Below are 144,179 nucleotides of genomic sequence, written 5' to 3' on the forward strand. Positions count from 1 at the left end.
CTACATCAAAGATAAATGGAATCCAAAATTTGCTTTCAAAGATGAGGAAGGAAGATATATCACAGTTGAAATTTCAGCACAAGGCGAGAAATTTTTGGTATTAGGAATCTATGCACCCAATGATGGCAAAGCAGAATTTTTTAAGAACCTGGAAGCAAGTCTGCTGGAATACTTGGATTATAAAATTATCTTGATGGGGGATTTGAATGGAGTTGCATCTACCTTGATGGACAGAACTCAGAGATCAAAGGTTACAAACTCTGGCAGACTACTGAAGACTTTCTTTGATCTAACTGAAAAATTTGATCTGTCAGATATATGGAGAATTAGAAACCCAATGGAAAGAGACTTCACTTTTTTTTCAGGTGCAAACCAAGTATTTTCGCAAATAGACTCTATATGCAAAACAAAACAAATTCCTTCCAGTAGCACCTTAAAGACCAACTAAGTCAGTTCTTGGTATGAGCTTTCGTGTGCATGCACACTTCTTCAGATACTTCTTCAGACTCTATATGGATATCAGACTCTATATGGATATCCAGAGATATCAGACTCTATATGGATATCCAGACACTTCTTCAGACTCTATATGGATATCCAGAGACTTCTTCAGACTCTATATGGATATCCAGAGACTTGGTTCCTAAAGTGGCAAAAATGGAAATTTGCCCTAAAACCTGCTCGGATCATAATGCAGTTTCTATGGACTTGAAAATGTTTGTTCAGGGTTCCTTCAGATGGCGAATGAATGACGATTTGTTGAGAAATTCATCAATTGTAAATAAGGCCCCAAAACCCCTAAAGGATTATTTTGAAAAACCCCTAAAGGATTATTTTGAAAAACCCCTAAAGGATTATTTTGAACTTAATATGACTCAAGGAATGGAGATAAGGGTGAATTGGGGGGGCAGCAAAGTGGTAATGAGAGGGCTTCTGATACAATAAAATGCAATTAGGAGAAAGTCACAGAATGAGGCAAAAGACAAAATTATGGAACAACTGAAAGACAAAGAGAAGAAGCTTAGAGGAAACCCAAAGAATTTGCAGATCCAAAAAGAAATTAAAGCCTTACAGGTTCAATATTCACAGCTGGTAAATCAAGAAATTGAATGGAAGATAAGAAGGATGAGACAAAGAAATTTTGAATCTGCAAATAAATGTGGGAAACTACTAGCCTGGCAATTAAAAGAGACAAAAACAAAGTACTATTACAAACATTGTTACAGAAGGAAAATCGGTAGAGAAACCTGCAGACATTAGAAACTGTTTTTATAAATATTATAAGCAACTGTATAAATAAGAAAAATAAGATCTAGGGAAAATCGAGCAATTTATAAAGAACAACGGACTGCAACGGATTCCGAAAGATAAAAAGAATCTGCTAAATGGCGCAATTACAAGTCAGGAAGTGGAACATGCAATAAATTCAATGCAACTTGGCAAGACACCAGGACCTGATGGTCTATCAGCGAAATATTATAAGACATTGAAAGATTGGCTTATACAACCTCTCGTAGAAATATCTAATTCAATTTTAGGGGGGGGGGGGAAGCACCTGAAACCTGGAAACAAGCTTACATTACTCTGATTCCTAAACAGGGTCAGGATAGATCCAACGTTAAAAACTACAGACCAATCTCCCTACTTAATGTGGATTATAAAATTTTTGCAAATATACTGGCTAATAGGCTAAAAAAGGTTTTATCTGAGTATATTCATAAAGACCAGGCAGGATTTCTGCCTGGAAGACATATGAAAGACAATATTAGAAATGTTGTGGATATTTTGGAAAAGTTAGAAGCAAGAAAGAGTTGTAAAGCTATGCTAATGTTTATCGATGCTGAGAAAGCCTTTGACAGTGTTTCTTGGAGTTTTATGTTACATAACGTAGAGAGTATGGGGATAGGTCGTGATTTTATAAATGGTATTAAAGCGATCTATCGAGAACAAAAAGCTAAAATTATTGTAAATAATGTGGTTTCAGAGGAAATTAGAATTGAGAAGGGAACCAGGCAAGGGTGTCCACTGTCCCCTCTGCTGTTTATCTCAGTTCTGGAGGTCTTGCTAAGTATGATTAGAAAAGATGAACAAGTTAAAGGTATTACAGTAGGTTCGAAACAATACAAATTAAAAGCCTTTGCTGATGATTTGGTTCTGACATTACAAGATCCAGACTCCAGTGCAGTTAAAGCACTGGAGCGAATACATGAGTTTGGTCAGGTAGCAGGATTTAAATTAAACAAGAGCAAGACCAAAGTAATAGAGAAAAATCTGGATAATGAAGAAAGGAAAATACTACAAGAAAAAACGGGCCTAGATTTTGTGAAAAAAGTTAAATATCTGGGGGTGAACCTGTCTGGGAAAAATTTGAATTTGTATAAGGATAACTATGAGAAAATATGGAATGAAATTAAAAGAGATTTAGAGGTGTGGTCTAACTTAAAATTGTCATTAATGGGCCAGATTAAGATGAATGTGCTGCCAAAGATGCTTTTTCTGTTTCAAGCCCTCCCAATTATAGACAATGTGAAATGTTTTAAAGAATGGCAAAAAGCTCTTTCTAGATTTATCTGGCAGGGGAGGAAACCCAGAATTAAATACAAATTACTTACGGATTCCAAAGAAAGAGGGGGATTCTCTCTGCCAGACTTAAAAATCTATTTTGAAGCTGCCGCACTTTGTTGGATTAAAGAATGGATGAAATTAGAAGATACAGATTTACTAGATTTGAAGGGATTTGATAATGTGTTTGGTTGGCATGCATATTTGTGGTAAGATAAAGTAAAAGCCCATAAAGCATTTAAAAATCATATAATTAGGAAATCGTTGTATAATGTTTGGATAAAATACAAAGACCTTTTAGAAAGAAAGACGCCCAGATGGCTTTCACCAATGGAGGCAAAGGCCCATAAAAAATTAAATATGGATACCAAATGGTTGAGGTATTATGACTTATTAATAGAGGAAGAGGAAGGCTATAAATTAAGACCATTTGAGCAAATTAAAGATAAGCTAAATTGGCTACATTACCACCAGATTAACGAATTGTATAAACTGGATAAGAAAAATGGTTTTGCCTTGGAAAAATCTAAGTTGGAGATGGAGTTGTTAGATACTGAAGGTAAAAACTTATCTAAAATGTACAAGCTTTTGCTGGACTGGCATACGAAAGATGAACAAGTTAAATCGGTGATGATAGACTGGGCAAGAGATTTAGGACATAACATAAAGTTTGAGGACTGGGAAAGATTGTGGAAGAAAGGGGTGAAGTTCACCGCATGTACTCTGTTAAAGGAAAATATTATGAAAATGATGTATAGATGGTATTTGACACCTGTAAAATTAGCAAAGATGTATCATAATTGTGATAATACATGTTGGAAATGTAAAGAAAAGGAAGGAACATTCTTTCATATGTGGTGGACCTGCTCCAAGGTGAAAGACTTCTGGGAAAAGATTTATAATGAATTGAAAAAAATGTTGAAATATACATTTATAAAGAAACCAGAGGCCTTTCTTCTTGGAATAACAGGTTTGGAATTGCCCAAGAAAGATGTTAGATTATTTTTGTATGCCACAACTGCGGCTCGTATTTTGTTAGCTAAAAAGTGGAAAACTCAAGAATTACCAACAGTAGAAGAATGGCAGATGAAGATGATGGATTGTATGGAGCTAGCCGATCTAACCGGAAGAGTCCGCGACCAGAAGGAGGAGGAACATCACAAAGAATGGAAGAAATTTAATGATTAGTTAAATTTGTTAAGCTAAAATAACTGGAAATAGCGTCCAGATACTTAAAGGGCTTAGGATTGTATCTATGTTAACTGATAAAATAATATGTTTAATACAAGAAGGAGAAGATTTAAAGATGTTAATGTTTAATTTAAAGGGTATTAAAATTGGGATTTGGAAAACCGTTATAAGGATATGCAATGAAATTCAACTAAGGGGAAACGAGGAAGTCGTTTTACAAAGTAAATAACTGTTATTTTCAATAAGGTTATGATTTATGTCTGTTATGTTTTGTTTGTTTTATGTTTTTGTTTGTCATTGATATTGTAAAAACTAATAAAATTTTTGCAAAAAAAACCCCAAAACACACTCTATATATACAGGTAGAATTAGGTGAAAGGTTGCATGAGTCATTGTAGGCCGTTGACTCATGCTGACTTAGTTCTTTTAGCATTAAAGAAACAGCGGCCAATTTTTAGCCGTGACAACCCTTCTGTTTCTTAAATGCAAAAAACCCCAACAGAAAACAAAACATACATACACTATATACATAAACCCAGTTTTGTCATCAATTCATTATGACACGTTGCTGGCAAAGGCTTGGTAAACAAATCAGCAATATTATCTTGTGATTGACAATACTCCAGTTTGATTACCCCATTCTATACGCAATCTCTAACATTTGCATGACAGATAGCAATATGCTTTGATGCAGACTTCGTTATTTCTGAGCCCACTAATTCAATGCACAATTGACTATCTTCATACGCTTGGATAGGCAAATCTACTTTACAATCTAGCTCTTTTAGTATCTGTATAAACCACATGATTTCATTGCATGCTTGCGACAGGCTCCCATATTCTGCCTCACAGGATGAGGTTGCAACAAATCCTTGTTTCTTTGACCTCCATCCAATTATGGAATTGGCAAACATCATAACCATTCCACTTGTAGGTTTTCTGGTAGCTACACAGCTTTCCCAGTTCGCATCAACAAATACTTCTAGTTTTTCATCTTGTGTACTAGATATCTTCAAACATACATTTAATGTCCCCTTTAGATATCTGATAGGACGCGGATGGCGCTGTGGGTAAAACCTCAGCGCCTAGGACTTGCCAATCGCATGGTCGGCGGTTCGAATCCCCGCGGCGGGGTGAGCTCTTGTCGTTTGGTCCCAGCTCCTGCCCACCTAGCAGTTCGAAAGCACAATTAAGTGCAAGTAGATAAATAGGTACCGCTTTCTAGCGGGAAGGTAAACAGCGTTCTGTGTGCTGCTCTGGTGCCGGTTCGCCGGAGCAGCTTCGTCACGCTAGCCACGTGACCCGGAAGTGTCTGCAGACAGCGCTGGCTCCCGGCCTCTAGAGTGAGATGAGCGCACAACCCTAGAGTCTGTCAAGACTGGCCCATACGGGCAGGGGTACCTTTACCTTTTACCTTTAGATATCTGATAAGCCTTTTCAAAGCACACCAACCGGCAGTACTGGGTTTAGATACACGTTGGCTCAGAACATTTGTAGCACACGCAATGTCTGGCCTTGACCACTGGCTCAAATATAACAGTGATCCTATTTTTGAGTGATACAACTCAGGCTGATCAAATTCATCATCACACACTGTCTTTGGGAAATCTGGTGTCATGGGAGTCTGAACTGGTTTGCAGTTTTCCATGCCAAACTGCTATATCAAATGAAGAATTTTCTCCTTCTGGCTCAATAGGAAGCTTCCTTCGGCTTCCCACCTTCTACTCCCAAGTAATTGCTTACAGGCTCTAAGGCTTTAAGCTTAAACCTCTTTTTCCAGCTGACTTGTTAGCTTCTGGATCTCATCTGTGGAACTCCCTGCTACAAGCAAATAATCAACGAAGACTAAGAGCATTAGATATTTGTTGCCTGTCCCCTTGGTGTAGAGGCATGGATCAGCCACACTCCTTTTAAAACCAAGTTTTACAAGGGCTTCATTTAAACGCTGGTTCCAACACCTTCCACTTTGTTTGAGACCATAGACAGCCTTTTTCAAATGCCAAACTGCACCATTCCCCTCTTCAAACCCAGGGGGTTGTCTCATTAACACTTCATGGTCTAAATCTGCATGCAGGTATGCAGCATCAACATCAAAATGGTGCACTGCTAGTTGTCTTACAGCAGCAATGGAAAGCATTAAATGAAAGGTTTCACTCTTTACAGTGGGATAAAACACTTCATCATAACTCTCCCCTTTAATTTGAGTGAACCCTTTGGCTACTAATCTGGCTTGAAAACATGGTTCCCCAGATGCAAGGGTTTTCCTTTTATAAACCCACTTGCATGACACCACTCTGCCACCAGGTGGCGGCATTATGACCTCAAACGCTTACATTTAAAAGAGTCCATTTCTTCTTTCATAGCTTGTTCCCACAAAGCACGTTCCCCAGGGGGTAAGTCTAAGACTTCATTATAACTTTGTGGTTCCACACAACTCACATTGCATACTTTCACTCCTCCTAGGGTCAAATGTTGAGGAGGTACACCCTTGTTTGAACACTGAGAGCGTCTAGCCACAACTACTTCCTGCTCCCTTATCTCTGGCTCTTCTTCCCTTACCTCTAGAGAAATATTATCTATTGCCACATCTTTTGGGAAAATCTGCCTTCTGCTCCTGTGTTGCCAATGGCTGAGAAGAAACCTCTTCTCTTATTTGCAGGAGCAGTAGGTAATCTGGGTTGGCATGGATCGTAGTCCATCTGTCCTGGTCAGCAAAGTCTGCACTTCGTGACAAAACCAAGCATCCTGGGAGTAAATTGAAACACCACCCTTTGCCATAGGACTGATACCCCACAAACCGCAGTCTCTGCAATCTAGCACCCCCTTTTTGGTGCTGAGCTTTGGGGATATTTACATGTGCCCAAGAACCCCAGTTATGATCATCAACCACTCTGGTTCTTTCCCAAAGAACAACACGATAAGGAAAATCCCTTATAGAGCTTGACCAGGTTCTATTAGTCAGAAAGTTTGCTGTGAGGAAAGCCTCACCCCACAGCCTATGGTTGTGACCTGATCCTGCATCCACTAGCAGGCAATCCTCTACTGACTATTACAGCCCCACGTCTTTCACACAGACCATTTTCAGCAGGGCTATAAGGGTAGTCAAATGATGAGTGATACCCTTACATCGCAACCATGCCCCAAATTGTTTGTTCAGAAATTCTCCACCCCTATCTGTTTGCAACTGCACAACAGGGTGAGCGAAGAGCTTTTCGGCTTGGGCAACCCATTCTCTGAATGTGGGGAAACACTCTGATTTCTGCTTTAACAACAACAACCAACTAAAACGTGATTTATCATCTATTACCAGAAAAGCATATCTGGTGCCCCCTTCAGTCTTCTGTGGGAAAGGACCTATCATGTCACAATGGACAAGTTCTAAAACTTCTTTAGATACTCTGTCACTTTTAGAAGCCACAGGCTTCCTCTTAGATTTGGCCATTTTACATACATTGCAATCTAGGAAACAGTTACAGCTATTTACTTTTAGGTTCTTGCACAGCTTTTGGATCTTTGAAAGCACACGAAAATTTGCATGACCCACTTTCCTATGTAATTCACGTACAGACCCTTATGAACTGGCAAATTATCCTGAACCACCTAGGCTGCTTTAACAGGCTTGTCCTGCATTACATATAACCCATTTTCCATCTTTGCATGGCCACATACCTTTGTTCCATTCTTTATCAGACAACCATCCTGCGTGAACTTAACACTATTTGTTGTTGTTGTTTAGTCGTTTAGTCGTGTCCAACTCTTCGTGACCCCATGGACCAGAGCACGCCAGGCACGCCTGTCTTCCACTGCCTCCCGCAGTTTGGTCAAACGCATGCTAGTAGCTTCGAGAACACTGTCCAACCATCTCGTCCTCTGTCGTCCCCTTCTCCTTGTGCCCTCCATCTTTGCCAACATCAGGGTCTTTTCCAGGGAGTCTTCTCTTCTCATGAGGTGGCCAAAGTATTGGAGTCTCAGCTTCAGGATCTGTCCTGCATATATACCCTGCATTAATCAAACAGCTTACAGACAGTAAACAATCGTCCAAACTGCTGACAAACAGAATCTCTGGTAGAGTAGTGTTCAAGCACTGCAGGAAACATATTCCCTGGCCATCAATCTTGCTCCTACGACCATCAGCAAGATAGATCGAGTCTTTTCTGTCGACTGGCTTCTCGAGGGTCCTAAAGTCCTCCTTATTGTTGCAGATAACCCTGCTGCTGCCAGAGTGCAGCAACCACATTCCTCGAGGTATCCTCTCCTCTCGAGAAAATGCAGACCCAAGCTGAGCAGAATGCGTGTTCTTCTTCCCTGAAGAGAACCCCTTCTGCTTACATTTCTGTATCGATTGCTGTCTCTGCTCCGTGTCGTCTCCTGGAAGTCTTGCCCTGCATTGACGCTGGAGATGCCCAGGTTGGTTGCATCTATAGCACCTCCTCAATGCCATGGCCAAGTCCAAACCTTGGCGTTGCTCCATTGGCAGATTCTGCTGCTGGCCCCCTTGGCTGTAACTCCTTCGCTCTTGGAGTTCAGCCTGTCTATCTGGCCTCCTTTCTGCTTCTTTGGTCAATCTTCCAACCACATATTCAAGGGTCAGATCTCAGGGACGCATACTCTCCATGCTGTTAATCACGGGCAACCAGCTTTCAGGCAACCCTGAAAGGATAATGTACGTTTGGTCAGTCTCATCATAACGCTTACCTCTTTGCTGCAGTTGAAGAAACAGATTTCAGCATTTGAAGAGTTACAATCCCCACAGATCTCTTGTACCAGGCATCTATAGAACTCCAGTTCCCGGCACAAATCTGACAGTGTGCTGTCCTCAGTAGAGGACAGCGCAATGAGACTTTGCTTCCAGGATTTACACCCAATAAGAGATTCCCCAACCTTTATTACCATCCCAGATACAGACTTCCCGTCATCCAGATTCTCCCAGTCGCTGTCTGTACAGCACGTGAGCTTCGTCTCACCAGCAGCTGACAGTTTGAGACTGAAGTCGTTGGTATCCTGCAGGTACCACAGTACCCACTTGATACCATTCCAGGGACTTACACTGGGCTTCGTAGCTTCCCTACTGAGCAGATTGGTAGCAAACGCAATGTCTGGTCTGCTCCATTGGGACAGATACAACAGACTACCCAGAGCTGACTGAAAGAGTTTAGCGTTCTCGAACTCAGCGTGTTCTGCTAGCTGACTGTCTTTCACATAGCTTGTCTCCATGGGTGTCCTGAGTCCTGCACAATGAGACATTCTGAACTTCTCAAGCAACTGCTCAATCTTGCCTTTCTGACTGAGCAAGAAGCTACCATTTTCAGTTCTAACTATCTGCACACCTAGGTAGATCTTTACTGCACCTAGGTTCTTGAGCTGAAAACGTTTACCAAGCTCTTTGGCAAATTTCTGCACCCGTTTGTTTGCCCCTGAGAAGTGAATGATGTCATCAACAAAGACCAAAACCATTTCCTGTGACTCTCCTGACCCTTTAAGGTACAGGCAGCTGTCAGCAAGACTCTTCCTGAAACCTAGCTTCTCTAAGACTTCATTCAGACACAAGTTCCAATTCCTGGCTGATTGTCTTAGCCCATAAATCGATTTGTGCAATCTCCACACAATGCCTTGCCCCTTGCCCTCAAACCCTGTAGGAGGGAGCATGTACAACTGCTCTTGGAGGTCTGAGTTCAAATAGGCTACATCCACATCAAAGTGATGCACCTGCAAACCTCTTTGTGCAGCAATGGCTAAGAACATGTGCAGAGTTTCACTTCTGGAAGTAGGAGCATATACTTCAGTATAATGCAGTCCCTTCCGCTGCGTGAACCCTCTGGCTACTAGCCTAGCCTTGTACTGCGGTTCTCCAGTTGCTGTGGGTTTAAGACAGTAAACCCAGCGGCTACTCACAGCCTGTTTGCCAGCCGGCAACGTTGTGAGGGAGAACAGACCTAGAGACTCCATTGGGCTCATCTCCTTCTGCATTGTCTCATGCCATTTGCTGGATTCTTCCTGAGGCAGTTTCTGAACATCCTCAAAACACTCAGGTTCACACTGTGCCATACCAACCCACACAATTGTGACTGTAAACCTGTCAGGAGGCTTACCTTTTGTTGTCTGAGTTGAAAGTCTCAACTCAACTTCAGGTACCCCCTCTGACTCACTAGGGCCAGCTAGAACGTCCTTGGCATCAGAGAGCTCCCCCTCTGACTTACGGCACCATCTAGACTTCTCAGCTGAACCTGTGGGAGAGGAAGGAGCACTCCTCTGTTCAAGCTTCACCGCTTTAGGAGAAGTTCTCCCCTCTACCTATTCTGGGTCAGGACTCTGTGCCTCAGCAGCAGGTTCAACCTCTTCCTCTTCTTTATCAGCAGAGTCAAGCAGACTCTCTGAAAGAACATCAGGGTTCCCATGTATGCGTGTCCACCCACTCTGCTCACAGAATTCAGCACTGTTGCTGAGCAGAATCCTGGACTGGTCGCCTGTTGGATAGGCAAATCTCCACCCCTTGGTCCCTGGCTCATACCCAAAGAAAATCATCTTTTGAGACCTAGGGCCACCCTTTCTGCGTTTGGCCTTTGGTATAAGGACCCAAGCCTCACAACCAAAAACATGGAAGAAATGCACCTTGGGCTTCTTGCCGTGCAGCAGAAAATAGGGTGTGTCCCCTACAACAGAACAATAGGAGCGATTCTGAGAAAATGAAGCACACTGCCAGGCTTCGGCCCAAAAGCGTTGTGGGAGCCCAGAATCAAAGAGCATAGCTGCAACAGCCTCTTGTAGCATTCTGTTCTTGCGTTCAGCAACGCTATTCTCTTGAGGACTGTGTGGGACTGTCAACCTGTGGCGTATTCCCTTTTGGCAGAAGAAATTCTGCAGCGCAGACCCAGTGAACTCTGCATCACGATCAGACTGAAAGCTCCGGACCTTTGAAGAGAATTGCAATTCTACAGCAGAGATCCAGTCTTTCACCAATGTTGCAGCTTCCCCCTTTTTTTTAAGCGGGAAGACCCAAGAATTCCTTGAAAAATAATCCAAAAGCAAAACAATGTGTTTTGCCCCACCCAGACTGGCTACTGGCATAGGGCCACACAAGTCTGCATGCATCAGCTCAAAAGGCCTGGTTGTCACTCTGTTAGATGTGGGGTAAGAGCACGTTTTTACCTTGGATTGCTTACAAGCTCTGCCATTTAAAAACTTATCACATGTCTTCATTGTGCACCCCGGGACGTTCTTAACGTAACCCCAATTCACATGTGCCATATGTCGATGCCATAAATGCTGACAGCCATCAGGTGTTGGAACATTGGGTGTAATCTTCGACACCTCCCTTTCCATGGAGGCGCAGATTACAGCTATAACAAAGGCGGCATTTTTTCATCTCCGCCAAGCTAAGCAGTTGGCTCCTTACCTCTCTCGCCCTGACCTAGCCACTGTGATCCACACGACGGTCACCTCCGGACTGGATTATTGTAACTTGCTCTGCGTGGGGCTGCCCTTGAGACTGACCCAGAAACTCCAGTGGGTGCAGAATGCTGAGGTGAGACTCCTTAAGGGGTCCTCGCTGCGAGATCACATTCACCCAGTACTATACCAGCTGCACTGGCTCCCGGTGGAGTACAGGATCAGGTTTAAGGTGCTAGTTTTAACCTTCAAAGCCCTATACGGCCTAGGACCTTCGTACCTATGGGAGTGCCTCTCCTGGTATGTCCCACGGAGGACCCTTACGGTCTTCAAACGAAAACATCTTGGAGGTCCCAGGCCACAGAGAGGTTAGGCTGGCCTCAACCAAAGCCAGGGCTTTTTCGGCTGTGGCTCTGATCTGGTGGAACGCTTTGTCACAAGAGACTAGGGCCCTGCAGGACTTGACATCTTTCTGCAGGGCCTGCAAGGCAGAGCTGTTCCACCAGGCCTTTGGTCAGGGCGCAGCCTGACTCCCTCCTTTGGCAATCCTCACAGAACTCTAGCCCAATGGTTGCCATTAATCTGATTTGAATTGATTTTATAATGAAATGATTTTAGAATGTTGTATCATTTTACTGTTGTTAGCCGCTCTGAGCCCGGCTTTGGCTGGGGAGGGCAGGATGTAAATAAATTATTATTATTATTATTATTATTATTATTATTATTATTATTATTCCATCCTCACTAGCTTTGCAGGATCCGTCTCTTTCATCCTTCCTGAGGAGTCAAGGAGCCAATACAAGCTGCAGGGTCCTGGGAGAGAGGAAGAAGCAAAGGGAGCCTCAGAGGCCCTGCAGGGATTCTCCTACTCTTGATATTCCCCTGCCCCTGGAGAAGCACAAATGGGACAGCCCCTTCCCAACAGAAGCCCCATTTCTAAACATCTCCAGTGGTTCCAATTTCATCTGTTTGCTCCTGACCCCACTTCATAAGGCTGGCATGGTCTGCACAGTAGTGACCTGAAAGTAGATCCCATTGAACTCAGTGGGGCTTATGGACAGAACTTGGTGCCAAAACCAGTCACCGTCCTGTCCCCAAGCCTGAAAACTGCAACCCCAGAGCATGGGCAGAAAATAGCAGAGTAGCTATTACATATAGGTGCCCCCATGCTAGGTGCTTGGGGACTAAATCTTGGGGAAGCTTTTCATCTCCAATTGGTAGGAAAGAGGGTTCAGTAACCTGCTGGTGGTGAGGGGAGGGGGGCTTCTCAGCCCATAAATTCAACTCACGGAATATTTGGTGGGCTGGATCTGGAGCACAAAGGGTCAAGTTTTGCTTGCATGAGCCCTTCTGTTCCTTCTTCCAACTTGTCAGGCAGGACGTAAGAGGTCAAATCTGGAAAGTATTTCATTCTGGGCGTCTTGTGGCAGAGCACAGAAGGCGTGTAATAAATTATTTTCAGTTCTGTCAAGAAGGTCATTCCCCAGATTCCACAAGTGCAAAGACCCAGGGGTGTCTGAGTTATGGGGGTTCTTGGGGTCCAGGTCAGCTGGCTAGTCAGGATTGTCACCTGCAGCGTCTATCTCAACTAAAGCAAGATGGTCTGCCTTGTACTGAGGGCTTATTGGAGGTGTTGCTGTATGTGGAAGCAGAGGAGCTTGTGATGCCACACTCTTGGGGGTCTCTCCGCCCAGCTGAAGTAGGGCGGTACCTTCAGGTGCCAGTGCTCATGAGGCGTCCTTCCTGCCATGATGGCTTGGCCTCCACAGGGCAGCCTCTCTTCTCGCCATGTTGGCCCAGTGGAGGAGGCCTCTCCATTGGGATATGCCAGGCAAGCGGCCTTGGGGGATACGCCAGGTTCTCCACTAGGACAGGTGAAGGGGGCGAGGAGGGAAAGCCCCTCTCTGTCTCTGAGGCCTAAGAAGGAGAATAATAATAATATAATAAGGGCTTTATCTCCTCAGAGGTGGATGGTTCCCTCAGGGGAGTTTGACCCCCCGGACCAACTTCCTTCGTCACCCCAAGAGTCAGCGCTAGGAGAAGGGCTCCACCTGCAGGCCTAGGGGAAAGGGGGCTCTTCCCCAGACAAGGCTGAAGGCTCCCCTTCTGGCCCCTCGGGGTCCCAGGAGCCCTTTCTGGACGGCCCTCACTTGCCTCCAAAATGGGCCAAGACGTCTGTTCCTCTCCCTCAGGCGGTATTTCCACAGGAGAAGTCGCTCCCCCTCCAAATTCCTGCAGGTCTCAGGGGGCCACTGGAGCCCAGTGGGGGGACTCTGGGGAACTGGCTTAACTGGAGTCCTCCCAGTACAGCCCAGACAAGAAAGAGAGGGAGCTCTCAAAAGAAGCAGCCATTGCAGAGAAGAACTGGAGTTGGCTGTTCTCTGCTGAGTGTCTCCTGCCTTTCTGAAAAGGCTTCCTGGGGGCTGCAATGCCTTGAAGGAACCTTGGGGTACGGAATGAGGAACCCCAAATGGAGCTCAGGCTCCTGGCAAATGGGGAAAGGAACTTCATATGGCATCTTTCCAGATGAGTCTAGGAATCTAGTTGTGTGTATATGCAAACCCACAAAAACCACTAGATGTTCTAATTTCTGTTTTTCACCCATGGGTGTTTTTGAGATACCGCTTACTTTATCACACTTGCCTGTACTATCTATTACACTATCAAGCATTCTAAGCACACTATAAACATGGGTACAGTTTAAACTTCTGTTGACTTTAAGCACCCCACCCGCTTTTAGCCAACGGCCTACTTTGTACTAAGTGAAGCTTGCAGTTACAGAAGCAGATGAGCAGATAAACAGATAGCTGGCTCATTCTTATTTTTCATTGATCCACGTTGTTAGATTATTCATAGGCTTAATGGCTATATGATTTATTATTTGTCAGCTTTGGCTATTGGCTTTCTGTTAGCCCTGCTTTTATGGTCATATCACATTTTTTCCCTACACATAGAAACTAGGGAGCTAAAGATGCTTTTTTGGCAGTGGGACAAAATGTCATGGCTAAAGTCTTGAGGGCAGAAACCAGAAAATTCCTTCCAGAAGGTTCTGTTCTTTTCTGCTGAGGCAGCTGGATATATTATGATTTGCCTGAGAAGGGCTGGAAGGGCCCCGCCTTGCCTCTTTCCACCTGGTTTGGGGAGGGGTCTGACAGGCTTCACAAAGGCTGCAGCGGCTACTCAGCAGAGAGGACTCCTTTTTTTAATTGGTTCTAAGTTATATTTTATCTGTGTCATTTTAAGTGGTGGGGGTGTTTTAAATTTTGGTTTACGATTTGGTTTTTACTGTGTTGGGGTGGGATTAATGTCTAGATGGGGCTGGGGGTTCGTTCATTTTTAATATAATTGTGAATTGTTTTTCTTTTTGGTTCTTTGGTTTGCTGGGGGTTTTTTCCTATTGTTTTCTATAGTTTGTATCTGGTTCCTAAGGGGAGAGGGTCAGGGCTGCTGGGGAGTGGGCCCCAGCTAATAGAATGGCTGGGGCAATTTCCACAGGTGAAGATGTCCTGAGACACCAGATCTCTGTGATCACAGGTAGGAGGAGGAGCTATGCTAAGACCAGACCACATCATTACCAAGGAGGCAGGTTTAGTTGTTCTCCGAAGACTATCTCTGCCTCCAGGTCTGGTCTTGACCGGATGCATATTGGAATCAACAAGGGAGACCCACATGACCTGAAGGTGTTGCTGTGCAATGGCAGGTCAATGATTCATAAGACCACTGCCATCCACGGCTTGATTGTGGATGGAGGACTTGACCTGGCATGTTTGACAGAGACTTGGTTGAATGAAGCAGATGTGCTTGTCCTTGCCGCTGCTCGTCCACTAGGTTTCTTGTACGCACAGCAACCCAGGTCATGTGGGCGAGGGGGGGGGTAAAGTGATTTTTAGGAAGTCATTAGTCTGCAAAAGGCATCCTATTGGGAAGACCCAGTTTTCTGAGTGCATGTTCCGGAAGCTGGGCAATAGGGGCAGTACAGGATTCCTTATGGTGTACCGACCTCCCTGCTGCACGAGCTGCTTCAGGTCGTGGCGGATATGCTCCTGGAGACACCTAGCTTGGTTGTCCTGGGGGATTTTAGCATCCATGTCAACACAACCTTACAAGAGGCCACTCGGGACATTGTGGAAAGCATGGGCTCCGTGGGGCTGTCCCTGAAAAAGTTTGGCCCAACTCATAGCCGCAGACATGCCTTAGACCTGGTGTTCACCTCTAGTGACGTGGGTGAACTGACACCAAGTAAAAGTGAAACCAAAGAAGTGCCATGGTCAGATCACTTCCTGGTGCAACTGGACTTCTCTGCGACCCTTCCCCTCTGCAGGGAGGTGGGAGCGATTTGGATGGTCCGCCCCCAAATGGTTTCCAGAGAGTGGTAGTGGATGTTTTATCCCATGTTGATGGCCTTTCAGCTGATTCCCTGGTGGCCCGCTGGAATGCGAAGTTAACCAGGGCTATTGACTGTCTGGCTCCAAAGCACCCTCTCCAATTGCATGAAGCCTGGACAGCCCCGTGGTTTTCCCCGGAGCTGAGGGCAATGAAACAATAGCTGAGAAGGCTAGAGCACTGGTGGCGGAAAACTCATTTTGAATCAGACTGGACACGGGTTAGAGCTCAGCGACGAGCCTACCAAGTGGCAATAGCGACGGCGAAGAGGGCTTTCTTCACTGCCTCTATTGCATCTGCAGAAAATAGGAGCAGGAGACTCTTTCAGGTTGTAGTGAAGTTGGGAAATTTTGGTATGTCAAAACGTTGGTTCACGCAGGTGTGAGGCATTGTGGGAGAGTTAAAACTGTGGCCTTCTGGGGAAGGGGTGTCTGGTCTCTTTAACTGTAAAACTCCCTGTTACAGATAGGTAGCCGTGTTGGTCTGCCATAGTCAAAACAAAACAAATTCCTTCCAGTAGCACCTTAAAGACCAACTAAGTCAGTTCTTGGTATGAGCTTTCGTGTGCATGCACACTTCTTCAGATACACTGAAACAGAAGTTTCCACCAACTACCACCGAAAAAATGTTACACTAAAAGGGACTCCACATGGACCCCTCCTGATGGACGCAATACCACACTGGACTTGTACATTGACTGCTTCCGCCACAGAATCCAAACAGATGTGACCAGAAAACACCATCGCTTACAACAAAATCTAAACCATGCTGAAAGGAGAGCCATAGATAATCTCAGAAACAACCCAGACATTATAATTAAAGAAGCGGACAAAGGTGGAGCTGTCGTCATCATGAACAAAACTGACTACATTCAGGAGGCTCACAGACAACTTTCCAATACCGCCTTTTACATAAAATTGGACTCAGACCCCACACAAGAATACAAAAAAGAACTGAACAAGATTGTTAAGGAGCTACCCCCACACATCCAAGAACAGATCCTCACTAACACACCAACAGAACCGCGACCAGGAACTTTCTATCTTCTACCTAAAATACACAAACCAGGCAATCCAGGACGCCCCATCATTTCAGGTATTGGCACTATTACAGTGGGTGTCTCCAGTTATATGGACTCTGTTCTGAAACCATATGCCATCAGTGCTCCCAGCTATGTACGTGACACCACAGATTTTCTGAGGAAAATACAATCTTTAAATAATCTTCCCAACAATACTATACTAGCTACTATGGATGTGGAATCTCTGTATACCAACATCCCACACAACGATGGTTTACAAGCTATAAGGAACACCATTTCAGATAAAACCACAGCGGACTTTGCCACCAAACTCTGCCAATTTGTCCTTACCCACAACAACTTCAAATTCGGTGATGACCTGTTCCTTCAGATCAGCGGCACAGCAATGGGCACCCGCATGGCCCCACAGTATGCCAACATCTTCATGGCAGATTTAGAACAACGTTTCCTAAACTCCTACCCACTCAAACCTCTCTTGTACCTGTTACAGATAGGTAGCCGTGTTGGTCTGCCATGGTCAAAACAAAATAAAAAAAAATTCCTTCCAGTAGCACCTTAAACTCAGTTGGTCTTTAAGGTGCTACTGGAAGGAATTTTTTTTATTTTGTTTCTCTCTTGTACCTGCGATACATTGACGATATTTTTATCATCTGGACACATGGTCAACAGACCCTGAACACCTTCCACCAGAAATTCAATGATTTTCACCCCACAATCAACCTAACAATGAATCAATCTATGCAAGAAATACATTTTTTGGACACTACTATAAAAATACAGGATGGGCACATAGACACCACCTTATACCGTAAACCAACTGACCGACAAACATATCTACATGCCTCTAGCTACCATCCCAAACATACCAAACAGTCCATTGTATATAGCCAGGCACTACGTTACAGCCGCATCTGTTCCAATTCTACAGACAGAGACTCTCACCTAAGAGATCTACAGCAAACCTTTTTAGAACTAAAATACCCAACAGATGAAGTTAGACAACAGATCAACAGAGCCAGACTGATACCCAGAGAGAACTTGCTGCAAGACAGACCCAAAAAAGAAAATAACAGAACACCTCTAGTCATCACATACAGCTCCCAAGTTAAAACAGTACAACGCATCATCAGAGATCTGCAACCTCTCCTGGACAATGACAGTTCTCTTTCTCAAGCTCTGGGAGGAAGACCTTTCATTGCCTACAGACAGCCACCCAGTCTTAAACAACTCCTAACCCACAATAATACTACAACCAGACCTAACACGGACACTGGCACCAGAGCCTGCAATAAACCCAGATGCCAACTTTGCTGCCACATACACCCGGACAACACCATTACTGGCCCCAACAACATCACACATACCATCTCAGGACTATTTAATTGCTCATCGTCTAACATTGTGTATGCCATAAAATGCCAACAGTGTCCCTCAGCTCTCTATATTGGACAAACAGGCCAGACCTTACGCCAAAGAATAAACGGACATAAATCGGACATCAGGAATCACAAGACAGAGAAACCAGTAGGAGAACACTTCATTCTCCCAGGACATTCTATACAAGATCTCAAAGTAGCTGTTTTACTACAAAGGAATTTCAGAAATAGACTGGAAAGAGAAGCTGCTGAATTACAACTTATCACCAAACTTAAAACCATGGAGAAACCTGGTCTGAACAAAGACCTTGGATTCTTATCTCATTATACATGACAAAGCCATTTTTCACCTTTTCACCCCTTGCATTTTCCTGTAAGACCTATTGCAGTCGTTAAGAGTCGTCAACAGGCTCATCACAGCTATCTGCCAATCACCCATTCCCACCACCCTTCTGAGTAATACCCCTCCCCACCTTCTCACTATATAGAAGGGTCTGGAAACTTCTGTTTCAGTGTATCTGAAGAAGTGTGCATGCACACGAAAGCTCATACCAAGAACTGACTTAGTTGGTCTTTAAGGTGCTACTGGAAGGAATTTGTTTTGTAAAACTCCCTGTCTTTAGAAGTGTGAATCAATTACATCCTGACTTTAGGCAGGATGGGATGTTATCTGATTTGCAGATCCTGGCAGCTGGGGGCTTGAATGTGGATTGGGTGTGAAAAGGTACAAAAGGCTATCAAGTAATTTACAAGTCAAGAGCCTGGTACCTGTCAGAGAGAGCTGGGAACAGAGCGGGAGCCTTTTGATTTCAAGGCCTCTGAGTCTAAACAAAGTTCAGCTGTGCTGGTCTCCTGTCAATCAAGAGATATTGTCTCATCATACAACCATTGGTAAATTGGTAATTAACCTAAAGAAATGATTGGTCCCTAAACCTGTCCTCCACGTGGGGTTTTCAAGGATAAAGGTTTGGGGAATTCAGATGCAAATTGCAGAACATCTTGCCCTGCTGTTTCACCTGAGGGCGTTTGACCAGTGAAAGGACTTTGACTACTCGCTGTGCTTTGAACTGTTACTGTGTGAGTATGATTTTAGTTAGCTTTTTATTTTCTGTTTGTAACCCTTTCAAGAACTGTGCAAACTTTTTGAGTGGCTTTTTCAATAAACCTGGAAAAGGACTTTTGCCTTTTGTATTTTGTGCCTTTGCTAGGAGAAGCTGAACTGGTGCCTTACCGTTTGGACACCTACCTGTTGAATTTCTTTCTGCGTCACGGTAAAGTGACTCAGGCCTGTGCAACCTGGTAAATATCAAAGGGGGTTCTCCTCCTTGAACCCCATTTGAGGGTGGCCCAGGAAAGGAGGTGGTGGTAGCTTTACTGTTTGGGCTTGTGACTTGCAACACCTAGCGAACTCTCCTTCTTCCTGCCAGGTCCTGCTGGTGTCTAGAGCAGTGTTTCCCAACCTTGTGCCTCCAGCTGTTTTTGAACTACAACTCCCATCATCCCTGACTAGTAAGACCAGTGGCAAGGGATGATGGGAATTGTAGTCCAAAAACAGCTGGAGGCACAAGGTTGGGAAACACTGGTCTAGAGGACTGGTCGGGGGGGGGGGGAAATAGTCCCCGCTATTACTACACAGGTGGTTCACAATTTAACAGAACCACCTTTGACATCGGAGCCTGGCAAAGACTCCAATATCTCCTGCAGTTTTTTGCAGATGAAATTGCTCAGATTCAGAGAGAGGTGGACTCCACTATGGGATCAGGGCCAGGGTGAGAGAGTGCTAGAGTCCTGTCTAGTCAAGCTGCATCAAATCAATTCAAATCTGTTACCTCCTAGGATGTGGACAGGCTGCTTGGACAAGTGAAACCAACCACCTGTCTCCTTGATCCTGGCTAATAAAAGTGAGCTGGGAAGAGACCCACTGCTTCTTAACAGACATCTTTAGACCCGGCTTAGCTTCATGCCAACGCTGCCTTCTCTCTCCCTACCCCTTTCCCTTTTCTTTTTGGCTCAGAGTCCTGCTCCCTCCATTTTATCATTCCCTTGGAGGAAATGGAGAAAGAAAGAGAGAGAAAAGCAAGGAGCCACACAGGCGTCCGCCCCCCGCCCCCCGCCGTCTGCAGCCGCTGGCAGGGAAGCGCCTCCTTCCCTGTCAACCAGCGGGGAAAGAAGCAAGCAGCAGTGTGCTGGTCCCGAGGGTTATCCGTGCGGCTAGGTCCAAGTCCAGTCCAAGGTCGAGGGTGCAGTATGGAGGCAGTCCGTCAAAGCTGAAGCTGGGTCCAAGGCAGGGAGTCAGGTGAGGTCAGGAACTCTGGCAGAAGAGCAGGACAGGGTGCAGGCAGGAACAGGCTACCAACAACATTGCTCCCGCGACTTGGGACTGGGGCTGGCTGGCTTTTATCTGCCCCAAGGCATAGGGCGGCCCCGGTCCACAGGTGACTTGCCTCTCCTAGCCTGGAGGCAAGCACTCCTCCTGCAAGAACTTAGTTCCCTCCGCCTCTCTGCCCTGAGCCTCTGCAGCCCAGGAGAGGCTGGAGGGTTACCAGACCCAGAGGCAACCTCAGCTTCCCCTGACAGGGCTGAGAGTGGAACACCTGCAGGCAATGGGTCCTCCATCACCTCAGGAACCAGAGCAGACTCAGCTGGTGCCTGCACCTGAGGATCCGGCACAGGTGAGGACCCTTCAGGCTCAGCTGGTTCTGGAGGCAGGGAGTCCTGTGCAGGCTGGGATTCCTCAGGTTCAGCCTCCGAGTCCGAATCCCAGGCCATCACAAGCAGCCTTGGAGGCAGGCGGGACGTGGCGAGAGCAAACAGCTACACACGGGCGCTCCAAATGCACGTGCGCCCACCCCTTGAAGCCAGCCGTGAGGTCCCTCCTCGCTCCAGCCTCTGCCTGAGCCCAAACTGGAGGCACGTTCACGGTCCAAGGCAACACGTGTGTAGCTGGCCGGTCAGGTGTCCTCCCTGAGAAGAGGAGGAGGCAGAGCCACGGCCGGGCTCGAGGGTCAGTGTCCTGGAGTTTTGGGCTCGTGCTGACCTCTCCTCACCCTCACCCTCACCCTCACCCTCACCCTCACCCTCACCCTCACCCTCACCCTCACCCTCACCCTCACCCTCACCCTCCACCCCCACCCCCACCCTCCACCCCCCACTTCTCCTTTCCCACCAGGGCAACCGGCGGCAGCGGAAAGAACGTGGCAGCATTGTTCACTCGAAGCCACTGCTTTCTTTCGGGGCCGGGAGCGGGCACGTTGAACATTTTGTCTCCCCCCTCATGATGGCACCCAGGGCGGCTTGCCCCCACCCTACCCCCCTTTCTCCACCACTGCCTGGTACCTGATCCTTCTCCAGTCTGGTCTACTAATCCTATTTTAAACATGCATGGAACCACACAATCATGGCATTTTGACGCTAAATTACTAACCAGCCAATTAGCTGTGGAAGCCATCTCCACAACCATCTCAACATTTTGAACCTATTGCAGATATAGATTTACCAGAAAAAATGATGTGTGGTACTATGAAAGCAGCAGTATGGCAGGAAAGAATAAGATATGCAAACAACATGAACAAACAGCAACATCCTTACATATTGAATTGAAACAATTAGAACAGCACCATAAACCAATTGGTTCTACAAAAATTAGGAAGCAAATCAAAGTTACATGTCAGAAATTGGAAACTATAGAAATTCTACAAATAACAAAAAGCCTGCTGTATCTGAAACAAAAATAAATATGGGAAAAGGAATCAAAATTTAAATTATTTGCCAATAATTTAGGCCACTACAAAGGCCACTACACTGTCTCCCTGCACCTCCAAATGCTCCCTCTAAGATGAGTGCAATGATGGGAGGGACTGCCAACTCCTCCAGCCCCCAACACCCACCCCGTGTTTATTTTTACTCCCCCCCCCCCCAGCCAAGTGCATAAAGCTGATTTTGTACAAATTAAGTTGTGAGTTGTCCATACAGATATTTGGAGAAACAGTAAAGAGGTGTTTCTTGGGACCCAACTTCTGAGTCTGTTTCCTCCACAGACTTCCGTCAGCCTCCAGGTTGTACTACTGCCTACAGGTGTCATGGAACTCCTCCAGTGTCCAAAAGTCCCGCCATGTGGGTGGTAGACCATCTTGCAGATACCTTCCGCAGCGCTGGCATGGAGCCTGGAACAGCTTCATGTAACTTCTTAACCAGGTCTTTAAAAGTCGGAAAGAAAAAGAAAGAAGGGAGGAAACTTAATATGGACACTCCCAAGGTCATCACTTATGTCAAGACCAATGATGCAGAGGATGGGAAATGTATCTTGGCTTGAGTCCAGAGAGAGGCAGACTTTAGAAGGAAGTATACCAAAAACCCACAAGGTCACAGTATAGCTGATAGTATACTTTATTGGAATGCCTGTCCTCTCTCAATAAGCAACAACATAAACAGAAATTCCTGCAGTGACAAGCAGGTATTTGGAACTGAAGGGTCACCATGGACAGCCAGGACTTCCTTGCAGCTAGACCAAAATCAAATTCAGCTCATAAAAAGTGACCTTTTCATTATGACATGCTGGAGTCTGCCTCTTGCATCCAAACGATATCTATCCAAGAGCCACATGCTTCAGAAATGTGAAATCATACAGAAACATTTCTAAAACCAGTTTCACAGCTATCCTTTCAAACACGTGCCTTAAGTCTCAGCAAGAATATATGCAGATATCTTTTGTTCATGGCCAACATGGATTTAAATCTTGATCAGAAAGGAGGGCCATGACTAGGCATGAAGAGTTGCCAATTTTAGGGCAGGTCTGTTTGGCAGTGCTGCCTCTGTTGGGGAAATATATAATCTGATATTTACCATCTCTGTTGTCTTTGGCACCTAATGAAAACCATCCTCTTTCAACAACCATTTTAAATAGAGGTATTTCCCAGTCTGTTTCTGTATTGGGGATGTTTTTAGATGATTAAACTGTTAATCACTCATGTATCTGCCACCCTGGGCTCCTTAAGGAGGAAAAGCAGGATATAATAAATTTAATAAATAAATATGATCAGGTCCATTTTGGCTGCAGTGATAAAAAACATACCAGTTTCTGTGACTCTTGGGCACAGAAGGGAACAAAAACACACAAAGCTGCCTAATGCTGAATCACATTATTGGTCTGTATGTTTTGCTATTGTCATAGGGAACCTGCAGCCCTCCGGGGGTTAGAAGACTGGGAAAGGTTGTGGAAGAAAGGGGTTAAGTTTACTGCATGTACTGCATTAAAAGAAAACATTACGAAAATGATGTATAGATGGTACTTAACCCTGGTAAAATTAGCAAAGATTTACCACACAAATGATAATTTATGTTGGAAGTGCAAAGAAAAAGAAGGCACCTTTTATCATATGTGGTGGACATGTCCCAAGGTGAAGGACTTCTGGGAAAAGATTTATAATGAGTTGAAAAAAATGTTGAAAAATACATTTGTTAAGAAACCAGAAGCCTTTCTACTTGGAATAATAGGATTGGAATTGCCCAAAGAAGATATTGGGTTGTTTTTGTATGCCACTACAACGGCAAGACTGCTATTAGCCAAAAACTGGAAATCGCAAGAAATACCAACAGTAGAAGAATGGCAGATGAAGATGTTGGACTTTTTGGAGCTGGCCGACCTGACTGGAAGAATCCGCGACCAGAAAGAAGAGGAGACACAAGAGGATTGGAAGAAATTTAAAGATTACTTAGCCAAATATTGTAACATAAAATAATTAGAAGTCACTTAAAAGTATCAAACAGGTTTAGGATTAGAATAAGAATGAATTGTAAAGCATTATGGATTTAGATCATTAAGAAAAGAGAAGAAGATAGTAAATTGAAGGAGTTAATTTTATTAGAAATATGATTTTGGAGAACTATTACATGGTGATATAATGGAATTCAGTTAGGGAGGATTTGAGGAAGTCAGTTAACAATGAAAGTTAAATGGGGTTTTAGAAGTAATAAGTGTTTATATTTCTGTTTCTTTTTTTTTCTTTAGTATTGTAATGTGTGTTTTTTTGTGTGTTTTATATGTTATGTCTGTTATAAATGTGGAAAATTAATTTTAAAAATTGGAAAAGAGAAACACATTATTGGTCTGTATGTTTTGCTATTGTCATAGGGAACCTGCAGCCCTCCAGATGCTGTTTGACTACAACTCCCATCATCTCTGAGCATTAGTGATACTGGCCAGGGCTGATGGGAATTGGAGTCCAACAGCACCAGGGTAGGAAGATTGGCCGACAAAAACTGGCAGCTGCCCACCCCCCCCCCCCATGTTTCAGGCAGGAGTATTTTCTGCACTTTCAGTATACAAAGCATCTGGTTCATAGCCTTATCTCTACAGAGATACTTTTTTACTATATTGACCCCAAATACCTACTTGCAGGTGTGCAGACTGAATTTTAGTTGCATCTACTTATGGAAAGTAGTGGGACAGCAGAGTATATAGGGAAAGGCCCATAGCTTGATATTGATCATCTGCTTTGCATGGAGAAGGTCCCAGATTCGATTTTCTTTTTTCTTTTTTTTTATTTTAAAAAAATATTTATTTATACAACAAGAAAAAACAAGAAAACACACACACACAAAAAACACAAGTACCAAATTACACACAAATTACAAAAATAACCATAGACACATAATTTTCTTGGCAAACAATAAAACATCTATTGGTCTTAACACTAAAGACCCAACTTCCCGTCTATTCCATATTTCAAGTTCAAATTACTTATTGCCAATACACATTTTTTTCATAATTAAACTTATTCTCAATAAATCTAATTTCTTCTCTCTACCTAGCAACTATTACTGAAGTTCCTCGAATGCTGCAACAGAATTTAAACTACTATATTTATTTTTCAGATATTCTTTGAAAACCTCCCATTTAGAAACAAATTCCTGTTTGGATTTATTCTTTATTTTTTCTGATAAACCATCTAATTCAGCATATTCTGTCAGCTTTTGGATCCAATCTTGTATAGAGGGAATTTCATTACTCTTCCATTTTGCTGCGATCAAAACTTTTGCTGTCGCCGTCGCATATAAAAAGATACCCTTCCTCTTTTGTGGAATATCCAAATCTGTTATTCCCAGGAGGTAGGTCTCTGGTTTTTTATTGAATGAGATCTTTAGCATTTTTTGCAGTTCTACATGTATACTCTCCCAGAATACCTGTATTTTCCTACATGTCCACCACATATGGTAGAATGTTCCTGAGTCTCCGCATCTCCAACAATTACTTGACACATTTTTATACATTTTTGAGAGTTTCCATGGTGTTAGATACCATCGATGTTGCATTTTTTGAAAGTTCTCTCTAATCGTGTAACAATTTGTGAATTTCCAATTGATCTTCCATAAATTTTCCCATTGGGCCATGGTTATTGAATGGCCAAAATCCTGAGACCACCTCACCATTGCCACTGTTACCTCCTCCTCCTTGACTGTCCAGTCAAGGAGGAGTCGGTAAGTTTTGGAAAGAGTTTTTCTTTTAGAATTTACAAGATCAGATTCGAATCGGGAAGTTTCTACTGAGAACCCCTTTTGTTTGTCAGATTTAAATTTTTCAAATAACTGATGGTATTGGAACCAGTCTGAAATGTGTTCTCTTATTTCCTCAATTTTTTTTAATTTTATTTGGTTATCTTCATTTTTTAGAAGTATTTTATATGTTGGCCAGCTTTCCTGAGTATTTTTCCGTTTTACTGCTATGGCTTCTACTGGAGAAGTCCACCACGGGACTTTAGGCTCCATCAGGTTTTTATATTTTTCCCATACAGCAAAGAGTGACTTTCTTATTATATGGTTGGTAAAATTTTTATGAATTTTCGCTTTTCCATATATTAGGTAGGCGTGCCATCCCCAACGGTTGTCAAAACCTTCCAGGTCCAGGAGGTCCGGATCCTGCAACGTGCACCAATCTTTTAACCAGGTGAAACAGGCTGCCTCATAATAAAGTTTTAGGTCGGGTAGGGAAAAGCCTCCTCTCTCTTTTATGTCTATTAAGATCAGGTGTTTAATCCTGGGTTTCTTCCCTTCCCACAAAAATTTGGAAATTTCTCTTTGCCATATCTTGAGACAACCTGCTTCACCGATGTGATGGGATAATGAGCTGCTTGTGCGTAAAAGCTTGATCCCTCTGGGGTTTGGCTGGTCATCCAAACCGATGCACTAACGGAGCCCCCAAAGCATGACTCCGTCAGTCGCTGGTAGAATCTGACAGTGGGCGTCTACGGAATCTACGCCAACATAAAAGCTGTTTGACAGACATGCGCTTTCGTGACTCTCTGCGTGACAGTTTCCGGCGAAGGGTGGGCGTTCCCAACGGGGGTCCCGTTACCTCTCCACTACTCTCACTGGAAGCATCCCAGAGCCTCCCCTCCGCTGTGACTCCTGCACTCCCCCTGCTGGTTCCCTCTTCTGCTGCAGATTCTCTCCTATTCTCCTGGAGCCTGTCCACCACCTGTCTCTCCGATGGCAGTTCCCTGACATCCACCTCCCCCCCAGGGCCCCCTTCACCCCCTCCCGCCTCCTCTCCCACTGGCGGTGAGGGCGGAAAGCCCCTGAAGGAACTCTCCTCGTCGTCCGAGGATTCTAACACTTCCAGCCACGGCGTACCGTCTCTCTCCCCGTCTTCCTCTTCTTCGTCAGAGTCGGCTTCTTCACCCACCCCTGACTCTGGGAACCCTTCAAACTCCCCTTCCTCATCGGTGGTCCCAAAGTGTTCCCTTCTAAATCGAGCCACGGGTTGCGGTTTTCTTGGGAAACGCTGATGAAATGTTTCTATTAAAACCTCGTCATTGACTACCTCTGCTGGTACCCAAGTGTTTTCCGACTCTGCTTCTTATATTCTTCCTTGGCTTTCTCTAAGTTAAGTTGAAGCTGACGGTGGATCGCCTCCATCTCTTCAAAAAAATATTCCGCCGCCGGCACGCTCCACCTCTCCCCTCCCTCTCCTGGGAATGCCCGGGGGTGACACCCATAATTTGCCAGGAAGGGACTCATCCCTGTGGACACGTTCTCCGCGTTGTTGTAGGCAAATTCTGCTAGAGGTAACTTATCCACCCAATCATTTTCTCTGTCTTTTACATAACACCTCAGGTATTGTTGTAAAACCCCATTTGCCCTTTCCGCTTGCCCATTGGTTTCTGGGTGCCGGGCAGTTGAGAAATTGAGTTCTACGTGCAGTAAGCTCATAAGTTTCCTCCAGAACCTGGAAGTAAATTGTTTCCCTCTGTCGCTCAAAACCCTCAAGGGGGCGCCATGCAACTTAAAAATATGTTCTACAAACAACTTGGCGGTTTCCTCCGCTGTGACTGCATGTGAACAGGCTATAAAATGACACATCTTGGTTAATTGATCTACCACCACCATGACAGCTGTTTTGCCTTTGGATTTTGGAAGGTCCGTCATAAAATCTATGGATACTGCCTCCCATGGCCTTTCGGGCGTGGGTAAGGGTTGTAATAGCCCCGCTGGCGCCACCCTCTCTCCTTTCGCTCGCTGGCACCTGTCGCAACCCCTGACATATTCCCGTACGTCCTCCCTCACCTTGGGCCACCAAAACTCCCTGGTAACCAACCACATGGTTTTGTGCTGTCCAAAATGTCCCGCTGTGGGGCTGTCATGCAACTGCTTGAGTACTCTGCCCCTCAGTTCCCCGTCGGGTATGTACAGTGCCCCTTTGTAATACAACGCCCCGTTCTTTTCTTCGAACCCCCCTGTGTTCTCCTCTGTCCTCCGGAGCTCTCTGAGTTTCTCTTGGGCGTATTCATCATTCTCCGTACCCTCTATCAGTTCCCTCTGCCCCACCAATGCCGCCCCACACACCCAGCGGTCTTCAGGGATTACATGCCTTGCCTCAGGCGCTCCCTCCCCCTCTAAGTACTCAGGTTTCCTGGAAAGAGCGTCCGCCCTCACGTTCTCGGAGCCGGGTACGTAACGAATCTCAAAGTGGAATTTGGAGAACTCCTGGGCCCATCTCACTTGTCTCTGGTTCAGCACTCGGGCTGTTCTCCAGTATTCCAGATTTTTGTGGTCAGTTCGGACTTGAACCTTGTGCTGCGCCCCAGTCAGTAAGTGCCGCCATTTCCGGAATGCTTCATGAATGGCGAGCAGTTCTCGGTCGTACACTGTGTAGTTCCTCTCGGATTTGTTCAACTTCCGCGAGAAGAATGCACACGGTCTCCATTCAGACGTATCTTTTCCCGGCTGGAGAAGAACGGCCCCCACCGCTCGGTCTGACGCGTCAGTCTCCACTCTCATTGGTTGTTGTAGATCCACGTGCAAAAGTTGCTCTTCCGACGCAAACGCTTGCTTTAAGCGTTCGAACGCCCTCTGCGCTTCTCCCGTCCAAACAAATTTCTTTTTGCTACTAAGACAATCCGTGATGGGCGCTGTTAAATGGGCAAAGTTTTTGATGAATTTCCTATAGAAGTTTCCGAAGCCCAGGAACCTTTGCACGTCCTTCTTGGTCTTTGGTGTTTTCCATTCCAGTACCGCTTGAACCTTGCTGGGATCCATGGCCAATCCCTTGTCAGACAACCGGTACCCCAGGAATTCCACCTCCTTGGTATGAAACTGACACTTCTCCAGTTTCACCCACAGCCGGTTTTCTCTCAGCTTGCTCAGTACCTCTCTTACATCTCGCACATGCTGCTCCTCGTTGTCTGAGTACACCAGGACGTCATCTAAGAAAGCTACGCAGTTCTTGTAGAGCAGTGGCCCCAGGACGTGATTCATGAATGATTGAAAGCAGGCGGAGCCCGCTTGTAATCCGAAAGGCATAACGAGGTACTCAAAGGCCCCCAAGGGGGTGAACATAGTGGTCTTCCACTCATCCCCCTTTCTCACACGTATCAAGTTATATGCCCCCCTAAGGTCCAGCTTGGTAAAAATTTTCCCTTTTCTCACCCGTGTTAGAATGTCATCAATTCTGGGCATAGGGAAAGTCACTGGTTCTGACACTGCATTTAGGGCCCTGAAATCACATACAAGCCTGGGCTTGCCCGTGTTTTTTTTGTCCACAAAGAACACTGGGCTGCCCCCCCACCGCTCGTGACTCTCTGATGAAACCTCGCTTGAGATTCTTGTCAATGAACTCCCTTAACTCCTGCATCTCACTGTCTGACATTGCATACAGCTTGCCCACTGGCAATTGTGCTCCTGGGAGTAAGGTAATTTGACAATCAAAGGGTCTGTGCGGGGGCAGCTTATCTGCTTCTTTTTCGCTGAATACGTCAATCAAGTCAGCGTATTGTGGTGGCACCCTCCCCTTGTCCATCATTTCCATCCCTGCTAGAGTGGCCCTGGCGCCTGCCTGAGCCTCTCCCTCCTTGCAGTGTTCTAGGCAATGTGCTGATCCAAAGGAAACCACTCTCTGATGCCAGCCTACTAGCAGATCGTGTAGCGCCAGCCAGCTCATACCCAAGATAATAAAAGCTCCTCCCAAGGTGGCTACGTTAAACGCTATCAGTTCGGTGTGTCGTGCCACCCTCATTATCATTGGTACAGTCTGTTGGCTCACTTCTCCTCCCAACAGCTCCCTCCCATCAATCGTGGTAACCTGCAAAGGCTTACTCAATGGGATAGTCTGTATCTGGTGTGCAGCTGCAAACTCTTTGCTCATGAAATTACATGAGCTACCTGAATCCAATAGCGCCTTTATCTTCAGTGGGTGTCCGTTTGCCAGTTCCAGCAACACCTCTATCACAAGCGCTGGTCTTGGAGGTTCCGGCGTGGGCACATTCATTACTCCCTGGCCTGGCTGCTGTGCCCTGATGTTGGCAACCAGGCGTTGGCTTTTACTTGCTCCGTGATTTCTTCTTCCTCCTTCCCCCCAACAGTTCCCGCCATCCCTTGCCATTCCTTCCTTTGCGGACAGACTCTGGCAAAGTGACCTGGCTGTTGGCAGAGATAGCATCTCTTGCCGCTCTTTCCCTCCTTCTTCCGCCCTTCACTGGTGTTTGAAACTGCGCGCGCGCGCGCTGTTCCAAGTTCCATCGGCTCTGCTGGCGGGAAAGGCTGCTCCGGAATCTCTGGAATGCGGAAGTCCTTCCAACGTTCCCCCTTTCCTTCCCGCTTTTCCATAGCTCTAGCTTCCTGGCGTGCCCCAATGGACAGCGCTGATTTAGTCAGCTGATCCATAGACTCCGCCCTAGGCGCCCGGGAAAGTTCATCTTTCACTGCCGGAGAGAGACCTTCTTCAAACAGCATTTGAATAGGTTCACTAGCAAGGTCCCACCCAAGTCTATGAATCAGCATGGTGAACTCAGTCCAGTACTCACGTACAGATCGGCTCCCCTGTTTACACGCCATTAACTGCCTGCGCACCACTCCCTGCTCGATCTCGCTGGAAAACATCAAGTCCATGGCGCGGAAAAACTTCATTGTGTCCTTTAAGATTTCATTATTGGCTGCCATCAGGGGCCGAACCCAGTCCCTCGCCCCTCCCTCTAGATGGCCAATCACGTACGCCACTCTAGAGTTCTCGTCGGGGAAATCATCAAACAGCAGATTGAGAGCATATTGCATCTCTGTCCTAAAGGCTTGATAGTTCCGGGGATCCCCCCCAAATTTCTGCACCAGTCCAGGCACCCGTCTGGCAAGTGGGGTGGTCTTCCCCTTATCTGCATCTTGAGCCCTCCTCTCCTCGAGCCTCGCCGTTTGCAGTGCCAGCTGGACCTCCAACGCCCTGTACCTTTGTTCCAGGCTTGGATCTGCCCCGGCTCCTGCTCCCCCGGTTCCGGCTGGTTCGCTCATGATGCCTTCTGCTTGCACAAGCTGCTTTCAAAGACTGTCAGATTGCTGTGATGGGATAATGAGCTGCTTGTGCGTAAAAGCTTGATCCCTCTGGGGTTTGGCTGGTCATCCAAACCGATGCACTAACGGAGCCCCCAAAGCATGACTCCGTCAGTCGCTGGTAGAATCTGACAGTGGGCGTCTACGGAATCTACGCCAACATAAAAGCTGTTTGACAGACATGCGCTTTCGTGACTCTCTGTGTGACAGTTTCCGGCGAAGGGTGGGCGTTCCCAACGGGGGTCCCGTTACCTCTCCACTACTCTCACTGGAAGCATCCCAGAGCCTCCCCTCCGCTGTGACTCCTGCACTCCCCCTGCTGGTTCCCTCTTCTGCTGCAGATTCTCTCCTATTCTCCTGGAGCCTGTCCACCACCTGTCTCTCCGATGGCAGTTCCCTGACAACCGAGTATCGGAATCATTTGAAATAAAAAGATTAATTTTGGAAGCACATTCATCTTTATAATGGAAATCCTACCGAGAAATGTTAATTTTAGTTTACTCCAGGTTACCAAGTTTTTTCTAATCTCTAGCCAAGTTTTGGTGTAATTATCCTGAAATAAGTTTATGTTCTTGGGGGTGATCCAAATACCCAAGTATTTCGCTTTTGAAGAGATTTTCAAGCCCAATATTTTTTCTAAGTGGTTACATTTTTAACAAGCATTTTTGTTTTTGTAATATTCAGCTTAAAGCCTGCCACTTCTCCAAATTCTTTAATCAGTTCCAGCACTCTTTTCAGACTTTCTTTAGGGTTTTCAGTCATAACGAGTAGATCGTCCACGAAAGCTTTAATTTTATATGTTTTGTTTCCCAGAGTGATGCCTTTAACAAGCTGATCCCTTCTTATCTGATTGTTCAATACTTCCATCACCAAGATAAATATCAGTGGAGACAGTGGGCAGCCCTGTCTGGTTCCCTTGTTTATTTTGCACTCCTCAGTAATTCTTCCGTTGATGATCAATTTTGCATATTGTTCTGAGTAGATGGCATTTATTCCTTTACAAATATTTTCTCCCAGTCCGATTTCTTCCATTAATTTTTTCATAAACTTCCAGGACACGTTATCAAAAGCTTTTTCAGCGTCTACCAACATAATAGCTGCTGGTTTATCAATTTTAATATCCAAATATTCTAATACATTGATCACACATCTAATATTGGATTGCATAAATCGTCCGGGAAGAAATCCGGTTTGATCTTTATGAATTATCTCTTTCAGCACCATTTTTAATCTATTTGCAAGAATGTCTGCAAATATCTTGTAATCGTTATTTAGCAGTGCAATGGGTCTGTAATTGGCCATGTTTGAGGCTTCTGTTCCTTGTTTATGGATAAGAGTAATAGAGCTGTCCTTCCAGGTTTTCGGAAGTTTTCCATTTGCCAGAATATTATTCATTAGGTCTTTCATGGGAAGAAATAATGCTTGTTCTAACTTTTTATAGTAATTAGCTGGAAGACCATCTGGGCCCGGTGTCTTTCCTAATTTTGATCTCTGTATAGCTTGTTGCACCTCCATAGCTGTTATTGGTGAGTTCAAGATTTCAGCTTTTTCCTTAGGTATTATTGGTAGTTTATTTTTGCCCAGATAATCAATTATTTTTTCCAGAGTCTCTGGACCTTCATTATATAGTTTTCCGAAAAAACTAGCAAAGTTTTTACTAATTTCCTTAGGTTCTTGAATCCATTTGTCTTCAATTTTAATTTTATTGATAATTCTATCTTCTTTTTTCTTCTTTAATTGCCAGGCCAGAAGTTTACCAGGTTTATTTGCAAACTCAAAATTTCTATGTCTCAACCATTTTATCTTCCATTCTATCTCTTCATTTATTATCATGGAGAATTGCATCTGTAAAATTTTTATACTTTGCTTAATTGGTTCATCATCTGGTTTTTAGAAAAGGATCCTTTCCTTTTTTCTAATTTCCTCCCAGATCTCCATTTTCTTCTTCTCCTTTATTTTCCTTTGGAATGCGTTTTGTTGTATAAAGAAGCCTCTTATGATGGCTTTACCCGCGTCGCAAACCGTCTCTAGATCTACTCCTTGATTTAAATTAAACTTAAAATATTCTTCTAAGATTTGCTTGGCCTTCTGTACAATTTTTTCATCGTTTAGCATACTCTCATTAAGTTGCCACCTTTTAACCTTTTCTTCTTTTCCTTTAAAGTTAACCCAGACCGCGCTGTGGTCAGAAATTGTCCTTGGGTGGATTTCTGCTTTTGTAATATTATTTAATAAATCCTTTGTTGTCCAGATCGCGTCGATTCGTCCCGCCGATTTATGTGGCTCTGAGTAATGTGTAAATTCTTTCTCTGTTGGATTCTTAAACCTCCAAGCGTCGAACAAATTCAGGAGTTCTATTAATTGGAAAAATGTAGTTGGGAGTTTGTTCTGCCTCTTTTCTTTCTGTTTTATTGTCCTGTCCATGTTTGGATTGACTACTCCATTAAAATCTCCTAACAGTATAATTTTTCCCCCTATATATTCTATGACTTTTTCTTCCAGGAATTGATAGAATTCGGATTTTCTTTCATTTGGTGCATAGATTCCAATAACTATCACTTTTTCATTATTGATCTTAACCTCTATAATCACTGTTCGGCCTTTTTCATCATTATAAAGCAGTTTTGGCTCCAGCTGAGGTTTTACATAAATTACCACCCCTCTCTTTTTTTCTTTACTTGATGCAATAAACTCAAGCCCCAATCTCTTATTTATTAATACTCTCTTATGTTTTTCCGCTACATGAGTTTCTTGCAGACAGATTAGATCATATTTTTGCTTAACCAGAATATGTTCCACCTTGTTCCTTTTTGATTTTTCATTTAAACCATTTACATTCCAAGTAATAAATTTATAATCCATACTTTATTTCTTATGCTACGTCAACAGGTTAAAAAAAAAAAAATTACACATTCAAGGCCTCAGTATAATTTAATAAATTCCCTTCTTAGATCTGTCTCCTAACTCTCAACCGTTTGTTCAATATCCTCTGACTCTCCCAACAATTGCCTTTTTCCTCTGAGGTCTTTCCGGTACTTTCTCCAGAACTTGTCCGCATCTAATGCCGACAAGCACTTTCTACGTTTCCCTTTGAAGAAAAAAGAGATGCCTTCCGGGTACTCCCACCTATAGTCCACTGCCTTTGCCTTTAATGCCTCGGCCAGAGGTCTATAAGCTTCTCTCTTTTTTATCAACCGATTTGGAATAATCTTGTGGACGATAATATCATTTCCTTCTGATTGAAATTTCTTCTTGTTACTAGCTTGTAAAATTCTGTTTCTGAAATCCATAGAGTTAAAAGAGACTAAACAATCAGCCGGCCAGTTGTTTACTTTTGCTACATTAGATTTGACTCTGAATGCTTTTTCTATTTTTTGTGCTACTTCTGCTTCTTCTAGGTCTAACCAAGCTGCTAGCTCTTTTGAGATTTTTTTCTCAATTGTTTCCTCTGCGTCCTCCGTTAGTCCTCTGAATCTTAGGGTATTCTCCCTTCTCTGCATTTGCAACATCGCAATAGAGTCCAAAGTTGAATCCTGCTGTGCTTTCAGATCTGCTGTTTCTTTCTTTCCTTATCTTATTCCTTATTCCTTTTTCAACTCTCTATTTTCATTTTGTAATTTTTTCTGAGCTTCCTCTAGGTTCTGTGTTTTACCTTTAAGGTCTAGCACTATTTTCGTCAGTTCTGAATTTTTTTTGTACTAAATTGTTGACCTGAGTTGATAACTCAGCTGCTATTTTCACATTTTCATCTATTTTGGCTCCCATTGAAATAAGTTTTTCTTCTGTTGCTTTTGCCTTTTCATTTACATTATTTTTTAAATCTTGGATATCTTTCTTCAAACTTAAAATTAATTCTCTCCTATCTAATGGTTGATCCATGTCAATTACAGAAGTTCTCCTGATTTGTGAGGCTGATACTGCCGCAGAACCTGACACAATTGTTTTTTTACCATACATCACTAAGAAATTCAATTAGCTCACTAGGTAATTTGTTCTCTTCCCTTCTGTCTTACAGATTGGATATCAATTAAGTTCAATCTTTCTTAATACAATCGTGTCAATATTTCCAATGTGATAATTAATGAATGTCAATTAAGTTCAATCTTTCTTAATACAATTACGACAATTTTACCAGTCCGATCGTGATCTCTGGCCTATGTATCCACTATTTTTTTATATTCCCAGTTTCACTAAATATATTTTAAATTGATTATGAACAATTATCTAATTAGTTACAGCCAAGTATCAATACAGCAATATCACAAATTCATCAGATCAAATAAATATAATAAGTGATTGCAATCCTTGCATTTACTTAATCATTCAGGGTAATAGATCAAATGTATAATTCTTTAAACAGGTTAACGGTTCAGTTAGTCTGCACCTTGCAACAAAGCTAATGACATCTGATGCTAATATCAGCTGCATTAGCTACCAATAGATAGCGAAAGGCTAAGCAAACAAGAACAGAAAAAACAGAAACAAAACAAAACAAAAAAAACACACAAGACAAAACGACACAAGTTGAGAACCACACAAAAACGACCAGAAAAACAACAAAAATGAAACAAACAGAGAAACAAAACAAAACAAAAACACAAAAGAAATGCAAAGGAAAGAAACAAAGAAAGGATAGAAGGGTAAGAGAAAGATAAAGCAAAAGAAGTAATAATAATAATGCAATTTATAATTTGTAAAGAAATAAAGAGGGGGAAGAAAATACGAAAAGTATATTTAAATAATAAGAAAAGAGCTGGGGAGTATTTTGAATTAATAATGTACAATGCAATAATGTTATGTGCTATTAAGTTCTCTCTAGATGTTACTTTTCCAGAGGTAACAGGAATGCTATTCCAGTAATGGGTTATAGGGTCTATAAGAATTTATGAAACCTTGTCTCTTTCAGCAGATTATGATGCAGCGTTTTGGGATCTTCAATAGTTGCAGATCTTGCAAAAATCCCTGTAATTGCTCTTATAAGTCTTATTAGAGGAACGTCTTTTTCAAAAGAGGGCAAAGTTTTCTTTCACCAGCTGATGTCGCTGTTTGAGTCACTCCCTCTCTGCGATTTTCGACCCCCTTCTCTTTCTATGTCAGTCTAATATGTCAGTCTAATATGTCAGTCTAATACAGTTCATTTCCGTTCCTCAAACCAGGAAAATGTCGGTCTAAGAAAATGTCGGAGCGCATGAGTCAGCAGAAGTACTCTTAGCTGTTATTAAGTTGATTTATACTCCGTAGCAGTCCACAACCGAGGACAAACAGAAATCCCCAGAAAAGGAGAATAGCCACACTTCTTGGGAGAGGAGAGGCGATGTTTATCAGTCTTGTGACAGTTTTATAACTTTGTAATCAATCACTCTCTCACACACTCCCCACCGTTCTCTGGGAGTCTCTGGCCTCTTATATTCCTTTTGCCAGCGTGAACAGACAGTTGAAAACTAACTTGTGAACAACAGTTAATTTTATACTGAAGAGTCTGGAGACCCCTTTATATATTTCACCACTTGGGAAAGGTCTTTTTTATTATTTCTTCTTCATGACTTCTTGGTTTATTTCTGTCGCAACACTAATGAAGCCACAGGTAATCTTTATGTTCATAACTCCAGCAGAAAAAAATGGCTAAAACGTCTTAGGTATTAATGGAATAGACGTCTTTTTTGAAAAAAACCAGTCTGATATAGCTTGTAGGTAAATCTTGGTCAGTTGCGAAAAGCCATTTAGGTTCAAACACTTTGTTTTAAGATCAAACACTTTGTTTTTAGTCGTAAATTAGCAAGTTCAGTAGGTAAAATAGGCTAATCGTTTAGGTTTGCTTCAGTTTGTTAGAAGTGTAGCCACAGACATACCCACGGGCTCGAGCTTCTCGTCAGCAGAGGGTTGCAGGAACTAGCACCGAATAAGTTCTCCCCCTTCTCCCCCTTCTTGCTCAGCTTTTAGGAGCTTGAAAAAGGTCTGGGGGTCCTCTTCTTCATGCTGCAGCAACGCCATATCACCTGGAATCTCCTTCCAAGGCTTCGGGGTCAGCTTAGCTTTAGCTCCCCCTTCTAGCTCCACTAACGAACGCGTACCTCCCGACCTTGGCAGAGTGGGAGAGACGCATCTGACCATGAGCAAAGACTACGCGGAAGTCCCGAGAAGGTCCCAGATTCAATGCTCAATGGCATCTCCAGGTAAGGCTTGGAAAGACCCCTGCCTGTGTATGGGTTTCTTGAAGACATATTATATCGGCTCCTTGTTCTCTGGCTAGCCTGGATAACCTATATCGTTTACGGTTGGATGTAAGACCATTGACATTCAGTGAAATAATTTTGACTGAATTAACCATATTATTTGTTGCTTTGAATTTTGTGTACGTTAAGCTGAGGATTTCTCCCCCCATACAATTCTTTACCCCCCTCCCCCCCATGGAAGAGAAAATATATCGAGGAAGAATTTTCATCCCCTCTCTCCACATTCCAAAAAAGCACGCATCCCCTCCCTCCCCTTAACCAAAACATTTTTAAGACGTAACATCATGCGAGTGTGTTCTTGGTCTTTTCTCTGGTCGTGTTGAAGCTTCACCTGAGTGTCCTTCTCCTGCATCCACCTCTTCCGCTGCCTCCTCCTCAATTACCTGTAGTAGTAACTCATCAAGTTCGATTCCCAGCTGCGTCAATAAAATCCCAGCCTCTGTTGGGTTCTCGGCTATAAACCTTTTACCATCTTTAAAAATCAGTATAGAGGCAGGGTATGCCCAGGTAAACCTTATGTCGTTATTATGCAGTTTTTGTGCATAAAGTTTCATTTGGCTTTTTTGCCTTAGAGTAGCCTGGCATATGGGACGCGGGTGGCACTGTGGGTTAAACCACAGAGCCTAGGACCTGCCGATCGAAAGGTCGGCGGTTCAAATCCCCGCGGTGGGGTGAGCTCCCGTCGTTCGGTCCCAGCTCCTGCCTACCTAGCAGTTTGAAAGCACCCCTAAGTGCAAGTAGATAAATAGGGACCGCTTTCTAGCGGGAAGGTAAACGGCATTTCCGTGTGCTGCGCTGGTGCTGGCTCGCCAGATGCAGCTTAGTCACGCTGGCCACGTGACCCGGAAGTGTCTTCGGACAGCGCTGGCTCCCGGCTTCTTGAGCGAGATGAGCGTGCAACCCTAGAGTCGGACACGACTGGCCCTGATGGGCAGGGGTACCTTTACCTTTACCTAGCCTGGCATATGTCTCGACTCACCCACACTCTTTTCCCTTGGAAACTCAGTTCTTTAATTTTCTTCAAAGTCTGGTATACCTGCTGTTGCAGCTTCTCTCTAGAAAATTTAACTATTACATTCTTGGGGGATTTTCTCCCCCTGGGCCCTCGGCAGCGATGGGCTCGTTCCACATCTTCTGCCTTCAAACTAACTCCTTGAGTACATAGCCAGGGTCTCAAAGTTTCTTCCAACTCTTTAGCCTGTATTTCTTCCGGAATTCCTCCCAAAATCATATTAGCTCTTCTCTGGCGGTCCGACAATTCTGCCACCTGTTTAGATAGAGTAGTTACCGTACCTTTTTTTCATTTTTTCTGGGCTAGCTCTTTAGCTTGAATTGCTAATTGCTTCACCCCCTTAATTTGACTCCTATCCGTAAGACATCCTCCTTCACCGACTTGATATCTTCTCTAATGTTGTTTTGGGAGGCAAGCATTAAGTCCTGAAAAGCTGCTAGCTGAACTGATAAATCTTTCAACGTTTTTGCCATCCTTAGGTTGTTAAATAGAGTCATAAATAAGAGGGAACTGCTGGGCGTCTCCGTTAGGCTTGAAGTTAATTTAGCGACTTTCTTACCAAGTTTGCAGGCTTGAATTCGGCAACCCCGGTTTCTCTACAACTTCACACTCTCTCTTTAGTCTTTATTTTCTTTTTTCAGTTTATCTTACATTCCTTTAGGCCATAAATTGTTTAGCTTGGCAGGGGAGTTCCAGGGCAGATGACAGGCTCGAGCTAGAGCATGCACACACTCTCCGCAAGCTGTCTTAATAAGACAACACGCATGGCATGTTATAGGTGACCCCATGCCACAGGTACCGAACAGAGAGTGGCGCGAAGCTGATAAACAAGCGAGAGCTGCGATCACCTTGTCTGTGTTGGACAACCAGCTTATCCATATTCAAGGATTGAATACAGCACAGGAGGCGTGGCTTGCTTTACGAGAAGCACATCTTCATGTCGCAGCAAGATCCACCCTCTTGCACTTCCAGAGGCTTTCCAATTTGAAGCTGAAAGTGGGGGGAGACTTGCAGAAACACCTCACCCAGATGAAGTTTCTGCATGGCCAGCTGGTGCAGAGGGAGTTTGAACTTCCGGAGTCACTCTTTTGTTTTATGATTATCAACAGCATGGATGCATCGTATGCATCGTATGCGGTTGTGGCATCACAGCTTGGAGCTCTGCCAGCTGCTGATTTGACTGTTCAGAGAGTCTGCTCAACGCTCTTGAATGAGTCTGACTGCCAGATGGCGCTTGCAGCTGATGAGGGGAATGCCAAAGCCACAAAAGCACCCCTCTCAGCAGTGGAAGGTACAGGGGAGGCTGTTGCTTTGAAAGCCCTACGGTGGCGGAAGTGTGGGAAAGAGGGCCACCTGCAGAAGAACTGCAGGAACGGCAAGAAGCCCAAGAGCTCCGGGGCAGGAGGGGCCAGTGGCAAGAATCGTGCCAAGTCTAGCTCTACCCAGGCACTTGCTTTAATCACACCAAGCACCTCCCCAACTACCCAGAATGCCTTTGTCATAGATACTGAGGTGACAGTCCATCTAACTGGACAGAAAGGTTTGTTTGTTACCTTTAAGGAGCAACATGACACCATCAAGCAAGCAGATGGTCTTTGTCTGAGAAGTGAAGGGATTGGGAAAATATTCCTTCAGGGCATCCAGATCACAGTGGACAATGACTTATAATTTGCTCAGTGTGTCTCAGCTAACGGTGCAAGATTATTGTGTTTCTTTTGACAGGCAGAAATGCGTCATTGCCAAGAATGGACATGATCTTCTGTATGCTTACAATGAAGACGGCTTGTATTTACTTTCATTTGATAATGATTAATGTAATGATAATGTGACACAAGAGGTAAGAGTCAATGTGGCTCTGAAAGGCAAAACGGCTTTTCAGCAGGTGGGTCCTCTATCACCCTCTAGAGGCAATGCCAAGTATTACCTGATTTTGGTTGATTCTCATTCTAAATATGCATGGGTCTATATGCTAGAGAAGAGAAATCAAGCGTTGACAACGTTCAGTGAATTTTGTGCATGGGTAAAATCTGTCCATGATGTGCAAATTGATTGTCTTTTCACAGGTCAGAAACAGGATTTTGTTTCACAGGAATTTGGAAGTTTCCTGGCTGCACAAGGGATGAAGCACAAAGTTGCTACCCAGGAGTCTTCATGGAACACCAATTTATGTGTAAGGGTAAACATGGAGTTACAAAAAGCCATGAGAGCGTTACTGCTTAGTGCAGGCTTGCCAAATGAGTTTTGGGTTGAATCTCTGAATTGTTATGTGTATTCTTATAACAGGAGATACTCCAAAGCTGTCAAATGCACACCCTATGAGAAACTGTTTTGTCAAACACCTTAGGGTTTTTGGGTCTGACGTGTGGGTGGAGACACCACAGAGTGAGAAGCTCAGCAAAAGTGGTGCACATGGTATATTTCTGGGGTACAAAAAAGGCTAGTACAGAGTACTGATGTCTAACACCAACACAGTTCTACTTGATAGAGATGTGGAGTACACTGCAAAACGGGGGGGGGGGGGGGAATGTTGTTGGGATGTTCCATTCCACCGTAAGGAACAGACGTGGGACTGTTGCGTGTCACATGTCTGTAACACATACCAGCATTGCATGATGGGAACTTTCTGTTTTGCTTTGGACACGAAGGAGATCAGACATGTTTCCTTTTGTCCTGATCTACAGTGAATAAACCTGCTTGTAAATATGCTCACACAGCCTCTCGTGTCACTTCTGTTTGCACAGCATTTTCTCTGCTGAATTGTGTGCTCAGTCTTCAAAAGCCTTGGCCGCAGATTTATGCTGCACCAAGGACCGGAGTTCGCCCAGCACACCGGCCAGTGGGCTGGAGCCAGCTGGGGGCCTGCCAATGGCCCTCATTTCCTTGGGTGCATGCCAACAAATGTAACTATTTTCCAAAGTTATCCTGTCAATGATGGCTCAGGTGAGGGATCTGACACTGACAGTGACAGTGGGGGCACAGGTAGCGATTCAACTGATACAGCAGACTATAAGAGTGCAGTCACGATGATTAGACCATCTGAACAGTCTGATCATGAACTGGAGGAACCACTGTTCACAATAGGTCACCATTCTCCACAGGAGAAGCGCAGTAAGGAAGACATGAGCTTAATGTGCAGGTCAGAGAGAGCACCAAAGGGTAGAAGACCCATCAAATATGCTCATGAGTTTGCTAACACAGCTGTTGCAAATATAGCTGTGGGTAGTAGCACGAAACAGGTTTCAGAACCTGAGGTCTTGCAAGGGGTACAAGGTTTGTCTTCAAAGGATGCGGAACCACGCTCAAAGGCTGCAAGGGCCAACACTGTTTTCTCAGACAGGAAAAGAGCTAAGGCTCTAGTCCCATGGAAGGAAGGTAACCAGAAGTGCAAAATGGTCAGGCACAAGGCCAGTCCAGTTGCATGAAGTTCCAAAGGTAGAACGGGTACTACAGGGGTATACTATGTGTTTGACAACTGTAAGTTTACTTCACTTACTGCTGCCTTAGCTTATGCGGCATCGGTTACCTGAAATGGGGGAGGATGTTAGGATTTCATGCTCCCCGATGTTGATTTTGTGATTGGTATATTTCACACGCCTGTCTGAGAGGAGTGTGAGAAAGGAAGTCTGTCTTATCTCTCTTCCGGTGTGAGTCTGTGAAACTTTCACTTTTACGCTGTTCTGTTTGTTCTTTGAGCTGGCAAGGACAGATGCCATAATGCTGTTGTCTGTAAATATTCTGTAAATAAATAGTAGTTTAGAACTACGTTGCCTCTTTCCTTTTGCTGTGTTAAGCCAGAAGGCTAGTGTGCATAAACCAAGCTGGTTTATGTCGCTGGCGCGCCCTGGAAAAGAAGAGGATGCCTTTTCCAGAGCTATGCTCACTGGAGGACGCTCGGAGATTGGGGGGGGGGCTGCAGATAGCCCGGAGCGCTCTCCCAACAGGGAGTTCCACAGACTTGGGCTCACAATACTGAATGCCTGGCTCCTGGTGTATATGAAAGGTGCATTCGAGGCATGAGGGACCACTAACAGTGGCTCCTCCAAATACCTCAGTGATTACATGGGATATAAAGGTTCAGGTGGTATCTGAGGTATCATGGACCCAAGTTGTTAAGGGTCTTGTAAATTAATACAATGAGATGATAGCTGTTGTAAAACATAGGATCCAGGGTAGGATTCTTCAGCAGACACACTAGCCCTTTTTGAAGGGCAAAAGGCATCATTCTGTAATTGCTCTAGCCAGGATTAGCTTGTGCTCCTTGCTTTCTCTCCCCATTATATTGTTGAACAGCTCCACCGATACACTTTCAGACATGCTCTGGTAAACACCAATGGCTGTAGTTTCCAATATGCTCCCTGTCCAGACTTCCAACATCTTCCCACAGCATCCTGGGGTGGGGATGAACAACAGACAACACTGCTTCCCTTTCGTGATACAGACTCTTGTCTTGACCAAAACAGGCTTTCAAGACATTCATAAAAACCCAACATGCAAAGTTATGCCAGTTGAGAGAGTTTGTATCAAACTTACCATAAATGACCTGACCACCACATCTGGCATTTGAGGCAACTGGTAATGCAGTAAGGCAGTAGTAGCATGATCAGTTACCTGGAGGTGACAAGAAAGGGGAGAGGGAGGGAGAGAGGAAGACTTGTCAGTGATGTTTTGACAACATACAACTCCTTCCATGTATATTCCACTTGGCCCTTCTCTTGACTTGTCTAACAGAAGCGGTCGCAATGAAGTAGACTAGTAGAGCATGACTTCAGGTATCCAAAGTATTTTGGTGTCAAATAGCTAAGTGGTAGGACAGGGGATATTATTACAAAATATTAATGAATAATGAATGTTCACAGTATTGGGCTTTCCTGTGCCCCACTGTTCTGCTACAGCCAGTAGTCCCATCCACCCCCCCCCCAAAGTCATTATTGAGGTTCATTGGATTTTCTAGAAAGACTTAGGATGCTGTAGCATGTGGGGTTGCAGCTGGAAGGGAGAATTGGGAAACCCTATGTGATGGCTTGTGAATGCTCTTCACAAGAAATGCCCCTGCTCACTCTGAGATACATATATACAGTCTTTATTTTACGTATGTACAAGCAGCGCATTACAATCATGCATCCGAATCCTCCGGCTCAGATTCTGGGAGTGACTTATGCCAGCCCTTTCTCCAACAGAAAAGGCGGGGAAGTTTCATGTGATGCCTCTCCCCCTTCCTCTTTAAACCACCTAAAGTTCCTAACAGGCTGTTCTCTATAACAAAAGTCCCAGTTTGCAACATTTGAGAATTTTTGAGACAAAGGCATGGGTTGACATATCTGTAAAAAAACCGAAGAAAAGGTGGGAAAAGGGCACAGTAGTTGTTATTTCTTGGGTATGAAAGTGGAATGAAAGCCTATAGGTTTGAAGACAATCAAAATCATTTGAGTTATAGTCGGTCAGCCAGCTTTAATGAGCAAAGAAATTGGCCCAAGATACTTGAAAACCAACTGCCAGAAAAGGTTTTACTACCGAGCGTACCTGATAAGGCAGTTGAAACAAAGCTAAGAATTGGCAGCGCTCCCAGGAAAATTGAAAGGGAGGGGGTAATGACTGAGCATTTTTCTCCAGCTGCTCATGTGGAGCAGGGGGGAAAAGAAAGTGCAACTGGGACAGGAGGAGGTAAATCTCCAGAGTCAATCCACCCCAAAAGCAGTCCTGAAGATAGCCCAGGGGGTGAGATTAATGAACCAAGGAGGTCTGAAAGAAGTAATAAAGGTCAACCTCCAGTCCGTTATGGGTTCCCAGCCCCCATAAACCAGGTTTATGTAACTGAGCCAGAAAACTTTGAAGAAGTGCAAGAGTTACCTACTCTAGAGAAAGAGGCGTGGTTAAAGGCAATGCAGGCAGAGTATAACTCTCTGCTAAACAACATGTTTGTACCTACAGAATTGCCTGAAGGTAAAAAGCCCATAAGCTGTAAGGGGGTTTTTAAAGTGAAAAAGCTGGCTGATGGTAGTTGTCAAAGGAAAGCCAGGTTGGTCACAAGGGGCTTTACACAAAGGAAAACGATGCATTGTGATGAAGTCTTTGCCCCAACAGCAAAGGCTGAAATAGTAAAATCAGTTTTAGCAATGGCAAGTCTGAGGGGATTGAAAGCTAATCATTCTGATGTTGCCTCAGCATATTTAAATGCTCCTCTTGATGCTGAGGTGTATTTACAGCAAATACCAGGTTATGAGCTGGAAAAAAGACAACATTGTGTTAAAGCTGCTATATGGTTTACACCAAAGTGCACGTCTATGGCATGAATGCATAGACACAACTCTGAAAAAGATGGGATTCAAACAAAGCCTGTTTATATTCAGCAATGGTGCAAGGAAGCGTTTGTTATTTACTTTTGTATGTTGCCAATATCTGTCTAATAACAACTGCACAAAAGCAAGTGTCTTGGTTTATAAACAGCCTAGGTAACAAATACAAACTGAAGTATTTGGGTGAGATTCAGAATTACTTAGGATTAGAGATTCAGAGAAATGAAGAGGGCGTCTACACTCTAAGCCAGAAGGAAAAGATCAAAAAGTTACTGAAGACATATGGAATGGAGAGGGCAAATGAGGTTGACACTCCCATAACTAAACAGTACAAAAATGAACCAGAAGGACAAAAATGTGAGAATGCAACAGCTTTTCATTCTTTGTTAGGTTCTCTGTTATATTTAAGTTGGTGGATGAGACCCGACATAACATTGGCAGTGCTCAGAGAGATCGGGCAGCACTTAAAAGAATCCTAAGGTATCTGAAAGGCACAAAAGATTACAAACTGGTGCTGAATACAGGATATGATCAGCAAGTGTATGCATACGCTGATGCCAGCTGGGGAGACAGAGAAAATGGAAAGTCTACCACTGGCTATGCTATATATATTGGAAATGCCCTGGTTCAGTGGAATTCCCAGAAACAAACTTTTGTTGCCACAAGTACTTGTGAAGCAGAGTACTCGGCCATAAGCAAATGTGCATCACAACTAGAGTGGTTTGCTTGCCTAACAAAAGAACTAGGAATACCTTCTGAAATGCCAATCACTGTGCTCAGTGACAACATGGCAGCACAACAGCTTGCCAACCAACAAAACTTTAAGAGTAAAAGTAAACATATTGTGATAAGATATGGCAATGTAAAAAATGCTTTAGTTACATTGTACTGGTTGGCCGTGCGATTAATGGTGGACGGGAGCTCTTTCGGATGAAAGAGCCCCTGCGCTTTAAAGATTGGGGTGACCGAAAGCATCACGGAACCCCCCCAAAAAACCTCAGATCGAGCATTCTGAGGATCTGGTGTTCCAGCGGGTACCCTTTGCGACTCCCCTGCTCCCCGGTAAGCTCTAATAAGAGCCCCAAGAGCGAGCAGGGTTGGAGACATGGGTACTGTGGAATCTATTCGCTTTCTTCATTGTGCGAAGCTCCAAAGTCCAGCGATCGTGAGCGACCAATTTCTCCGACCAAATTACAAAAGATTGGATAATTGTGAGTAAAAAAGGTTTCAGATTTGGACTGTTAATTGGATTGGAAGGGATTTAAATTACGGAGGTCGATCCCTTTCCAATGAAGTAGAAGTGAAAGCAGTCACTGCTGACCGAAGCTGTAACTTTAAAAGACTTGTTAAAACTTCCAAGGAAATAATTTAAACCCCTCTTTCTGCAGGGGGAAGGGGGAGAATTTGATTGAATTGAGAGACCCTGCATGAGATAGATTTGACAGTGGAATAGACTCTTGCTTTTTGGAGGCGGACTTCCTGGAGGGGAAAGGCTAGACTCCATTATTGTGTCACAAAGGGAGGGGATACATTTAACTTTCGTTTTCCTCTTTGGGGATTACAAGGTAACTGCTGCCGTCTGAGCTTCTTAAAACAGTACACAGTGTTTCTTTTACCCTCCCTGAATTGGATACAAGTGCTTGAATTAATTTTGGATGGTTCCTAAAAAATATAAGAAGAGTAAAGAGAATAACACTTTGAAAGGGGGGAGCTGCTGAGTTGTCTGCTGCTGCCTGCGCACTAAAAATCTTGTTGACTGTGACTGGGTGAGTTGACCTTGATACTTTGGAATAGTTATGGCTAATGGTGTAGATAAGCCTGAGAAAAGTAAAATTAAAGACAGAAGAGGCTCCAAAACACCAAATTTTGAAGAGGAGGTGATGCAAATGTTAACGGACATAAGAACAGATGTCAGAGGAATGCAGCAGAGTGTACAGGAGCTTAAACAAGAATTTGTGGATTTGAAAAAAGGTGTTCAAGAGGTCAGGGAAGAAGATGCTGGTCATGAAACAAGATTGACAGAATTGGAAACAGTGAGAGTGCCTGACGTGGAGAAGATTCAACAGGATGCGCTCAATGCAATTGCTTTTTTACAGATGAAGGAACGGGAGAACCAACTGAGAGTGAGAGGCGCACCCCAATTGGAACAAGATAATCTTAAGGACTGGCTAGTTGAGGAGTTTGCAGCGTGTTGGGATCTGGGAAAAGAAGAGCTAAATTCTTGGATTGAGAGGGCCTATAGGTTTGGGCTTAAGAAAGACTCAAAAAAAGTACATGACTATACAGTGGTCTTCAAGACGAAGGAACAGAGGGACAATATTCTGGGTCTACATTATAAAAAAAGTTTGAAGATTAAAGATAAACCAATTGTTTTGTTTAAGGAGATCCCAAAACATTTCCTGAATTTAAGGAATAATTACGCAGATTTGGCTGGAGCTCTGAGAAGGAAGAACATCTTTTTCAGGTGGGAGTTTCCAGAGGGCCTCTCCTTCAAATTCAAGGAAAGAAACAAAGAATTAGGACCGTCAAAGAAAAAACAAGGTTTTTTGGGGGAAAACGTTAAGAATTTTGGATTGGAAAGTGCAGACACCAGGGGCAGGGGCAGGAGCTCTCTAATAGTACAAGATGGCATTGAGAATCTACTCTTGGAATGTTAATGGTTTGAACGCATGACCAAAAAGAAACCAAGTATATCATGTGTTAGCAAAACAGAATTTGGACATAATTTGTTTGCAAGAAACCCATGTTATTAGATTACATAGAAAAGTCCTCCAGAATAAGAGACTTGGTCAGGAATTTATTTCATCTGACAAAGTGAAGAAAAGAGGAGTGGTTTTCTATGTAACAGAAAAAAGGAATCCCAAAATGTTGTTTAAAGATTAGGAGTGAAGATACATTGCAGTAGAAATTAATGCACAAGGCGAAAAATACTTGCTGTTGGGAATTTATGCACCAAATGATGGCAAAGCAGAATTTTTTAAGAACCTGGAAACAAGACCTCTGGACTATTTGGATTACAAATTGATACTGATGGGGGACTTGAATGGAGTGGCATCAACATTTATGGATAGAACACAGAGACAGAAAGTAATGAATGCTGGCAGATTACCAAAGGCTTTTTTTGAAATGGTGGATAAATTTGATCTGTCAGACATATTGAGAGTGAGAAATCCAACTGAAAAAGACTTCACATTTTATTCAGATACAAATCAAGCATTTTTGAGAATTGACTATTTATGGATATCCAGAGACTTTGTTCCCAGAGTAACTAAAGTTGAAATTTGCCCAAAGACTTGCTTCGACCATAATGCAGTGTTGTTGGAAATGAAAGTATTTCTGCAGGGATTCTACAGATGGAGAATGAATGATGATTTCTTGAGGAATGAACAGACGATCGGAAAGGCCCAAAAGGCTCTAAAGGATTACTTTGAGACAAATATGATTTCTGAGGTGGAAACAAGAGTCGTTTGGGATGCAAGTAAAGCAGTGATGAGAGGATTCCGCATACAACAAAATTTGATTAAGAAAAAGATACAGAATGAGAAAAAAGATAATATTTTGTCTCAATTAAAAGATAAAGAGAAGAAGTTGAGACGCAACCTAAAGAATCAGCAGATCCAAAAGGAAATCAAAGCTTTACAGACTCAGTATTCTCAGATTATAAATCAGGAAATAGAATGGAAATTAAGGATGATGAGACAAAGGAATTTTTAATCTGCAAACAAATGTGGAAAATTGCTCGCTTGGCAATGAAAAAAGAGACAGAAACAAAGTACTATTATTAATATTGTATCAGAGGGAAAGTCTGTGGAGAACTCCGCAGAGATAAGAAGATGTTTTCAGAAATATTATAAACAGCTGTATAAAAGTGGGAAAGAAGATAAAGAAAAATTGAGCAATTTATAAAAGTAAATGGACTGCAAAAAATTCCCGAAAATAAAAAGATCCTGCTTAATGGATTGATTACAAGACAAGAGGTTGAGAAGGCAATAAATCAGATGCAGCTTGGCAAAGCCCCAGGGCCAGATGGTTTGTCAGCAAAGTATTACAGTGGTACCCCGCAAGACGAACGCCTCGGAAGACGAAAAACTCGCTAGACGAAGGAGTTTTTCGTTTTCTTAGCCGCTTCGCAAGACACATTTCCCTATGGGCTTGCTTCGCAAAACGAAGCTTGCCCCGCAAGCTCCGGGGATAGCGGGGAAGCGTAGCGCGTCTTCCCCGCTGTCCCCGGACCTCTTTTGAAGCAAGGGGCGGCGGGGAGAAGATCACTTCTCCCCGTTGCCAGCCCCGCAATCTCCGGGGACAGAGGGGAAGGCGCGCACGCCTTCCCCTCTGTCCCCGGACCCCTTTTGAACCAAGGGGCGGCAACGGGGAGAAGCGATTCTCCCCGCTGCTCCTTCCCTTGCTTTAAAACAGGTCCGGGGACAGAGGGGAAGGCGCGCGCGCCTTCCCCTCTGTCCCCCAACGGTTTCCATAGGAACGCATTGATTGATTTTCAATGCATTCCTATGGGAAACCGTGCTTCGCAAGACGAAAAACTCGCAAGAAGAAAAAACTTGTGGAACGAATTAATTTCGTCTTGCGAGGCACCACTGTATAAGACTTTGAAAGATTGGCTTATTCAGCCGTTGGTGGATGTATGCAATAAGATATTAAGAGGGGACAAAGCACCTGAAACCTGGAAGGAAGCATTTATAACCCTGATACCAAAACCAGATCAAGACAGATCCAATATGAAAAATTATAGACCGATCTCATTACTCAATGTGGATTATAATTCTTTTGCTAACATTTTGGCCAATAAGTTGAAGAAGGTGCTAACAGATTATATTCATAAGGACCAGGCAGAATTTCTGCCTGGGAGACATATGAAAGATAATATTAGGAATATAATCATTGTGTTAGAAAGGTTGGAAGTTAAAAAAAATTGTAAAGCGATGTTAATGTTCATCGATGCTAAGAAGGCCTTTGATAATGTCTCATGGAGTTTTATGAAAAGGAATTTAACATGTATTGAGGTTGGCCAAGAATTTCTAAATGGTATTAATGCGATCTATTTTGAGCAAAAAGCAAAAATTATAGTTAATAATGTGGTTTCAGAAGCAATTAGAATTGAGAAAGGAACCAGGCAAGGGTGACCACTTTCCCCCCTGCTTTTTATTTCAGTTCTGGAGGTTTTGCTAAACATGCTAAGGAAAGAGGAAGAGGTTAAAGGTATAACAGTAGGATCTAAACAATATAAGCTAAAAGCCTTTGCTGATGATTTGGTGATAACTTTACAAGATCCAGATACCAGTGCAGTGAAAGCACTGGAGCTGATTCAGGAGTTTGGGCAAGTAGCAGGATTTAAATTAAATAAGAGCAAAACCAAAGTGTTGGGAAAAAATTTAGATAACGAGGAGAAAAAAAATCCTCCAGGAAAAGACAGGCCTTGTTTTTGTGAAAAAAGTGAAATATTTGGGTGTAAATTTATCGTGAAAAAATTGAATTTATATAAAGATAATTATGAAAAATTATGGAATGAAATTAAGAGAGATCTTGACGTCAGGTCAAATTTAAAATTGTCATTAATGGGCCGAATATTGGTGGTTAAGATGAATGTATTGCCAAATATGTTGTTTTTGTTCCAAGCTATACCAATTATCGATAATGTAAGATGCTTTAAAGAATGGCAGAAAGCATTGTCTAAATTTATCTGGCAGGGAAAAAAACCCCAGAATTAAATATAAAATATTAACAGATTCAAAAGGGGGGGGGGGATTTTCCCTGCCAGATTTGAAGATATATTTTGAAGTTGCGGCTTTCTGCTGGATCAAGGAATGGATTCAACTAGATAATGCTGATGTGTTAGATTTGGAAGGATTTGATAATGACAAATATGGCATGCATATTTATGGTAACACAAAGGTTTAAAAAACAATGTAATTAGAAAATCTATATATAATGTATGAATAAGATATAAAGATCTCTTAGAAAGGAGAACACCCAGGTGGCTTTCACCAATGGAAGCAAAGACACAGAAAAGCTGAATATGGAGACTAAATGGTTGAAATACGCTGATTTATTGTTGGAAGATAATGAAGGATTTAAATTGAGACGATTTGATCAAATTAAATATAAATTGGATGGATGGTTACAATATTATCACATTAATGAATTGTGTAAGCTTGATAAGAAAAATGGTTTTGCGTTTGAAAAATCCAAATTGGAAATGGAACTGTTAGATACCAATGTTAAAAATCTCTCTAAAATATACAATTTATTGTTGGAATGGCATACAAAGAATGAACAAGTTAAATCTGTGATGATTGATTGCGCAAGAGATGTTGGACACAATATAATGTTGGAAGATTGGGAAAGGCTGTGGAAGAAAGGGTTTAAGTTCACTGCATGTACTGTATTAAAAGAAAATATTATGAAAATGATGTATAGATGGTACTTAACCCCAATGAAATTAGCAAAGATCTATCATACAAATGATAATCAATGTTGGAAATGCAAAGAAAAAGAAGGTACTTTTTATCATATGTGGTGGTGAAGGAATGGGTTTCCCAAAACCCCAAAACTGACTGCACCAAAATCCCTATTTTTCCTTAGCTAAAATGCATAAAGTTGAGCCGTTGAGCAAATCCATAACAAGAACAAAGCTCTCTCCCTTATCAGTCCGTGGCGGCAATGAGTCACCTTGCCAAGTTCCAGTACAGCAGGGATGGTGCGTGTGTGCCTTATCTTGTGTGCTGACCACAAAGACGCACAGACCCACGTCTGGGAATAACGCCAGAGTGTGTTCTCGGAAATGGTGACCCCTGCGTCCCAGATAAGAGTAGGAAGAGGAAGATCCTTTTATGGTCAGAAGTACAGGAAGGAAGATCCTTTTATGGTTGAGAGTACCAGAGCAGGAACATATGTGATGTTAACCTGCGTACGCAGGCCGACGTGGTTGGGCTCCTAGGGGAGGAGTGAGAGGGTGCCTGGAGGATATATAAACTGCATGAAACCTGTCATTTCTTTGGACTTGCTGTGGACTTGATCACGCAAGTGCCTTCTGCTATCCGGAGAGCAGAATAAACTCTTTCTTTGAACCAACTCGGTGTCATTTGACTTCCTTCCTCCTGTCCCGGAGCAACGCAGACCCAATCGGTGAACTCCAATAAGGCTACAGTGGACGTGTCCTAAAGTGAAAGACTTCTGGGAAAAGATTTATAATGAGTTGGAAAAAATGTTGAAAAATACATTTATTAAGAAACCAGAAGCCTTTCTACTTGGAATACTAGGATTGGGATTGCCCAAAAAAGATGCTAGACTGTTTTTGTATGCCACTACAGTGGCAAGACTTTTATTAGCCAAAAACTGGAAATCGCAAGAAATACCAACTGTAGAAGAATGGCAGATGAAGATGTTGGACTTTTTGGAGCTGGCCGACCTGAGTGGAAGAATCCGCGACCAGAAAGAAGAGGAGAAACAAGAGGATTGGAAGAAATTTAAAGAATATTTAGCTAAATAATGTGATATAAGATAAATAGAAAATTCTTGGAAGTAATAAATGTCGGAATCTGCGTTCGACCGGGCTGATAAAGCTCATCTTCCGGAATCGCCCTCTGACGTGATTAACGACCTGAGCCTTTGATGAGGCCTCAGGCACATTCCCATTCAGCAGAGAATCAAAGCAGCACGCGGAAGTGATGAGATTTATGGCTACATCGCTATGCTTTATTTCTTACTACGCAGACAGCAAAGAAATATACATTCTCTCTCTATGAAAGCAGAGAGCAACTGGAAAACAAAGGAACAGGAAACCAGTAACGTCACATCCGTCTCCTGTCTTCCGTGAGACTTCCAACAGCCTGGAATGTCTCTGGAATGTAAATTTTTAAATGGTGTTTCCTTTGAACATGTTTGTCTCTATTTCTGTGCTGGAAATAGAATTCAGAAGCACACATGTTTCATAAAATTCCAAAATCATGATAGCATAGGAAAGACCTGATTGTGGAGACTACTGCTACCACATACGTGGATCAAGCCAATGCCTATTTAATAACATTTAGATACTGCTTAAATAAAAACAGTACCAGCAAATAAAAACAGTACCAGCAACCAGTACTCTAAGCTGTTTACATCAAACATCATAAAATTTTCATTTTAAAAATGCAGATAAAATTAATCATTAAAAACAACCTGACATAAAATTTAAAACATATATATTTTATTTATTTGATGCTTATCCAATTCCCTGCTCTGAGTTAAATTGAGAACCACCAGACTAAACTAAATGTTTTGAAACCTGTCTATTTGTATTCTCAGCGTTTATCCCTGTCTTACTGGGCCAATGACTGCTACCCTATTGTGATGGGATAATGAGCTACTTGTGCGTAAAAGCTTGATCCCTCTGGGGTTTGGCTGGTCATCCAAACCGATGCACTAACGGAGCCCCCAAAGCATGACTCCGTCAGTCGCTGGTAGAATCTGACAGTGGGCGTCTACGGAATTTACGCCAACATAAAAGCTGTTTGACGGACATGCGCCTTCGTGACTCTCTGCGTGACAGTTTCCGGCGAAGGGTGGGAGTTCCCAACGGGGGTCCCGTTACCTCTCCACTACTCTCACTGGAAGCATCCCAGAGCCTCCCCTCCGCTGTGACTCCTGCACTCCCCCTGCTGGTTCCCTCTTCTGCTGCAGATTCTCTCCTATTCTCCTGGAGCCTGTCCACCACCTGTCTCTCCGATGGCAGTTCCCTGACATCCACCTCCCCCCCAGGGCCCCCTTCACCCCCTCCCGCCTCCTCTCCCACTGGCGGTGAGGGCAGAAAGCCCCTGAAGGAACTCTCCTCGTCGTCCGAGGATTCTAACACTTCTAGCCACGGCGTACCGTCTCTCTCCCCGTCTTCCTCTTCTTCGTCGGAGTCGGCTTCTTCACCCACCCCTGACTCTGGGAACCCTTCAAACTCTCCTTCCTCATCGGTGGTCCCAAAGTGTTCCCTTCTAAATCGTGCCACGGGTTGCGGTTTTCTTGGGAAACGCTGATGAAATGTTTCTATTAAAACCTCGTCATTGACTACCTCTGCTGGTACCCAAGTGTTTTCCGACTCTACTTCCCCCTCCCATTCTACCAGATATTCCACCTGATTCCCCTTCCACCTGGAATCAATGATTCCTGCCACGTTCATGTCGCGCTCTCTCTCTTCTATCACGGGCGTTTGGGTGGCCTCTCTCTCACGCTCCCCCCACTCACGTCCCTCTCGGTACGGCGACAGTAATGACCTGTGAAATACTGGGTGTAATTTCATGTGACTGGGCAGCCTGAGTTTGAATGCCACTGGGTTGACCTGCTGTATGACCTCAAAGGGTCCCAATCTTTTGGGCCTCAATTTCTTACTCCCGCCCTTGAACGGTAGCCCTTGGGTGGACAACCACACCCGGTCCCCCACCCTTATAGTTTCACCTTCCCTCCTATTTCTGTCTGCTTGCTTCTTATATTCTTCCTTGGCTTTCTCTAAGTTAAGTTGAAGCTGACGGTGGATCGCCTCCATCTCTTCAAAAAAATATTCCGCCGCCGGCACGCTCCACCTCTCCCCTCCCTCTCCTGGGAATGCCCGGGGGTGACACCCATAATTTGCCAGGAAGGGACTCATCCCTGTGGACACGTTCTCCGCGTTGTTGTAGGCAAATTCTGCTAGAGGTAACTTATCCACCCAATCATTTTCTCTGTCTTTTACATAACACCTCAGGTATTGTTGTAAAATCCCATTTGCCCTTTCCGCTTGCCCATTGGTTTCTGGGTGCCGGGCAGTTGAGAAATTGAGTTCTACGTGCAGTAAGCTCATAAGTTTCCTCCAGAACCTGGAAGTAAATTGTTTCCCTCTGTCGCTCAAAACCCTCAAGGGGGCGCCATGCAACTTAAAAATATGTTCTACAAACAACTTGGCGGTTTCCTCCGCTGTGACTGCATGTGAACAAGCTATAAAATGACACATCTTGGTTAATTGATCTACCACCACCATGACAGCTGTTTTGCCTTTGGATTTTGGCAGGTCCGTCATAAAATCTATGGATACTGCCTCCCATGGCCTTTCGGGCGTGGGTAAGGGTTGTAATAGCCCCGCTGGCGCCACCCTCTCTCCTTTCGCTCGCTGGCACCTGTCGCAACCCCTGACATATTCCCGTACGTCCTCCCTCACCTTGGGCCACCAAAACTCCCTGGTAACCAACCACATGGTTTTGTGCTGTCCAAAATGTCCCGCTGTGGGGCTGTCATGCAACTGCTTGAGTACTCTGCCCCTCAGTTCCCCGTCGGGTATGTACAGTGCCCCTTTGTAATACAACGCCCCGTTCTTTTCTTCAAACCCCCCTGTGTTCTCCTCTGTCCTCCGGAGCTCTCTGAGTTTCTCTTGGGCGTATTCATCGTTCTCCGTACCCTCTATCAGTTCCCTCTGCCCCACCAATGCCGCCCCACACACCCAGCGGTCTTCAGGGATTACATGCCTTGCCTCAGGCGCTCCCTCCCCCTCTAAGTACTCAGGTTTCCTGGAAAGAGCGTCCGCCCTCACGTTCTCGGAGCCGGGCACGTAACGAATCTCAAAGTGGAATTTGGAGAACTCCTGGGCCCATCTCACTTGTCTCTGGTTCAGCACTCGGGCTGTTCTCCACTATTCCAGATTTTTGTGGTCAGTTCGGACTTGAACCTTGTGCTGCGCCCCAATCAGCAAGTGCCGCCATTTCCGGAATGCTTCATGAATGGCGAGCAGTTCTCGGTCGTACACTGTGTAGTTCCTCTCGGATTTGTTCAACTTCCGCGAGAAGAATGCACACGGTCTCCATTCAGACGTATCTTTTCCCGGCTGGAGAAGAACGGCCCCCACCGCTCGGTCTGACGCGTCAGTCTCCACTCTCATTGGTTGTTGTAGATCCACGTGCAAAAGTTGCTCTTCCGACGCAAACGCCTGCTTTAAGCGTTCGAACGCCCTCTGCGCTTCTCCCGTCCAAACAAATTTCTTTTTGCTACTAAGACAATCCGTGATGGGCGCTGTTAAATGGGCAAAGTTTTTGATGAACTTCCTATAGAAGTTTCCGAAGCCCAGGAACCTTTGCACGTCCTTCTTAGTCTTTGGTGTTTTCCATTCCAGTACCACTTGAACCTTGCTGGGGTCCATGGCCAATCCCTTGTCAGACAACCGGTACCCCAGGAATTCCACCTCCTTGGTATGAAACTGACACTTCTCCAGTTTCACCCACAGCCGGTTTTCTCACAGCTTGCTCAGTACCTCTCCTACATCTCGCACATGCTGCTCCTCATTGTCTGAGTACACCAGGACGTCATCTAAGAACGCTACGCAGTTCTTGTAGAGCAGTGGCCCCAGGACGTGATTCATGAATGATTGAAAGCAGGCGGAGCCCGCTTGTAATCCGAAAGGCATAACGAGGTACTCAAAGGCCCCCAAGGGGGTGAACATAGTGGTCTTCCACTCATCCCCCTTTCTCACACGTATCAAGTTATATGCCCCCCTAAGGTCCAGCTTGGTAAAAATTTTCCCTTTTCTCACCTGTGTTAGAATGTCATCAATTCTAGGCATAGGGAAAGTCACTGGTTCTGACACTGCATTTAGGGCCCTGAAATCACATACAAGCCTGGGCTTGCTCGTGTTTTTTTTGTCCACAAAGAACACTGGGCTGCCCCCCACCGCTCGTGACTCTCTGATGAAACCTCGCTTGAGATTCTTGTCAATGAACTCCCTTAACTCCTGCATCTCACTGTCTGACATTGCATACAGCTTGCCCACTGGCAATTGTGCTCCTGGGAGTAAGGTAATTTGACAATCAAAGGGTCTGTGCGGGGGCAGTTTATCTGCTTCTTTTTCGCTGAATACGTCAATCAAGTCAGCGTATTGTGGTGGCACCCTCCCCTTGTCCATCACTTCCATCCCTGCTAGAGTGGCCCTGGCGCCTGCCTGAGCCTCTCCCTCCTTGCAGTGTTCTAGGCAATGTGCTGATCCAAAGGAAACCACTCTCTGATGCCAGCCTACTAGCAGATCGTGTAGCGCCAGCCAGCTCATACCCAAGATAATAAAAGCTCCTCCCAAGGTGGCTACGTTAAACGCTATCAGTTCGGTGTGTCGTGCCACCCTCATTATCATTGGTACAGTCTGTTGGCTCACTTCTCCTCCCAACAGCTCCCTCCCATCAATCGTGGTAACCTGCAAAGGCTTACTCAATGGGATAGTCTGTATCTGGTGTGCAGCTGCAAACTCTTTGCTCATGAAATTACATGAGCTACCTGAATCCAATAGCGCTTTTATCTTCAGTGGGTGTCCGTTTGCCAGTTCCAGCAACACCTCTATCACAAGCGCTGGTCTTGGAGGTTCCGGCGTGGGCACATTCATTACTCCCTGGCCTGGCTGCTGTGCCCTGATGTTGGCAACCAGGCGTTGGCTTTTACTTGCTCCGTGATTTCTTCTTCCTCCTTCCCCCCAACAGTTCCCGCCATCCCTTGCCATTCCTTCCTTTGCGGACAGACTCTGGCAAAGTGACCTGGCTGTTGGCAGAGATAGCATCTCTTGCCGCTCTTTCCCTCCTTCTTCCGCCCTTCACTGGTGTTTGAAACTGCGCGCGCGCGCGCTGTTCCAAGTTCCATCGGCTCTGCTGGCGGGAAAGGCTGCTCCGGAATCTCTGGAATGCGGAAGTCCTTCCAACGTTCCCCCTTTCCTTCCCGCTTTTCCATAGCTCTAGCTTCCTGGCGTGCCCCAATGGACAGCGCTGATTTAGTCAGCTGATCCATAGACTCCGCCCTAGGCGCCCGGGAAAGTTCATCTTTCACTGCCGGAGAGAGACCTTCTTCAAACAGCATTTGAATAGGTTCACTAGCAAGGTCCCACCCAAGTCTATGAATCAGCATGGTGAACTCAGTCCAGTACTCACGTACAGATCGGCTCCCCTGTTTACACGCCATTAACTGCCTGCGCACCACTCCCTGCTCGATCTCGCTGGAAAACATCAAGTCCATGGCGCGGAAAAACTTCATTGTGTCCTTTAAGATTTCATTATTGGCTGCCATCAGGGGCCGAATCCAGTCCCTCGCCCCTCCCTCTAGATGGCCAATCACGTACGCCACTCTAGAGTTCTCGTCGGGGAAGTCATCAAACAGTAGATTGAGAGCATATTGCATCTCTGTCCTAAAGGCTTGATAGTTCCGGGGATCCCCCCCAAATTTCTGCACCAGTCCAGGCACCCGTCTGGCAAGTGGGGTGGTCTTCCCCTTATCTGCATCTTGAGCCCTCCTCTCCTCGAGCCTCACCGTTTGCAGCGCCAGCTGGAGCTCCAACGCCCTGTACCTTTCTTCCAGGCTTGGACCAGCTCCAGCTCCAGCTCCTGCTCCTCCGGTTCCGGCTGGTTCGCTCATGATGCCTTCTGCTTGCACAAGCTGCTTTCAAAGACTGTCAGATTGCTGTGATGGGATAATGAGCTGCTTGTGCGTAAAAGCTTGATCCCTCTGGGGTTTGGCTGGTCATCCAAACCGATGCACTAATGGAGCCCCCAAAGCATGACTCCGTCAGTCGCTGGTAGAATCTGACAGTGGGCGTCTACGGAATTTACGCCAACATAAAAGCTGTTTGACGGACATGCGCCTTCGTGACTCTCTGCGTGACAGTTTCCGGCGAAGGGTGGGAGTTCCCAACGGGGGTCCCGTTACTTCTCCACTACTCTCACTAGAAGCATCCCAGAGCCTCCCCTCCGCTGTGACTCTTGCACTCCCCCTGCTGGTTCCCTCTTCTGCTGCAGATTCTCTCCTATTCTCCTGGAGCCTGTCCACCACCTGTCTCTCCGATGGCAGTTCCCTGACACCTATGTTTTACACATACAGTGGGCCTGCCCCTTATGAGGGGGTTCAGTTCTGGGGATTCATGGGCAAACGCAAGATCATGCAAAGTCAGGAACCCCCCAGAACTGCCCCCCTGTGTGGTATTGGAGTGCTACTAACTGGGGTCTGGGAAGCTTGTGTTTGTAACCCGAGGTGTTTGTAACCCGAGGTACCACGGTATATATTCCCCACACACTCCCAGTGTAAAGTTGTGAACGTGTAAATAAATCGAGCGCAAGTTGTGGGCTTACTGTATGTGTTTTACTGTCAATATATAGTTGACTCATACATGCATTCATTCCACACACCTATTCACAGAGGTTAATGACAGGAATACATCTTCATACATTACATTACAATACTTATGTGCCCTTGTACTGGAGGAAAACGATACTTTAGGACTGCTAAGCTTACAGAGAGACAACCTGGATGCAAAACCAGGCCAGGATCGTAAGGGGTCCAGGGTGGCTTGTGGTGGCAGCCCCTCTACTTTGAAATTTCTGTCACATTGAGACCTGGCCCAATCTCAAGGCGAAGTGTATTCTGGAAGCAGTGTGAAAATTCTTCATTTAAACTGGGTTTTGGTGGACAGGATTAGAGTCAGTGGGTTTTAACGAATATACATACACTGAAATAGAAATAACAAACAAACAATTGTTACCAATCCCAAGTTATTGGGTTGGGAAACAATTATTGATGACGATGTTACCTGATTCTTTTTCTTTATTTTTACAGCTATATTCACAGTCTGCTCCCAAGCTCTTGGGATGGGAAGGGAAACAATAATTAATAAATTATGTTATTACAAAAAAATGAAAAATAAAGGCGTTCACAAATATTCTATGATGTACTGTTGGGTCTCCTCCTCAAACAAAACACCCACCCACAATAATGGTTATATTTAAATGCATCATTTTTTCTATATACAGTGATACCTCGGGTTAAGTACTTAATTCATTCTGGAGGTCCGTTCTTAACCTGAAACTGTTCTTAACCTGAAGCACCACTTTACCTAATGGGGCCTCCTGCTGTCACTACGCCACCGGAGCCCAATTTCTGTTCTTATCCTGAAGCAAAGTTCTTAACCTGAAGCACTATTTCTGGGTTAGCAGAGTGTGTAACCTGAAGCGTATGTAACCTGAAGCGTATGTAACCCGAGGTACCACTGTAATCCGATGCTTAGCCCTCTGTTGTTGAGAAAGATGTAAGAAGCTTATTCTCATTCGTGTAAAGCATGTCTGGACTTGTGTTTTTTTTTTAATAAATTTTTATTAATTTTCCAACAAAATTATACAATTATACAATTTTATCCAAATTTTAACAAATTAAATCTTTTTTGGACTTCCTTCAGCTTCTCTGGTAATCATCCATAGTTATTCTTCAGTACGCATTCCCTTCATTGTATTTCTATTTGGCACCCCTCCCCCTTCTATTTCTTTTTGACAATACATCTTAACTTTTACAGTGCTTCTTGAAACCCCACTAGCGTTGTTTGCACATCACACACATTTTTCAGATACTCTACAAACTTTCCCCAGTCTTCGATGAACTTTTGTTCTCGCAGATATCTAATTTTCCCAGTTAGTTTGTCCAGTTCCGCATAGTCTGTCAATTTCATTCTCCATTCTTGTATCGTCGGTATTTCCTCTTGTTTCCATTTCTGGGCCAATAAAGTTCTTGCTGCTGTAACTGCATACTGAAATAGTTTACAATCCTTTCTTCTTATTTCTTTTCCTGTAATCCCTAAAAGAAAAGCTTCTGGTTTCTTTACAAAGGTATATTTTAACATCTTTTTCAGTTCATTATATATCGCTTCCCAGAAACTCTTCACTTTCTTACATGCCCACCACATATGATAAAACGTTCCTTCTTTTTCTTTACATTTCCAACACTTATTACATGTCTTATACATTTTTGCTAATTTTACCGGTGTGATGTACCATCTATAAAACATTTTCATAACATTTTCCTTCAATGTCATGCATGCATGCAGTGAATTTTAAATTTTCTTTCCACAACTTTTCCCAGTCATCAAATTGAATATTATACCCAAAGTCTTTGGCCCATTGTATCATTACCGATTTGACCTCTTCATCTTTCGTATACCATTCCAATAATATCTTATACATTTTTGACAGAATTTTGCATTCATTATTTACTTGGAAATAATGTAACCAATCATATACATGCTCTTTAACTTGTTCATATGGTTTCAATTTCCATTTTCCTCCTTCTTTAATTACCATTTCACCATATGTAATCCATTTACTTCTCATGTTAATTTTCTTTACACTCATAACCTCCAACGGAGATAGCCAATGTGGTACTCTTGGTTCCAATAAATTTTTGTATCTGTCCCATACTTCTATTAACGAATTCCTGAAGATGTGGTTCCCAAAACCTTTATGGACTTTCTTTTTGTCACACCATAGATATGCGTGCCATCCAAATTTGCCATCCAAATCTGTTATCAAAACCTTCAAGATCTAGTAATTCCTATTAAAGAAGGATAGAACATTCTTTATGTATGCAACAACGGCAGCAAGGATACTCATCGCTAAGAACTGGAAAACTCAAGATCTACCCACACTGGAAGAATGGCAGATGCAGCTGATGGACTATATGCAACTGGCGGAGATGACTGGCAGAATTCGAGACCTGGGAGAAGAAAGGATTGTAGAAGATTGGAAGAAATTTAAGATTTATCTACAAAAATATTGTGATTTAGAGGAATGTTAATAAGGATGCTTGGCTATAAATAATTGGCCATCACTAAATTGGATCGGAAATTGACGATAAATGAGATTAAGAGAAACAAAAATTTGTTGGAGAATTGTTACACTATATTGAATTGAGTGGTTATAAATTTGCAAATAAGATGATAATTTGCTTGAAAAAATTTATTAACGATGTAAGTGGGAGCGGGAGACGTGAGGAAGTCCAAAGAAGTTATGAAATTTTGTTAAAACAAAGCAATGCTGTTTATTATCTTTGTATTTCTTCTATAAAAAACCCTAATAAATATTTTATATATAAAAAAAAACAAGATCTAGTAATTCCTTGTTTTCTAGTTTTATCCATTCCTTTAACCAACATAGGCATGCTGCTTCATAAGATAATTTCATATCTGGCAGGGCAAAGCCTCCTCTTTCTTTTGCATCTGTTAGTAACTTATATTTTATTCTTGGCTTTTCCCCCTGCCAGATATACCTTGAAATCACTCTTTGCCATTCTTTGAAAATCCCTACCCCCTTTATAATGGGGATAGTCTGAAATAAAAATAACATCTTTGGAAGCACGCTCATCTTTATCGTAGAAATTCTGCTCCAAAAGGACAATTTCATTCTACTCCACACCTCCAGATCATTCCTTATTCCCTTCCAAACCTGTACATAATTATTCTGGAACAGATCAATATTTTTAGGAGTTAACCAAATTCCCAAGTATTTTACCTTTTTCACCACCTCTATCTCTGTCAATTGTTGCATTACTTCTATCATATTTTGCTCCATGTTTTTAGCCATTATTTTTGTTTTTTTCTTATTCAATCTAAACCCGGCCACATTTCCAAATTGTTCGATTTCCTCCAATACTACTTTTACACTTTCCATTGGTTATTCAATCGTTATTACCAGATCATCGGCAAAGGCTTTAACTTTATATTCATTCTGACCTACTGTCACCCCTTTTATTAATCTGTTTCATCTGATCGCACTTAAAAAGACCTCTAGGACCGTTATAAATAACAATGGTGAGAGTGGACACCCCTGTCTCATTCCTTTAGATATTTTTATATCTTCCGTAATTACATTATTGACTATCAGTTTAGCTCTCTGTTCTGTATATATTGCCTTGATTCCATTGAAAAACTCTTTCCCCACATCCATGTATTCCAAATTTTTCAGCATAAAATCCCAAACTATATTATCAAAGGCCTTTTCTGCATCCACAAACATTAGTATCGCTTGCTTCTCATTCCTGGCAGTCAGGTATTCCAAAATATTTATTATATTTCTTATGTTATCTTTCATTTGTCTGCCTGGCAGGAAACCTGTTTGGTCTTTGTGGATGATTCTTATCAATATCTTTTTCATTCTCTTCGCTAAAATTCCCGCAAATATTTTATAATCCGTATTCAACAGTGAGATAGGCCTGTAGTTTTTAACTTGTGTTAAATCAGAATCTTGTTTTGGAATCAGAGTAATAAATGCTTCTTTCCACGTTTCTGGAATCTCTCTTACTTTTAAAATATTATTCATAACTTCTTTCAATGGTGTCATCAAAACGTTTCTCATTTCTTTATAGTAGCCTGATGGGGCCTTTCCCCTCTTCAATTCTTTTATAACCTCTTTAATCTCATCAGTTTCTATTGGGGCGTTCAGCTGGTCTTTTTGTTCTGTCGGGATCTTCTGCACCTTTTTATCTTTTAGAAATCTTTCTATTTTCTTCATATTGTTCCTTTCCTTATTTCTCTATAGTTGCCTATAAAAATCCAAGAATCCCTTTCTAATTTCTTTCGGATTGGATGTCTCTTCACCATTTACAATAATATTATTGATTGTATTCTGCTCCTTTCTCTTTTTAATTTGCCACGCAAGCCGTTTCCCTGATTTGTTAGCGAATTCAAAGTTTTTCTGTCTTAACCTTTTGATGTGCCATTCTACTTCTTTGTTTATTATCATTGCAAATTGAGTTTGTAGAATCTTAATTTCTTGCTTAATTTTTAAATTATTGGGTTTTTTGATTAGTTTTTGTTCATTGTCCATAATCTGCTTTAAAATTTCTTTTTCCCCTTTTCCCCTGTTTTTATTCTTCAATGAATTCTGCTGAATAAAAAATCCTCTCATGACTGCTTTGCTTGCGTCCCAAACAATGTTCATCTTTGTACCTTTATTGATGTTATCCATAAAATATTCGGTTAATTTCTTTTGCGCTTTTTCTATGATCTTCTGGTCATCCAACAGATAATCGTTGATTCTCCATCAGAAAGTTCTTTCTTCAAAACCTTTTAGTTCCAATTTTATTGGGTTGTGGTCTGAGATTACTTTAGGTTGTATTTCAATTAGTTGGATTCTTGGAGTCAATTCATTCGAAACCCATATTTGATCAATTCTTGACATTGACTGATTCGGTTCTGAATGATACGTAAATTGCTTCTCCAATGGGTGTCTAAGTCTCCAAATGTCAATCAAATTGTAATTCTTGGTCATTGTGAAAAAAGTCTTAGGTAATTTCCCTTCTTTGTTTGTTCCTTCTCTTAATCTATCCATTTCCAATGAAACCACTCCGTTCATATCTCCCATTATTATGATTTTCTGATCCATATGTTCAAATAGTTTTTCTTCCAAAACTTTGTAAAAATCAGTCTTATTTCCATTAGGTGCATTGATCCCGACAATAATTAAATTTTCGCCTTGCCATTTGACCTGGATTGCTATGATTCTTCCTTCTTCATCTTTAAATATTTGTTGGGATTCAATTTTGTTTTTGATGTATAAAACAACCCCCCTTTTTTTCTCTTTATCCGAAGATATAAATTCATTCCCAAGTCTTTTGTTGATCAAAATTTTCCTATGTTTCCTTGCCACATGGGTTTCTTGTAGGCATATAATGTCCAGATTTTTCTTTTTAAAGAATTGTTCAATTTTATTTCGTTTCTTCTTATCATTCATCCCATTAATATTCCAATTCCATAATTTTAACGCCATGTTAAATTCCAATTAAATAAATTTAGTTTAGTTTCTTTATGACCTATCTACCTCTTCTCCTTCTTCTTCTTCAGACTTTTTTCCTTTCTCTTCTTCTTCTTCCCCCGATTCTGAAGATCCTACTCCTCCTTCTGCACCTTTGACCTCTTGTTCTTCCACTTGTAACACCTTGTACCTTCTCGTAAATTTCCCTATTTCTTCTGGGCTTGTCAATCTGCGCTTCTTAGTTTTGTAGAAAAATGAAATTCCCTCTGGAAATTCCCATTTGAAGTCGATCTTGTTTTTCTTAAGAATCTGCACCAGTGGCTTATATGGGTGTCTTCGTTTCAACAGCCTTATTGGGATGTCTTTAAAAATGATTATGTAGTTTCCATCTATATATAGTCTTTTCTCTCTATTCTTCTGTAGTATCAGATTTCTCATCTCTCTGTCCTTAAATGTAATTAAACAGTCTCCCGGAAATTTTCTTGCCTTAGTTGTTCTTACTCTCATTCTAAATGCATTTTGTACTGTTTTTGCAACTTCTTCCACTGGTAGCTCCAACCACTGCGCAATTTCCGTTATCAATCTCTCTTTGATATTTTCATTCTGTATTTCTGGCACAGATCTCAGCCTCAGGTTCACTTCCCTGTCTCAGTACATTCATAGCAATTGCATCTTTGATTTCCTCCTGAGATTTATTTAATTCTATCATTTCTGCCTTCATCCTTTCTTCCTCTCGTTTCACTTCCCTCATCTCCAATTTTGTCTTTTTCAACCCCAATTCTAGTGATTGTGTTCTCTTAGATACCTCTTTAATTTGCCCTTTCAGTTCATTAACTGTCTCATCAATTTTTTTATCCATTTTCCCAATTTTACTATCCACTTGTTCTAATTTTGTTTCTAAATTGTTTTCACTTTGTCTAGTTTCTGCAAACATTTTCAATATTTCTGCTTTAAAATCTGTTTCTTGTTTAGATGCTCTCCTGTCTGTTGGTGTCCCCCCATCCATCCCTTTCTTCTGTTGATGCGTCATTTTCGACAAAATATCACTTAACACTGATCTCGTAACACGTTCCCCACTTAGTCAAATCACAGCACAGATAAATATAAAATTTAACCAATTTTCCAATTTTAAATTGTAATGTATCACTTTTAGAAAAGACAGAAAAAAGAAAAAGTAAAAAAGAAAAGGGGGATGAAGGGAAGAGTGTCAGAAATAGTAAAAACAGAGTCTTTTTACGAATAGAGATATCTCACAACTTAAACCCCAAAATAGAATTTAATTAATCTCCCTCAATAATTTGGGAGAAATAAAAGTCAAATCAGAATCAAATCCAAAGTTCCAATCTTCTTGCCCCCAATTGGGCTAATCCTTAGTTGGGTTATCTTTCTGGATTTATGCTTGCATCAATTGTAATCCAAATGGGGTTATAATCCGAACAAATTTGTAATCCAAACAGAATTGTAAACCAAATAAATCAAATTGTAGACCTGATGGTCTTGTATTGTAATCAGAACACGTCCAACTTATAGTTTGAAAATAAAATGGATTTAGGAGTGTGCTTATTGAAGTAAAAACAACATTAAAATCCAAGTTCAAATTATGTTGTAATCCAGATGAAATGAAATGACCCCTCCAAAATAGTAATAGTGATGATAAAAAAAAAGAACCAGGAGAGAATTAAAGTATCTGCAAAAATTAACCAATATTATTCCAAAGGGAAGTGTTCCGCAAGAATACAGCACAGAAGGGGAGAAAAGCCAAAGTCACTTCATAAATAATCCACTAACCTTGAAATGAACCATGAAAAACAAGTTGTACTGTCCCATTCCATCCACTGGAAGATCAATGTCCAAATGTGAGCGACATAAATTAATAAGTCCAAATATACAAACTCCAACTATTTCCAGCTTTCAATTTTAGTATGCCGAATTTATAAATTTAGTTAATAGGGAGAGTGAAAGAAAAATGTATTAATTCCTCTTCACTGCAACTGCAGCCTTTCCGAAGCTTTTACTATTAACAATGGAGTCGGAAACTATCCTTCCGTTTCTCCATTCTTTGTCTTTAAAAGCGAAAGTGGAGAGACAAAGAATCTTGTTCTTTATATATCCTCCTTTACATCCAAGACCTCTATACGCCACAATAATAACTTTCTGTTCCCCCTTTTTTTGTAGTAGCCTTGTACTTCTTTATATCTTCTGCAAAAGTTACTTTTAACTTCTTTACTTTGTTCCTAAAAGTTACGAGGGAAACGGAGATAATAGCCGCTAGCGGCAACTTACTTTCACTTTCGAGCTCTGCATGTATTGCTGCGTCTAAGCTGATTCCAGATAGCAGCTGAACTCAAATAAATCCTTGTTATTTTGGAGCCCTCCTTAAATCCACATCTTCTAATTTGTAGTTTAATTGGGTCCAAATTTCTTAGTTTTGAGAGCGGAGCGCTGTTCCTTGCAAGCTCGGGGCTTCGCTATTCGGATGCAGCAATGGCTTCCCGATAGCCCGCTATCCCGTTCCGCCGTACTCTTCACCCCTTTTTGGAGGCTACCTGACGGCCGGACGGGCAGCTTTTGGGGCACTGCCGGGAACCTGAGACCCTGGACACCCTCCAGAGGCTTCATAGGGGGCTACTGTGCCCTGTAGCACCCCCTTTTCCTTCTGAAATAGCCGGGATTCCTCTCACCGAAAAATCCCTCGCTTCCGACGGGATCGCGCTCCACCGGAAGTCCCCATGTCCGGACTTGTGTTGGTCCCACCATGCAGAATGGGGGCTGCCTCCCATGTTGTGTTTCTAGGGGTGATTCATATAGCACCCAGCAGCTGCTGTGTGTAACCCTGAAGGGAGGTGGTCGCCTGTAGCCTCTGACTATGCACTGAAGCACCCTTAAAACTATTTCCCTTTTCCAAGAAGGTTTGCCTAGTGACAACTATGCTGCGTTTTAAGCAAAGATGCTGATGCTGATGATTTGCCTTCCACAATGGAATGTGCAAAGTGGCTGGTTAGGTTTTACTTGTTCTGCGGAGTTTCTATGCTCCTGGTCTGTTTTGTCTGTGTTTTTGTATTCCATTGTAAAAAAGAAAAGAAAAGGTTTTACTATTTCTTTGTATACTGCCCTGGTAGATTTGCTGAAGGGTGGCGTAAAAACAGAGAAAAGCAAACAAATAAATGAAACATTAGCCTTATTTTCCAAGAAGCTCAGGGTGGCATCTCTCTTTCGCTCTCTCTCTTCCCAAACCCATAGCATCCTGACAACCAGCCTTGTGCAATAGGTAGGCTGGGAGATGGTGACTGGCCCAAGATCACCCATAAAGCTACATGTCTGAGTGGGGATTTGAAGCTTGGTCTCCCAGGTCTTAGTCCAACACCCTAACCAGCACACCATTTATTTCCACTCCAGAGTTCCCATCTTATCTGCTAAGCTAAGGTTACCAGACTTTTTTCAACGAATCCGGGGACACATTTCTGTTGGGATACTGCCAGGGAGACATAGGCCATCACTGCCTCCAGCCGACTCTGGACTCCGGACGTCCATCGACCTCCCATAGATACAGTATCAGCAATTAGCGACACGAGCTCCAGAAAATAGCTTTCACATTCCGGAACTGATGCACGCTCTTTCAGCAGATAATGCACAGCGAAAGTTGCACTCAGGAGAGCATTATTTACAAGTTTATTCAGCGTTGGTCAGAACAAAGAAAAACATGTCTGTCTGCTAGCGTGTTCAGCGCAGAGAGAGAGACGAAACAAAGACACAACAGAAACATCCTGTGAACAGGAAATACGCAGGCTCTGTGACGCACAAAAGCCTGCTCCCTTTTAAGGTGGAACGGAAGTATCCTAACATCCTCCCCCTTTCTGTGTAACCTATAGTACCCGTAGTTCAACCCAATTACAACCTCTGTACGTAAACCTTAAGTTGTTCTCTGTTAACAACCTTAGACAACAGATCAGCAGGAATTTCATTTCCTGGCATGTAGGACACCTGAATGAGTCCTTTCTGAATACACTCCCTTGCACGATGTAGCTTAATCTGCAAGTACTTGGTTCTTTGCTTGCAACTCTCTGAGTTCAGCAAAGCCAAACAGGATCTATTGTCTTGATACACTTGTATAGGACATTTCACAGAAACCCCGATGTCCTTAAACAGTTGCATCAACCATTCACAATCCATGAGTGAAAATGACAGAACATTGAGTTCTGCTTCACAGGAACTTAGGCTCACTGTCGTCTGCTTCTTGCACAGCCAGTCAAACAGACAGTGGTTGTACATGTAGCATACTCCAGAAGTGCTTGTACCATCCGTGGTGTCACTTCCAAAACTAGCATCTGCAAAGATTTCAAGACCTCCAGTCTTCTGACTGGTGAACTTCAGCCTGTAGTGCATAGTCCCTTTCAAATAGCGGGCTATACGCTTCAGAGCTTTCCAATCCTGAACAGTAGGATTGTTAGCATGTCTGCTAAGCAGGTTAGTGCTTACAGCAATGTCAGGTCTTGAGCATCTAGCAATGAAATTCAACTTGCCTAGAATGCATCTGTACAGCGTAGTGTCAGAAAACGCTTCAGCAGTACCATCTACCTGATAACCTGTCACCATCGGTGTGTCTGCTGGGTTTGCATCAACCAAATTCAACCTGGTTAATACATCAGCAATTTTCTGTGTTTGGTGTACCAGAAAATTACCTTCCTGGTCTTTCTCTACAATGCAGAGAAAGATAGTTGGATACCTCACCAAGATCCGTCATGTCAAAGTGCTCCTTCAGTTGAGCTAGGGTGCTTTGGTACAAAGCCTGATTCTTCCAGAAAAGAAGAATATCATCAACAAAGCATAAACAATACAGTTTGCTTTGCCCCTCCTCTTTGACAAACACACATGGATCAGCTTTGCCTTGGTGAAAACCTAGAGAAAGCAATGTCTCAGTGAGTTTTGTGTCCCAACACCTGGCACTCTGCTTGAGACCCTATAGGGACTTCTGTAGTTTACAGACCATTTTCTTCTGTATCTGCATTCCATCAGGTGGAAGCATATATAGCTCCTCCCCCAAAACCCCGTACAAAAAAGCTGTGTTCACGTCGTGATGAGAAACGTGCAGTTTCTCTTCTTCAGCAATCTTGAGCATTAGTCTAATGCTCTCATACTTGACGGTGGGTGAGTAAGTCTCGTGGTAATCCTGTCCTGGTACCTGTGAAAAACCTCTGGCGACCAATCTGGTTTTATGCCTGACAACCTTGCTAGCAAATTGTCCGCAGCACCTGGAACAAAAAGTACATCACTGATGGTAGTGTGCAGACTTGCAAGTTTCACAGTCCCTTTTCCTGCAATTTGCAAAGTCCTTCCATCAGCCAGGTGGATCTCTCCATCTTGAGGTGTGAAGGAGATAAATAGGTGCCAGTCCTTCGTAAGATGGCAGCTGGCACCAGAGTCCACGATAAACCTGGCCTTGGCCTTTGGAGCAGGTTTTCTGGCAAGCAAAACCTTGTTTTCCACCGGCGTGGGCTTTTGCTGCTTGCCCCCCTGCTCCTGGCCATCAGACTTGCCTTTAGCCTTTGGTGAAGCAGTGCCAGCAAACAAAGCCTTGTTTTTCCCTCGTTTGGGCTTTTCACCCCCCTTCTGCTTCTGGCCATCTGCAGACAACTGTCTCTGTTTACCTCTGGCCTTCCGGTATCTGTTAGGATGACCTTGGCTCCCATGAGAAACAGAGCTGTCAGCTGCCGACTCCTTGGCTCCCCCTGGAGACTGGAATGCTGCCTGGGATGACATCACAGTCAGCTCCCCCTGTAGCTTGCAACCGGTGCCCTCAGCATCCCTGCATTCACTCGCATTCTGGGAAACAGCCAGGACCTCCGATGCAGTCAAACTCTGAGCTGGGATAACAGGCAGATGAGCTTTTTTCAAAGCATTCCACATCTGACGTGCAGTGGTGTTGCCAGCTAGCGCAGCAATTTCCTCTAGAGAGACGGACAAGACTATTACGTCCACGGCCCTCAAATTCTGAGCCTTCCATTTCTCTGTCAGAGGAACTGGAGGGGCCTCACACACAGTATGGCACACTCCAAATTGTCGCAGCAAGCTCTCACAGTACACAACCCAGGTGTCATAATTGTGCCGATTTAACTTTGGGCACTCAGCAGCTTCAGAGGCTTGGAAAAACTCCATTCCACCTCTTTGCTTGAGCCGTGAGCCTTTTTCACCTCAAAGACTCCTTATCTCGGCAGCTCATTAATCACGATGCCTGCTTGGCTCGGCTCCCAGACCAATTAGGCAGCCGGAGTTCAAAGACTCTTCCGCGGCTTTCAGAAAAGCCTCTGCTTTTGCTTTTCCAACACATACCTCAGCAGTCTGTCACAGCCTTACTCTCCTGTATGTGCCGTGAATCTGGGCCCGAAACCTGTTGTTGGGATACTGCCAGGGAGACATAGGCCATCACTGCCTCCAGCCGACTCCGGACTCCGGACGTCCATCGACCTCCCGTAGATACAGTATCAGCAATTAGCGACATGAGCTCCAGAAAATAGCTTTCACATTCCGGAACTGATGCACGCTCTTTCAGCAGATAATGCACAGCGAAAGTTGCACTCAGGAGAGCATTATTTACAAGTTTATTCAGCGTTGGTCAGAACAAAGAAAAACATGTCTGCCTGCTAGCGTGTTCAGCGCAGAGAGAGAGACGAAACAAAGACACAACAGAAATATCCTGTGAACAGGAAATACGCAGGCTCTGTGACGCACAAAAGCCTGCTCCCTTTTAAGGTGGAACGGAAATATCCTAACAATTTCAACTTCCTACTAAATAGATGGATTTTGTCAGGGGACTGATTTGTAAATCCAGGGACTGTCCCTGGGAAACGGGGACGTCTGGTAAACTTATGCTAAGCTCTCACCCTCTCTCAGTCTTATGGCTTGACCAATTTTTTCTCAATCATCTGTTAATTCTCACTTGTCTCTCGGGTAACAGACTAACTTACTGTGTTATTCTGCCTCTTAATGCTAGTCAGGGAATGGGCTGATACCTACCTCCCTGAAGCTATTCTATGATCTGGAGGAAGCTGGCATCACAGGTCAAAATTATTTACTTCTGGGTGAACACAGAATCCTGGCACCAAAAGTTTCAAGAGATATCTATACAGGAATTGTAGTGGAATGCCTCCAGGCTAGGCCCAAGCTCAAGAGTCTCCTGCTGGTATTTGTTTGACAAACTTGAGCAATGGCTTTTCAAAACTTTCAACTTTTAGTGAACTATTTTCCACATCTGTTGAAGAACTTCTCCATATGTGGCATTCTAGGATGTCACATAGGATGCTGGACAGGTCCTATTAGGCCCCTCAATGTCATTCCATGTGAACCAGGTTCCTTAGCAAGTGTATAACACTGTCAGCCATATATTGGAGGGAAAGATCGGTAATCTTCCTGATCTTCCTGTTTGGATATTCCGTACCACCTTAAGAACAGACGTGTGGATTGTTGCATGTCACATGTCTGTTTACAGTCCAGCACAGCTTGTTGGAAACTTCCGTTTGTGCATTGCTTTTGCTTTAGCTGTCTTGCTTTGGACACAAAGGAGATCAGACATGTTTCCTTTTGTCCTGATGTATGCTGAATAAACTGCTTGTAAATATGCTCACACAACCTCTCCTGCCACTTCTGTTTGGGCATTTACGCTGCTGAGTAGCATGCTCAGTCTTCAAAAGCCTGGACTCGGGTCACAGATTCATGCTGATCCAAGGACTGGAGATTGCCCGGCACACCGGCCTGTGGACTGGAGCCAGATGGGGACCTGCCAACTGCCCCCGTTTCCTTGGTCGCATGCCAACACTTCCTACTGAGAAACCATCAATACACTCTGACGTATCACAAGGTTCTTCAGAACAGTTTGTAAGCCACTGTACCAGAGGGGGGAAATGGGACAGGAAATTATGCAAAGTATATTGGACTTTTTAAGTTCCTTCAACTTCAGGTTTGGATCCCATAAAATGAGAATGGGTTTAGCTTAAACTTGGAATGTCAAGTCATCCCCTTGGGGTTGGGATTAAAGCACTCGAGGCAAATCTGCTAGTGTCTACCATCTTTGACCTGGTCTCCTTATGGAAGTGATTTTTACTCAACACCACAGACACCATTAGGCAAGTGGTTACTTACACCACATCATCAATAGGTCTTTTAATGCACCAAAAGTCTTGTAATTCTTAGGTCATTCATCAACCCCTAGAACTTGAAATAGGCATAGAAACCAACATTGTATAGGTTCATAGGGGAATGATTTAAGCATTTCTCTCCCTGATGTGTCAAATCACATTTAAGATGGACACTTAAAATAATAATCTTTCTTATTTTGAAAGAAAAATAGTAAGTTTAAACATATACATGTAGATGCATGTGTGTGTCTGCCCACACCTGTAACTAGGACCTTCGTCACCAGCACTCTAACTTGCCAGGTAAGCCTGTCAAACAAAGCTCAATGGAATGTAGAACCAGACAGAGTGAATATTATTAGCTGCACAGGTCAAACAGGATCAACAAGGACCTATAAAGCCCCAGGCTCAAAACCAGCTTCTAGGGCCTAAGCAACTTGTCAAGAGTCTGAGTATTTTGCTTTGTCCTGAGCACTGTCTTCTTTACTGTTGTCCCAGTGCCGATTGTTGAATGGTTTCTTTAAATGTAAAGGTTCATCATTGTTCCACCTAATGTGTATGTCTTTAAGGGGCCAGAGCAAGGGCCAGAGCAAGATAACGAGACCCAGCTTTACAGCTGTGAAACATAGCAGGTGCTGCTGAGTTGCATTGATTAAAGGTGTGTCAGCATTTGCATGTAGTATATAAGGAGCAGCACCTAGCTCTCCCATTACCCTGGGGGTTGGGTTGGGGGTTGGGTCTGGTTTGTTGTTAATGTATTTAGTGTATAAGGAGTTTTTGTTTTTGTAATTAAAACCTTGTTTAAGTTATTTTTGAGTCCCTTTCTTTTTAATGCATGGTCTCCCCAGCAAGCTCTCTGCAGCGCTACCATACTGCAAATAGCCAACATCTTTGGTTATGGGCCCAGCTGCTGAGTGGATGACTGCATATTTTTGGACTCTGAGAAAGGTTTGAAAACTCCTTCTCCTGTTAGTGTAGTTTTTGTGGGTCTGGAAGATTTCCAGAATGGTTGACCGGGTTCCTGAAGCTGAGAAGGCTCTGGTCTTCCCACAGCTAACAGATGAGAACTATAGTTTATGGTCTTTTCAGGTGGAGGCGCTTTTGACCTCTAGGGAAGTATGGACCTATGTAACTGAAGACCCTCCTGACCCTGTAACTAATGCTTGGTCGAAAGGAGATGCAAAAGCCAGGGCAATAATTAATTTGGCAGTCAGCGACCAGCAAGTAGTCTATATAAGGAATAAGAAAACTGCCAAAGAAATGTGGGACAGTCTTGCAGCGGTGCATGTTAGAAAAGAGTCAGCGTCTGCATTGACGTTTTTCAAGCAGTTGTACCAGACCAAGTTGCAGCCTGGTGGTGATTTGGCAGCACACTTGAGACGTCTGGAGGCAATACGCGGCGAATTAATTCGAAGGGACATGGACATACCTGATATTCAGTATGTTTTTATCATTCTTTGTTCCCTTAATGAGGACTTTGATGGTATAGCTAGCCAGATATCTGCCGTTCCACCAGCACAATTAACTGTGGAAGGGGTAACGGCAAGATTAATGGGCGAGTTGGATAGAAGGGAGGCTTGTGCCATAAGCACTCCTATTTCCAGAAGTAATGAGGAACGCCATATGCAAACTTGTGGTGATGCGACTGCATTTAAAGCTGCAAAGCGTTGTTGGTTCTGCAATAAGCAAGGACATTTTGCAAAGGACTGCAGAGCCAAAAGAAAGCAAAGTACTCCCAAGCCTGTTTCTGCTCGTCAGTCACGGGTGCCATCTCAGCAGCCAACATCGCACCGTAAAGACAGAAACGAGCCGCGAGCTTTTCACGCTCGGACTGCAGATCATAAAAGAATTAAAGGTGCCAAGTGGAATTCTTTTATTGTGGACTCAGGAGCTTCTCACCACGCTTGCAACAATCGAAGCTTGTTTATTTCTTTCGAAGAGGAAATTGGTAATGTACATTTAGCCAATTCACAAGTCTTGCAGTCACTTGGCAGAGGTACTGTTAAACTTGACTCTTTAAACATTACAATAGCGAACTGCATTTACTGCCCATCAGTGGACAACTTATTATCAGTAAGGTGTTTTGCTCATCAAGGCATAAGTGTGCGTTTCTTAAATTCAATGTGTGAGTTTTTTGAGGGGAACAAACGTCTATTGTATGCCCGGGACTCTGATGGTTTATATAGACTGTATTTTCGCACCTACTCCCAATTGCCTATAAATTGCAGAGCAGCACAGTCAAGCCAGGGGTTGAGGAATGCAAGGCCTCATTCCGGGTGTCTCCACGAGGCGCACAGAATTCTGGGACACTTGAATTTTGCTGATGTAATTAGGACGAAGAATATTGTTAATGGCCTCAACTTAAAGCCATGTAAATTCTTTATGCAATGTTTATCCTGTTGCAAGAATAAGATTAAGGTTGCACGCAAGGGTAGGTGCTCAGATAGGAAAGTAACTGAGCCATTTGAGCGTGTACATTGTGATTTAGTTGGGCCACTCCCACCATCATTAGGAGGTTCTAAGTACTGGCTTACCCTCATAGACCAGTATAGTAGATATTGTTGGACTTATGCAATAGCTGACAAGTCCCAAGCATTTGAGAAGTACAAAGTTTTTTGCAACTGGGTAAAAACGCACTTTAACAAACCAATTAAGAACCTGTTTTCTGACCGGGGCGGGGAATTTGTTTCTGAGGATTTTGAGAAATTCCTGGAAGCGCAGGGGACTACTCATGAGTTATCTTGCCCCCGAAGTCCCTGGCAAAATGGGCTTGTTGAAGTTGTGCAGCGTGACCTGCAGGCAGGGGTTAAAACGTATCTGCACGATGCTAATCTGCCCAAAGACTTTTGGGCTGAAGCGCTTAATGCGTTTTGTTATGTCAAAAATCGCAGTTATCATTCTGGTTTAGATGTCACCCCCTATGAGAAGCTGTTTAAAAAACGCCCTAATCTGAAATACCTACGCATTTGGGGTTCAGATGTAATTATGCATTATCCCGCTAAGCAGAAATTGGGTGAGCGTAGTGTCCAGGGTAAATTAATGGGATACCAGCAGGGGGCATACAGAATTTACATACCAGCAACTGGCAAATTTCATATTACCAGAAGCATGATACAAACTGTAAATTGGAATGGAGTTGCTGTTTTCCAAGATACTGATGGTATAGATAATACTGAGGAAGAAGAAGAAGCAGCAGCAGCAGGAAATGGTGCTTCTGAATTAATGGAAAAAGACAAAAAGCCTGTTGAATCTGATAATTTGTTTGATGATTTAAAGTCACAGGCACCCGAGGGGAGGTTAGATTCTCTTGAGTTTTCTGATCGTGAGCTTAGCCTACAGGCACCTCTTCAATCTGACAGTGATGATTTACAACCTGAAACTAGTAATTTACTTAGTCCCATTAAGTCTGAGGAGTCTGACTCTCCTTCTAGACTAAGACGTTCAGATAGAAAGAGGCAGAAGCCACAACGATTTGCAGATGAACATTTTAATACTGTGTATGCCAATAAGGTGGTTTTTGAGCCAAAAAGCTACAGTGACGTTCAGAATTTACCTAAGCACCAAGCTGCAAATTGGTATAAAGCTATGAACTCTGAGATAGCTTCTTTAAAAGAGCATAACACTTGGTCTCTTGTACCACAAACCCCAGATATGAGACTTATTGATTCAAAATGGGTTTATAGAGTTAAAATGAATGACAAAAATGAAGTTGTAAGGTACAAGGCAAGATTAGTTGCTAAGGGTTTTCAACAAATCCCAGGCGAAGATTATGATTTGTGTTATTCGCCAAGTGTAAAATATGAAACAGTTAAGCTTTTGTTAAACAGAATGTCCACGTTGTGATGCATCTTTTATCACCTAGATATAAAAACTGCATATTTGTTTGCAGATTTAAAAGAACAAATTTTTATGCGTGTTCCTGAAGGCATAGACGCTGCTGAAGGTTTGGTATGCAAATTAAATAAATCCCTTTATGGTCTGCACCAAAGTGGAAGGAATTGGCACCAAACTTTAGCAAAAGAATTGCTGGATATTGGTTTTTCACAAGGAAAGACAGACAATTGTGTGTTTATAAAGGAAAGGGCAAACTCTGTAACAAAAATATGTGTGTATGTAGATGACGTGTTAATTTCTACAAAAACTAAACAGGAATATGAAGAGGTAGTTTCACAGTTACAGAAGAAATTTGATGTGGTGGAATTAGGCATAGCTAAAAATTACTTATCCATGCAAATTGAGAAAGGCAAAAATGGATCTTTTCTGGTTCATCAAACTGCAAAAATTGATGACCTTGTTGAAATGCTACGTTTAGAAAATGCAAATGGGAAGGAAACGCCTATGGTGTGTGGTTTCACCTTTACAGGTGAAGATAAGCCATTTCCTAACAAAACTCTGTATCGTTCTGCTATAGGCAAGCTAAATTTCATTCAAAGAATCTCAAGACCAGATATAACTTATGCTTTTCACTTTCTGGCAAAATTTGTGGAAAAGCCCACTACACAATGTTTCTCTGCTCTTAAGAGAGTGGTAATGTACCTTAAACATACCAAACATTATAGGTTGCAGTTTACGTCAAGTATTGACAAAGGTTTTGAAATTTTCTGCGATGCATCTCATGCAGTGGAACAAAATAATTGCAGGGGTGTGTCTGGTATGGTGTTTTGTTATAACGGTTGTCCATTTGAATGGAAGTCCCAGACACAAACCATTGTTTGTCTCTCCACAACCGAGAGTGAATTATGTGCATGCGTTCAGGCCACTCGTGATGTAGAATGGTATCTGCAAGTATTTGCAGACCTACAAATGCAAGTAACACTACCAGTAAAAGTTTACCTTGATTCCCAGAGCGGACTCGCTATCCTGTGTTCAGAAACCAATACGCAGCGCACTAGAGTCTTGAGATTACGTTTGCAGTTTGTAAAGAAACTAATTGCTGATAAAATGATTGTATTTGAATATGTCCCAGGTGATAATCAAATTGCGGACATTTTTACAAAAGCACTTCCAAAGGTTACACATGAAAAACATGTACAAAGTATGCTTTATGTTTTTGTTCCACAATGATGAACCGCAGGGGAAATGTTGAATGGTTTCTTTAAATGTAAAGGTTCATCATTGTTCCACCTAATGTGTATGTCTTTAAGGGGCCAGAGCAAGGGCCGGAGCAAGATAACGAGACCCAGCTTTACAGCTGTGAAACATAGCAGGTGCTGCTGAGTTGCATTGATTAAAGGTGTGTCAGCATTTGCATGTAGTATATAAGGAGCAGCACCTAGCTCTCCCATTACCCTGGGGGTTGGGTTGGGGGTTGGGTCTGGTTTGTTGTTAATGTATTTAGTGTATAAGGAGTTTTTGTTTTTGTAATTAAAACCTTGTTTAAGTTATTTTTGAGTCCCTTTCTTTTTAATGCATGGTCTCCCCAGCAAGCTCTCTGCAGCGCTACCATACTGCAAATAGCCAACACCGATGAGATCTCTGCCCTTCCTTGGGTTGACAACCTGTTTCTTGGACGTGGTAAACAACACCTGCTAAAGTCTAACGTGGTAATCTTTACTCACCAACTGTGACCCTGCCAAGCAAGTGGCCATTTACAATACAATTACTACAGTTTCAATAGCTCTTATAATGGACCAAATGTCTTGTAATTTGTGTGTGTGTGTGTGTGTGTGTGTGTATTAGAGAGTATGTATCAATAGCTCAGCTTACATATGAAGTTTAAGAACAGCAACAACAATTCATGCCCCAAATTTACAGAAGCTTAAAATGAAAATTCACATGAAAACTGAACCATCCAACCAATCCTGGTTGTTACATGTTACATTCCTGCATCGCAGGGGGTTGGACTAGATGACCCTTGGAATCCCTTCCAACTCTACAATGTTTACAAACAAAGTTCAAGGCAAAAATGATAATATAGGCTACCTGCTAGGAACAGAATAATCAAAATTAATCTTGACATAAATGTAATATTTAAAAATACTGTAAATCCATGATTATTTTTTAAATATAATTTAAATGTGTTAATTACCCATTGAGACAAGTTCCTATATTTTATCACACCCTTCCTTAATAAATGGTGCTTTTGACAATCCCTATTTTCTGCATATAAAATTCTAGGTGCTGTTACCATTGAAAAACATTTCATACGATTCAACCAAAATAAACAAAAACCGAGTCATAAGGAGTCTCATATTCTCAAACCTTTAGTCGACTATTGTTTTCCAAAACCTTATTGCTTCCAGACATTCCCACCACATGCAGCAAACATCTAATTTATTTTTCTGACATGTGGGTGGATAAATACTTTTTACCAATCATATATAGTACATGCACACGTACATATGCTTTATATTTTGCTTGGGAATTTAGAAGAGTTGACTACTGGATCTATAGACTCAACATCCTAATACTTCACAGACGTAATACAGAAGACAGAATGAAATTGAGTGTTTTCTTTTAAACCAAATTGTGAGCTCTCTGCATATGCAGAGAATTACTTCAACCTGTTCTTAAAATGGCCACCTTTGCCTTCTAGCACATCTGTGAAGCTCCAAGTGTGTTGAGGAAGGTGGAATCCAGAACAGTTGCCAGAACATTTAACTAAACAAGCATTCACTTACTTCAGAATGCATATGCAACCTAAGAGACAGTACAGTCAAACCTCGTCCTGCGTCTGCCTCCACTTGCGTCCATTCCGGTGAACGTCCGCAGCAAACCCAGAAGTACAGGAACGGGTTACTTCCAGGTTTGCCGCTCGTGCATGCACGTTGGCCTGCGTCATTTTTGGTTAGGGACCGGGGCTCCGGAACGGATCCCAGCCACAAAACGAGGTTCCACTGTATGTGCACATTTTGAAAACGGTGTATATACAAGGTCATATTCAAATATGAAATAAAATAACATAACATAAAGCAGACACCATTTAGAAACAAAGAAACTTTCCTTTTGAAACACTTGATAGTTGGACTTGGACCATATGTCAAGCTGCAGGAAAAGAAACAAGTCCCATATCATCATCATTAAATGTATATCTTCATCTTCATCTGAGGATTACAGGGAAGTTTACAATATAAAAACACAAAAATATGTAACATAGTAATAAGCAAAAACAGTACCCCCCCCCCCCAGTTTAAAAGGCCATAGGTTGTTTAATTAGGCCTGGAAGAAGAGGAATGTTTTTGTCTGGTGCCTAAAGATATGCAACGATGGCGTCAGGCAAGCCTCTCTGGGGAAAGCCTTCCACAAGTGGGAAGCCACCACAGAAGAGGCCCATTCTCATTTTGCTGCCCTCCAGACCTCTCATGGTGGAGGCACACAAGCAAGAGCATCAGAGACGGCGCATATAGGGAGAGGTGGTCCTTGAGTTATTGCATTCCTGAGCTGGTTAAGGCTTTATAGGTCAAAACCAGTACTCTGAATTGGGCCCATAAACTAACTTGCACGCAGTGCAGTTGGGCTAGGGTTGGCATTTTATGCTCAAACTGTATTGCCCTGGTGAGCAATCTGACTACCAAATTTTGCAGCAGATTTCTTCAGAGGCAGTCCTATGTATAACACATTGCAGAAATCTAACCTAGATCTTGCCAAAGCACAGATGATAGAAGTTAGGTTAGCCCTGTCCAGATAGGGGTGCAGCTGGACCATCAGCCAAAGCTTATGGAAGGCACTCTGCCCCACCAAGGTCACTTGAGCCTCAAGTGACAGCAATGGACCCAGGAGTACTCCCAAGCTGTGTACCCATTCCCTCAGGGGGAGTGCAAACCCATCAAGAATGGGCAACCTCCAATCTATCCAGTCCAGAGAATGACCCACTAACAGTGCCCGAGCCTTATCCAGATTAAGCTTCACTTTACTGTCTCTCGTCCAGTCCATTACAGAGGCAAGACAATGGTCCAACACATCCACTGCCACACCTGCAGATGCAAAGGAGGAATAGAGATGTGTGTCATCAGCATATTGCTGACAACGCACTCCAAAACTCCAGTTGACCTCACTCAGAGGTTTCATGTAGATACATGTTCAACAACACAGGGGATAAAATTTGGGGTTCCAAATGGAGACGAAGAGCACTCACCAAGCATCACCCTCTGGACCATCCAAGTAGAAGGATACTATGGTTGATGGTATCAAAATACACTGAGAGGTTGGGGAGAATTAACAGGGACACATTTCCCTTGCCAAAGCGGTTTCTGTGCAAAAACTGGGCCTAAATCCTGACTGATATGGATCTAGAAAATCAATTTCCTCCAGTTGGCTGACGTACAGAGAATTATTAAAAGGGGCTGAAAAAGGGTTAAAGCTGAAAGAATATGAGGAACTAAAGACTACATTGCAAAGTTGGTTACATCATAGGCAACTGAACAAACAGTTTAAGGAAGACAATAAGAAAGGTTTGAGTTACTGTGTCAAACTTTCAAAAAGAGATAATTGAGAGTGATACGAAATTACTTTAAAAAAATGTATAATCTCCTGTTATATGGGGAAACGCTGGACAAAATGGTAAAGTCAGCACAAATAAAGTGGGCTCAGGATTTAGGTCATAATATACAACTGGCAGATTGGGAAAAGTTGTGGGAGGTGAATTTAAAATTTACAGATTGTATCTTATTGAAAGAGTATTATTTGAATATGATGGTATATTACACCAATGAAAGTGGCAAAAATGTATAAAAAGGGATTTAAAACCTGTTGGAAACGTAAAGAAAAAGATGGTACATTTTATCATATGTGGTGGGAGTGCAAAAGGGCTAGAAATTATTGGGAAATGATATATAATGAATTGAAAAAAAATGCTTAAAAAGACTTTTGTTAAGAAACCAGAAGCATTCCTCCTAGGAATTTTAGCTCAAGATTTAAAAAAAGAAAATTGGAAATTATTTATGTATGCAACAACAGCAGCAAGAATTATATTAGCACAAGTTTGGAAGACAGAAGAAATATCAACGAAAGAACAATGGCAAGGGAAACTTATGGAATATGCAGAACTGGCAAAATTAACACAGAAATGACATGAAAAGGATAACAAAGATTTTAAAAGAGAATGGGAACCATTTACAACATATATGAAGAGGCAACATAAAGAATTGGACTCACTGGCAGGGTTTGAATAAACAAACACAATTGTATATAACAAAAAGTAAGATGTATGGGGAAAATTTTGGGAAACAACACGCAGGGTGAGTAATATGGAAATAAAACAAAATGGGAACACGAGGGAAGTCCAGGGGAGGAGGGGGGGGAAATATGAAAAATTGTTAGAGAAATATTGATAGAGGATGTATACATGGAAAAACCAATATACGGTATTTTTCGCTCTATAAGACGCACCTTGTTTTAGAGGGGGAGAACACGAAAAAAAATTCTCCCCCTCTCTGCTCAGCGCCCCTTCAGCGAAGTGGCAGGAGAAACGGAGCCCCTTCCATTTCTCCTCCCGCTTGGCTGAAGGGGCGCTGCACAGCTCTCCCTCTCTGTTGAAGCTGAGAGAGTCTTGCTCTCCTGGCTTCAGCAAAAGGAACCTGAAGCCTGCGGAGCACAGCGGGAACGCGCGCTGCGCTCCGAAGGCTTCAGGCGGCTATCCCTGAAGCCTGGAGAGCGAGAGGGGTCGGTGCGCACCGACCCCTCTCGCTCTCCACGCTTCAGCGAAAGCAACGCGAAGCCTCCGAGGCGCGGAGGGAGCGCTCCCTCTGCGCTTCGGAGGCTTCACGTTGCTATCGCTGAAGCCAAGGAGCCTGCATTCGTTCCATAGGAGGCGCACACATTTCCCCTTAATTTTTGAAGGGGAAAAAGTGCATCCTATAGAGCGAAAAATACGGTATATATGTTACAGGTATCAGGGGGTTGCTCGAGAGCAATCAGGCAAATGCCTCCCTGGTCTGTTGTAAAGCCTTGTTATTGGTGCAAAAAAACCCCTTCACCATGCAGAGCTCCTCTATTCCGTGTCTTGCTCATTCACTGGCAGAATCTGAGAGTGGGCGGTCCTTAAACCTTCCCCAGCAGAGTAGTTGCTTGATGCCCAGTCTGCGCCTCCCCTCTCTGCGCGGAAGCCTACTGCGCAAGGAAGGCGTGGGTAACGGAGGACCTCTCTCCTCCCCACTTTGCTCAGGCAAGGTGTCCTGGCACCGCCTCGCCTCCTCCGAGCCCTGAAGCTCCTCTCCACTAGAGGCGTGGCTATTCTCCTCTGCTGAGGAGGTGCTGCTTCCCACAATCTTTGGGGGCTCTCTGTAATCCATCTGGCTTTTCCCCTCTCGCCCCTGAGCCGATGGCAGTTCCCTGACATCCACCCCCTCCTCAAGACCCCCCTCCCCGTTGGTGAGGTCTTTAACCATCTCCTCCTCTTGAGCATCGGCCGGCGATGGAGGAAAACCCCGGAATACCCGTCATCCTCCTCTGTGGATTCAAAAGCTGCTTGCCATCCTCTCGGGTCCCTTCCCACTGGTTGGACTTCCCAGTCTGGTTCTTCTCCCTCGGACACTTCCCCGACCTCGTCCCTGCGGCCTTCCTCCTCCTCTGAGGCAGGGAAACCTACGAAGTCCCCTTCGTCGTCCGTGGGTCTGAACTCCTCCTCCAAGAACCTCGCTGGGGGTTTAGGCTTATGCAGGAACAAACCATGGAATTATTCCACCAGATAATCCTCTGTGACGGATCCTGCGGGAACCCATGTGTTTTCGGAGCTGGGTTCTCCGTCCCAGGCCACCAAGTACTCTACCTGGTGTCCTCTCCACCCGGAATCAAGTTTTTCCATTGCTTCATTACAGTGTTCCCTCTCCTTTTCCCATGGATGGGTAGGCACCCCTTCCTCCTTCCCTGGGAAGCCCCACCCCTCCCTGTAATGCGAAAGCAGGGACCTATGAAACACCGGATGTATCTTCATGCTGTCTGGCAATTTCAGCCTGAAGGTCACTGGGTTAACCTGCTGGGTTAACCTCAAAGGGCTTCAGCCATCTAGGCTGCAATTTTTTGCAACCTCCCTTTAGGGGCAAACCCTGGGACGACAACCACACCCTGTCCCTCACCCGTATGACCTCCCCTGGCCTGCGGTGCCTGTCTGCCTGCCTTTTGTAGACTTCTTTAGCCCTTTCCAAATTTAGCCTGAGTTGTACATCCTCCCTTACCTTGGGCCACCAGAACTGTCTGGTGACTAGTAGCATGGTCTTATGCTGCCCAAAATGCCCGGCTGTGGGGTTGTCATGGAGCTGCCTAAGTATTTTGGCTCTCAATGCCTCTCCCAGCGCATACAGTGCCCCTTTGTAGCACAAGAGCCCTCCTTTTTCCTCAAAACCCCCCATTTTCTCCTTTTCCATCTCTGAGCTCCCTGATTTTAGTTTGAGCAAACTCATCGTGTCTGGTGAGCCCAACCAGTTCTTGCTCCCCTACCAGTGCTCCCCCACATGACCAGCGGTCCTCTGGGAACACGTGCCGGGCCACAGGAGGTCCTTCCCCTTCCATGTACTCAGGTTTCTTGGAAAGTGCGTCCGTCCTCACATCCCCCCCCCACCCAGGAACGTATTGTATCTCAAAGTGATACTGTGAGAACATCTGCGACCACCGGACCTGTCTCTGGTTGAGTACGTGCGCTGTCCGCCAGTATTCCAGGTTCTTGTGGTCTGTTCGGACCTGGATCTGGTGTTGCGCCCCAATCAAAAAGTGTCTCCACTGCCTAAAGACCAGAAATTCTTTGTCATAAATAGTGTAATTTTGCTCTGACTTGCTCAGTTTCCTGGAGAAAAACGCACAAGGTCTCCAGTCCTAAATCTAAATCTTTTAGATTTAGGGGAGCTAGTCTCAAACGTTTGTTGGGGGAGACCTAGGGTTTTTTTGGGAGGGAGTTATTTGTCCTGTCTGCATGCTTCTTATGATGGAGGACCACTGTAGCCACCCCCAATGACACGTTCTCAAGATGGAGAGTGAGGGAATAGCTGCAGTCGCCTGCGGTTCCTGCACAATGTTTGCCATCTTGCCAAAGGTTGCAGGCAGCTTTACCTGCAGCAATTGCATGTTGATTGCCCTCTTAAAAGACAAAGTCCAGCAACTGGAGGAACGTGTAGCTACGCTCCAAAGAATTAGAGAGCTGGAGCTCTTCTTGGAAGCAACAGAGCACACCGTCTCCACCAAGGAGGAGACAGGGGACTCCCCTGAGAAGGAGGCTAGTTCACCAACACAGGAGCCAGATATATGGAGAAACGTGACTCAAAGAAGTAGGAAGCCCAGGGCTCGCTCTGATTGTTTAGAAATACACAATCGCTTTGAGGTCCTCTCCCCTAGCATGGAAGACGAAGAGCAGACTCCATTTGAGGATCTCTCCCTCATTACAGTCGATCAGGTATATGAAGACGAGCAGCAAAGTCAGTCCTCCTGGAATATGCAGGTGACCTTGGAACGGACAGCTCGCGGAAGAACCCCGACCAAACCTAAGAGGAGGCGTGTAGTGGTGATAGGGGATTCCCTACTGAGGGGAACAGAAGCAGTGATCTGTGGGCCTGACAAGATGTCTCGGGAAGTGTGCTGTCTCCCCGGGGCTAAGATCCAAGATGTAACTGAACGACTGCAAGGAATCATAAAACCCACTGGCAAATACCCCTTCCTCTTGGTTCATGTGGGAACCAATGACACTGCAAGCAATAGCCTCCAGAAGATCAAAAGAGACTATGAGGCTCTGGGCAGGAAATTGAAGCAATTAAATGCACAAATTGTCATCTCATCTGTCCTCCCAGTTGAACGACGTGGCCCAGGGAGAGAGGGGAAAATAGTGGAAGTGAACAGCTGGCTTCGCAAATGGTGTAAACAGGAACGGTTTGGATTCTTAGATCACGGACTGCAGTTTCTTGAAGATGGACTTCTGGCAAGCGATGGGCTGCACCTCACCACAGTTGGGAGGAATGTTTTTGCCAAAAATCTCAGAAACCTCATCAGGAGGGCTTTAAACTGACTAATGTGGGGGAGGGAGACAGTGCTCCTGAAGGTAGGAGTCTATCAATTGATGAAGATGATCATCCAAATGTCATAGACCAAATGGAGCAAACAGCACGCAGACCTAGTGGTGGGAGGAAAAAATCCTTAAATAAGAGACACGGGGGAATGATTAATGGACTTCAATGTCTGTACACTAATGCGCAAAGCATGGGTAATAAACAAGATGAGCTTGAGTTCTTGGTACAGCAAACTAAATATGACATAATAGGCATCACTGAAACCTGGTGGGATAAGTCCCACGACTGGAATGTAATAATGGAGGGATACAATCTATTTCAGAGAAACAGACCAGACAAGAAAGGAGGAGAAGTGGCGTTATATGTCAGGGATGTGTATACCTGTGAAGAGATCCAAGATTTAGAACCTCAAAGCCAAAGTGAGAGCATTTGGGTCAAAATTAAGGGAGACATGAATAACAGGGACCTCATTGTGGGAGTTTACTATAGATCCCCAAGCCAAACGGAGGACATAGATGATGCCTTCCTGGAACAGATGGCCAAGCATGCAAAAGGAAGGGAGATAGTAGTAATGGGGGACTTCAATTACCCGGATATTTGCTGGATGTCAAACTCAGCCAAGAGCATAAGGTCAAACAGATTCCTCACTGGCCTTGCAGACAACTTCGTTGTCCAGAAAGTGGGAGAAGCAACAAGAGGAACAGCCATTTTAGATCTGGTCCTAACCAATGTCGATGACCTGGTTAAAGGGGTAGAAGTGGAAGGATCATTAGGCGCGAGTGATCATGCTCTTCTGAAGTTTACTATACAGCGGAAAGGAGCAGCCAAGCATACTAGGACTCAATTTCTTGACTTTAGGAAAGCCAACTTCATAAAACTTAGGGAAGTGCTGGGTGAGATCCCATGGACAGTAATACTAAAAGGAAAGGGAGTTAATGATGGCTGGGAGTTTGTTAAGAGGGAGATAGTAAAAGCACAACTTCAGGCAATACCAATGAGACGGAAACATGGAAGGTGCCTAAAGAAGCCAGGGTGGCTATCTAAAGAACTTTTAACTGAGTTAAGATTAAAAAAGGATGTGTACAAAAAATGGAAAAGGGGGGAAACCACCAAAGAGAAATTCAAACAAATAGCCAGCACGTGTAGACACAAAGTCAGAAAAGCTAAAGCACAGAATGAACTCAGGCTTGCTAGAGAGGTTAAAAGCAACAAAAAAGGCTTTTATGGGTATGTTCGTAGCAAAAGGAAGAACAAAGAAACAGTGGGGTCACTCAGAGGAGAAGATGGTGAAATGCAAACAGGGGACACAGAAAGGGCTGAACTCCTCAATGCCTTCTTTGCCTCAGTCTTCTCCGATAAAGAAAACAATGCCCGACCTGAAGAATTTGGAGCAAATGATTCAGCAGAGGAAACACAGCCCAGAATAACTAAGGAGATAGTACAAGAATACTTGGCTAGTTTAGATGTATTCAAGTCTCCAGGGCCAGATGAACTGCATCCAAGAGTATTAAAAGAACTGGCAGATGTGATCTCAGAACCACTGGCAGTCATCTTTGAGAATTCCTGGAGAACAGGCGAAGTCCCGGCAGACTGGAGGAGGGCAAATGTCCCTATTTTCAAAAGGGGGAAAAGAGAGGACCCAAATAATTACCGCCCAGTCAGTCTGACATCAATACCAGGGAAGATTCTGGAGCAGATCATTAAGCAAACAGTCTGTGAGCACCTAGAAAGGAATACTGTGATCACCAATAGTCAGCATGGATTTCTGAAAAATAAGTCATGTCAGACTAACCTGATCTCGTTTTTTGACAGAATTACAAGCCTGGTAGATGAAGGGAACGCAGTGGATGTAGCCTACCTTGATTTAAGCAAGGCATTTGACAAGGTGCCCCATGATATTCTTGTAAAGAAGCTGGTAAAATGCGGACTTGACTATGCTACCACTCAGTGGATTTGTAACTGGCTGACTGACCGAACCCAAAGGTCAGTGGTTCCTCTTCATCCTGGAGAAGAGTGACTAATGGGGTGCCACAGGGTTCTGTCTTGGGCCCGGTCTTATTCAACATCTTTATCAACGACTTGGATGATGGACTCAAGGGCATCCTGATCAAATTTGCAGATGACACCAAACTGGGAGGGGTGGCTAACACCCCAGAGGAAAGGATCACACTTCAAAATGACCTTGACAGATTAGAGAACTGGGCCAAAACAAACAAGATGAATTTTAACAGGGAGAAATGTCAAGTATTGCACTTGGGCAAAAAAAATGAGAGTCACAAATACAAGATGGGTGACACCTGGCTTGAGAGCAGTACATGTGAAAAGGATCTAGGAGTCTTGGTTGACCGCAAACTTGACATGAGCCAACAGTGTGACGCGGCAGCTAAAAAAGCCAATGCAATTCTGGGCTGCATCAATAGGAGTATAGCATCTAGATCAAGGGAAGTAATAGTGCCACTGTATTCTGCTCTGGTCAGACCTCACCTGGAGTACTGTGTCCAGTTCTGGGCACCACAGTTCAAGAAGGACACTGACAAACTGGAACGTGTCCAGAGGAGGGCAACCAAAATGGTCAAAGGCCTGGAAACGATGCCTTATGAGGAACGGCTAAGGGAGCTGGGCATGTTTAGCCTGGAGAAGAGGAGGTTAAGGGGTGATATGATAGCCATGTTCAAATATATAAAAGGATGTCACATAGAGGAGGGAGAAAGGTTGTTTTCTGCTGCTCCAGAGAAGTGGACACGGAGCAATGGTTCCAAACTACAAGAAAGAAGATTCCACCTAAACATTAGGAAGAACTTCCTGACAGTAAGAGCTGTTCGACAGTGGAATTTGCTGCCAAGGAGTGTGGTGGAGTCTCCTTCTTTGGAGGTCTTTAAGCAGAGGCTTGACAACCATATGTCAGGAGTGCTCTGATGGTGTTTCCTGCTTGGCAGGGGGTTGGACTTGATGGCCCTTGTGGTCTCTTGTGGAGTGCCAACCAACTCATTCCCAGTATAATGGGGGGTCCCGCCAGTGTGGCCACATGAAAGGCAATGGTTTCCGTGTGCCTAGAAACCCTCATCCTCATTGGGGGTGTCTGGTGTGTCACTCCCCCCCCCCCAGTAGCTCCCTGCCATCAATGGTGGTCACTTGCAAGGGGAAATCTAGTGGCAACAGGTGTAGTTGGTGCTCCAGAGCGAAGTGTCTGCTGAAAAAGTTGCAAGAAGAACCCGAATCAAGAAGAGCGTGGACTTCTACTGGGTGCCCATTAGGAGGTTCTAGCACCACTTCAACTGCTATGCCTGCCTTGGGAGGGTTTGGTTGGGGCTCTTCTACTGGTTGCCTGCCTGGTTGCTGCCCCTGTTGGTCTGCAGCCAGGCTTATTCGTTTCCCTGCACCTGAGCCTTCTCTCCCTCCACTTTGCCTGCTGCACCCATCATGCCTTGCCAGACTTTTTTTCTGGAGACAGACCTTTGCGAAATGTCCAGGGCGCTGACAGATGAAACACTTTTTGGCTGTTTTCCAGTCCCTCCCCTCTTTCTTCCTGAGCTCACTGACGTTTGAAATCTCTCGCGCACGGGCTCCATCAATTTCCATTGGCTCGGCTGCTGGCAGACTGTGGGAAGTCCCTGTAGGCATCTCCGGAATGCGGTTGCCATGGAAACACTCTCCTCTGGCCTCCCGCCTTTCCTGAGCCCACGCCTCCTGCCGTACTCCAACCGCTAACACTGTTTTAGTTAGCTCATCCATGGACCGTGGGCAGGGGGCTCTGGATAATTCATCCTTTACTTCGGGATTCAAGCCTGCCTCAAACAGAGCTTGCAGGGGTTCAGAATCTAGGTCCCAGCCTAGCTTGTGCACTAACATCGCAAAACGCGACCAGTAGCTCCTGACGGTCAGAGACCCCTATTTGAAACTCAGCAGCTCCCTTTGTGTCACACTTCCTTCCGCCTCGCTGGAGAACATAGCGTCCATCGCCTGATAAAATTTCTTCAGGTCTTTCAAAGCATCGTTCCCCGCTGCTATGAGCGGCCTAATCCATTCGCGAGCACCCCCTCAAGGTGTCCAATTACAAAAGCAACGCACTCCCGGTCGCTAGTAAACTCCCCTTCTTGCAATTCCAACGCATATTGTATCTCTGTTTTAAACGTGTTGTAATCTTGGGGCTTTACTCCAAACTTATTCACTAGCCCTGGGACCTTCCTTCCGATCAGGGTAGCTCTGAGCTGACCATCCTGTGCTCACCTCTCCTCCAGCCGGGCTGACAGCATAGCAACGTGCGCCTCGAGGTCTCAGTTCCTCTCAATTAGCCTTCGCACCATAGCTTCCTGCTCCGTCTCCGTGGCTGGTCCGGTCTGGCTCATCATGCTGCCTTCACATGGCTACCCTCGAGCAATGTCAGGGACTCTCTCAGATTGTTGTTACGGGTATCAGGGGGTTGCTCGAGAGCAATCAGGCAAATGCCTCCCTGGTCTGTTGTAAAGCCTTGTTATTGGTGCAAAAAAACCCCTTCACCATGCAGAGCTCCTCTATTCCGTGTCTTGCTCATTCACTGGCAGAATCTGAGAGTGGGCGGTCCTTAAACCTTCCCCAGCAGAGTAGTTGCTTGATGCCCAGTCTGCGCCTCCCCTCTCTGCGCGGAAGCCTACTGTGCAAGGAAGGCGTGGGTAACGGAGGACCTCTCTCCTCCCCACTTTGCTCAGGCAAGGTGTCCTGGCACCGCCTCGCCTCCTCCGAGCCCTGAAGCTCCTCTCCACTAGAGGCGTGGCTATTCTCCTCTGCTGAGGAGGTGCTGCTTCCCACAATCTTTGGGGGCTCTCTGTAATCCATCTGGCTTTTCCCCTCTTGCCCCTGAGCCGATGGCAGTTCCCTGACAATATATATTTTTTAAAGAAAATCAATTTCCTCCAACAGTGCCTGGATCTGGCCCATGACCACTTGCTCAAGAACCTTGCCCAAGAAGGGGAAATTGGCAACTGGATGGTAATTACTTAGATTTTCTGAATCCAGGGAGAGTTTCTTAATGAGTGGTTTTGCCACTGCCTTCTTCAAGCAGACAGGGCCCTGTCCCTCTCACAAGGAATAATTAATACTTCCCTGGGCCAGCCAGCTGTCCCTTCCCTGTTAAGTTTTTCTCAGCCAAGAGGGCCATGGGTCCAGAATGCAAACTGTCACCCTGACCAGTCCAAGCACCTTGTTTGCATCCTTGAAACTTACTAACTGAAACTCTTCCAACATAACAGTACTCTGGACATCTCTTGAAATTCATCTGCTGTAACAGTGGAGTCAAGGTCCTGTGGCGGATGCAAGCAATATCAACATACATGAAATATTAAGAAACACAGATTCATTCCACCTTTTTATTAGACTGATTCCTCTTGGAATTATACCTGACAACCAAATTTAAACTGGAATCCTAAACCTTTCCACTAGACAGAGGATTCTTGCTCCGTGTTTGCAGTCATGGGATTGTTGTCTATCACATGATGGTGTATGTTTTCATTCCACAGTATGGGAAGTGACAGAGACAGGATGTTTTGTGTTACTGTGTTCCGTGAAGTGGGACTATTGTCCTTTGTTCTTTCTCTCTTTGCTGTCTGATGAGAAAGAGGAAGGAGCTAAGGTAGAATGCTCCAAGTGTATATGTAAATAAAGTAGATTAGCCAAAATGCTGTGATACTGAGTTTCGTTATGCAAACTGCAAATACTCTGCAGGTTCCTAAGTGTGCTGATGTCTTTTGGTATCAATCACTGTGATGTTCAGGCTGAAGAAAGCTTTTGAAGCTGCCAAACGACAGACCAGGAGGGAGAGAACTTGCCAGTTGGGCATGTGTCTCTGCCAGGGTCCTACACGAGAGTAGGACGATCCCAACACAGTGCACATGCAACGTAAGGCCTATTCAGGCATCCAGCCTCACATGAGGTAGGAGCAGGGTTGGCCTACTCATATAGCAAGGTGAGGCAACTGCCTCTGTTAGCAGGATCCACAGAAGTGGCAAATCAAGCCTCTGAGGAATGCATTGCCTCTGTTGCTGCTGCAGTGCCAGGGTTCCTTGGAGGCCCAATATGCTGCCTCCTCAGCAGTTGCTCCAAATGTTGCCTCCACAATGGCCTCTTGGCATTAAAAATGTTATATTTTATATTGCAATCTTGTGGCTGGTTCTTATCCGTTATATCTGCGTGTACAAGCATGTCTTTAAAGTTCCTGGTTCTACTGAGGTATAAAAGGGCAGCCTGGTACGTCTTGTATCAGGTGCCAATGTTTTCTGGTTGTCTTATCGAATTGGATAACAGGGTGGCTTGTTCTTGATAACTTATGATGACAATGGTGTTGATGTGTCTAATGTTGAATCTTGTTGTGTTGCACGAACTAACAAAGTTCTTCATGCAGGATGTATTCACGAGGCGCACCAAAGATTTGGTCACATGTCATGGCAGGCACTGGCCAAGATGCCTGGGTTGGTTCAGGGTATGTCCATCAAACCCTGTAAGTTTCACATGAAATGTATATCTTGTGCTGAAAACAAAGTAAAGATTGCTCCAAAAGGCAAGGTGTCTGACAGACAGGCTTCCAAACCCTATCAGCTAGTCCATGCAGACCTGGTAGGTCCACTTGCACCCTCTTTGGGTGGAGCAATGTACTTCATGGTTTTAACTGATTCTTTTTCCAGGTACATTCATGTGTTTGTGCTCCAGCAGAAGTCAGAAGCGTTTCCTAAGTTCAAGGCATTCTGTGCTTGGTTGGAGAATGCTCACAGTAAACGCACTGGCTGTTTATTTACTGATTGAGGCGGTGAATTCACTTCTCAGCAGTTTGAAGCTTTCCTGACTGAGAAGGGAATCCAGCACGACCTCTCAAGTCCCAGATCTCCATGGGAGAATGGACTTTGCGAGTGGGCAAGCCAGACTTTGCTGCAAGGCCTAAAAACCTTGTTGCATGATGCCAATCTCCCTGAGAAATATTGGGCTGAAGCTTTATCGTGTTTCCTTTATTCCTATAACAGGAGACTGTCATCACCTATTGGTTGTACTCCCTATGAGAAGATGTTTGGTAAGAAACCTTACGTCAAGCACATGAGAATCTTTCGTTTGACATTTGGGTCCACACCCCACAGAGCAGCAAACTTGGGAAGCGTGGGGCACATGGTTTGTTCATGGGGTACGAAAAAGGTGCATACAGGGTATTCATGACTGACTCTAAGACCATTAGGGTCACAAAGAGTGTTGAGTACAATCCCAAATGGGGGGGGGGGAAATGTGGGAATTTTTCAGAGTCACTCAGAGGGGGATGAAGATGATGAGGGAGAAGAGGAAGCTGAGGATGATGATCAGAGTTCGGATTCCAGCTCAGTGAGCAGCGCTGGTGCTGCTGTCAGTGACAGTGATGACACAGCAGACTACAAGAGCGCAAAGGCCTCAGTCACACCATCTGATGCGTCTGACATTGAACTGGAAGAACCACTGTTCACCATTGGCCTCTTTTCTCCTAAGAAGGAGGAGATGAGTGCAGAAGACTTGTGTCTAGCATGCAGATCTGAAAGGGCCACAAAAGGCAAACCTTCAAAGAGATTTGCTGATGAGTTTGCTAAGATAGCAACTGCTGTTCTTAGTAGCTCAGAGAAGGTGTGGGAACCATCAAGCTTCCAAGAGGTGCAAGAATTAACCTCTAAAGATGCTGAACCATGGCTTAATGCCATGAAGGCTGAAGTTGATTCCTTTAATAGGAACCAAACCTGGGAGCTAGTGCCAGTAGTCCCAGGAATGAGACTGGTTGGCAGCAAATGGGTCTTCAAGGCCAAGACAGACCAGACTAGCAAGGCTGTCAGGCACAAAACCAGATTGGTCGCCAGAGGTTTTTCACAGGTACCAGGACAGGATTACCACGAGACCTACTCACCCACCGTCAAATATGAGAGCATTAGACTAATGCTCAAGATTGCTGAAGAAGAGAAACTGCACGTTTCTCATCACGACGTGAACACAGCTTTTTTGTACGGGGTTTTGGGGGAGGAGCTATATATGCTTCCACCTGATGGAATGCAGATACAGAAGAAAATGGTCTGTAAACTACAGAAGTCCCTATAGGGTCTCAAGCAGAGTGCCAGGTGTTGGGACACAAAACTCACTGAGACATTGCTTTCTCTAGGTTTTCACCAAGGCAAAGCTGATCCATGTGTGTTTGTCAAAGAGGAGGGGCAAAGCAAACTGTATTGTTTATGCTTTGTTGATGATATTCTTCTTTTCTGGAAGAATCAGGCTTTGTACCAAAGCACCCTAGCTCAACTGAAGGAGCACTTTGACATGACGGATCTTGGTGAGGTATCCAACTATCTTTCTCTGCATTGTAGAGAAAGACCAGGAAGGTAATTTTCTGGTACACCAAACACAGAAAATTGCTGATGTATTAACCAGGCTGAATTTGGTTGATGCAAATCCTGTAGACACACCGATGGTAACAGGTTACTAGGTAGATAGTACTGCTGAAGCATTTTCTGACACCACACTGTACAGATGCATTCTAGGCAAGCTGAATTTTATTGCTAGATGTTCAAGACCTGACATTGCTGTAAGCACTAACCTGCTTAGCAGACATGCCAATAATCCTACTGTTCAGGATTGGAAAGCTCTGAAGCGCATAGCCCGCTATTTGAAGGGGACTTTGCACTACAGGCTGAGGTTCACCAGTCAGAAGACTGGAGGTCTTGAAATCTTTGCAGATGCTAGTTTGGGAAGTGACACCACGGATGGTACAAGCACTTCTGGAGTGTGCTACATGTACAACCACTGTCTGTTTGACTGGCTGTGCAAAAAGCAGACGACAGTAAGCCTAAGTTCCTGTGAGGCAGAACTCAATGCCCTGTCATCTTCACTCATGGGTTGTGAATGGTTGATGCAACTGTTTCAGGACATCAGAGTCAAAGTGACATGTCCTATACAGGTGTATCAAGATAACAGATCCTGTTTGGCTTTGCTGGCCTCAGAGAGTTGCAAGCAAAGAGCCAAATATTTGCAGATAAAGCTACATCGTGCAAGAGAGTGTATTCAGAAAGGACTCATTCTGGTGTCCTACATGCCAGGAAACAAAATTCCTACAGATCTGTTGTCTAAGGTTGTTAACAGAGAACAACTTCAGGTTTATGTACAGAGGTTGCAATTGGGTTGAACCACAAGTACGACAGGTTACATGGAAAGGGGGAGGATGTAGTTCCATTCCACCTTAAAAGGGTACAGGCATGATGTTTGTGTGTCACATGCCTGTTTACTTCCAGCACTTTCTATATAGCTTTTGTATATAGCTTTTGTGTTACTGCTTTTTTTTGCTGCAGACAAAGGGAAGCAGACATATTTTTTCCTTTGTTCCTGCTGCTGAATAAAATGCTGTAATATAATGCTTACACGTTTCTCTGTCCACCTCTTCTGCTGTGAGAAGATTTACACACTCTGCTGATAGAGCGTGCATGGGTCTCTAAACATATCTGAGACTCGTAATACCACCCTGGTATTACCTTCTCTAATGCAGCCCTGTTTAGGGCAGATGGAGTGCATTTATCTGACAAAGGTAACAATGTGTGGTTGGCCAAGGTCCCAGATGGCTTGAAGGACTGTTTGCGAAGTAAGGGTGTTGGCGGCGAGCGCTAGGCTCGTGTGGGAGTTAGGCATTGGCTTATTGAAGTGGGTGGGAGGGGAGGTGCAGCCATCACCTGCCCCTCCATGCATAAGGGTATTCCGGTAAAGGAATCTGGGGGTCCTGGATCTCGTCTGCAGTCCGCTTGAGGGGCTAGGGCCATGCCAGGACCACAGGAACCCTGGAGTGAGCTTTGGTTGGTCTTCATCGATGTTGTTCCCTCGTTTGGTGTTTACCCTTTCAGACTTCAAGCCAGAGAGGCAGGAGTCAGTTATAGTCTGTTGCCAATGCCTAAGCCAACACCGCTCACTTTGCTGTAATCAATAACGTTGTGGCCTAAATTTTGCCCAATGACTTAAACTAAAATTACGTGTCAGTGTGAAGTTATTTTCAGGGGAAGGGCTTAGGGGCCTTGAAGCGCAAGTGCTTGTCTGGTTATTATGAACCTTATGTTTTTAATGGGTTTTGTAATAAGGAGAGAGAGAGATCCAGAGGGGCGGGGGAAGAATGTGAGAGACAAGAGTGCCTAAAGGTAAAGGTAAAGGTAAAGGGACCCCTGACCGTTAGGTCCAGTCGTGGACGACTTTCAGGATGCGCGCTCTATAGGCCGAGGGAGCCGGCATTTGTCCGCAGACAGTTTTTCTGGGTCATGTGGCCAGCATGACTAAGCTGCTTCTGGAGAACCAGAGCAGCGCACAGAAATGCCGTTTACCTTCCTGCCGGAGCGGTATCTATTTATCTACTTGTACTTTGACGTGCTTTCGAACTGCTAGGTTGGCAGGAGCAGGGACCGAGCAACGGGAGCTCACCCCGTCGCGGGGATTTGAACCGCCAACCTTCTGATGTGCAAGCCCTAGGCTCTGTGGTTTAGACCACAGTGCCACCCGCGTCCCTCAGGAGTGCTTAGTACTTGTTATTGGCAAAAAAGTGAGCCTAGGTGGGTGTCTCAGCAAGTGTCTCTCCCCCACACGACACAACTCCGGCAGTTAATTATTGCAGATTTATTACTACATTACAAGGAGCTCTGGTAAGTCCTCTGATGATGATCCAGCTGCCGAAACATGGTGATTCCTCCCTTTCCTGTCCCAGCAGGAAATCCCCCACCTTTTCCTCCTTCCAGCCCCCCCTTCTCGGCTAGCTTCAAAGGTCTCCTGCTTCTGGGCAATTCCACCCCTCCTATCTCCCCCTCTCCTTCTGTTTTGTCTTCACTGGAGCCTGTCAGTTGCATTCCAGTTCGCTGTGCCTCTCTGTACAGAGGTCAATTTCCTGCTACTCCCCGCTTCTCCCTCCTCTCTGAGGCATTCTCTTCCCTCTGCCTCTGTACCTGCTTGATCTACCCTTTTCAGTGAGGGAACTTCTCTGACAGCAAGAGCCCATTCCACTCTGAAGAGAGAAAGAAACCAACTTGAAGGCTGTCAGGTCCCATTAACACCCTCTAAAGCGCCACAGAAAGCCATATGGAGTGCATGCAGTCAAGAGAAATTAGGAGTTCAAGCCAGGTGATTCCCCCCCCCCCAATGAAGCAGATCACTCATGGAAGCAGGTTGCACTGCCTTAATAGCTGCCATTCAGAATGCTGTGGCTGCCATCAGATTAAACCAACTTGGGACAAGCCCCCGATTTCTCACCAAAAAGAGGTTTTTCCTTCTTGAATGGAAAATTTGTGTACAATTTCCTGGTGGCTCGGGGGGGGGGGATCCAAAGCCTGGACAACTGATGTGCCCCAGCAATAGTAGATACTAATAATGATGCAACATGGGCCTAAGGCAAGTGTGGAGAACCTTTGGCCATTCAGAAGCTGCTTAATAATAACTCCCATCAGCTTTAGCAAGCATGGGTAATGGCCAAGGATTGTGATACTTGCCATCCAGCAACATCTGGGGTGCCAAGGATCCTGACACCTGGTCTAAGGGCTGAGGATATAGTAAATCAGTAGATAAGTTATCTAAAATTAAAAGTGGGATGCTTTACATAAATAACATTAGGACAGCTTCTTGGACCAGAGATGCATCAGTTGTAGAGACTTGCTCTTCTGTAAATGCCTGAGCACCAAGTTCCATATAAACATCCATAGCAAAGGGAAATATGGAAGAGACACTTACCTTGCCATCGTCCGTGTATACATTTTCATGATACCCCTTGACAATTGTTCGGTAAATGAAGAGGCTCCGCATTATCACTATGACTTTTAACACTTTTCCTAATGTGACCTGTCAGGGGGGTGTAGGGAAGTAAATGTGACCAAAAAAAGACAATGGTAAGAAACACATACTCCATAATTTAAAAGACTGAAAAGCAAATGGGGGATTTTCTATGTGAGCATCAGAGAAGAACCCTTTCATCATAGTGTTTAGGTTCTGAACTATATATTATGCATGTCAAAATGGCATCCCCATGTTGAGTTCTCCCCTCCTCCCCACCAATATTTAGGGTTATCTAGCTCCTAAATACCACCACCTTGCAAGTTTTTCTGTTTCCAGTAGTCCCTTTCCAACAGGGAGGCTGATGATGTCCAAGCCAAGGAGGGGAAAACTTATGTCACAATTACTTTCCACATATCAATCCTACCCAACTCTGGAACCTTCTCTTAAGAAATGATTTATTGCTCAGATAAATCCTGGCGTCCAGCCCGCTTCGGCTGTGCAGATACGCTGGACTTCAAAGGCCACATTCCAAAGGCTCTGAGCAAAAACGCAGAGTTTACGCAGCAGCAAGAGAAAGCTGCATAAGTCCCTTGCTTTCTTCAGTGTGCTAAAATAAAGTCCACTCAGGATATTAGCAGCTAGAAGCAGTTTATTTACAGCAGACTATCCATTATTGTCCACAGCGAACAGCATCGTGAAAACACGTCCTCTCTCCTCAAAAGCGAAAGTAGAGAGAAAGAACAAAGACTGGAGACTCTCGGAAATGACGCAGGGTCTCCCTCCTCCCAACAGTGGGCAGTGCGTACACTCTGAGCTGTTTAACCCTGTAAGCTCAGGTTCTCCTCACACCTTCAGCTATGGATTTGGATAGAGCAAATAGTATTCAGCATGGATTTATTAAAAGTATTTGCTGATGTCATATTTGGGTCAGAACAGAAGCAACCTCATCCTGAGCTCCAAAGTTAAAGTTGAGCTTTGGGTTACCAAAACCAGAACAGGAACTAATCTGGAAAGAAAGAACGAAATCATGTCTTTTGATTTTGAAAAACACTGGCAAGTAAAGGCTGTGAAAAGTAATATTTCTGCATTTCACAAAATGAATAAATAAAACTAAAACAGAGCCCAAGAGAAATGCCAAAATAGCCAGAAACCTGCTCAAGAGAGGGGGATGAGCAAGATGGAAAATGATCAAGTTGAGTGGAGGGTTTGGTGAAGAACATGAGATATACAAAAAACTCACTTGATAAACACAGTGATAACAGTGTGGTATTCTCTACCACAATATAATGTGTTGAAGTGTATACTGTTTTGGAGGGAAAAATAAGCGACAGCTGTAGCTGTGCAGAGAAAAGAAAAGACAAGCAGATTAATTGAAGCCTTCAACAGACTCTCTTTTGGGGGCATTTTGCTTGATAAAAATGATAGCACAACCTGCCCTATACTCCTAGATCTAAGGAAGGAAATAACTTTATATAATGTGCATTCACTTCTGCTGAACACTTAAGCACTATTTGTTCATGAAAACACAGGTTTTTCTAAAGTTTTCACAACAGGCATGTTAATATTAAAAGCTTCCAGTTCTGTGCCAATATCGTATTGACACTGGAATTCCAGCAGCTGTTATGTTGACTGGAAAAGCAGAGGCACAGCGTTTCAGCAAATGATGGTGGTTTTGGAAATGAGGAGCAGTCCTGTGGGATCAGAGGTGCCACTTCCAAAAGGCAGGTGACAGAAGGGAGAAAACCTGCAGCTCTTTTTTTAAAAAAAACCCAATTTTTATTAATTTTCCATTAATAACATTCCAATTAATAACATGTCAAATCATACCACATCATAGCACAAATAATAAAGCCAATTCTACATTCCAAATTAAATAATTTAAAAAGGACTTCCCATGTTCTGGCCGGAGGGAGAGAATCTTTTATTCTTGTTCCTGCATTTTTCTCTGTTGTTTATTCCCAAGGTCATAATTCCAATCTTAATCCTTTATCGTCATCACAATCACTGGTATGCGACTTTCAATCGTGTTTAACAAATCCATATATATGTTGGCTTGCAAGAGGAATTTTATTCTTCTTGTTACCGTTTCATGCTTTTATCTCTAAAACTCTGGGCTGTCTTCCAGCTTTCCTTTAATAAAATTCAAAGTTGTCTTTCAAGTCTCTTAATGAGCAGATGTTTCCCGGATCCAGATAAGAATCTTCTGTAGAAGGGATGAGCTTCCGGAGGCGGCGCCATCGGCAATGGCGGATTCCCTCTGACTTAGAGGGAGAAGCTCCGCAGAAATCGGGTCCTGCCGCTGCAGCGAAGCGGGGACCCCTTCAAAAACCGCAGGTGGGTGAAGCCTGTGACCGTGGGACTCGGCGGGCACCTTCTGCGCCTCCCCGACTTGCAAGGGAACCCTGCAAAGGGCTCGGGAGCGGGACGGGTGACTGGCGCGGTGCTAAGAGTTAATCGCTACTTCTGCGGAGCGAAGCTGCACAGCTGATGCCGGAGAGCGCTGTCCTTTTTCCTGTGAAATTTCGGCTTTTAAACAACAACCCGTGAGTAGGATATCTGAAAGATCGGGGAGTTCAAAGGAATCATTCCTTTGATCGGCGTAACAAACTTGAATTTGGCACTGAAGCGGGAAGGTGTAAACAGGAAGTCCGCCTTCCGCTTTTTGTAAATAGACTAAAAGCAAAGACTTTTTAAGCTAAGAACTGGGAAAATCATCTTAAAAGGAGTGAAATTTTAATGCCAAGTAAAAGATCTCCCTCTCCGAGTTGCAGGAGAGGGGAGGGAGGGAAGAAAAAATACTTTTGCCTGCAAGGAAAAAAAAAAGGAGGAGAAAAAGACCACCGCTTAATCCTTGATATCGGTCTGCCAAGGGACAATAGAACTGCTGAGCTAAACGACGCACTGTTTATGGACACTGTAACTTTATGTAGATACTCTGCTAGTGTATTGAAAGATTTGGAGGATTCCCTTAAACTTGCAACTGTTGCCTATTATTGAAAGACTTAAAAAGTTGTGAAAGATACTCTGTTGAAACAAGTACTGTTGAAACAAATACTGTTGCTACTGTGCTCCCCTAGAGGAACTTTGAAAGTGTTACAATTGGGGATTTTCCACTACAGCTGGCCAGAGAATCTTCCCACCATAAAAAACAAGTCTGAGCTGTGAGAGTGACCTTGATTTTCAGACACAAGGCAATGGATCAGTCTCAGCCTCAGGAAAAACATCAGGAAAAATCAACAAGGGTCAAAACTAGGCTGCAGCAACGTAGACAATCAGCATCTGGCCCTTCTGCCCCAGAAAAGGAAGATCCAGTACAGACTGGACCAAAGGGAATAGTATCTGAAGAGATATTATCTTCAGGATTAGACAGAATTTTTGGAGCCCTGGAAAAATTATCAACTAAAATTGATTTAAATACTACAAGCATTAACAATTTGGGGCAGAAGGTGAATTCTAACACAGAGGTCATCGATAGGTTGCTGCAAGAATCTAAATTAAATAAAAAAATAGCAGAAGAAGCGAAAGAGAAGGCATTGGCGGTAGAGGAAAAGATACCGCCAATAAACAAACAGCTAGAGGACCACAGATCGCAATTGTCTATGATCGAACTTCGGGATAAACAGACTAATCTGAGGATCAGGGCAGTACCAGAACTTGAGAAGGGTGACCTGAGAGGTTATCTTACACAGAAATTTGAAGAATTTTGGGGCTTTGACCCAGACGAACAAGACTTTAAAATAGTGAGCGCCTTCAGACTTGGAAAAGGGGAAGAAAGAACAGGGCAAGAGACTGCCTGATCACTCTTCGAACAAAAGAAGAGAGAGATAAAATTTTGAGTCTCCATTATCAGAAATCACTGGAAATAGAGGACTCAAGAATAGAAATTTTTTAAGACATCCCAAAACATTTATTGGACCTTAGGGCTAACTACAGAGACCTAGTGGCCCTGTTAAGAAGAAACAGAATTATCTTTAGGTGGGAGTTCCCTCAAGGCCTTTCGTTTACTTACAAAGGGAAAAAAGTTAAAATAAGATCAGAGGAGGACAAAGTGAGATTTCTGAGAGATCACGAAGAAAATCTACAAAAAGAAGCTGAGGAAGAAGAGCCGAAGGCACCAGGTCCAGGAATACTAGACCTAGCAAGGCCCCCCTTGGGATTGGATAAATCAGAAGTGACACCACTGACAGAACAAGAACAATTACAAGGAGCAGTTGGAGGAAAAGTAAAATAACTACACCATGTCTCTGCAGGTATTAAGTTGGAACATTCATGGCCTCAATTCCCCGGACAAGAGGAAAAAAGTTTTTCACCTGTTGAAAAAGGAACAATTGGACTTGATCTGCCTACAAGAAACCCATGTAACTAGACTACACAGGAAAGTATTGATTAACAAAAGATTAGGCCAAGAATTTATTTCATCAGACAAAGTTAAAAAGAGAGGAGTTGTGATTTATGCAAAAGAGAGTTTATTACCAAAATTTGTGCTTAAAGATGACCAAGGAAGATTTGTGGCAATTGAAATTCAATTTCAAGGAGAGAAACTTTTGATTGTAGGAGTATATGCACCAAATGAAGGGAAATCGGAATTTTTCAAGAAACTGCATGAGACGCTGTTGGACTATATGGACTGTAATATCATTTTGATGGGAGATATGAACGGAGTGGTGTCGACAAATATGGACAAATCAGAAAGACAAGTAGTCACAAAAGATGGAAGACTACCAAAAACATTTTTTGAAATGACAGACAATATGGACTTAATTGATATTTGGAGAACTAAAAACCCCCTAGGTAGAGAGGGGACCTTCTATTCTGAAGCCAAAATGACATGGACAAGAATTGACCAAATCTGGATAACCAGCGGAATGGCTCCCAAGATTCGAAAAGTGGAAATCTGCCCAAAAATCTGCTCCGACCATAACCCTGTGAGAATGGAAATGAAACTAACACCGACTGGTTCCTTCAGATGGAGGATGAATGACACCTTGTTTAGAGATTCAGAAATTACCAAAAGGGCCAAAAAAATAATGAACGATTATTTTGAGATTAATTTGAAAACTGCTGTGGAAAAAAGAGTAATCTGGGACGCAAGTAAAGCCGTAATGAGAGGGTTTCTGATTCAACAGAACGCAATAAAAAAGAGAACCCAAAACGAGAAAAAAGAAAACATTTTGGAGAAAATAAGAGAAGGAGAGAAGAGACTTAGAGCGAAACCAAAGTCGCAGGAGATTCTGAGAGAAATAAAGTTACATCAAGTACAATATATGAAAATGATAAATCAGGACATAGAATGGAAAATTAAACAGATGAGACAAAAGACTTTTGATTCGGCTAATAAATGTGGGAAGCTGCTAGCGTGGCAGTTGAAGAAAAGACAAAAGTTAAACACCGTAACAAACCTCGAAGTGGACGGAAAGAATATACAGAATCCGCAGGAAATTAGAAATTGCTTCCAGAGATATTTCAAAAAATTGTATACACAAGGGCCACAGAAAGAAACTGAAATAGATCAATTTTTGAAAACTAATGGATTACAAAAAATTTCTCAAGAAAATAAGTTATTGTTGAACTATAAAATATCTGAACAAGAGGTGGAAGGTGCCATTCAGAATATGCAACTATGTAAATCTCCAGGGCTGGACGGTTTAACCTTCAAGTACTATAGATCTTTGAAAGATTACCTAATTCAACCACTAAAGGAGGTTTGTAATGAAATTTTGGAGGGGGAAAAAGCGCCAGAGTCGTGGAAAGAAGCTTATATTATACTTATACCGAAAACTGAGTCTGAAAAGACAACTTAAGAACTACCGCCCCATATCCCTGCTTAATGTGGATTACAAAATTTTTGCAGACATTTTGGCTAAAAGACTGAAAAAAGTATTAGCAGAAGTGATACATAAAGACCAAGCTGGCTTTCTCCCGGGAAGACATTTATCTGATAACACGAGGAATATAATTAACATTTTAGAAAAACTACAAGTGAATATCAACACAAAAGCAGTTTTGATATTTGTAGACGCGGAGAAAGCCTTTGACAACATTTCCTGGAGCTTTATGAAGAAAAATCTTCAGGGGATGGGGGTTGGTCAAGGTTTTGAAAATGGTATAGGTGCAATTTACTCAGAACAAAAGGCCAAATTGATAGTTAATAACGTGGTGACAGAAGAATTTAGGATGGAGAAAGGGACACGACAAGGCTGCCCAATCTCCCCTCTGCTGTTTATTTCAGTCCTGGAGGTCCTGTTAAATATGATAAGAAGGGACCATCTGATTCAAGGTATTCAGGTCGGAGCTAAACAGTACAAACTTAAAGCTTTTGCAGACGACTTAGTTTTGACATTACAGGAGCCAGAGCCTAGTACTAAAAGGGTTTTGGAATTAATCCAGGAATTTGGTCAGGTGGCAGGTTTTAAGTTGAATAAGTTAAAAACTAAGGTCTTGGAGAAAAACTTAACACCAATTGAGAAAGAGAGGTTTCAGAAGGAGACAGGCTTAACTTTAGTAAAGAAAGTAAAATACCTGGGGGTGAACATGACTGCTAAGAATGTGAATTTGTTTAAAGATAACTATGAGAAATGCTGGTCAGAAGTGAAAAAAGATCTTGAAATATGGTCAAACCTGAAGCTTTCCTTGCTTGGCCGAATTGCTGTTATTAAGATGAATGTATTGCCAAGAATGTTGTTTTTATTTCAATCATTGCAAATTATAGACAAGATGGACTGTTTCAAGAAGTGGCAAAGAGATATTTCTAGATTCGTCTGGCAGGGCAAGAAGCCCAGAATAAAATTTAAGATACTTACTGATACAAAAGAATACAGGTGGATTTGCCCTGCCAGACTTTAAACTGTACTATGAATCAGCAGCATTTTGCTGGCTGAAAGAATGGCTGCTTCTTGAGAACACAGACATCTTGGACTTAGAAGGATATGATAATGCTTTTGGGTGGCATGCATATTTGTGGTACGGCAAGGTTAAAGTGCATAGGGCTTTCAAAAACCATATTGTCAGAAAAGCACTGTTTAATGTCTGGATAAAATACAAAGATTTACTTGAAAATAAAACCCCAAGGTGGTTATCACCTATGGAAGCGAAGGCTTTGAAAAAACTTAACATGGAGGCCAATTGGCCAAAATATTGGGAAATCTTGGAACAGGAGGGTGATAAATTGAAATTGCAGAGTTATGAGAAACTTAAAGACAAGGTCAAAACAAAACAAATTCCTTCCAGTAGCACCTTGAAGACCAACTAAGTCAGTTCTTGGTATGAGCTTTTGTGTGCATGCACACTTCTTCAGATACACTGAAACAGAAGTTTCCAGACCCTTCTATATAGTGAGAAGGTGGGGAGGGGTATTACTCAGAAGGGTGGTGGGAATGGGTGATTGGCAGATAGCTGTGATGAGCCTGTTGACGACTCTTAACGACTGCAATAGGTCTTACAGGAAAATGCAAGGGGTGAAAAGGTGAAAGCTCATCACAGCTATCTGCCAATCACCCATTCCCACCACCCTTCTGAGTAATACCCCTCCCCACCTTCTCACTATATAGAAGGGTCTGGAAACTTCTGTTTCAGTGTATCTGAAGAAGTGTGCATGCACACAAAAGCTCATACCAAGAACTGACTTAGTTGGTCTTTAAGGTGCTACTGGAAGGAATTTGTTTTGTTTTGACTATGGCAGAACAACACAGCTACCTATCTGTAACTTAAAGACAAGGTGCGAGACTGGCTTCATTATTTTCAAATAAGGGAGGCTTATAATTTGGATAAAAAAATTGGCTTCCAGGTGGAAAAGTCAAAATTAGAAATAGAACTTTTAGAACTCAAAGCTAAGACACTATCAAGAATGTATAACTTGCTGTTGAAATGGAACACTGAGGATGAAACAGTAAAATCTGCTATGATAAAATGGGCGCAAGATATTGGACATAACATTATGTTTGCTGACTGGGAGCAGTTGTGGACCACTGGCATGAAATTCATGGCATGTAATGCCTTAAGAGAGAATATTATGAAAATGATATACAGGTGGTACATGACCCCAGTCAAGCTTGCAAAAATCTATCATTTGCCCGATAATAAATGTTGGAAATGTAAAGAAACTGAAGGTACATTCTTTCACCTTTGGTGGACGTGCCCAAGGATTAAGGCCTTCTGGGAGACAATCTATAATGAAATGAAAAAGGGAAAAAGGGAAATGATAGAAAAAATAGGAGACAACTGGAGACTGCAGAGCTTCGAAAAATTAAAGAATAGGGTGCAAGATTGGTTTCATTATGCTCAAATTCAAGAAGTCTTTAAGTCTGACAAAAAAACAGGATTCCAGGTGGAAAAATCGAAACTAGAGACAGAACTGTTAGAACCTAAGACTAAGGTACTTTCGAGAATGTATAACTTGCTGCTTAAATGGAACACTCAGGATGAGATAGTCAAATCAGCCATGATAAAATGGGCTCAGGATATTGGGTACAACATTATGTTTGAAGACTGGGAAAGGTTATGGACCACTGGAATGAGATTCACGGCATGCAATGCCTTGAAAGAGAATATTGTGAAAATGATATATAGGTGGTACATGACCCCAGTCAAGCTAGCAAAAATTTACCATCGATCTGATAATAAATGTTGTAAATGTAAGGAGGCTGAGGGGACATTCTTTCACCTTTGGTGGACGTGTCCAAAAGTGAAGGCCTTCTGGGAAATGATTTACAATGAGTTAAAAAAGGTGTTTAGGTACACCTTTCCTAAGAAACCAGAGGCCTTCCTCCTGGGCATAGTGGACCAAAAGGTGTTAAAGAAGGACAGAACATTTTTTATGTATGCAACTACAGCAGCAAGAATACTTATTGCAAAAGCTTGGAAGACACAAGACCTCCCCACGCTGGAAGAGTGGCAGACGCAGTTGATGGACTATATGGAATTGGCAGAAATGACTGGCAGGATTCGAGATTTGGGAGAAGAGACAACGGAAGAAGACTGGAAAAAATTTAAGGACTATTTACAAAAACATTATAAGTTGTATGAATGTTAAGAATCTGCATGATTTGGAAATTTTTGCTCCTGCAACTAGATTGGGAAAATAGAAAATTAAGTTATAAGTAAGAAAAAGGTGAAATTTAAAGTTATTTTATGTATTATTCTAAGGCATAAATATTTGAAAAAAGGTACTTTAAATCTAGAAGTAAAATATTTTGAAAGATACAAATAAGACACGAAATAAGGTAATAATTTGCTGACATGTTTATTGTAAGTAACGCAGGGTGAGGGAGATGTGGGGAAGTCCAGTTAACAATGTAAAAATGCATTTTGAAAGTTGGATCGCTTTTTCTTTTTCTTTTTTCTTTTTTCTGTAAATTGAAAATGTAATAAAAATTTTAATAATAAAAAATATATATAATGAAATGAAAACGGTATTTAAATATACTTTCCTGAAGAAACCAGAGGCCTTTCTCCTGGGCATAGTTGGCCAATTGGTGTCAAAGAAGGACAGAACTTTCTTTATGTACGCTACAGCAGCAGCAAGAATACTCATGGCAAAGCATTGGAAGACACAAGACCTACCCACCCAGGAAGAATGGCAGATGCAAGTAATGGACTACATGGAAATGGCGGAAATGACGGGCAGAATCCGAGATCAGGGAGAAGAGTTGGTGGAAGAAGATTGGAAGAAATTTAAAATCTACCTACAGAAATATTGTAAAATTTTTGAATGTTGATGACATTGAAATGAAACGAAGGGGTTCTAGTAATAAGATAAAATGTAAGATTGGAGTGATATTAGATAAAAATTTGAAGTTATAACATGTGAGGAAAAATAATTAAGGATAAATTAACAGGATATGAATTTGCTGAACCAATTTTTAAATGGAATACAAAAAAGGGAGGCGCGAGGAAGTCAGGAAAATAAGTCAACTAAAGATGAGAAATTAAATAAAGAGGGATATTTGTTTTTTTTCTTCTTCTTTTTTCTATGTTAAATGTTTGTATTTTTGTACTTTTGTACTTTTGTATTTTTGTGTTTTTGTATTTTTCTTGTGTTTCTTCTATTTGTTGTTTTATAATTTCTTTATTGTTAAACCTAATAAAATATTATTTTTTTTTAAAAAAGAATCTTCCGTAGAAGGCAATGCCATCGAGTATATTCCAGAGTTAATAATTATTTGGTTCCTCTAAAATCCAAGCTTGCTGTCCCTAGGGAAAGCTCGCAAGGACCAGAGATTCACCTTCACTTTATAGATTCACCTTCATCCATATACGACACAAATCCATACAAGCAGATGCAGTTTTTGTGTGAAATATACCCCAATTGTAATCTATCAGCGGTCTTCCGCCCCTTAGGCTCCTTTCTTTTTCAACTGTGTCACAGTTTGCCATTTTATTGTCCCAAACTGGAAGCACATCAATCTTGTTTTTGCCAGTTCTAATTAGAGCCCTCCACAGAGGACTGCGCCATGAAGCATCAGATTCTCATATTTTTACACAGTTCCTCCTGCATTCCGTTTGATTAATTAGATCTTTCTAAGTGAGGCTTGCCAAATCATGAATTAGCAAGTATAGGAAAGAAACAGTCGCTCACCTCACATAAACGACAAAAGTCCTTCTCCGATCAAAGCCTTGGCACTCAGCGACTGAATTATTTAGCAGGTCTTCTTTTTGTCTCCTTCTTTCCAGAACATGCCTGTTTCAGAGTCTGAATTCAAATATTTTTAAAGAACAGGGATCCTCCTGCTCATGGCAATGGCTCTGGAGAGTTTCCAATTTGTGCAATGCTCAGCACCCAGTGTCTCTGCCCCCACATTCTGTAGTGAGCGGCAGTTATCGGACAACCCTGGGGGGGTTGGCAGGGATAATTACCCCCATATCATCCCTGAATAAATGCATGATTGGGGTCCGGTGCTCTGGGAAAACAGCCAAACGCCATGGCGATCAGACCTGAAACTCTGACATGCAGAAATCTTGAAAGGGTTAGCATGTTGAGCAGCTGCAATTAGCTTTTCAAAAATGACCCAGGTTAGCTCTGTAGTCACAATTAGGTACCAAAATAGGATTGAGGGTTCACCAGAGTTTTAAAATGGTGTTAATGGCTCACAAAAATATTGTTCTCAATGTAGAATATGTTGTTGTGCCAAATGAGCTTTTCAACGTAGCTCTTGACCTTTTAACCGCATTTCCCAAATGATTCAGCAGTTTGTGGGAGGTGCCTTATCTGACGGGGAGCATCTGAGAGCAAAAGTCACCAATGGTACTACACCTCTTAAAAAACAGTCATGAGTGAAAATTATGCGACAAGGTGAGTACCCGGATGACTTTAAAGTGTATTAGACAACCCTGTGGAGGATAGAACTATGTTCTACCTTTACTCTTGGAGACAGTATGCCTCCAAATACCAGTTGCTGGAAATCAAAATTGGAGAGAATGCTTTTGCTGTTAGGTCCTGGTTGTGTTCTTTCCACAGGGGCATTCAGCTGGCTACTGTGAGAACAAGATGCTGGACTAGATGGGTCTCTGGTCTGATCCAGCAAGGCTCTTGCTTGTAGGGCAGCGGCTGAAGAAGGAGCAAAAAGGGTTTTCTCCTGTGTGTGTTTCTTGTGGCTGATTAGCTGCTCTCCCTGTGCAAAGGTCAGAGGGGGCAGGGTTTCTGTTGAGGTAGGTGATTAGCTGTGGGAGGAGCTTATCAGAGCTTGTAGGGCAGCGGCGCACGCCTAACGGCGCGTGCAATTTGATCTATCTTTAGATTTAGGGGAGCTAGTCTCAAACGTTTGTTGGGGGAGACCTAGGGGTTTTTTGGGGGGGAGTTACTTGTCCTGTCTGCACGCTTCTTATGATGGAGGACCACTGTAGCCAGCCCCAACGACACGTTCTCAAGATGGAGAGTGAGGGAACAGCTGCAGTCGCCTGCGGTTCCTGCACAATGTTTGCCATCTTGCCAAAGGTGGCAGGCAGCTTTACCTGCAGCAATTGCATGTTGATTGCCCTCTTAAAAGACAAAGTCCAGCAACTGGAGGAACGTGTGGCTACGCTCCAAAGAATTAGAGAGCTGGAGCTCTTCTTGGAAGCAACAGAGCACACCGTCTCCACCAAGGAGGAGACAGGGGACTCCCCTGAGAAGGAGGCTAGTTCACCAACACAGGAGCCAGATATATGGAGAAACGTGACTCAAAGAAGTAGGAGGCCCAGGGTTCGCTCTGATTGTTTAGAAATACACAATCGCTTTGAGGTCCTCTCCCCTAGAATGGAAGACAAAGAGCAGACTCCATTTGAGGATCTCTCCCTCGTTACAGTCGATCAGGTATATGAAGATGAGCAGCAAAGTCAGTCCTCAGGGAATGTGCAGGCGACCTTGGAATGGACAGATCATGGAAGAATCCCGACCAAACCGTGTAGTGGTGATAGGGGATTCCCTACTTAGGGAACAGAAGCAGTGATCTGTGGGCCTGACAAGATGTCTCGGGAAGTGTGCTGTCTCCCCGGGGCTAAGATCCAAGATGTAACTGAACGACTGCAAGGAATCATAAAACCCACTGACAAATACCCCTTCCTCTTGGTTCATGTGGGAACCAATGACACTGCAAGCAATAGCCTCCAGAAGATCAAAAGAGACTATGAGGCTCTGGGCAGGAAATTGAAGCAATTAAATGCACAAATTGTCATCTCATCTGTCCTCCCAGTTGAACGACGTGGCCCAGGGAGAGAGAGAAAAATAGTGGAAGTGAACAGCTGGCTTCACAAATGGTGTAAACAGGAACGGTTTGGATTCTTAGATCACGGACTGCAGTTTCTTGAAGATGGACTTCTGGCAAGAGATGGGCTGCACCTCACAACGGTTGGGAGGAATGTTTTTGCCAAAAATCTCAGAAACCTCATCAGGAGGGCTTTAAACTGACTAATGTGGGGGAGGAAGACAGTGCTCCTGAAGGTACACTAATGCACAAAGCATGGGTAATAAACAAGATGAGCTTGAGCTCTTGGTACAGCAAACTAAATATGACATAATAGGCATCACTGAAACCTGGTGGGATAAGTCCCACGACTGGAATGTAATAATGGAGGGTTACAATCTATTTCAGAGAAACAGACCAGACAAGAAAGGAGGAGGAGTGGCGTTATATGTCAGGGATGTGTATACCTGTGAAGAGATCCAAGATTTAGAACCTCAAAGCCAAAGTGAGAGCATTTGGGTCAAAATTAAGGGAGACATGAATAACAGGGACCTCATTGTGGGAGTTTACTATAGATCCCCAAGCCAAACGGCGGACATAGATGATGCCTTCCTGGAACAGATGGCCAAGCATGCAAAAGGAAGGGAGATAGTAGTAATGGGGGACTTCAATTACCCGGATATTTGCTGGATGTCAAACTCAGCCAAGAGCATAAGGTCAAACAGATTCCTCACTGGCCTTGCAGACAACTTCGTTGTCCAGAAAGTGGGAGAAGCAACAAGAGGAACAGCCATTTTAGATCTGGTCCTAACCAGTGTTGATGACCTGGTTAAAGGGGTAGAAGTGGAAGGATCATTAGGCGCGAGTGATCATGCTCTTCTGAAGTTTACTATACAGCGGAAAGGAGCAGCCAAGCATACTAGGACTCAATTTCTTGACTTTAGGAAAGCCGACTTCATAAAACTTAGGGAAGTGCTGGGTGAGATCCCATGGACAGTAATATTAAAAGGAAAGGGAGTTCATGATGGCTGGGAGTTTGTTAAGAGAGAGATAGTAAAAGCACAACTTCAGGCAATACCAATGAGACGGAAACATGGAAGGTGCCTAAAGAAGCCGGGGTGGCTATCTAAAGAACTTTTAACTTTTAACTTTTAACTGAGTTAAGATTAAAAAAGGATGTGTACAAAAAATGGAAAAGGGGGGAAACCACCAAAGAGGAATTCAAACAAATAGCCAGCACGTGTAGACACAAAGTCAGAAAAGCTAAAGCACAGAATGAACTCAGGCTTGCTAGAGAGGTTAAAAGCAACAAAAAAGGCTTTTATGGGTATGTTCGTAGCAAAAGGAAGAACAAAGAAACAGTGGGGTCACTCAGAGGAGAAGATGGTGAAATGCAAACAGGGGACACAGAAAGGGCTGAACTCCTCAATGCCTTCTTTGCCTCAGTCTTCTCCGATAAAGAAAACAATGTCTGACCTGAAGAATTTGGAGCAAATGATTCAGCAGAGGAAACACAGCCCAGAATAACTAAGGAGATAGTACAAGAATACTTGGCTAGTTTAGATGTATTCAAGTCTCCAGGGCCAGATGAACTGCATCCAAGAGTATTAAAAGAACTGGCAGATGTGATCTCAGAACCACTGGCAGTCACCTTTGAGAATTCCTGGAGAACAGGCGAAGTCCCGGCAGACTGGAGGAGGGCAAATGTTGTCCCTATTTTCAAAAAGGGGAAAAGAGAGGACCCAAATAATTACCGCCCAGTCAGTCTGACATCAATACCAGGGAAGATTCTGGAGCAGATCATTAAGCAAACAGTCTATGAGCACCTAGAAAGGAATACTGTGATCACCAATAGTCAGCATGGATTTCTGAAAAATCCACCTGGAGTACTGTGTCCAGTTCTGGGCACCACAGTTCAAGAAGGACACAGGCAAACTGGAACGTGTCCACAGGAGGGCAACCAAAATGGTCAAAGGCCTGGAAACGATGCCTTATGAAGAACGGCTAAGGGAGCTGGGCATGTTTAGCCTGGAGAAGAGGAGGTTAAGGGGTGATATGATAGCCATGTTCAAATATATAAAAGGATGTCACATAGAGGAGGGAGAAAGGTTGTTTTCTGCTGCTCCAGAGAAGCGGACACGGAGCAATGGTTCCAAACTACAAGAAAGAAGATTCCACCTAAACATTAGGAAGAACTTCCTGACAGTAAGAGCTGTTCGACAGTGGAATTTGCTGCCAAGGAGTGTGGTGGAGTCTCCTTCTTTGGAGGTCTTTAAGCAGAGGCTTGACAACCATATGTTAGGAGTGCTCTGATGGTGTTTCCTGCTTGGCAGGGGGTTGGACTCGATGGCCCTTGTGGTCTCTTCCAACTGTATGATTCTATGATTCTATGATTCTATGATTCTTATGTTCTTGTGGTTTTTGTGCCAAGCAATGTAAACAAAGGCTCACAAGTACTGTGTGAGATCTTCTGGCAAGCTGAGGACTGAGAATGATGGGGACTGTAGCCCCAGATCAGTAGCATGGAAAATACTGTAGTGGTTCCATGGTGGAGCAGTCTTTAGTACTGGGTAGTACCGTATTTTGCGCTCCATAGGGCGCACCTGACCATAGGGCGCACCTAGTTTTTAGAGGAGGAAAATACGGAAAAAAATATTCTGAATAAAATGTTGCACTAAACTATTTAAAGCAGCAAAGCGGGCGGCTCCTGTCCGCTTTGCTGCTTTAAATCGAGCCTCAGAGGAGGGTAGGAAGGGGAACCATAGATTATCTAAGTCCAGTTAATAATGCTGAGCCAGACTTATGGCCATCAAGATTAGCTTGGCCGTCTCAGTGGAAATCTGGGGAGGCTGGGGTGGACTTTCAGTGGTCAAAGTGTGGTTGTGTCTTCCTGCCCGGCATCTATTTCCTGCCGTCTTTCCCCCCTGCACCCCCACACCCTGCTTCGAGGGAAGGAAGCGGAGCCATGGATCCTCTGCTCGCAACTGCAGTGGATTCCCTCCACTTGGAAGCAGGAAAGTGGGAGAGGAGCTGCTTACACGAGTGTAAGCTGCTCCCCTCCCACATTGCCGCTTCAAAGGGAGCCCGGGAGGAGGGAATCTGCTGCAGCTTCCCCCACCTCCCGCAGAAGCCGCACGCTCTTTAAAGGGGCTGCACTTGGGGGCTTTTCCCCAAGGAGGGAGAAGGGACTGATGCGGCCAGTCAGTCCGTTCTCCCTCCTGGGGAAAAGCCCGCAAGAGCGCACGAAGCTCTTGGGGGCTTTTCCCGCCTGCCTCCCCCCTGCATTCGCTCCATAGGACGCACACACATTTTCCCTTGCTATTTAGAAGGGGGAAAGTGCGTCCTATGGTGCGAAAAATACGGTACCTCATCTTTGTTGATAGTCAGAGCCCCTAAGACTGTTCCCAGTGGTGGACCTTGGCATCTCAAATTTCAGTGGCACCCTGCGTGATGTCAAAATCTGGTGCCCCACACATCTTGCCTTCCATTGGCTGTCATAGTTGTTGTGCCTGCTGCAGCATGCTAGAAACTCTCGTGTCCGGTGCAACCACACTGGTACTGCTCCCCTAGATCCATCTTTTCTGTTCCTGCATGGTTTGTAGCAACAGGGTTCTGGCACCACTTGAATTAAAGTGGATACAATTCTATTTTGAAGTTTACTTCATAAGGTTATTTCTTTTGTGGGTGAGAGGCCCCATTTCAACTGGGGATGAGAGTCACTTTGGGATTTGTGTCATGGTTCTGTTGTGTCCCAACCTTGAAAATAGAGCAGCTCTGAGTCAGCAATCTTTCCTCCCCTTGGTTGGAGTGGGAATAATATGACGGTGATGATGACAATGTATACCCCACCCACCTGGCAGGGTTTCCCCTGGAAAGCAGCTGGTGCTGCTCTTACTTTGCTCCACATCTTCCCTCACCTTTGGGAGAGAAGCAAAGCAGCTGCTTGGCCACAAGAACCCACCCTTTGTGTCACTTGGTCTGACCCTGTTCTTCAAAGCTCAGAAGGAGAAACACATATCCAGCTGTAATTCTGCAATATGCTTTCCTCGCTATCTAGTTGTTTTCTAGTGTTTAATAGCCAGCAAGATCTAAAATTGATAGCATATACAGTGAGGGGGGAAAGTATTTGATCCCCTGCTAAATTTGCCCATTTGCCCTCTGACAAAGAAATGACCAGCCCATCATTTTAATGGTAGGTTTATTGCAGCTGTGAGAGACACAATAACAACAGGAAAACCCCCAGAAACCCAGAAGACAAAAGTCAGAGATTGATGTGCATTATAATGAGTGAAATAAGAATTGGATCCCTTTGCAAAAGATGACTTAGCACTTGGTGGCAAAACCCTTGTTGGCAGTTACAAAGGTCAGATGTTTCTTGTTGGTGGCCACCAGATTTGTTACAAGTGCTGTTTGACTAAGCATCTGTGGAAGTCCTGTCCGGAGGGGGCTGCTTCCGAAGGTCATTTGCACCGTCAACAGCAGCAAAAGAAGCAAGAGGAAGCAGACGGTGCACCTCGTGACTGCAGTGGACGAGAGTTCCGAAGATGAGCAGCAAATCACTTGGGTCATCAATTCAGGCAGTTCCAGACACCTGATTGCTTCAAAGGTGTTTTTTGCCAAGAAGGCCTCTTCGCCATGAAAACAGGTTGTGTTGGCAGATGGGAGGAAGTCCAACGTGAAATCGGAGGGATCTGTCTTCGTACCCTGTCTGCACACGCAGCTGGACAATGTACGGTGCATTCCCTCGCTGCAGAGCAACCTGATGTCTGTCTCTTGTTTGGTGAATTCTGGGTTTTATGTTCTTTTCAAAGACGCATGTTGTGAAATCCAGAGGGACGGAGTAACATTGGGGAGGGCTCTAGCAGACTGCCCGTTCTGCTGGAAGGGTGAGCTCTTTCGCCTGAAATAGCACCAGTGCTTTGAAGGTCGGCGAAACCGCTAGAGCGACGCAGCTGCAAACTGGCAGCTTGGTGAAAACATCACATGATGTGACTAGCTGTGGGAAAGAATCTTCCCGGAAGTTCACAGGCTTCTCAAAGCTTTGTGAAGTGTGTAATATGAGACCTTCCTGTTGCGTATGTGAAGGAAGTCTTAGTCACTTGCTTGCTGAACACTGAACTGTTCGGACATGTTTTTTGTAGAGTTACATCAGTCAGAAATAAACAAGATGTAAAAGGATTTCTGACTATCTCCTTTCTCTTGCTGGTATGCAAGGAGGGAGGGGGTGAGCATTTTCCACGCTGGGAAATGTCACCTATCAAGTGGAAAGTGGTCACTTTGAACTCTGGGAATTATCCTGAAGGTATCTCGGTTAACTGGCACATTATTAGATGTTAGGATATAATCTATGGTGCTAGTAAATCCTCTGGGGGAGATAAAAGTAAAATAACCCTCTTGATCCCCTTGACCGTGCCCATTGCATAACAAAAGGTCATGCTTTATTATAAGTTCACAAAGATATTTCCCAGCGCGATTAGAGGTGGTGTCCATTGCTGCCCTCTGACAGATTTCAGGTTCGTCCTCCAAGTTTAGACCAAATAATATTGTATTTTGTGGGGAAACAAGGCTGATCCGGGCATTGAAGTCACCTCCCAAGACAAGCCGAGGGTTAGGTGACAGAGAGTCTATACTTTCGAGTAGTTGGTCAAGTTTATCCCAATATGATCTCAGTTCCCCGCAAGACTTTACTGGAGGTATGTACACACAGATGCAATAAGTATTTCTCAGAAGACTATCAGAAAGGGACAACACTAAAAAATTAGGGGTGGTCAACGAGGGACACTGCTGAATTGATACATTAAGAGAGGTTGACACCAGCACTGCCAGCCCCCCACTAGGCCTTCCATACTTTACAGTTTTAAGAGCTGGTTGAGTGTAACTTGTAAAACCCTGTAGTTCAACCATAGTGCCCTCTTTTGCCCAGGTTTCTTGAAGAAAGATGATATCATGTGTTTGTAGATAAGAACAGAAATCACTGTCTTGGATCTTGTTCATCCACCCTGTTACATTCCATGAGAGAAGTTTAATTGTTTTACAGTGATTTACTCTTAGTCAATTGTTGGCCAATGTACTCTCAGAGTTTACCAGTTTTTCAGGCAACAGAGTATTGCTAATGGTAGTGGAATAATCCAGATGTTCGATTATTTCAGTCGTAGTACATAAAGTGCTCACATTTGTAATCACTGGGCCTTTTCTTTGCAAATTGTTTGCCAATGGGGATTTCTTGGGTGTGTTTCCTGACTCCTCCTCTTCTAAATATCTCATCTTTGTCCAATACTTCGGTGGTTCTATAGTTACCATTCTGTTGTGGCCATTGGGTCTATTATCAATCTCTGCCTCCGGTTCTTTAATCTCTTTCAATGTCTGGCTCATAAGATCAAGCCTCTTGATAACTGTTTGTTGCTCTTCCTGAGGGAGATTCCTAAAGGACTTGAGAAAATCCTCTTCCAAAGGATTTACAGAGTGCTCAGATTCCTGAAGATGATTGTCTAGAGGAATCGGCTGTTCCTTTTGGCTCACCTGGTTATTTTGATGTTGGGCATGACCCTGCGAATTCAACTCAGGCATGTCTGTTTCCTCCCCACCTGTCAAGTTTTTTTGTGATGTCATTACTTCCATTGGGGATCCAGGCTTTGGTTTTGTGAGCCCCTCTGAAGCACCAGTCCTCATCTTACATAAGGGTGCAACAATAGAATTGCAAAATACCTGGGTTGGAAAAACTCCTCTGCTTGACAATCTGAATTTCAGCTTGTGAATCAGTGAGGGCAGTCTAGTAGAGGAAAAAGTTAACATAATTTTTTGGCTTTGATTTGTGGTATTCAAGAGTTCAGTCCTAACGAGGTTGATCTCTGTAAGTCCAATGCCAAGTAAGTCTGATAAATGTTGTTTGGAACGCTGGGCACCTTTCCAGCTAGGAGTTTGATCTGGCCTTCCACAAATTGTCATGCAGATCTTTTTTGGTTGGAAGATTAAATAAGAAGAGTTTGTTTTAAGAGCCTCTGCACGTTCTATATTGAGCTTAGGGGTCGGCTCTTGTTGTCGCCAATTTCCTTTGGTACTATGGTGTTCTGTTGATGCCTGCTTGGTATTAACTGATAAACTGTGGACCTCTTTGGATAATTGGGTTATTTGAGAGGCAATACCTCTAATTTGCTGGAAGATATGCTCAACCGTTCTTGCAATTAGAGTTAATTGGGTGCTCTCCCTACTTGTTATTCCTTCCTCTCTGAGGAGTACAGGATCAACTTGCCCCATTGCTGGATCCAGGGTGTTTGGAGTGTTTGAAAATCCAATCCCAGCTGCACCCACACCAGCTTGGAATTCTCAGAATGTGAAAACCACGTCGGTTATGATTCTGTGTGTCTCAGATGAGCAGCTCGTGCATATAGCAGATATGCAACACGCGCGCAAAATTTGGCAAACGCTGCAAAGAATCCATCGAAGGGATGCTGCAGGTACTGCGCTGTTGCATTTTGAAAAACTCACAAACATGAGACTGGCGCCTGATGGGGATGTGATGGTGCATTTGACAGAGATGAAACATTTACGCCAGCAGATGGCGCAACACAATTTCCCTCTTCAGGAAGAGATATTTTGCTTTATGATCATTAACAGCCTTAATCGGACTTACAAAACCGTTGCAAGTCAACTTGGATCTCTACCTGTTGCAAGTCAACTTGGATCTCAACTTGGATCTCTACCTGAGGAGATTTCACCCCTCCCATACCCAAGAATCTCCTGAGAATCTCCTGAGGTCTCTGCTGACTCTACAGAGAGGAGGAGCAATGTACTGCTCTCTACTTAATTAGTCAAGTGAGTGAGTCAGTCTCTCTGTGTGAGAGAGAGTCAGTCAGTCAGTGTGTCGGAGAGAGAGTGCAAGGGATCGTGTTTATAGATAAGATTGCTGCTAGGAGCAGCTGCAGGCACTCAGAGTATAGCATTGATTTATGCTCAGAATATTTAGCTCTGTATATAGTTTGTATCATAGCTGTAGTTATAGAATAAAGGAGGATATTTTACAGAGCTGCTCTCCGAGTGGTTTATACTCTGCAAGACTCTGCAAAACGCTGCTGCGCGACGACTGTATTTTGAGACAGTGAATCCGGTGCTCTCAGCTCCAAGCTGTGAGTCCACAGCACTGTGACCTGTTCCTGTGGGAAAGGAGGTCTCTGGCAGTGCTACCCAGCTCGCCTAGCCCAGTCGGGACTGTAGTGCATGAGTCCAGTTGGTACACTGGCTCAAGGGCGATGCTGACACTGTTATCTGCGGAGCTCCGAAGCCTGCTTGCTAAGCCGTGGCCATCTTGGACCCAAAGTCGGGACTTTCCAAGCGGAGCTTGCTGCCAGCTTGTAAACAGCTCATAGACTTTTGGATTTTCCAGCTTGTAGCTGAAAGCTGAAGCTTGGAATCAAGATGGATGCCAAGAAAGGGGCAGGTTTACCTTATCCACCTCCCCTGACTAATGACAATTATTCCTCATGGTCTGTGAAAATGAAAGCCATGCTTCAGAGTCAGAGGGTGTTTGGAGTGTTTGAAAATCCAATCCCAGCTGCACCCACACCAGCTTGGAATTCTCAGAATGTGAAAACCACGTCGGTTATGATTCTGTGTGTCTCAGATGAGCAGCTCGTGCATATAGCAGATATGCAACACGCGCGCAAAATTTGGCAAACGCTGCAAAGAATCCATCGAAGGGATGCTGCAGGTACTGCGCTGTTGCATTTTGAAAAACTCACAAACATGAGACTGGCGCCTGATGGGGATGTGATGGTGCATTTGACAGAGATGAAACATTTACGCCAGCAGATGGCGCAACACAATTTCCCTCTTCAGGAAGAGATATTTTGCTTTATGATCATTAACAGCCTTAATCGGACTTACAAAACCGTTGCAAGTCAACTTGGATCTCTACCTGTATCTGTTAACTTTTGATAAGAGTGATTACAAAAGTTGTACTGCATGTGAGTCTAAAATGCTTTCTCTTGCAGGTATGTCGGACGGAGCCAAGGATAAAAAGGCACCTAAGATTACCAGTGTTTTTCAGCAAGTGTATGCTGATGTAATTGGTCCTCTAGCACCATCTAGAGGCAATGCAAAATACTACCTTGTATTTGTTGATCACTATTCTCAATATGTATGGCTATATATATTGGGATCACCCAGAGAAACCTTAGCAAGGTTTAAAGAGTTTTGTGATAAGGTTAAGAATATTCATGATGCTAATATTGATTTTCTTTTCACACATGAAAAGCCAATTTTTCTTTCACCGGATTTTCAGGATTTCATCAAGAAACAAGGGATAGAGCATAAAATTGCTGTCTCAGAAGCTGCATGGAACAAAAGTGTGTGTGTAAAGGTGAACAAAGAGTTGCAGAATGGCATGAATGCACAATTGCTGAGTTCACATTTGCCACATGAGTATTGGGCTGAATCTTTATCTTCTTATTGTTACACTTAGGTGAGAAAGGTTTCAAAAGGTATGGAAAGTTCTCCTTTTGAGAAGCTATTCCACAGGAAACCTTCTGTAAATCATTTTAAGGTTTTTGGATCTCACATCCGTACAGAAACTCCAGATGGGGTAAAGAATGCCAGAGGCATTTTTGTGGGTTATGAAAAGGGTCTCTACAGAGTAATTTTGTCTAAATCTGGTCAGGTGATTCTCACAAAGTTTCTAGAGAGCACTCCGAGACAGGAGACAGAGGTTTTTCAAACATTTCCCATTGCTGACAATTCAGATGATGATTCTGATTATTCTGATTATTCTGGTACTGAGAGTGACACAGAAAGCTCAGGAAGTTCTGTTGACACAGTCATTGAGAGAGGTTCACGCACAATGGCTAGACCTTCACAGGTTAAGGTTGAACCACTGTTTACTGTTGGAACTGGTTCTCCAAAAGGTCCTGAGGATGAACCAGTCAGCAAGGAGGATCAGCACCTCATATGCAGGTCTGAAAGAATCACAAAGGGCATACTACCCAAGAGGTATTCTCAAGAGTTTGCTAATTCAGCTGTTGCATGTGTTACTATTGTTGACAACTCAAGCCTAGTAAAAGCTGTGTCTAAGTCAGAGACAGAGACACAAGTGGGAGTTGCTAAGCGTAACACTACATTCCCTAACCAAGGTAATGCAGATGCACTCATTCCTTGGAAAAGAGACACCCAGAGAGTTACATTGGTGAAACCAGTGGCGAGTAGTTCCAAGGGTGGTACTGAAACAACACGAGATTGTTACATGTATAACAACTGTTTGTTTTCTTCTCTGGATCAAGCTTTGTTCGCAGCTAACATTGATTCATATGGGGGAGTATGTTACGATATGAGAGCAACGCAGCTGCAAACTGGCAGCTTGGTGAAAACATCACATGATGTGACTAGCTGTGGGAAAGAATCTTCCCGGAAGTTCACAGGCTTCTCAAAGCTTTGTGAAGTGTGTAATATGAGACCTTCCTGTTGCGTATGTGAAGGAAGTCTTAGTCACTTGCTTGCTGAACACTGAACTGTTCGGACATGTTTTTTGTAGAGTTACATCAGTCAGAAATAAACAAGATGTAAAAGGATTTCTGACTATCTCCTTTCTCTTGCCGGTATGCAAGGAGGGAGGGGGTGAGCATTTTCCACGCTGGGAAATGTCGCCTATCAAGCTCTCCCTGGTCTGTCCGGGATGTCAGCCAGAGGAAGATCACCGGTAAACAAGCTCCGAAAGCAGGGAGAGGGGCCAGCCTCTCCGGAGGGGACTTGTTTTTCCAACACGCGGTACCCCTTAAAAAACCTTGGATTGAGCATTCCGAGGACTTGGTGTTCCTGCGGGTGCCTGGAACGACTCCCCCACTCCTCGGTAAGCTCTTGATAAGGGCTCCAAGAGCGAGTGGGGTTGGAGACGGAGGCACTTGGGAATAGACTCACTTCCTTCATCGCATGAAGCTCTGAGTCCAGCGATTGTGAGCGGCCAATTTCTCCAAGCAACTTTGATTGGAAAAGAGTGAGTAATAAATTAAAAATTTGGACATCTATTTGGAAAGGATAGGGGCTTAAAAACGGAGGTCAGTCCCTTCCTCTGATTAAGAGAGAAAACAGCTACACTAGCCAAAGCCGTGATCTAAAATATACGACTTTCTAAAGACTTTCAAGTTAACTTTCGGATTCCCTCTTCTAGCAGGGGGAAGGGGGGAGATACTTTTCTGACTTTTATAATCCCTGCAGACAGTTTGGATTTACAAGGTATTTTCTTTGTGGAAGCGGACTACTCAGTCGGGGAGACTAGACTCCATTGTGACGTCGTAAAGAAAAAGGACACTTTCAACTTTCGTTTTCCTTTGGGGGGGGGGGGAGTAACTGCAGCTGCCCGAACTCAAAGGTTTTTCTTTTCTCTCTTTTTTTTAACAGTACCCCTACCTCCAGATATAAATTGTAAATTGTAACTGTGTTATTAACTTCTGGGGAATTAAGAAAGGAGTAAAAAAAAGGATTACAAGTTAGAGAGACTGTTGACTTTTATATTAAGACTGGTGGAGAGGCTTGAGAAGGGAAACTGTCTGCCTCCTTATCTCCCCCTTGTGTCTGAGACTGACCTTGAACAAAAGAATTACAAGTTATGGATGGGGGAGAGAAAGGAGAAAAGACAGAGAAAACAAAAACCAAAGTAAGGAGGGACTCTAAGTCACCAACTTTTGAGGAGTCTGTGTTGCAATTGCTTCAGGAAATTAAAACAGAAGAGGAAATCAAAAGTCTATAAAGGAATTAAAAAGTGACTTTGCTCAATTAAGACAAGATTTGATGCAAGTTAACTCAGATGTATCAGCACATGAGTCAGGACTGGCGCATTTGGAAACTGAGAGAATTCCTGACTTAGAGACAATTCAGCAAGAATCTCAAATTTCAATTGCGTCTCTGCAACTAAAACAGAGGGAATGTAATCTGAGATTGAGGGGCGTACCCCAGAAAGAGCAGGATAATTTGAAGGATTGGTTAATTGAAGAATTTGCAACGTACTGGGTTCTCTCAAAAGAAGAATTAAATTCCTGGATTGACAAGGCCTACAGATTTGGACCTAAAACAGATACTAAGATTACACATGACTGTATGGTGTTTTTTAAAACTAAAGAGCAGAGAGATATTATTTTAGGCCACCATTATAAAAAAAGTTTAAAGATAGATGAGAAGGGAAGAATTCTGTTTAAAGACATTCCGACACACTTTTTGGCCCTGAGAAATAATTATACGGATTTGGCTAGTGCCCTAAGAAGAAAGAACATTTTCTTCAGGTGGGAGTTCCCGGAAGGACTATCTTTTAAATTTCAAGGAAGGAAACAAAGAATAAGAACTGTCGGAGAGAAAGAAAGATTTCTGGAGAAAAACGCAAAAGAGCTTGGACTGGAAAGTTCTCCTTTACTGGGGGCAGGGGCAGTGGGCCCCTAACAAATCAGGATGTCTTTGAAAATTTACTCCTGGAATGTAAATGGTCTAAATTCACGTTTTAAAAGGAATCAAGTTTATCATGTATTGGCAAGACAGAATTTGGATATAATCTGTTTACAAGAAAGACATGTTATAAGACTTCACAGGAAAATTCTCCAAAATAAGAAACTTGGGCAGGAATTTATTTCATCCGACAAAGTGAAAAAAAGAGGCGTGGTTTTTTATGTTAAAGAAAAATGGAACCCCAAATTGCTGTTTAAAGATGAGGAAGGGAGGTACATTGCAGCTGAAATTACGGCACAAGGCGATAAATTTCTTTTGCTGGGAATTTATGCACCAAATGATGGCAAAGTGGAATTCTTTAAGAATCTGGACTTAAAACTTATGGATTATATGGATTACAAATTGATTTTAATGGGAGACCTGAATGGAGCAGCATCAACATTAATGGATAAAACACAGGGACAGAAAAATCCAAGTTCCGGCAGACTACCAAAGATTTTCTTTGATATGACTGATAAATACAATTTGTCGGACGTATGGAGGCTACGAAATCCAATGGAGAGAGACTATACTTTTTTCTCAAATTCAAATCAATCTTTCTAGAGAATCAATTATTTATGGATATCCAGAGATTTGGTTCCTAAGGTTACTAAAACAGAAATTTGCCCTAAGACTTGCTCAGATCATAATGCAGTGGTTTTGGAGATGAAATTATACCTGCAGGGCTCCTTTAGATGGAGGATGAATGATGAGTTGTTGAGGAATGAACAGATGATTAGTAAGGCCCAAAAGACTCTAAAAGACTATTTTGAACTAAATATGAACACAGAGGTAGAAAGAAGAGTCATTTGGGATGCAAGTAGGGCAGTAATGAGAGGTTTCCTCATACAACAGAACTCGCTAAAGAAAAAGATACAGGATGAGAAAAAAGAGAAAATTCTGTCTCAAATAAAGGACAAAGAGAAGAGTTTAAGATTAATGCCAAAGAGTCAACAGATTCCAAAAGAAATTAAAGCATTGCAGATTCAATTTTCTCAAATTATTAAACAGGAAATAGAATGGAAAATTAAAATGATGAAACAGAGAAATTTTGAATCTGCGAATAAATGTGGGAAATTGTTGGCTTGGCAATTTAAAAAGAGACAGAAGCAAAGTACTATTACAAATATTGTATCTGATGGAAAATCTATGGAAAACCCTGCAGATATAAGAAAAGGTTTCCAGAAATACTTTAAACAGCTGTATAAAAAAGGCAAAGAAGATAAGGATAAAATTGAGCAATTTCTTGAGGCAAATGAAATGCAGAAAATTCCCAAGGATAAAAGGTTCCTACTAAATGGCATGAAAAACAGATCAAGATAGATCTGATGTAAAAAATTATAGACCAATCTCATTACTTAATACGGATTATAAAATCTTTGCGAATATTTTGGCCAATAGAATAAAAAAGGTTCTATCAGATTATATACACAAGGACCAGGCAGGATTTCTGCCTGGGAGACAAATGAAAGATAACATTAGAAATATAATTGATATAATAGAAAGGTTGGAAGCGAAAAGAAATTGTAAAGCAATGTTAATGTTTATTGATGCTGAAAAGGCCTTTGATAATGTTTCTTGGTTATTTATGATGAAAAACCTAGAAAGAATCGAGGTTGGCCAGGAATTTTTAAATGGTATCAATGTGATCTATTTTGAACAAAAAGTAAAAATCATAATTAATAATGTGGTCTCAGAGGAAATCAGAATTGAGAAAGGAACCAGGCAAGGGTGCCCGCTTTCCCCTCTGCTATTTATCTCTGTTCTGGAGGTTTTGCTAAACATGTTGAGGAAAGAGGAGGAGGTTAAAGGCATTGTAGTAGGATCCAAGCAATATAAATTAAAAGCCTTTGCTGATGACTTGGTCTTAAGTTTACAAGATCCAGAAACCAGTGCAGTAAAAGCACTGGAGCTGATTCAAGAGTTTGGGCAGGTAGCAGGATTTAAATTAAACAAGAGCAAAACCAAAGTTTTGGGGAAAAAAATTAGATAATGAGGAAAGAAAAACCCTTTTTGAAAGGACAGGCCTTGTTTCTGTGAAAAAAGTTAAATATTTGGGTGTGAACTTATCGGTAAAGAATTTGAATCTTTATAAAGATAACTATGAAAAATTATGGAATGAAATCAAGAGAGATCTTGAGATATGGTCAAACCTAAAACTTTCATTGATGGGCCGAATATCGGTGGTTAAGATGAATGTATTGCCGAAGATGTTGTTTCTATTTCAAGCTTTACCAATCATTGATAATGTTAAATGTTTTAAAGAATGGCAGAAGGAATTGTCTAAATTTATCTGGCAGGGGGAAAAACCTAGAATTAAATATAAATTACTTACAGATATAAAAGAAAGAGGGGGCTTTTCCCTACCAGATTTGAAGATATACTTTGAAGCTGCTGCCTTCTGCTGGATCAAGGATTGGATTCAGTTAGAGAATGATGATGTGGAGGGACTGGATAATCAATTTGGATGGCATGCATATTTATGGTATGACAAGATAAAGGCCCACAGTGGTTTTAAGAATCATGTAATTAGAAAGGCGTTATACAATGTATGGACTAGATACAAAGATCTCTTAGTAAGAAAAACACCAAAATGGATTTCACCAATGGAAGCACAGGCCCCCCCAAAAGTTAAATATGGAAAACAAATGGTTGAGGTATTCAGATTTGTTAGAGGATCAGGAAGGTTCTAAATTAAAACCATTTGAACAAATTAAAGATAAAGTGAATTGGTTGCAATATTATCAAATTATCAAATTATATAAGATGGATAAGAGAAATGGTTTTGCAACAGAAAAAACCAAATTGGAAATGGAGTTGTTAGATACTAATGATAAGAATATGTCTAAAATGTATAATTTGTTGTTGGAGTGGCATACTAAGGATGAACAAGTTAAATCGGTTATGATTAATTGGGCAAGAGATGTGGGACATAATATAATGATGGAGGACTGGGAGAGGCTATGGAGGAAAGGGGTTAAGTTCACTGCATGTACGAAGTTAAAGGAAAACATTATGAAGATGATGTATAGATGGTACTTGACCCCTGTAAAACTAGCAAAGATTTATCACAATAGTGATAATCTTTGTTGGAAATGTAAAGAAAAAGAAGGTACTTTTTTCCATATGTGGTGGACCTGTCCCAAGATGAAGGACTTCTGGGAGAAGATTTATAACAAACTGAAAAAAATGTTGAAATACACATTTATTAAGAAACCAGAGACCTTTCTTCTTGGAATAACAGGTTTAGAATTGCCCAAGAAAGATGTTAAATTATTTTTGTATGCCACAACGGCCGCCCGAATATTACTTGCTAAAAATTGGAAAACACAAGAACTACCAACAGTGGAAGGTTGGCAGATGAAGATGATGGACTTTTCGGAGCTAGCTGACCTGACTGGAAGAGTCCGCGACCAGAAAGAAGAGGAGTTTCAAGAGGACTGGAGGAAATTCAAGGACTATTTGAATAAATATTGTAATATAAAAAATTAGAAATTACTTGAAAGAAACAAATAGGCCTAGGATTAAATTAAGTTATAATTAAATAAATGGGATTCAGAATGTCAAGAAAAGTGAATAAGATGACTATAATTGGAAATTGTTTTAGTTTAATAATGATATTGGAAAGCTGTTACTTTTAATTACAAGGAAACTCAGAAGGGAGGGATTTGAGGAAGTCAACCAAGATGTTTAAAAGGTTGGACTTGTGAAGAATTAAGTTTGTTATTATTGTCTATCTGTTTATTGTTCCCCCCTTCCCCCCTTCCTTCTTTTTCCTTTTTCCTTTTCTGTTTTTGTATATCATCTTGCTTTGTGGTTTGTGTTATCACAGTGGAAAATTTGATAAAATTTATTAAAAAAAAGAAAATGGTTTATTTGTGTTAAGGGAGTCTGTGCTTACTAGCAGTGATGCACAGCCTGCATGCAAAAATGAGGCATTACACAAAAAATGTTTACATCCGTGGCCTCACTGACTTGGTCATTCAAATTGGCGTAGTGTAGCAAAAATGCCAGATTTGAGTGATGGATGTGAATTACAAGGCTGTGATAAATATCTTGACTGTAATGTATGCAAACAGGTCAAGAGCCACCAAGGGTCTTATCCTCGAAGTGAGAAGGTGAGTGAGAAACCTTTTCAGCTTGTTCATGCTGATGTGTGTGGTCCTTTTAAACTCAGCAGGGGTAATTCCCAGTATGTGCTAACTGTAATTGATGATGCCACAAGGTTTAGTTGGGTTTATCCCATGAAGCACAAGGCAGAGGTTTTCCTCTAAGTTTAAAGACTGGGTGGCATATGTTGAGAGGCAATTCCCACACAAAGTGTAAAAGTTTCAATCTGACCGTGGAGGCGAATTTCTGTCAGGTGCATTCTAATCATGGTTACAAAGGAATGGAATTGGGCACAGAAAGACAAACCCTCATAGTCCAGAGAAGAATGGAGAGGCAGAGAGAAAGAAAAGGTCTCTGCAAGAAATGATGGACTCAATGCTAGAGGATTCTGGCTTGTCCAAACGCTATTGATGGGAGGCGATCTTGACAGCCAATTATGTTCAGAACTGCTTGGTCCACAGCACGATTGGAACAACACCCTATTTTATGCTGTTCAGAAAAAAGCCCAAAGCTGATCATTTGCACACGTTCAGTGTGAAGGCATGGGTTCATGTGCCACGATCACAGTGCAGAAAGGGTGACCCCAAAGCACAGCAGCTTATGTTTGTTGGTTACCAGGATTTGGGCAAAGGGTGGAGGTTTGTGGTTGGAAATAGTGGGCTACATGCTAATTCAGAGGTTTGGTTCCAGGCATCAAAGGGTGGTTCCTCACATTTGAGTGTTAAAAGGGAACCAGGCAATGTAAACACTGAAGAGAAAGGTGACAGGGCTGTAAAATCTGCATCTCCTGAGGCTAGTGAACAGAATGCCAGTCATTTTTCACCAACATCAAAGGATGAGTCTTACTCTCCTCTAAGGGGGCAAAAATCTGAGGGGAATGATAGTGAAGATGAGGCCAGTTTTACTCCAAGAAGATCAGAAAGGAAGAACATAGGAATTCCGCCAGATCGTTTTACGCCTGGTACAGCTCACGTGTTCCATGTAGCTATAGAGCCTCAAAGCTACAAACAAGTAATGGATTTACCTAAGGAGCAAATTTTTGCTCTGGAAGGGTGCCATGGAAGAGGAGATGAACTCTCTCCGTGAGCATGGAGTGTTTACATCTACGTCACCGCCAAAGGGTGCCAGGGTGGTGGGATGTAGATGGGTTTAAAAAATAAAGCCTCTGGCTACTGGTGGTTATAAATATAAGGTGCATTTAGTGGCACAAAGTTTTTCCCAGAGACCAGGACTGGATTTTGATGAAGTGTTTGCACCCACAGCTAGAAGTGAGAGCATGCATTTGTTGCTTGCAATTGCAGCAAAGCGCAATCTTAAAGTTATTCATTTTGACATCCAGATGGCTTATCTGAATGCCAATCCTTATGAAGAACTTTATTTATCAGAGCCACCAGGTTTTGAAACAGGATAAGGAAAAGTGTACAGATTACACAAAGCCCTATATGGTTTGCGCCAATCAGCACACAAGTGGAACAGATGTTTAGATGAGACTCTTGTTTCTCTAGGTTTTGAACGCAGTGTTGCTGATAACTGTTTGTACATGCGTGGCACTGGTAACAAGCAAGAATTTTATTTGGTATTTGTGGATGATTTGCTATATGTGGCCAAAGAGGCTAGGCAAATCAAGGAGTTTTCCATGCAGTTGGCCAAAAGGTTCAAAGTAAAAGATCTGGGCTACGTACAAAACTATTTGGGTGTGGAAGTGTGCTGGGCCAGTGATGGTAGTTTTCTGCTCAGTCAGAAAAACAAAATTAAGCAACTGCTGGCAACGTTTTAACATGCAAGATTGTAAAGGGGCAAGTACACCCATGGAAGTAGGTTTTGTTAAAGGAATGCAATCAGATGAAAGCTCTGAGTTTGAGCATCCAGATCTCTACCAATCAGCCATTGGGAGCCTAATGTACATATCACAGTAGAGTAGACCCGATATCTGCTATGCAGTGGGGATTTTAAGCAGACAGGTATCCAAACCCACTGTGAGTAAAAAGGATACTGAGGTACTTAAAGCAAACTGCTCTGAAATTGAGCTCAGCAGGAGAAGAAATGCTTGAGTGCTACTCAGATAGCGACTGGGAAAATCTGCCAGACAGAAAGTCTGTAACTGGGCTGGTGATCATGTTCGGTGGATCACTGATTGGATGGAAATCCAGGAAACAAAGCATAGTTAGTGTGTATTCCACGGAAGCGGAATACGCTGCTTTGAGCGAGCTCTGCAATGAGCTAATATTTTTTAAGCAGTTACTGTTGGATTTTGGCACTGAATGAGATTTTCCAGGAAACGATTTTGTGGACAACCAAGCCTGTATAACACTAAGTAAAACTGAGCAGTTCAAGGGGAAATCAAAACACGTGGAAGTAAAATACCAGAATGTCAGATCTAATGTACACAGGACTGTCATTGCATGTGAATATGTTGAAAGTGCCCAGAATGTCAGATATAATGACTAAGCCATTGTCATTTGTGAAAAACAAAATGCTGTGTGAATGCATGGGTTTGCAAAACAAAGTTGGTGAAAATACTTTGTATGTGCTCAGAAACTAATTGCACCATGCAAGCTGTGAGGGGGTGCTGGAATTCATGGTTTGCTTGCAGCTTTGCAAGTTAGCAATTAGTGTCTCCACAGCCTGGGGAGACAGAGCATGAAAGGAATCTGCCTAGAGATAAGAAGACCCAGCAACAGCTCAGTGATTGGCTGAGGTCCCTCATATAGGCAGCATGACCTATGACACTAGTGTTGAAAAGTGGTTTGGTTAGTGCTGAGGAGTTGCTGAGAGTGAAGAAGTCATGTTGTAAATAGTAACTTGTAGATAGCTTGTATGTTTACTGCTGTATATGATAAACTACAAGAATCAAGTTACTAGTCGTCAGTCTTTGTTCCTGATCGTCGTCCTGCCTGGGCAATCTCAAGAGCTGCCTAAAAAACACCGCAGTACTCTGCTATACTCTGCTAAGCTTTGCAACAGGCGAAAGCACTTCAAAAGTTCAGATGGCTTTCAAAAGTTTTAACAACAGTTCCCCTCCATGGCTGACCCTCCACGTCCTTCTTCTTCTGCTAGTATGAATGCTACACTTTGCTTTTCATGCTCATTTCATGATCCCTATTAGTGAATAGCAAGATAGGATGCAATTAAGCCATTAGCATCTAAACAAACAAACATGCTAATTACGTTCTTTACAAGGCTTATTTTTTTTAATAGAGAAGCTGGAATTTACCCTTCATTAATCTGACTTAATTGCAATACCATACGCTAAAAAGTCAACATAAATTATGGGCTGTAAACGATTCCCCCAATATTAAAGATGAGCTGGTGAATTCCTCTCCTCTGAAAATCACTCCACCCCCTGATAACAAATGGCAGCCTCTTAATAAGGAAGTGTAATAGCAAACAACTGTGCCAAAATGAAAAGGGGACTGTTTTGCTACCGTCAATTGCATTTATGATGTAATTACCTCACTGTAATAAAGAGGTGCTGAAGGAGACTCTTGAGAGTCCCATGGACTGCAAGAAGATCAAACGTATCCATTCTTAAGGAAATCAGCCGAGAGCTTGCAGGGCAGCAGCTGAAGAAGGAGCAAAAAGGGTTTTATTGTGTGTGTGTTTCTTGTGGCTGATTAGCTGCTCTCCCTGTACAAAGGTCAGAGGGGGCAGGGTTTCTGTTGAGGCAGGTGATTAGCTGTGGGAGGAGCTTACCAGAGCTTGCAGGGCAGCGGCGTGCGCAGTTTGATCCATCTTTTAGATTTAGGGGAGCTAGTCTCAAACGTTTGTTGGGGGAGACCTAGGGTTTTTTGGGGGGGGAGTTATTTGTCCTGTCTGCACGCTTCTTATGATGGAGGGCCGCTGTAGCCAGCCCCAACGACACGTTCTCAAGATGGAGAGTGAGGGAACAGCTGTAGTCGCCTGCGGTTCCTGCACAATGTTTGCCATCTTGCCAAAGGTTGCAGGCAGCTTTACCTGCAGCAATTGCATGTTGATTGCCCTCTTAAAAGACAAAGTCCAGCAACTGGAGGAACGTGTGGCTATGCTCCAAAGAATTAGAGAGCTGGAGCTCTTCTTGGAAGCAACAGAGCACACCGTCTCCACCAAGGAGGAGACAGGGGACTCCCCTGAGAAGGAAGCTAGTTCACCAACACAGGAGCCAAATATATGGAGAAACGTGACTCAAAGAAGTAGGAAGCCCAGGGTTCGCTCTGATTGTTTAGAAATACACAATCGCTTTGAGGTCCTCTCCCCTAGCATGGAAGACGAAGAGCAGACTCCAATTGAGGATCTCTCCCTCGTTACAGTCAATCAGGTATATGAAGACGAGCAGCAAAGTCAGTCCTCAGGGAATGTGCAGGCGACCTTGGAACGGACAGATCACGGAAGATGCTCTTCTGAAGTTTACTATACAGCGGAAAGGAGCAGCCAAGCATACTAGGACTCAATTTCTTGACTTTAAGAAAGGTGACTTCATAAAACTTAGGGAAGTGCTGGGTGAGATCCCATGGACAGTAATACTAAAAGGAAAGGGAGTTCATGATGGCTGGGAGTTTCTTAAGAGGGAGATAGTAAAAGCACAACTTCAGGCAATACCAATGAGACGGAAACATGGAAGGTGCCTAAAGAAGCCAGGGTGGCTATCTAAAGAACTTTTAACTGAGTTAAGATTAAAAAAGGATGTGTACAAAAAATGGAAAAGGGGGAAACCACCAAAGAGGAATTCAAACAAATAGCCAGCACGTGTAGACACAAAGTCAGAAAAGCTAAAGCACAGAATGAACTCAGGCTTGCTAGAGAGGTTAAAAGCAACAAAAAAGGCTTTTATGGGTATGTTCGTAGCAAAAGGAAGAACAAAGAAACAGTGGGGTCACTCAGAGGAGAAGATGGTGAAATGCAAACAGGGGATACAGAAAGGGCTGAACTCCTCAATGCCTTCTTTGCCTCAGTCTTCTCCGATAAAGAAAACAATGCCCGACCTGAAGAATTTGGAGCAAATGATTCAGCAGAGGAAACACAGCCCAGAATAACTAAGGAGATAGTACAAGAATACTTGGCTAGTTTAGATGTATTCAAGTCTCCAGGGCCAGATGAACTGCATCCAAGAGTATTAAAAGAACTGGCAGATGTGATCTCAGAACCACTGGCAGTCATCTTCGAGAATTCCTGGAGAACAGGCGAAGTCCCGGCAGACTGGAGGAGGGCAAATGTTGTCCCTATTTTCAAAAAGGGGAAAAGAGAGGACCCAAATAATTACCGCCCAGTCAGTCTGACATCAATACCAGGGAAGATTCTGGAGCAGATCATTAAACAAACAGTCTGTGAGCACCTAGAAAGGAATACTGTGATCACCAATAGTCAGCATGGATTTCTGAAAAATAAGTCATGTCAGACTAACCTGATCTCGTTTTTTGACAGAATTACAACCCTGGTAGATGAAGGGAACACAGTGGATGTAGCCTACCTTGATTTCAGCAAGGCATTTGACAAGGTGCCCCATGATATTCTTGTAAAGAAGCTGGTAAAATGCAGTCTTGACTATGCTACCACTCAGTGGATTTGTAACTGGCTGACTGACGGAACCCAAAGGGTGCTCATCAATGGTTGCTCTTCATCCTGGAGAAGAGTGACTAGTGGGGTACCACAGGGTTCTGTCTTGGGCCCGGTCTTATTCAACATCTGTATCAACGACTTGGATGATGGACTCAAGGGCATCCTGATCAAATTTGCAGATGACACCAAACTGGGAGGGGTGGCTAACACCCCAGAGGACAGGATCACACTTCAAAACGACCTTGACAGATTAGAGAACTGGGCCAAAACAAACAAGATGACTTTTAACAGGGAGAAATGTCAAGTATTGCACTTGGGCAAAAAAAATGAGAGGCACAAATACAAGATGGGTGACACCTGGCTTGAGAGCAGTACATGTGAAAAGGATCTAGGAGTCTTGGTTGACCACAAACTTGACATGAGCCAACAGTGTGACGCGGCAGCTAAAAAAGCCAATGCAATTCTGGGCTGCATCAATAGGAGTATTGCATCTAGATCAAGGGAAGTAATAGTGCCACTGTATTCTGCTCTGGTCAGACCTCACCTGGAGTACTGTGTCCAGTTCTGGGCACCACAGTTCAAAAAGGACACTGACAAACTGGAACGTGTCCAGAGGAGGGCAACCAAAATGGTCAAAGGCCTGGAAACGATGCCTTATGAGGAACGGCTAAGGGAGCTGGGCATGTTTAGCCTGGAGAAGAGGAGGTTAAGGGGTGATATGATAGCCATGTTCAAATATATAAAAGGATGTCACATAGAGGAGGGAGAAAGGTTCTTTTCTGCTGCTCCAGAGAAGCGGACACGGAGCAATGGTTCCAAACTACAAGAAAAAAGATTCCAGCTAAACATTAGGAAGAACTTCCTGACAGTAAGAGCTGTTCGACAGTGGAATTTGCTGCCAAGGAGTGTGGTGGAGTCTCCTTCTTTGGAGGTCTTTAAGCAGAGGCTTGACAACCATATGTCAGGAGTGCTCTGATGGTGTTTCCTGCTTGGCAGGGGGTTGGACTCGATGGCCCTTGTGGTCTCTTCCAACTCTATGATTCTATGATTCTATGACTCGGCAGGAAGAACTGACGCCATCTGGCTAACAAAAGATTTGACAGTCAAAATATCTAAATCTGAAATTCAACCAAAGACAATAGCTGATCATAATACAGTACAAGTAACACTGACCTGGGGAAAGAGGAAATCTATAAGATGGAGATTAAATGAAACTTTATTGAGAGATGAAATAATAATAGAAAAAGCATAAAAGACCTTAAAGGACTTTTTTGAACTGAATTTAAATAAGGGTACTGATTTAAAGATAGTCTGGGATGCTAGTAAAGCTGTCTTAAGAGGTTTCTTTATTCAACAAAACGTAATTCAAAGAAAACAAAAGGAAAAAAACAACAACAAGAAATCTTAGAGGAGATTAGAAAAAGCGAGCAGGAATTATACAAAAAACCAAATAGTGTAGAATTAAAAAGAAATATTAAGATCCTACAATCTCAATATTTAATGCTAATAAATGCAGAAATGGAATGGAAACTAAGATTATTGGGGGGGGGACCTTTGAACATGCTAATAAACCAGGAAGCTTATTAGCATGGCAATTAAAGAAGAGAGAGGCAGAAAGGCTTATAAATAGAGTTAAGTGCAAAGGCAAAGTAATAAACAACCCTAAAGAAATAGAGAAACGATTTGTTGAATTCTTTAGAGAATTCTATAAGGAAGGAAATGAAAGATCAGAAGAAGTTAAAGAATATTTAGAACAGAACGGTCTTCCGAAACTTACTAAAGAACAAAACGAACTGTTGAATGCCCCTGTTACATTGTACGAAATTCAAAGAGCAATTAAGGAAGCAAAGATAGGAAAGTCACCAGGGCTTGATGGCCTACCAGCAATGTATTATAAAAATTTGAGGACATACTGTCTGACCCATTAAGAAGTATCATGAACAACATTTTAAAAGATGGAACCATGCCGGACTCATGGAAAGACAGCCTTATTGCATTAATTCCAAAACAGGGAACGGACAATCTACTTATTAACAACTATAGGCCTATCTCACTCCTAAATAGCGATTATTAATTATATGCAAATATTTTAGCCGAAAGATCAAAAAAAGTCTTCCAGATGATTATACACAATGAGCAAGCTGGCTTTTTGTCCGGGAGGCACATTTATAACAACACCAGAAACATTATAAACTTATTAGAGTATTTAGACTTCAGAATAGAAAAGAAGGCAGTCTTAATGGCCATAGATGCTGAAAAAGCTTTCAATAGGGTCTCCTGGAAATTTATGAAAGGTCTATTACACCATATGGATTTGGGTATACAGTATATAAAAGGGATTGAAGCAATATATTCAAAACAAAAAGCGAAAATCATAATCAATGGAAATTTATCACAGGAGTGTGAAATCAGTAAAGGGGTCAGACAAGGTTGCCCACTATCCCCCGTAATTTTCATACTAACATTGGAAGATTTATGTAAACGAATTAGGGAGGAAAAAGAAATAAAAGGGATTATGCTGGGAAATAGAAGTTACAAAATAAGGGCATTTGCTGATGATCTAATTATAACTACGGAGCAATCAAAACAGAGTCTAACAAAGGCGTTGGAAATAATATATGCCCACGGTAAAGTTGTGTGGTTTAAACTGAATTTAAACAAGACAAAACTATTAGTTAAAAATTTGTCGCCTGATGAAAAAGCAGAATTAGAAAAAATAATACAAATTAAAATCTACCCCAAAATCAAGTATTTAGGATTATGGATAACACCAAAGAATATTAACTTGTATGAAGATAATTATATTAATTGTTGGAAAGATATCAAAAGACAGTTGGAGACATGGACAAGCCTAAACTTATCATTCCTGTGCCGTATTTCGGTAATTAAAATGATAGTCTTACCGAAGCTACTCTTTTTATTCCAAACGATTCCAATTATAGGAAAGACCAGCAGTATTGACAAGTGGCAAAAAGAAATTTCTAACTTTTTATGGAAGGGTAAAAGACCAAGAATAAAGCATAAGATATTAATAGATACTGTAGAAAGAGGTGGCTTCGGGTTACTGGATTTGAAGCTATATTACGAAGCCTCATGTCTTCTCTGGTTGAAAGATTGGTGTTTATTAAAAAATTGGGATACTTTAGATCTAGAAGGTCATGACACACGTGTCAGGGAACTGCCATCAGTGCCGGAGGGAGAGAGCAAAAGCCAGAGGGATTCCAGAGAGCGTCCAGGGATCGGGAGAAGCAGCCCATCTTCTGGGGAAGAGAATCAGCGTAGCACCAGTGGAGAAGGGGGGCAGATGGGGGAAGCGGCAAGGCGGTCCCATGACTCCTTGCCTGGGACCAGCGGGGAGAGTAGGGGTCCTCCGTTGCCCATGCCCTCCTTGCGCAGAAGGCTTTCACGCAGAGAGGGTAGGTGGAGACTAGGCGTCAAAGAGCTTCTTTGCTGGAAGACGTTTAAGAAACGCCCACTCACGGATTCTGCCAGCAACTGAGTCAGCCACGGGTGAGTGGCGTCCGGACAGATAAAGTTTACTTTGGCAGCCCAGCCAGGTGTTTGCACCCAGCCAGGGAGATAGTTGCCTGCTTGCGCACGAGCAACCCCTTAGCAACCATTACAGCACGTTTTGGATGGCATGGCTGTCTTAATTATGGGAAAATAAAGGTGCACCGGAGTTTTTCAAATCATATAATAAGAAACGCTATATATAAGGTGTGGGAAAAATACAAAAGATATTTGGAACAGAAAACCCCAAGATGGAACTCTCCATTAGAAGCAATCACTGTTAAAAAAAACAACAACATCAAAGAGAACTGGATAACGTATAGCACAATATTAAGGGAGGAGGGTCAAATAATATTGATAAGTTATGAGAAAATAGCGGACTTCCGGGTTGGCGCCATCGCCGAATGGCGGACTCCCTCCGAGCTCCGGAGGGAGCCTGCTCGGCAGGGGCTGGGTCCTACCGCGCCGGCGACGCGGGGACCCCTAAAAACCATGGGCGCTGAAACCCATGGACATGGTGACTCGGCTGGCACCTTTTGAGCCCCCCCCCCGACCCGCGAAGGAGCCTTTTTAAAGGCTGCGGAACGGGTGACGGGGGGGGGTGGTGCTTTGAGTCCTCCGCTTCCCCTGCCGAGCGAAGCCGCATGCCATTCGACGGAGAGCGCTGACTTCTTCTATTGGAAATTTGGACTTAAAAGCATAACCCGTGAGTAATCGGAACTTGGATTAAAAAAGGCGAGAAATTTTTAAAGAATTCGGAACGAGCGGGGGAGGCGTAAAAAGGAAGTCAGCCCCCCCCCCCTGTTGTAGAGGAGCTAAAGTAAAGGACTTAACATCTAAGATTGAGCGCAACCCTATTTTGATAAAGTTATGAAATTTCGCGATGGAAAACTATAAGATTGAGCTGGAGGAGAAAAGTGGAATTTAATCAAAAAGCAACCCCCCCCCCGGAACCTGGGAGCGTTTTAGTTAGAGCGCCGGGAGAAGACAAGGAGAGGTTTTGACAGCTGTCAAAGAGCTGTCAAAGCAGAAGAACAAAAATGAGAACTTTGTTACGAGGACTTTGCCGGTTATATTTGTTACAAATTGGATACAAAATGTTTAAAACAAGGAATAATAAGTTACTTTGACTGGTGGACGTGATCTGGAAGGGAACTGAGTTATTACAATCCACCTAGAGGAGCCGAGGGATATTACAAGTTGTTGGCATCGAATTTGACAGAATTTTTTATCTCCTGGGAAACTGCAGAAATGGAACACTATTTTGGCTACAGAGGTTTACACACTAAAGTAGACAATAGACTTATCTATTGAAGAATGGAAGGGACTTGGCATCATGTTTCGTTCCTGAATAACAGAGCCTATGCAGTGGAATTTAGAAGCTTTTGGAATTAGAACATTTGTGCAGGAAAACAGGAAAAGAAAGAGGAGAGAGATTAACAAGAACAACAAGAATAATAAGAATTGGACAAAGTTGGAAGTGGGATCATTTGGGACATCCAGATTTGAAAGGTTTAAGAAATAAAATTGGAGTTTTTACTCCCAAGTATATAAAAATCTGGATGGAAAAAATGGGCCTTTTTGAGATAGACTCCTTCCAAGATTGGACATTTAAAATTAAAGAAGACTGGTAAAGGACTATGGTTTAAATAAATGTGGGAGCTCCAGGAAGACATCAGATGTTGATTAATATGGGGAACGCAACCAGGAAAAGGGGGAGGGAAATTTGGAATCCAAAGGGTGTAAAATCATATTTTATTTTATTATATTTTAATCTATTATGTATATTAAAGGGGGGAACGCGTGGAAGGGAATAGGTCGATCTTAGGAGATGGGAAAATATTTTTAAATTGGGTTAATGATAATAAGGTTAAAATGTGGGATAATAAATTGCTGAATTTATTCGTAAGAATTGGAATATAAGAGGGGGAGGGGAGGGGAAGTCCTGGAAAGATGTTACGGAAAATAAGATCTTAAATTTGGATGTTTTGTTTTTTTTATATTGTTATAACTGGAAACTTTTAATAAATATTATTAAAAAAACAAAAAAGATAAGTTATGAGAAAATAAAAGATCACTTTTCTAGCTGGCTAGATTACTTCCAGGTGAATGAAATGTTCAGACAGGATAAGCAGATAGGTTTTGAAAAGGAGCCTTCAAGATTTGAAAGAGAATTACTGAATAGTAAAACTAAAATAATCGCAAAAATGTATAGACTTCTTTTAGACTACGAAGTAATGGATGAGGAGGTTAAAGCGTCAATGATAAAGTGGGCCGTCCAATTATGCTAAAAGATTGGGAAAACTTATGGAAGGTAAATTTGAAATTTACAGCCAGCTATAATATAAGAGAGAACGTGATGAAAATGGCTCATAGGTGGTACCTCACTCCTTCCAGATTATCAAGAATGTATAAAAATTTGACGATGCTTGTTGGAGATGTGGAGGAAATAACGGTGACATGATCCACATGCGGTGGACGTGTGGAAAGATTAAGATTATTTGGGGGGAAATATGCGATGAATTAAAAAAGATGATGGGGATAACATTTACCAAAAAACCGGAGGCATTTCTATTAAGTATTTTAGATAAAGAGATCCCAAAAAATCTAAGAGAGGTATTCTTGTATGCAACCGCAGCGGCTCGCATACTTGAGACCAAGGGGTGGAAAGATTACGAGGCTCCAAAAATAACAGATTGGCAAATCAAATTACAGGAATTGGTGGCGACGGCTCAACTGACTAGTAAACTCAGAGGAAACTCAAAGCAAAAATTAGCGGAAAAATGGGATGTTTATAAAAAATATGTTCAAAAATACAATAATAGTTTTGACTCCGTGCTAGCATTCGAGTGATAAAGGAAATAAAAAGAAATGGACTATAATTAAGGATTTATTATGTTTTCAGAATGTATTAGAAAAATTATATAGAAAGGTTTATTGCTTTGTGTACATTCAAATGTAAGATAAAACATATGCAAAGGGACTTGACAGGAAGTCAAAGTTGAAGAAAAGATTTTGGAAGATAAAAGGGGAAAAATATTTACTTTTATTATTATCATTTTCTGTGCGGGTGTAGGTGTGTGGGTGTCTACACATATGTGTTGTTGTTGTATGCAATGTTTGGGAGGAAATAAGACAGTAAATAACAAACAACAAACTAAATATCGATGTATGTTAATTTTTATTTCTTAATTATATTTTGTGGTAGTATGGCTGTGTTGTTTTTTGAAACATAAAACCATTCAATAAAAATTATTATATATATATATATATATATATATATATATTTGCTTTCGTAGATTTTCACGGGTACAGGAATGCAGGTTTTGGTGTCCTCGGGTGTCTTCCCGTGTAAAAGTTGGGGTGTCTAGGCGACGTTTCGACGAGGTCTCACTCGTCATCTTCAGGCTGGTGCTTTCGGCTTCTTGTTACTGGAACAGAGCAGGATCTCAGTGTTTGAGTTCCTATAAATACTGTAGAGGGGGTGTGGTGTATAGCCTCCAATGTTCTGGGCAGAGAGCACAACTAAGTACAGTACAGCCATCTTCTCAGGAAAACTCTTCACAAAGTTCTAGAGGTCAAGACACAAAGACTTTAACAACTAATCCACACCTAATGACCCACCTAAGTGGTACTCAGGATATCACTCAAGAAATCACTCAAGATATCTCTCAAGTAATTAAGGAACAAAAGAAGAAAAGGCACACTAGCCTGGGAACTTCCTCTCTGCCCAGAACATTGGAGGCTATACACCACACCCCCTCTACAGTATTTATAGGAACTCAAACACTGAGATCCTGCTCTGTTCCAGTAACAAGAAGCCGAAAGCACCAGCCTGAAGATGACGAGTGAGACCTCGTCGAAACGTCGCCTAGACACCCCAACTTTTACACGGGAAGACACCCGAGGACACCAAAACCTGCATATATATATATATATACACACAGCCAAGGTGTGTCACCATCACAACGGCATAGCAGTGTGAATTTGGAGAGTAACGGGGAACTCTGCATTTGTGTAATCAAGGAATAAAGTCCCAAAGGGGAGGAGTGAGGGATTAACGTGGCTTGAACTCCGTCAGGAGGAAAGATCACCCAGATGTGGCCTGCGTATTGTCCTACCCAGTGCTTTTTTTCCTGAGGGGACGCGAGGGGCATACGCATACCCCTAAACATCTTGTGAATCTGCGTTTGGCCTCATTGAGGGGCAGTATTTCAATATGCCTAGGAAAATGAGAGTACCCCTAAACATTTTTTTTTAAAAAAAGGACTGGCTTTTTAAAAAAGCACTTTCTTTCTGTATTGTCGCCCCATAGTTTTTCACTGCTTAGAACAGGGGTTCCCAGAGTGGGCACAGGCTGTGGGATTAACCAGAGGGTGCTAGGAGGCAAGAGGGGCATTGGGGGTATAGCTATCAGAATTTGAAAAACTGGTATCACTCGATCAAGCTCATCGATTTTACTGATTTAATTGAACTAAATAGTTTTAACTGGATTTGGAATAAATGTGCAATTGATTGTTGCTTCTTTGAATTTTATTGCGTTATTATCTTCCTTAGTTGGTCATGCAAACCACTATTCTGAATACCGTTGTACCTCTGCTCCCGAATGCCTTGGGAGTCAAACGTTCTTTTGGAAGCCGAACGTCCAGTGGGGCTTCCACGGCTTCTGATTGGCTGTAGGAGCTTCCTGAGGCCAATCAGAAGCCGCACTTTGGTTTCCAAACCTTTCAGAAGTCAAATGGACTTCTGGAACGGACTCCGTTCGACTTCCAAGGTACGACTGTACAGTGGAACCTCAGTTGTCGAACATAATCCGTTCCAACAAAATAAAAAAATTCCTTCCAGTAGCACCTTAAAGACCAACTAAGTTAGTTCTTGGTATGAGCTTTCGTGTGCATGCACACTTCTTCAGATACACTGAAACAGAAGTCACCAGAAGGTGGGGAGGGGTATTACTCAGAAGGGTGGTGGGAATGGGTGATTGGCAGATAGCTGTGATGAGCCTGTTGACAACTCTTAACGACTGCAATAGGTCTTACAGGAAAAAGCAAGGGGTGAAAAGGTGAAAAATGGCTTTGTCATGTATAATGAGATAAGAATCCATAAGAATCCATGTATAATGAGATAAGAATAATCAGTTCCGGAAGACCGTTCGACTTTCAAAACATTTGACAACCAAGGATCAATTGCCGATCGGCAAATTCTTTTTTTAAAATGGACTTCTGTTCGACTTCCGAGGTGCATTCAAAAATGGAAGCATTCGCTTCCGGGTTGTTGGCGTTCAGGTTCTGAATTGTGCGGCTTCCGAAGTATTCAACAACCAAGGTTCCCCTGTAATGCTTTTTATCGAGTAGGACTGTAGGAGGCACTGGGGATGAGTCTATGGAACCAAGCGGGCAGCAGCCCCAGAAAGTTTGGGAACCACTGGCTTAGAAGTCCAGAGTATGGTACAGGCAATCCTCGTTTTGCGTAAGGGTTTAGTTCCGGACCTCTGTGCAGCTTGGCGGACCGCATGGTCACTCCTTTTTTCACTCCTTTTTGTGACGTCTATATGACGTTTTGGGCTATTTCTGGGTTTGGAGCCCTGCATGTGAGCAATATGAGGAACAAAATCAGATGAGCTTACGAAAATAAACTCATGAGAGTTTAGCATATTATGCTTGTCACAAATACACACACACACACACACACTCAACAAATGAAAAGAAAAAGCCATATGTTTTAACTTTATTCTCTTCTTTGGAGTTCTTAGTGTTAAGAAATATGATGAGATGCTACTTGAAATGTGTTTTACATGCAGTATTTCTTTTGATCAACATAACACCACAATGTGCAACTTACCTAGCATAAAAGTGTTGTCATGTGTGTCATTTAAACCTCTTTTTAGGACTGCCATAATCACTTCCCTGACTTTACCTTACTAGATTCCCCAAAACTCAAGTTGGCCCTCGTGCTTCTGCTTTATTTGGGTTCCCAACTTACTATAACTATGTTTAAAAAATACAATATGCATTTAAACATGACATTCTTGCTTTTGTCTTGAGAAACTTTATTTGAAAAGCTATCAGTCACGATTACAGTTAGATGGTATAGCAATAACTGCAGAAATCAGTTTCTTGCACAACAGCAATTATTATTTGCTAAAGTAATAGTTCTGCTGCTCTGGTTCCCCAGAAGCGGCTTAGTCCTGCTGGCCACATGACCTGGAAGCTGTACGCTGCCTCCCTCGGCCAATAAAGCGAGATGAGCGTCGCAACCCCAGAGTCGGCCACGACTGGACCTAATGGTCAGGGGTCCATTTACCTTTACCTTTTTCTCTCTAAGCCTGACACTTGTTTAAAGAAAATGTGGGGTGCATTTTTACAGGCACTTACAAGAGGGTCAATCTTGCTGAACTCAGTGGGGCTACTCAGTGAGTAAAACTGCTCAGGGTTGCACAGCTGGTCAATTAAATGTATGTGTTTCGGAAGTTGAATGGACTTCTGGAACGGATTACATTCGAGAACCAATGTACCACTGTACTATCAAATTCTAAATCCACATGAAAAAAACCCTCAGCATTCTAGCAGATTCCTTACAGGACTATAATTCCACACTGTATATCTGCTTCAGAGCGCCCCGCACTCCGGGCAGCAGGCTGCTGTCCGCAGCCTAGGGAGCCCTGTGGGAACTCCCGCGAGCTCCCCAGGCTTGTTGATAGCTTCCTGAAGCCTGGAGAGCGAGAGGGGTCGGTGCGCACCGACCCCTCTCGCTCTCCAAGCTTCAGCGAAAGCCTGCATTTGCCCCATAGGATGCACACAGATTTCCCCTTCATTTTGGGAGGGGAAAAAGTGCGTCCTATAGGGCGAAAAATACGGTATATTGCAATGCCCACCATCCCTGACCATTAGCCATGCTGGCTGAGACTGATGGGACGACAACACCATCTGTAAAGCCACAGATTGCCCGTCCCTGATATTTTATTATTATGGGTTTTCCACACACATCTGCTCAGCTTCTGTGAGAACAGGATGCTTGAATAGTTGGGCCATTGGCCTGATCCAGCAGGCTCTTTTTATGTTCTTACGTTAGAGGTATGCTGCCTTTGTGCACGGCTGTTCCACTTACCTCTCAAGTTCAAGCCATAATAAACGAGTGAGTGCCTGAGCATGTGCAGAGTGCCACCCTCCCTCAGTGGTGAAATAAATAATCCCTACTTTTACTTGAAGCCCTGATAGTCATCGCACCCAGCAGCTCTGGTATGTTTTTTGCACACAATAGAGCACCCTTGATGGATCAAGACCGATGACACAATGCCACGTTGTGTTTCTGTTCCGTAGAAGTTGCTTCAACTTTCGTGCACGCAATTTCTGCTTTTGATGGAGACCTTGGCATTATGATAAGAGTAACAGGAACAGCACTTACGGCGCCAAAACAAAAGTGAAAGCAGAACAAGTTTGGACAAAACAGCACAGCAGTGTGTCAAAGTTCCCTGGAGTCCCAATTGCACATTTCCTCCCCTGCCAGGTAGATTTCGGCAATTCATAGTCTATGTTTTATGTGGATCTGCCCACATATAATTAATGGAAAGGTCCATCTCCTGTTCCCATTGCCGATTGATATAAGAGGTGTGCTCAGTTTGTTTTTAGAGCGTCCTTCTTTTTGCAGGGAATGGGGTGTAGTATTTTTTGGTATTAATTCCTATACTATTTTCATCATCATCATCATCATCAATTACTTATACCCCGTCCATCTGGCTGGGTTTCCCCAGCCACTCTGGGAGACTTCCAACAAAATATTAAAAATGCAATAAAACATCAAACATTAAAAACTTCCCTAAACAGGGCTGCCTTCAGGTATCTTCTAAAAGTATAAGTTATATATCATTCATAATTCCACTTCATATCATTTTCATATAATTTAATTGTGATATTATGTTTTCAATACAGTGGTACCTTGCTTCTCGAACTTAATCCGTTCCCGAAGTCCATTCGCCTCCCAAAACCATTTGAAAACCAAGGCGCAGCTTCCGATTGGCTGCAGGAGCTTCCTACACTCAAGCGGAAGCCGCGTCGGACGTTTGGCTTCCGAAAAACTGGAACACTCACTTCTGGATTTGCGGCGTTTGGGAGCCGATTTGTTTGGGAGCCAAGCCGTTTGACTACCAAGGTACAACTGTAAGTCTGATTGAATTTGGTGGGGCTTACTCTCAGGCAAGTGGGTTTAGAATTGCAGCCTAAAGCAGCTTTGGAGGCTGGCTGTGTCCACACTATGAACTTGCCTGCACCAGAGCAGAATTTGCAGTCTAGACTAGATTTGCATCACCCTGTCTCCCCATGAATATATGGGCCTTCAGATGAGATACTTCCCACCCCATTGTTCTCCTGGACCTTTTGCCCTTTAAATTCAGGGTTTTTCAGTCCTCAGAAAGTCCAAAATGGGCATGATCGAGAAACCCCTTTGCACATTTTCAGGGAACTGACATCGGAACCAGAAGTGGAGGCAGGGCTCCCAAGCGATGCCGTAGAAGGGCCAAGCAGGGAGAGAGGTAACTCATTGGCTGGGGAAGGAAATCAGCGTAACACCAGGGATAAAGGGGGGCGGTTGGGGGAATCGGAGAGGGGTCTCCAGGACTCTTCGCTGGAGACCAGTGGGGAGAGCACAGGTCCTCCTCTGCCCACACCCACCCTGCGCAGAAGACTTCCGCGCAGGGAAAGTAGGCGCAGACTTGGCGTCAAAGAGCTTTTGTGCTGGAAGAAGTTTAAGAAACGCCCACTGACGGATTCTGCTAGCAACTGAACAGCCACGAAGTGAAGGGCTGTCCAGTCAGGAAAGGTTTAACCAGGCTACCTAGCCAGGCGTGGTGGCAACTTACGCACGAGCAACCCCCATACATTCATTACAGCAATCCGTCAGTCACTGACGTTGCTTGTGCACAGCGACAGGCAGGCAGCACCATGAGTCAAACCGGAGGAGCCGGCGCTACGGAGCAAGCAGCTGGAGTGCAAAATCTGGTGGAGAGGAACCGGGATTTGGAACAGCATGTGGCTCTGCTGACGGCGCGGCTAGACGAAAGGCGGACTCAGGATGCACAGGTCAGACCCACCCCCGTCACAAGGAAGGTACCGGGACTGGTATACAAGTTTGGGGGAAAGCCCCAGGACTATAACGCGTTCCGAGCAGAAATAGAGTATGCTTTGGAACTGCAGTATAATGACTTTGCTGATGATGGGGAAAGGGTAGCCTATATTATTGGGCATCTACAGGATGGGGACCGGGAATGGGTCAGGCCCCTAATGGCGAC

At 43.3% G+C, this 144,179-nt stretch overlaps 1 protein-coding gene across 1 annotated transcript; it reads right to left on the reverse strand.

Moving 5' to 3' along the window:
- Positions 1-21,166: 21,166 nt before the first annotated feature.
- LOC309333251 (mediator of RNA polymerase II transcription subunit 27-like) lies at positions 21,167-96,692 on the reverse strand. Its single transcript, XM_081846673.1, has 3 exons — positions 96,591-96,692; positions 42,526-42,603; positions 21,167-22,136 (listed from the first exon to the last, which is right to left on the reverse strand). Exons 1-3 carry the CDS (start codon positions 96,660-96,662, stop codon positions 22,002-22,004), a joined length of 285 nt encoding a protein of 94 aa, XP_081702799.1. The 5' UTR covers positions 96,663-96,692; the 3' UTR covers positions 21,167-22,001.
- Between the last annotated feature and the right edge of the window lie 47,487 nt (positions 96,693-144,179).

The sequence above is a fragment of the Podarcis erhardii genome (assembly GCF_964252035.2).
Source record: "Podarcis erhardii genome assembly, chromosome: W".
Taxonomy (NCBI): domain Eukaryota; kingdom Metazoa; phylum Chordata; class Lepidosauria; order Squamata; family Lacertidae; genus Podarcis; species Podarcis erhardii.

Excerpts from the sequence above, each read along its gene's own strand:
- LOC309333251 (XM_081846673.1), bottom strand. The coding sequence starts at position 96,662 with ATGCGGAGCCTCTTCATTTACCGAACAATTGTCAAGGGGTATCATGAA. Across the intron at positions 42,604-96,590 it reads TATACACGGACGATGGCAAG|GTAACTGATCATGCTACTAC; the intron begins GTAAGTGTCTCT and ends TGTCACCTCCAG. Across the intron at positions 22,137-42,525 it reads TGGTGGTCAGGTCATTTATG|ACCTGGTTAAGAAGTTACAT; the intron begins GTAAGTTTGATA and ends CGACTTTTAAAG.